Here is a 144,179-nt window from a genome sequence, read left to right as displayed (position 1 = left end):
GATAGATTCTATAGGAGCCAAATATGGATCTAAGCCCCGGTTCGTAGCCCAAAATGAAAACCTTTTCCATTTGCTGGAGTATAGTTTCTGAGTGGAAGGTTTATGGGATGAAATTAGAATGTGTTTGACCAAAGGGGATAGGGGAATACACCTGCTATTCGTGGAACTGGAGCAGCCAAGCTGTCAATTTGAGAGTGTGGATGGTAGGGTGGAACTGTCCCGACTGATGAATCAGGAGATCTGGAGATGGGTCCGGAATCCATGGTTCCTCCAAAAGGTAGGGCCACAGGAAGGGAAACCAAACTTGTCGAGACCAGTAAGGAGCAATGAGGATTAGGGAACTCAACTGTCTTGCTTTCTGTATTACTATGGAGATGAGTGGAAAAGGAGGAAAAGCATAAAAAAGTCCCAGGGGCCAATCGTGGACTAGAGCATCCCTGGGTGACATCCCCAGATGGGGAAAGAGGGCAAAGTAGCTGCTACATTTGGTGTTCAGGTGAGTGGCGAATAGGTCACAGCAAGGCTGGCCCCATCTGTGAAAGATCTCTTTCGCAACTTTTGGATTCAGGGACCACTCGTGAGGCATCAGAATTGCTCGGCTGAGTTTGTCTGCTATTACGTTTTATTTTCCCAGGATATGTGTTGCTGTCAGGAAGTGCTGAGTATCCATCGCCCATTTCCAAACTCTTAAGACCTCTCTGCAAAGTGGGTAAGATTTGGTTCCCCCTTGCTTGTTTATGTACCACATGACAAACATGTTCTCTGACTGAATTGCAATTGTCCCGGTGGGAAGGGAGCCGTGAAGTGCTTGTAGTGCATACAGCCCCACTCTCATCTCCAGAACATTGATGTGCAAATAGTTCTCGTGGTTCTGCCAAGTACCTTGGACTGTCATTCCCAGATAATCCCCCCCCCCACCCTATCTGGGAAACATCCGTGGTCAAAACTGCTTTCTCTTGGGGAGGAACAAGTGGATTACCTAGGAGAAGTTGGTCTGTGTGCAACCAGCATGTCAGATCCTTTTTGCAAGTGTTTGTTATAAAAATCTGGTGAGGCAATGGAAGGTCTTGCATGGGCCATTGGGCAAATAACAGCCACTGAAGTATCCTCATGTGTAGATGAGCAAGATGAACTAATAGGATGGTGGAAGCCATAGTTCCTAAGATTTGAAGGACTACTCTGGCCTAAACTTTTTGTTTGTTTAGCAAGGATCTGACTTGACTGCCTTGAGACTGTACTCTTTCTGGTGTTAGTCTTGCTGACATGGTAGTTGTGTCTATTTCTGAGCCTAAGTATACAATGTGCTGCGAGGGAGATAAGAATGACTTTTTTAGGTTGACAGTGATGCCTAGACTGGCGCACAAGGATAGAGTCTTGTCCCTGGTTCTGATGAGTTGATGCTTGGTGGTAGCAGTGAGGAGCCAGTCATCTAGGTACAGAAACACCCGGAATCCTTGATGTTTCAGGTGAGCCATTACCACTGCCATGCATTTGGTGAACACTCTGGGGGCTGTAGAGAGACCAAAGGGCAGTGTTCTGAACTGAAAATGACTGGCTCCCAGCCGGAAGCCTAAGTGTCTCCTGGAGCACCTGTCCATTTTGATGTGGTAGTAAGCACCCTGGAGATCGATTGAGCACATCCAATTGTCTTTCCCGATAAAGGGAAATATCGACTGCAGAGTGACCATTCGGAACTTCGATTTATTTACATGCTTGTTGAACCTGCTGAGATCTAGGATTGATCTCCAGTCCCCTGTCTTTTTTTGGAACTAAAAAGAATCAAGAGCAAGTTCCAGATCCTACTTGCTCTGTGGGGACTTCTTGGATGACTCCTTTTTGCAGCAACAAGATGACCTCTGATGTTGCACGGTCTAGTTGGATGGGTGGTATGTCTGGTAGACACCAGTTTGTTGGGGGTTCGGTAACAAAGGGGATCAGATAACCTCTGGATATTATGGTGTGTACCCAACGATCTTAGGAGATGGTTAGCCAGGCACTTGGATACAGCGATAGACAACCCCCCACTGCCTCCAGAGACAGACAGTCGGGCAACCCCTCAGAGGCAATGGGACGATCAGAGAAAGTTTCTCTGTCTCCCTGATGCTGCAGACCTCCTCTGCCATGAGGGCGGCATCTTCTATTATATCCTCCCCCCCTGCCTCTAGGGGAGGGTTAACCTTTTGCCTGAGAGAAACATTTTTGGGATGTACAGAACCACATTTTCCCTCCTGTATTACCCTTGGGATTGGGTCTAGACAGGAGGGAGAAATGGACTCCGACGGCAGATAAAGTTTTCCCTTCCTGCTCACACCTAGTCAAAGTCTCTTTCACTTGGGGTCCAAAAAGAGACGAACCATCAAAGGGGGCGTTAGTGAAGGAAGACTTGAAGAACTCCGTAAAATTACAAAGATGCATCAAAGAATGTCTCCTGAGGGATATTCCTGCTGTGGCTGCCCTACTAGCTCCATCTGCTGTGTATGATATCAGGCTCATGGAGGAGTTAGCTATGGAAGTAAGGGTGGAGAGCTGTGCAGAAACCTTATCCATGGAACCCGGAGCTACTGAATCCAGGAGGGTGTCTCCTAACTCCTTCAGGAGATCCCTTTAAAGATGAGTAAAATGAGTAAGGTAATTCAGCAATCTTAGTGTAAATGCCGCTAAAGAAAAAGTATGCTTCCCATACCTATCCATCATCCTGGACTCCTTGTTAGCAGGATGGATATTAGAGGATGTCTCGGATAGCTCCTTCTTGGTGGCCACTGCTACCACCATAGCATCAACGGGAACTCCCTTACTAAGAAAAGTCTTGTCCACTGGTGCTGTCATGAACTTATTTGGTCTCCTCGGGATGGGCTCCAGTGAGTCTGGAGAGGTCCAGGCTTTCTGCGATATGACCCCCAAGAGTTGGTCATAAGGTGGTGTCACCCAGTAGGTGGAAGGTCGGGAACCAAAGGCCTCAAGATACACTGATTCATCCTCAGTAGGGTTAGAGGTCTTCCAATCACCCCTCTGTCTAAGGATTTCTAGGATGTCAGAAAAGGAGACATCCTCAGAGGGGGATCTAGGGGACCCTTCTGATTCCTCCAAATCAGTGTCTGATGTGACAGACTCAGGTGAGTCAACATGCTTCCTCTTACACAGCCTCTTCCAAGGGAGCTCTCCAGTGGGATAATCTGGAGAGGTCCCGGAAGAGGGGGCACCTCCAATGAGGGCTACTTGGGCCTCTGGCTCCCTACGCTGTGGGGGTGGCAGGGGGGAAGAAGTTACTGCCTGGTGCTGGTGGGACACAGGTTCCAATGGTATGGCTTTAGCAGAGGAGAAAGCCTTCTCTATAGCTTCAAAAGCCCCCCCCACTCCGAAGACCTCCGCTCTGAGGGGATGGATGGTCGACTCCAAGCAAAGGGGAATGGCTCCGAAGCAGAAGTGGGAGCCGAGCTGAGTCTCTGAGAGGGAGGGTCGGTTCCAATGAGAACCCAGGGTGACTGTCACCCTCGGAGTAGAATCAAGAGCGTCAGCTCCCAGATCCCTCAGCTCCAAACAGAGCCATCGAGGATAGAGTAATTGGCTCCGAGGAGCAGGTTGAATCCCCGGAGCTGATGGGTCCAAGACAGAAGAACCTGAAGTAGTAGGCTCCGAGAGCGAAGCAGTCGGAGGAGGAACAGTGGTCGGTAAGGGGTCGGCTCTGAAACCTTTGGGTCTGGAGGGGCCAATTTTCTTGCCAGAGCTGGATCCGAAAGCAACCTCTTCATCACCCGCTCAATATCCTCATCAGATAGAGCCCTGGAGGATTTGGTGGAGACAGAAGGAGATCTCCTTCTCTCCAAAATAGGAGATCTCAAGGTGGGAGACATAACCTCAATTTCTGGTAAAACTTTCGGTACCGAAGGTTGCCTCAGTGCTGTGGAGACCAATGGCACTGAAATGGTGAAGCTAAATCGGAACCGGAACTTCTTGGCTCTGACACTTTGGTCTTTTTGGTCAGCTCCAAAGCTGGGGCCAAAGATTTTCTCTTACAGGATTTTGGAGCTACCTGACTAAGTTCCAGCTATTCCTGGAAGGAATTGGTCATGAGACCCCTATCAATGAGTTTTCTCTTCCGTTCGTTTAAAACCTTGATGCTAAATGCATGGCAAAAAGTGCATGGCTCCTGCAAATGGGCTTCACTACGCAAATGGTGTGACTATGAGAGAGATTTTCTGTGCACACCTATCACACTTCTTAAACCCCAAAGGGCGATGATCTTTATGCTCCCTATCCTTGTCTTTAGACATTTCGACTACCAGGAATAGAATAGCTAGATAAACAACAAGCAACATAAACTAAATACTCAATACTACAGATAAAGAAGTGAGGAAGAAGGAAGAATATAATTTTTTTTTTTTTTTTATATATAAACACGCACACACAGGGAGGAAAGGCCCTCAAACTTAAACAGGCACTATCGCCCTCTAACTTAAATGGGCCATACAGTCCTATGGGGGGAATAGGGGTAGGAAACTCTCAGAAAACAGTCACACAAGAGACAAAAAAATATACTTAGTATATAAAAGAAAAGTCAGCAAAAAAGACAAAATTTATCGATAAGGTTTTACTTAGCCAACAAGCCAGTAAGACACAACCTCGAAGCTTTTGTGGCAAACAAGATCTGGGGAATTGCTGTGAGGCACCATGGGATAGGGGCTAGTCTAGAGCCAGTAAAAGCTCTCGAACTTTAGTATTGGCCGAGTCAGAGCCAAACCCATCCAGCAAGAGTTATGGAGAGATAGAACTACATAACATCAATGTATTTTGGTCACATGAGGGTTAGTTCTGATGGTGAACGTGAGCATGTTTGTTTTAAAAGGTAGATTTTTCCATGGGGGGGTGGGGCTGAGGCAGAGGCTTCTGCATAATTCAGTCTGGTGGAAAATGGATGGGGCAGTGTACAGTCGTGCTGCAGGGAAGGAGTGGTAGTATTTGATACTGACACTGTAATTAGTTTTATGTAAGGATGTTCATGGGTTCATAGGTAGGTACAAGGCTATCGGCCCAAAGGCCTATGTAAGCCTAGTCAACAAGGTTCCCTGGCTTACGCCACCCAAGAAAGTTATTTTCCTGTGCCACTGTCGAGCAGAGACACAGAAGTGATCCCTGGGGTGTATTTACTATTTCCCATCCACTCATCAAGATTTTTCTTGAAGTGTGATAATGAAGAACTTTGCTTGACATAGATGGGTAGCCTGTTCCAGAGTATGGGAAGTCTCTGGGACAGAAATCTATCCCTCCAGCATGTTCTGTTTATTGTGGTGATAAGGTTTAGGTACCTAGAGCATGTTGCTCAAAGGGATTGGGATTTCTTTAGGTGTAGCATGTCCAACAGCTCTGGGATTGACATAGCTTTATATGTTAGGCAGAGATCACCTCGGAGTAGGCGATATGCTACGGAGTAAAGCTGGAGTTTTTTGAGGCAGTCAGTGTAGGGCATTTGTTTGAGGCCAGTAATCCTCTTTGTGAGGTACTTCTGTGGCCTTTCCAGCTGTTGCAGATGTCTTGTGAGGTACATTCCAAAAGGAGCATTGTACTCTATAATGGGTCTAATTAGTGTCGACTAGAGGGGAACAACGATCTCTTTTTTCCTGGATGAAAACCATTTTATGATGAGGTGTGCCACGTAGAAGGACTTCCTGACTACTGTGGCGATGTGACTATCAAAGGAGAAACTACTGTCTACCTGGGTCCCAAGGTCTCTTATCATGCATTCGGTGTTAAGTAGATTTCTGCCTATGTGGTAGTTCATGGGTACAGAGTTTTTACCAAAGGGGATGACATGACACTGCACTTTTTGGCATTGAGCTTGAGGCCATGGCTCTGACACCAGGCATCTGTCTCAGCGAGGCACTTCTGTAGGATGTCCACATCATTTGGGGACTTGACTATGACTCCTAGTTTGCAGTCATCTGCGAACTTTATTAGCCAGAGGCCTTCTGTGTTAGCCTGTACTTCAGAGAAGTAAATACCAAACAGGAGAGGTCCCAGGATGGAACCCTGTGGTACACCATTTGTCACTGCTTTGAGGTCAGATTTGGAGTCTGCAACTTTTACAGTGTGGGTTCTGTCAGTGAGCCAGTTGGCAACCCATCTTGTGATGTAGGGATTTATACCTAGTTTAGTGAGTTTTGCTATAATTCCAGAATGGGGGATGGTGTCGAAAGCCTTGGCAAGGTCAAGATAGTATGTGTGAACCACCTTACCCTCATCTACGGCTTTGGTGACTGCCTCAAAGACGTCAATCAGATTCATGAGGCATGATCTGCCTTTCACAAACCCGAACTGGGTGGGATCCAGAGTTTGGAGGTTACCAATGTCTTTGTTTATGAGTTCCATGATGATACGTTCCATGGCCTTGCAGACCAGGCTAATAGATCGATAGTTCCTGGGATCAGTGGTGGCTTTCCCTTTGCGGAGTGGGATAACTGTTGCTGTGCACCATTCAGTGGGCACAGAGCCTGATGCAAGGCTATTATTGAACATGGTGCTTAAGTGGGGAACCAGTTCATTCTGAAGTTCATGTAAAATGCAGCCTGGGATGTTGTCCTGTCCGATGGATGCTGTGTTTTTGGCTTTAGAGAGTGCAGCTTTTACCTACGTAGTTGTGATTACAGGGACTCTGCATTCTTCCTGTATAGATATGGGCCCTTTAGGGGGTGAGAGGGGGGGTAAAGTTATCACTGAACCTATCTGCCAGGATGTTGGCAATATCAGTTGGTTCTGTAATTTTTGTGCCTTTGTGCTGTAACTCAGAGCATATCTGGGTGTTGCCATTGAGATTCTTGCCATAGCTGTAGAATGCTTTGTGGTTGTCCTTGGAATTAGAGGCAATTTTGTTTTTGTAACTTGCTTTGGAGGATCTTATAAGGGATCTCAGCTTCTTACTGAGGCTGACCAGGGAGCTCCTCCACTCATGGGATTTTATTCTCTTTTGCAACAGTTTCTTCCTTCCGTTGTACAGTTTGTTTATGGCAGAGGACCACCAGATTGGCTTCCTTTTTTGGGGGGATAGCGTCTTGGTTCTGTTTGGGATAGCATGATCCATGCACTGATGTAAGTGCTTATAGAGTGCATTTGTGTAGGATTCAGCAGTTGTAACTGTATTGTCCATCTGCATGGTTGTCATGAAGTTCACCACTTCTGTCTTAAGAAGCATGAAGTTGGCTTTGGAGAAATTGTTTACTGTGGTTTCCTTAATGGGGGTGGGGGTGGGATGTGGATATCAAGGGTGATAAGCTTATGGTCGGATCGGACCAATGAGGAGTTGACTTCAGGTGTGGAACACCGGTCACTCGTGTTGGTAATGACTAGGTCTAGGATATTGTTGCCCCTGGTGGGGGTGTGGATAACTTGATCCAAGGCATTGGAGTTTATGAATTCCAGAAGCGTTGAGCTAAGGAGTTGGTACGAGTAGTTTTCCCAGTTAATGGTGGGGTAGTTGAAGTCGCCCATTATTAGGGTGTTTGGTTGAACCCTAATATTTTCCAGTACATCAAGAATAGAGGAGTGGGAATCCTGGGGCATGGTGGGGGATCTGTAGCAAGCTACAATTTGGATTGCAGTTTTGCCCAGAGTTAGTTGCACTTGGATAACCTCGGATTAATTATGCTGCGCAACTAGCCTGGAGGTGTGGATATCCTTAATGAATATGGACACACCTCCACCTTTGGTGTTTTGGTCCAGGTTACCTGACCGAAAAGTGTGGTATGAGTTATAGCCTGGTAGTGCAGGGGTGCTCTCTGGAGCCTTGAACCAGATCTCAGTCACTGCACATATATCGATGTTCTCCATTTTAAGAAGTCCCTCGAGTGTGTGCATTTTGAGATTTAGAACTCTAGCATTGAGTAGCATTACCCTCAATTTTTGCTTGCCTGTTCCTGTTATGGTGGTGAATTTATTTGAACCTTGCCTAAAAAACGCACTATAGGGGCAGCGAGACCAGTATCCAGAATCCCAGTGGTGACAGGTGCAGGCTATCTGTGGCAAAGCATTGTGGTCTGTCGACCATGTCATCCCAAGCAGACAGATACTGGATCCCCTTATAATGGCACCAGAAGCTTAGCCAATTGTTGAAGTCAATCATTTTGTCCTTGTACTTATAGGAATGTGTTCTTGTATTTATAGGAATGTGTTTACAGATACTATAGTATTTTAAAGGGTGCTGGGGAGGCATTCTCCACAATTTCTAGTCCTGGAGGCCATTGTGAGAGGCATCAGAACTGATACTGAGTGTATAGTGGAGGGCTGCAAAGATTGTAAAGGAGATGTGGATGGTGGTTGAAATTTTGCAGAACAGCTCCAAAGTTTAGAGCACTGGAAGCTAACGTGCATGAGAGAGGGAAAATTAAGATTCTATTATGGATAACTAGGAGCCATAGTAGAGTCCCCAAATGATGCGGACATCGTACAGAAGGGCCTGACTGAGACAGATGCTTGGTGTCAGAGGCATGGCCTCAAGCTCAATGCCAAAGAGTGCATTGTTATCCCCTTTGGTAAAAACTCTGTACCCATGAACTACCACATAAACGGCAATCTACTTAATGCTGAATGTGTGATAAGAGACCTTGGGACCCAGGTGGACAGTAGTCTCTCCTTTGATAATCACATCACCACAGTAGTCAGGAAATCCTTCTATGTGGCACACCTCATCACAAAAGGGTTCTCATCCAGGAAAAAAAAGAGGTCATTGTTCCCCTCTACTCAGCACTCATTAGACCCATAATATATATTTATGGACATCAGGTCAGCTAGATACCTGCCAGTGTTTTATCCCTTTGTACCACTGAGCTGGACATATTGAGAGGTTTAATTGCAATTTAAACAATGGTTATGGAAATGTATGTATTTTTCCCTCCCTCAGGGTTGGTATATGTTTGTATTTTTATTTTGGAATGCTCAATTGGTATGGCTCAAAGGTTGTTCACATCCCTTAGAATGCTAACATTAATGGTAAACATAGTTTGAAACCAGTGCATAATGCATTTCAAGTTAGTGTTAGCTAATTCTAATGGTATGCATATATGTGAGAGATTGTCATTTCCTACTTGCAGTTTGATGACTATTTCTTCCATTCTTTTTTCTTGCAGAAGGTTGTTTAATCATTAATACAGAGAATGAAGTGTGAAAGTCAGTTATTTCAAGAAATAAAATGCAACATCTGCAGACTTCTTATTGCTTTGGTTATTCCTGCAGGAGATGGATAACTGAGGGAGAAATAATTGCTTATACTAGCATAGAGAATGGGTGACCTAAACATCACCACACTCAGTAGCTTACAAAGAATGAAACAGAATTGCCATTCAATATACTTGCATGGCTGAATTTTAGATACTATGGGCCAAAGACCAATATCTGGCACATCAACACAAAGTTCACATTTGCTCTTTCCAGAGACATTTTTCTGCTTACACTAGTGGAAAAAGAGCAATATAGTTTAAATTCTGTTTTGTGAAACTGTGTACAAATGATGTTCAAAGTAAATGTTATTTTGAAATGCTAACATTTGTGGTTGGTAACACATAGCTGTCTTCTGTAACATACCCTCTCTTCTCTACTTCCTACCTTTGGTATGTCTGGTCTGAAGTATGTTTTCCTCTCTCCTGTTTCTGCTTTCTTCTTCCCTCAGCTGAATGCTGCAGTATGGAGAACTAGATAACGTGTCATGCATGGGGCATGATGGGAAGGGGAAGAGTGCCTGGTAACCTTGGAAGTTATTACAGCCACACCCCTTTTGGTTGGCCACACCCCTTCATGTTGGCCCCACCCATTCAGCTGTCTCCTGCAGCCCCCCTTTGATTTGAAGTCACCAGCCGCCACTGATGCACATTACAGTGTTTATAGTAAATGGGGTGAAAAAGCCAAGTAATGGGACATTGGAATGGCTGCGGGGGGAGGGCTGTATATGGGGAGGCCCCATTTGACCATGATTTTGTGAGGGGGGTAGCAAAGACAGCCCCAGGTGGCACAAACTGTAGCTATGCTACTGATCAGTAGGCCATGAAGAATTACTTTTGGAAGTCCTAGCAAACTATAATATTCTTTTGCTAAGATTAGAATATTGCCTACCATTAAATGGCCTACTTTTACCATAAAACCCACATGCTGCAAGTCACCGAAAACAAAATCTTAACGTTCATCTTCTCCCTTCCCAGTGAACATCATTGCTACACAACGTACACATTTAAAAGAAAATGGTTACCATTTACTACAGGGTCTGGGTCTCTGGGCCCATATTTTGGATGTCTGCTCTTCAGTTTGTGTCTGAAAGCTGATTCCATTTGAGTGGGCGGGGTTACATAATTATGTATGCAAATGTTATGTTAATCAGCATACAGATTTGTACCTATTTTTCATGGGCCTTTGTCCAGATTTTTGATGTTTCCAAGTTGAGAGGTATGGTTCAGGGAAGGATTGTTTCCTCAATCAGGCATGTCTTCTAATAACATATTTTGAAGCTGTTGCCCTGCTGGAAGTTTCCACAGCATTGCAGCTACAGTGAATGGATTGGTTAGTTACTAGAGAGCACAAGTTTACTTGTTCCTTGGAGAGAGCCCCATTTTTAATCCCCACCAGTTTTTCCTTCATCTGATCTAAACGGGTTTCCTGATACTTCACCATATGAAACTGACAATTCATCACCCTTATGACCACAGTAGCACAGATATAGACTTTGTTTTTGAACCTGTCTAAGTTCTGCTTTGTGAATTGACAGGCAATTTTTCAAAGTACTAGTTTTAACAACCTTAGGGCCTTGAGTCACCACTTTAGGGTCTTCTACAGGGCTCTTGATAGATTTTACAGGGTTCTGGATTTCCATAAACAACCTATCAGATTTTCAAGTGGCATGGGGGAAGTGAATCTGTCTGTAAAGAAGAAGCCATCAAGATATCGTCCACCATATCTAAGACTGGAGAAATGTTAAGAGGTTTTATGTTCAGGCAGTTTTAGAAATTCTATTACCCTCTTCTTGGGTTGTGGATAGTCCTGTGCTTCCAATTTAAAATGTTTCCTTAGGTTATGTAGGGTCTTCCCAGAGGAGATATCCTCAGGGGGGAGGCTGAAGCAAGGTTCTCATCAGAATCAGAATCCCTATAGGAAACAATAGATAATGATGAATCCATCTTTGAAGAAGATTTATCATCCCCAGAATTAAAGGGATCAGGAAACTCCTGAGGGAAGATATCCCCTTTTCTTTAAACAGGAGAAGATTTAGGGATAGTATCTGGGAGAGAGAGGTATCTGGATATCACTATGATGATCAAATCCCCAGCCATCCTAACAAGGCCCTGTTGATAGGCCTGAGTTTGGGAGCCGTAGCCAGCATGAGTTAGTTGAGGCAAGCTGGATACAGACTTGTGTAATGCCTTAGGCTTGAGCCTGAGGGAGGAGTCTGTGCTACGACTAGGACAGAGGGGGACAGCCAAATCCCAAGGGTGAGGAACAGAGGTGATCTCCTGATGACAAGAAACTCCAGACATGCCATTTGCAAGTTTGATTGCTGTTGTCAGCAGCTAGAACTGGCAAAAAGGCTCTAGACACAACTGATGACCAAGTCTTACAGCCTAGGCAGAAGTAGAGAGACCCAGTAGTGTATCAGACTCCAAATGAGTCTCTACAGAGGCCTGTACTACAACCTCAGTCACAGAGGGGGCTGCAAAAGGCATATCAGCTTCAGTGATAACAAGCCAAGGAGGGCTGGCAGACAGAAAATAAGTGTCATCTGGTACCCTAAGTCTTGGATGCTTTTCCTTCTTACACCAAGGAAGATCAACCTCAGCCCAACCAGAGGATGACAAAGTATATGAAGACCCCTAGCAATTTGCTAAAGTGTTTGGCTAAAACCTCAACCTTAGGCTTGATTGTTCTACTTTAAAGAAAGCACAGTACTGAAAATTAGGTATGTCATGATCTGGGCCCAAACAAGTTGTACAAAAAGAATGAGTTAAAGTCCCAGTGTGGTATCTGCTTGCCACAGCAGAGACAGTTACTAACTTTCACTGACATTAGTCACAAAACATAAGAGAAGCTTCCCAATGTTGTACTTAGCTTTAGACGTCTTTCTCTGGTTTGGACCAACCGACACACTGACAAGCACTCTGGTTCAAGTTCAGACAGCAAGAATGACTGAGGTTATGGTGCAGGATGACTCCCTTTATACCCTGTTGTCTTAACGTTGGTCAGGGCATCCACTGGTTCACAGGGAGGAGAAAATTCTCGCATAGTTGGGTCAGTTAAGGGCTCCCATGGCAGGAAATCCCATCAGTTATGACTGCAACAGTTTAACATGAAGAACATCTTATGTAGACAACAAACTGTCCTTTGATCTCCAAATATCGACAATTTTAAGAAAGCATATTTTCACTGCATATTGCAGAAGGATGTAATCACTGCACTGTATTATGAAGTCATCAAGCTGATCATTGAGTATAGCATCCTACAATCAAGCCGATCATGGAGAATAATGCCTCCTTCAGTATGTACTTATCCAAACATTTTGTTTAACACAACTTGAATGCCAAGAACTTCTTACTAAGGAAATCAAGGGCCTAAATCATAAAAATCATGAAGACAATCTCAAAGCCTTGACTCACTTCTTGGTGTTATCCATGTACTAAGGAAATCAAGGGCCTAAATCATAAAAATCATGAAGACAATCTCAAAGCCTTGACTCACTTCTTGGTGTTATCCATGTACTAAGGGGCAGTCTCTGTCTCGAGTACAGAACCTCAACAGACCCTGTCCTATCAGACCTTCTGCACATTCGCAAGTCTAATGGGAGTATAAAACACACTCTCAAGAGATATCAATCTCATTTGCAACATAAAAAGAACATCGTGGGCTACATACACATCACAGAAAACACTGCTTCTTGGAATAGAGTCTTACTTTACACATAAAGTAAAGTACTTCTCTTACATAATTCAAATGGACCCATGTCTCCCATGGGTAGGGGCAACATGTAAATATTCTACTCACCTCTATTTGTACTTAAACTAAAAAGGCTAAAACATTATGGGGATATGTGGCTATGTTTCTATAGATTTGCACAGCTCAATAGCCTAGTAAGTACCTATAAAGCTATGACAGCATCCATTCTCATGGAGGAATGAGAAAAGAAGTTGATTTGGTGTTGGTTGGGGATGTTAAGATGTGATAGCAAGGCTTGCATTGGCGATGGAATATTATCTACACTACAGACTGGCTGAAGGACCACTCATGAAGTGTCTGCAAGCAGCAACTGATCTTGTCCTACACAGAATTGACTTCCCATATGAATGAGAAAGGCACTCAGTGTCCTGTTGACTAAGCAATTCCCATTCCTTCTAAGCAGGAGTTAGGAGCGAGTTTCCCTGCTTGCTTTTTATATACCAAACACTGCCTTTTTTATTTCATGGATAGCCAGCTGGCTCACTGTTAGGAACCAGGAGAACAAAATAGGTGAGGCCAACTCCACCAAGAGTCCAGTCACTAGTGGAGTCCCCCAGGGCTCCATACTGGGCCTGCTCTTTTTTCACATCCATTTCTCTGAAATGGAAGTAAATGCTGAAGGTTTGTGAATGACTAAGTTTGCAGATGATTACAAGTTGGGGGTCATCATCAACTCTGTAACAGAAACTGTCAATCTTCACAAAAAGGTCCATCTCTGACTAACAAATGGTGCCAAAGTCATGGTCTTGAACTCAGAAGTAAGAAATGCATAATTGTACCCTTTGGGAAGTCAACCATTCCTGCTAATTATCATGTTAATACTCCTCCAAGAGTCAACCCAGTGATCAGGGATATGGGTACACATGCAGGCAATAGCTTCACATTCAACCATTACATGGCCACTGTGGTGAGAAAATCCTTTCACGTTATGCACCTTATTAAGTAAGGGCATGGCATCTAGGTCCAAAAAGGTCATTATCCCACTGTACTCCGCCCTTATGAGACCAGAGTACAATCCTCCCTTTGATGTGCATGTGACCAGGCATATGCAGCAAACTAGAGTGACCTCAGAGGTTTCTTACAAGACTACAAGGCATAACAAACCTGCCTTATGCAGAGCACCTTAAAGCCTTTCCCCTCTACACGGTCTCCTACAAACTGTTGAGGGGTGATCTATGCCTGGCTTACATGACATCCAAAACCGCACATGTATGAATTTCCTACATATTTCTAAGTCAAAGAGTACCAGAAATGCAAGGTCTAGGGACCTGAATTTAGTCTGTGACTTAAACAGTACATGCTGGAGTGACAGATGCGTGTCCCAGAAACTGCCACTCCTATGAAACAGGCTTCCCATCCATGTGAAGCAGAGTTTGTTTATTACCCAGTTTAAGTGCAACCTAGACCAGTGGATGGGGAATAGGAAATATACACTGGGCCTGGCATCCATGTCCCATATGGAAAGAGGTAGCTTATAAATGCCTGATCTCAATGTCTTATTTGTATACAGGCCATCATTACTCTTTTGGAAAAACTTGGCTAGGCCTTGAAAGGCTCCTGGGTTATTATCCTAGTAACAATCTATGTGCTAACTGGTGTAGCACACTAATCCAATAAATCAGTCTCTGTCTGGGTGTGAAGAACACAAATACAAATAGACTGATAGCATATTCAGTAGAAATGCTCAAAGCAGCACAATGTAAATGCTGAAATTTACAAACAGGTGACACACAAGAAATAGCTGAAAAATGTATGGTGAAATTTAATAAAAACAGCAGGTATGGATGGTTCCTGCACTTTGGAAAGACAGGAAGTGAAAGCCCACCCAGTTTTATTTATTTATTTATATTTTTGTTTAAGCTTAACCTCTGACATACTTTACAGAGGAATTTGTCTCCAGGTTAATGCCATACCACAGACAGAGAAATCTATAGTTTACCATGTCAGGTACTGTTGATAATTTTAGATGGGCAATTAGGCCTGCAGATGCCCACATTGGGAGCTCAGCAGTGGTTATAATGAAGACAGAGAAATGAAACAGTTTTCCACTGTCTTTATTGTGGAGATGGAGAAAAAAAGTACAGTTGTGTACAATTACCATAAATGTAGATGTTCGAGTGTATTCACTGTTGCAGTCCTCACATATGGGTTACCCGGCTCCCCGTAGCCCTCAGTCAGCCTGAATACCAGAGTCCTTGGTATATGACATCAGCTGGCGCCGGTTGTAAAACTGATGTCAGTACGTCAGGTATAAAGGGAGGCAGCCGACGCCATTTCCTCAATTTTTCTTGCCTTGACTGTCAGGAGCCCCCAAAAGAAGGCTAACCTAGGAATGGTAGCACCCTGGACACATGGCATACAAAAAATAAATATCTATAGTCTGTGCCTTAGGAAAAAAGGGGGAATGGGAGGGTGGGAAAAGTACAGTTTTGTACCTACCATAAATGTAGATGTCCGATAGGTATGCATCTGCAGTCATCACATATGGGTTGTCCTGCCTCAGGCAGCCCTTCGGTCGGCCGAATTCCAAAGTCTGGGTCCAGCGTCGGCTGATGTCGCCCCTTCTCCGACGTCAGAGCGCCTGAGGTATAAAAGCGTCAGCCAACACCATCTTCCTCAGTTTTTCTTGCCCCAGATGCCAGGTGCCCTCTAAGGAAGGCTAAATTTGGAGGAATGCAATAAATTCCAAACATGCACAGAAATATATATATGCAAAATTATATATATATATATATATATATATATATATATATATATATATATATATATATATATATATATATATATATATATATATATGTAAAACAAATACACCATAATAGATAACCCCAGCAAGCTATGAGAGGGATAAGTACCCAATAAATACCACAGAGGGGAAGGAGGGAGGGTAAACCTGACTGCAGATGCATACCTATCGGACATCTACATTTATGGTAGATACAAAACTGTACTATGTCCTTCAAGGATGCATCTGCAGTCATCACATATGGGTAGAATACCATAGCCAATCTGGGGGTGGAGGATCTATGTAAAGGATGGTGTAGCTAAAATGCCCTGCAGGACTGCCGTAGCAAAGCCTGCTCTGGATCTGGAATATAAAGGTAAATTGTAATGCTTGGAAAATGTATGCACGGAGCTCCATGTAGCAGCTTCTAAAATGTCCTTGGTAGCCACCCCTCTTAAGAAGGCTGTGGAGGTGGCTGTGGCTCTGGTCGAATGAGGTCTAATGCTAGCTGGCACAGTTTTTCCATGAAAGGAGTAACAAAAACGAATGCAATTTCCTATCCATTTAGAAATTGTCTGTTTTGAAATTGCTTTTCCTTGTGCACTAGCAGCATATGCTACAAGCAGCTGGTCAGTTTTTCTGTAACTTTTAGTTCTGTCCAAGTAGTAGCGCAACTGTCTGTGTATGTCCAGGGTGTGCAGAAGCTTTTCCCCTTTGTTTTGTGGATTTGGAAAGAAGGTAGGCAGGTGAATAGCTTGGTTTAATGAGACCCTGGATACCACCTTTGGCATAAATGAAGGATTGGTTCTCAAAGAGACTCTGTCTTGATGAAAGATAAGAAATGGCTGCACTGCCATGAGGGCCTGTAACTCAGATACTCTTCTTGCTGAGGTTATGGCCAGAAGGAAAGCAGTCTTCCAAGACAGGAACTGTAGTTCTGCAGATGCTGCTGGTTCAAAGGGAGGCAGTGTTAGTTTTTCCAACACGAAGTTAAGGTCCCAAGTAGGCACTGGTGGATTCCTTGGAGGATTAATGTTTTTAATTCCTCTTAGAAACTGTCTTAGGAGAGGATGAGAGAAGACAGGTGGATCAGTATTGTACTCTGCTGAAATTGCTGAAGCATGAATTTTAATGGAAGAGTAAGACAGGCCATTGTGGAGTATTTCTGCCAAATATTCCAGGATATGTGCCATGTTCATAAATTTTGCATCTAGGCCCTTTGAGGTGCTCCAGATGTGAAATCTTTTCCATTTTGCTGAGTATGCCTTTCTTGTGGAAGGCCTGCGAGCTTCCATAATGATATCCTTCACTCTCTTGGATAGCTTATCCTGGTGATGAATCAAGGTATTTTCCAGGCAGTTATTTGCAATGTTTTCAGGTTGGAATGCAGAGTTTTGTAATTGTGCTGTGTCAGGAGAAGCGGCCATTGTGGAAGAAGCCATGATTTCGTCCGTGACATGCTCTTTAGCAATGGGTACCAGTGCTGTCTTGGCCAGTCTGGAGCTATCAGAATAACTCTTGGCTGCTCTGCCCTGATCTTCAGTAAGACCTTGGTCATTAATAGAAGAGGTGGGAATGCATACACTGTTAGAGTTCTCCAGCTGAAAGAGAGAGCGTCCACTTTCCATGTTTGTGGGTGGTATGTCCTTGAGCAGAATTTCTTCAGCTGATGATTGTGTGGGGAGGCAAAGAGGTCTATGTCCGGTCTCCCCCAAGATTGTGTTATCTGATGGAAGATGTCTGGGTGCAGCATCCATTCGTGTGCATCCATGATGTTCCTGCTTAAGCTGTCCGCCAGTATATTGTCCTTTCCTGGCACAAACTGGGATTGCAGTTCTATATTGAGTGTCAAGAAAAATTCCCATAGATTCATTGCCAGTCTGCAAAGAGGGTAGGAATGGGTACCTCCTTGCTTGTTTGTGTACCACATAACTGTGGTGTTGTCTGTCCTTATTAGCAGGTGGCCTTGATGTAGAAATAGCTTGAAGGCCTCGATTGCATGCATCACTGTCAGCATTTCCTTTTGGTTTATGTGCATGCGTAGCTCTTTTTGTGACCATAGTCCTTGAATGCACCTTCCCTCCATGTGCGCTTTCCATCCGTGGTCTGAAGCGTCCGTTGTGATGGTTTGGCTGGCTATTGGTTTGCTGAAGGGCAGACCCCTGTTTGACTGGCTTGCTTGAGCCCACCACAGAAATTCCCTTTGAAGGCATGGGATGAGTGGTATCAAAGTTTCCAAGTTGTGGCTGTGCTGAGTCCATAAACTCCTTAGGTACCATTGTAGTTTCCTCATATGTAGCCTTGCTTGAGGAATTAGAAGAATGCAAGAAGCCATATAACCCAGGGCCTGCAGGATTTTCCTTGCAGTCAGCTGAGTTTGTCTTGACAGGTTTTTGAAGTAATCCGGTAGTTGACTTTGTTTTTCTTCTGTGAGAAAAGCCATTTGGGTGGTAGTGTCTAGATTCGCACCCAGAAAAGTTATTCTTTGGGATGGTACAAGTCTTGACATGTGAATGTTGACTGTATATCCCAAGGCCTGAAGAAGATGGATGGCATAATTCAAGTGTTTTACCAAAGTTTGTTGGCTGTCTGCTTGTATAAGGCAGTCGTCCAGATACGGGTATATTTGCATCCCCTGAAGTCTGCAATGTGCAATTACTGATGCCAGGCATTTCGTGAATACTCTGGGCACAGTAGATAAGCCAAAGGGCAATGCTGAGAATTGATAATGTTCTGAACCTGCAAGAAATCTGAGGTGTCTTCTGCAGTTTTGTCTGATAGGGACATGCAGGTATGCCTCCTTGAGGTCCAGAGTTACCAGCCAAGACCCCTTGCCCAGCATGGGAAGGAGTTGCTGTAGAGTCAGCATTTTGAATTTTGGTACAATGAGATAAGTATTCAGTGCGGACAAGTCGAGAATAGGCATCCATTGCTTTTCTTTTCTTGGAACAAGGAAGAGTCTGGAATAAAATCCTTGGCCTTGTTCTGAGAGAGGAACCTTTTCTATTGCTTTCATTTGCATTAAGTTGGTGATTTGTTTTAAAGCCTCTGCCCTTTGATTTGGTGGCAGGTCTGGCATGCCTTTTCTTTTCGGTAATGTGTGGAAATGGAACCTGTATCCTTTGTCTATTATTTGTAGTGTCCATTTGTCCCTTGTAATAATGTGCCAATTTTCTGAGAATAAGAAAAGCTTTCCGCCCAAAGGTGCTTCCAATTGAGCCCTGGTTGGCGGTGTCAAAGTAAAGTCATTGAGTCTGTCCTTGTGCAGCAGTTGTAGGCCCTGCACTACCTCTCTGGTTGGGAGGCTGCCATTGACGTCCTCTGTAGGAGCCTCTAGTTTGCCCTCTACCTCTAGCACGCCTGTTCTTGCCTGTCTGAAATCTCTCTGTGTCTGGAAAGGACCAGTTCTTGGAAGGCCAATTTCTGCTGAATCTTGGTGGCTGGACTTGCATAAAATCTTTGACTGTTTGTACAGATTTTGCCTTTTCTTCAAATTTCTTTAAGACCTCCTGAGCAGTGGAGCCAAATAACTTTTGCTTTTCCAGTGGAGCATCCAGAAGCTTTGCTTTAACATGGTCTGGCAGAGATTGTTCCTTCAGCCAAGCATGCCTACGTATGACTGCACCTGTCATAGCTGACCTACATGAAGCTTCCAATGCATCATAACCACACTGCAAGAAATGGTTGCTAACCTGTTGAGAATTATGTACCAGATCCTGAAGTGATTTGTGATCTAGGGGTTCAGGTGAAGACAGTTTTTTATGCAATTCATCTAACAAATACTCTTGGTACTGTATCATATGGAATTGACAATTTAAAGCCCTCATAGAAAGGGTAGCAGAAGTATACACTTTTTTACCCCATCGCTCTAAAGCCCTGGACTCCCTTTCAGAGGGGAGTGGATTTTTTGTAGTGACAGCTGCAACCCCTTTAGGGCCCTGGGAAATAGTTTCTGGATCAGCAGAGGGGCCTTGTAAAGGAAAAGATGTGATTCTGGGACCCTGTAATACCTATCGGGTTTGGCAGAAGCCGGAGGGAGAGTGTCAGGAGTTGTGCTAGACTCAGAGTACACATCATCAATGACATTCAAAACGGGGAATAGCCAAAGGTCTATGCTGAGGCAAATGCAAGAAGGTCCTTAATCTTTTCCTGGAATCAGAGAATTCCTGGCCCTGCCATTGGAAATGTTCCCTCATAGTGTGCAGAGTTTCCCCAAAGGACAGCTCTTCAGGAGGGGAGGCCGAAGGGATAGATTCCTCTGCATCAGAATCCTCGTAGGCCGAAAAAGCCTCCTCCTGGTAGTCCGAGAGAGCAGAGCCATCAGAGGCCTCATATGAGGAGTGGGGATCAGAGGGCTCAACCCTGGGCCTTTTTTCTGTAGGAGGTTGAGAACCCCTGTCCGGATGAGGCTGTGAGCCCCTAATTAATGAAATAAGGTCCTCTGCTAGACTAAGGATCTGAAAACCTGTAGTGGGTCCCTGAGGGATAACCCTGGGAGGCATAGATTTAGATTGTTTAGCAGCTTTAGCCCTAGAGAATGCCTTAATAGACATGGATGCAGGAGGCCTGGCTGCACCACGTGCTGGTGTAGTTTTGTCTAAGGAAAAGGTGTCGGAAGGTTCCTGGACACCAGATTCTAATGGAGATTCAATGACCGATACAGAAGTGGCCTCCGGGGCCGAGGTTGTCGGTTGTACGGTTTCGGTGGACGGAAGTACCAAGGACTCGGTTTCAGCCGAGACCGAGACACTCGTGGTAGGCCTGGCCGTGGTTTCAGCCGAAACCGTGGACCGTATGTGTCGGTCCTTGTCCTTCGGTTTCTTTACTAAATGTGAAGTCGGAGTCTCCGACGGCATATTGTAAGCAAAACTAGCCCCAAAAAATTCCTCTGCAAACTCCGCCCGACGTCTAAGAGTGCGTCGGTTGAAGGAAGCACAGGCGGAACAGGCCGAGACGTCGTGGTCTGGGCCTAGGCAAGGTAGACAGTAAGAGTGGAAATCCTTATGAGGTATTTGTTTCCCACAAGTTAAGCAATTATTAATTTTATCTGACATCGGCTGAGGCAAGAAAGAGTCCCCAACGGGGCACTTAGCTTTTGAAGTCTTCGGTTTAGCTGAATTACAGGAGCTGGCCAACCGGCACTTGCGAACTGCTTCTGCTTCGGGCACCACGCGGCAAGAAAGACTGGGGAAGATGGCATCGGCTGATGCTTTTATACCCCAGGCGCTCTGACGTCGGGGAAGGGGCGACATCAGCCGACGCCGGACCCAGACTTTGGAATCCAGCCAACCGAAGGGCTGCCTGAGGCAGGACAACCCATATGTGATGACTGCAGATGCATCCTTGAAGGACATCCAGGACTGCAACAGTGAATACACTTGAACATCTACATTTGTGGTAAGTGTACACAACTGTACTATGTTCTTCATGCTTCACTGTTGCAGTCCTCACATATGGGTTGATTCCCAAAGCCCAGTAAGAAAACAAAGGGAGGAGGAAGTATCACAGATTAAGGGTTGGTAAGGAGGCCCTGCAAAACTGCAGAGACAAAACCAGCCCTGGATTTAGAAAACAAAGATAGATTTAATGCTTTGTGAAAGTATGGACAGAAGACCAAGTAGCTGCTTCTAGAATGTCCTTAGAAGGCACACCTCTCAGAAAGGCTGCAGAGGTAGAGGCTGCTCTAGTAGAATGGGTCCTAATACCCTGAGGGGGAACCTTCCAATGCTGCAGGTAACAAAGTGAATACAATGAGCAATCTATTTGGAGATGGTTTGTTTTGAAATAGCTTTACCCTGAGCCCCAGAAGCAAAACTAACCAATAATTGTTCAGATTTTCAAAAGGATTTAGTCCTGTCCAAGTAAAATCTCAGCTGTCTATGCACATCAAGAGAGTGCAGAATCCTTCCCCCTTTATTTTGGGGATTGTTGAAAAATGTAGGCAAGTGAATAGACTGGTTAAGGGTTAAACTGGAAACCACCTTAGGCATAAAGGAGGGACTGCTTCTCAGAGAAACCCGATCTGAGTGAAAAATAATGAAAGGTTCTACTGCCATTAAGGCTTGCTGCTCAGATACCCTTCTAGCTGAAGTAATAGCTAAAAGGAAAGCAGTCGTCCAGGATAGAAACTTCAAATCTGCAGGGGCAGCTGGTACAAAGGGAGGCAGAGTAAGTTTTTTCAGGACAAAATTAAGATCCCAAACAGGAGTAGGAGCTCTTCTGGGAGGTCTAAGATTACTAGCTCCCCTCAGGAAAGTACAGTTGTGTACACTTGCCATAAATGTAGATGTTCGAGTGTATTCACTGTTGCAGTCATTACATTTGGGTTATCTGCTTGCGGGTAACCCTCAGTCGGCCTGATTAACAAAGTCTTGGATCCTGCATCGGTTGCTGTCCCTTCTTCCATGAAGTCAGGTCGTCAGAGGTATAAAACATGCAGCCGACGCCATTACATCAGTTTTTCTTGCCCCAGATGTCAGGTGCCACCCTAATGGGAAGCAATTAAATATAAAAGCAAAAAGATATACCTCTAACAAAAAGCAAACATGCCAAAAAGGCTTTTAAGCATAGTAGAGGAAAGTAGAGATGAAGTTAGGGGGCTGGAGGGCGAGTAACCAGGACTGCAACAGTGAATATACTCGAACATCTACATTTATGGTAAGTGTACACAACTGTACTATGTTCGTCATGTTTCACTGTTGCAGTCATTACATTTGGGTAGATTCCCAAAGCTATGGTTGGGAGGAGGAATTTAGATAGTATTAGGGTCAGCTATAATGCCCTGCAAGACTGCAGTGGCAAAGCTATCTCTGGATTTAGAGAAAATTGACAAATTAGATTGTTTGGTGAAAGTATGTACAGAACTCCAGGTAGCAGCTTCTAGGATATACCTGGTAGGGACGCCTCTGAGAAAGGCTGTAGAGGTAGATGCAGCCCTGGTGGAGTGAGGTGTGATCCCGTGGGGGATAGATTTAACATGGTGCTTATAGCAGAAATAAATGCAATGGCTTATCCATTTAGAAATGGTTTGCTTTGAAATAGCCTTCCCCTCTGCCCCTGCAGCAAATGCCACCAGCAGTTGTTTGAGTTTTAGTCCTGTCCAACTAGAATCTAAGTTGCCTGTGCACATCTAAGGAATGCAGTATCCATTCCCCTTTATTCTGTGGACTGGGAAAGAAGGTTAGCAAATGAGTGGACTGATTAAGAGCCACACTGGATACCACCTTGGGCATGAAGGATGGATTGGTTCTGAGGGACACCCTGGCCGCATGAAAGATGATAAAAGGCTCCAATGCCATAAGGGCCTGGGATAAAACACTGGCACGTAGCCAGTGATTGCTAAAAAAAAAAAAAAAAAAAAGCTGTTTTCCAAGAAAGAAATGTTAAGTCTATAGTAGTAGCTGGCTCAAAAGGAGGTAGAGTGAGTTTCTCCAAGACAAAGGTAAGGTCCCAGGCTGGGGTTGGAGCTCTCCTGGGTGGTCTCAAATTATTGGCCCCTCTGAGGAACTGCTTGAGCAGTGGATGAGAGACGAGGGGAGATTCTGTGTTATAATGAGCTGAAATGGCTGAGGCATGGATTTTAATGGAGGAAAAAGACAGGCCCTTGTGAAGCATCTCAGTTAAGTATTGTAAAATCTGAGGTAAATTGGGTGCTGCTGTGCTCATCCTTTGAGATTAGTTCCAGGCACAGAATCTTTTCCATTTTTCAGCATAAGATTTTCTAGTACTAGGCCTCCTTTCCTCTAAAATGATATCCATCACAGGTTTGCTGAGGGATGGTAAAGGAGAGATTAAGTAATTAGGCAGGCTGCAAGGTTCAGTGTTAGAAGCTGTGGGTGCAGAATCTGGTTCTCCTGCTGAGACAGCAGGGAAGGAGCCTGAGGCAGGTGCCATAGAGATAACCATGACACACTGCGCGGGAGGGGGTACCAGTGTAGGTGCGGCCAGTCTGGAGCAATCAAGATCATCCTTGGTTTGTCCTGTTTGAATTTTAGTAGTACTTTGGAGAGCAGAAGCAGAGGGGGGGAAGGCATAGACTGATTTTTCCAGTTGAAGGACAGAGCATCCACTTTCCAGGCTTGTTTGTGGGGAGTCCTTGTGCAAAATTTGTCCAATTGGTAGTTTTGGGGAGAGGCAAACAGGTCTATATCTGGGATTCCCCATTTGCTTGTCAACATGTTGAAAATCCTTGGTTCCAGTTTCCACTCATGTGGGTCCATGAGGTTTCTGCTCAGTCTGTCTGCCAGTGTATTTAATTTTCCTGGCAGGAATTGAGCTTGTAGATGCACTTGGTAGCTTCAAGGCTGTGTTCTACAATGCCATTGCTAGTCTGCAGAGGGGGTAAGAATGTGTACCCCCTGCTTGTTTATGTACCACATAACAGTGGTGTTGTCCATCTTTACCATTAGTTGTCCTGGAAGAATGTGGTCCTTGAAGGTTGTCAGAGCATTCTGTACAGCTAACATTTCTTTTTGATTGATATGCAGGTGCATTTGACTTGGGTTCCATTTGCCCTGAATGCACTTCCCTGCCAGGTGAGCCGCCCATGCATAGTCTGATGCATCTGTTGTTAGGGTTTGGGCGGCAGGGGGTGGTGTGAAAGGTGGCCTCTGCCCACCAAAGGAACTCTAGGAGTAGGCAAGGTATGATAGGAATCATTGTCTCTAGGTCTTACGAATGTTGACACCATAGGCTTTTTAGATACCACTGTAGTTTCCTCATATGCAGTCTTGCATATGGAATTAGAAGAATGCAGGAGGCCATGAACCCCAAGGCTTGCAGTATTTGTCTTGCAGATATCAGGGTTTTTGTGGCCACTTGTTTGAAGTAGTTTGTCAAATGAATTTGCTTTTCTGGCATGAGGTAAGCCATTTGGGAAGTTGCATTCAAGCTTGCTCCCAGGAATATAATTTGTTGACAGGGTACCAGGTGTGATTTCTTTTCATTTATTGTGTACCTCAGACAAGTTAGAACCCTTTTTACAAAGGCCAGATGATTCAAAAGTATGTCCGGGCTTTCTGCCTGAATTAGACAATCATCCAGGTATGGGTATATTTGAATATTTCTTTGCCTGCAAATTGCAATAACTAGAGCTAGGCACTTTGTGAATACCCTGGGCACAATAGATAAGCCAAAGGGCAGTGCAGAGAACTGATAGTGCGTATAGCCTGCTTTGAAGCATAGGTATCTTCTGCAAGATTCCCTGATTGGGATGTGCAGGTATGCTTCTTTTAAATCTAGTGTTGCCAACCAGGCATCTTTGCCTAGCATAGGAAGTAATTGGTGAAGAGTCAGCATCTTGAATTTTGGAATCTCCAAAAAGGTGTTTAGAGTAGACAGGTCCAGGAAAGGACGCCATGAATTGTCTTTTCTGGGTACCAGGAAAAGTCTTGAGTAGAAACCTTGTCTCTTTTCCTCTTCTGGTACCAGTTGAATAGCCCCCATGCTTAAGAGATAAAGTACTTGTTTTTGGGCCTCTGCCCACTGATTTGGGGGTAGGTCCAGCTAACCACTTGGTGTTGGCAACATGTGGAAGTGAAATCTGTATCCCTGGGACACTATATTTAAAACCCATTTGTCCTGGGTAATGAGTTCCCAATTCTTTGCATGAAGAGCAATCTTTCCCCCCAAAGGGGCAGTCAGTTGATAAGTGCTTGAAAACTTTAAAAGGAGGTCATTGAGACAGTTTACCATAGGGGGAAGTCTTATTATTCCCAGACTTGGAAGTGGAGCCCCCCCTCTGCTTAGTTCTGAGAGTCCCCTGGGACCGAAACCTGGATTTTTTGCTGCGTCTGGGTTTGGCTTGAGAAGACCTAGAAGGGGCTGGAAAGGACCAATTCTTTGAGGGCCAGTGCCTACTAAATCTAGGAGGATGAACTTGTAAAAAATCTTTAACAGTTTGTATAGATTTAGATTTATCTTCCATCTTTTTAAGAACTTCCTCAACCTTGTTGCCATACAGGCGGTACTGATTTAAAGGAGCATCCAACAATTTAGCTTTAACATGATCAGGCAAAGATTGCTCCTTAAGCCAAGCATGCCTTCTGAGCACAGACCCAGTAACAGCAGCCCTGCAAGAGGCATCTAATGAATCAAAACCACATTGCAAAGTATATTTTCCAACTTGTTCGGCAGAATGCATTAAATGCTGTAATTCTTTATTTTCCACACAGTCAGGAATCAACATCATTTTCTGTTTAAGCAGTTCAATAACATGTTGCCGATACTTTAACATATGAAACTGGCAGTTAAAACCCTAATGGCAAAGGTTGCAGAAGTGCAAACCTTCTTACCCCATCTATCCAGCGCCCTCAGAAGGGGTAGGATTTTTATCAGTAGACGCCTTAATTAATGCCCTTGGGCCCCTGTGAAATAGTCTCTGGATCTGCAATAGGATTTTTTTTTAAAGGAACTTGTGGTACTCAGGGACCCTGTAGTATCTATCTGGGAGCAGGAGGCAGGGAATCAGGGGCCAAACTAGATTCTGAAAAAGCATCAACAATGTCTAGTACAGGAGGAATAGCTAATGGCCTATGCTGAGGTAGGAGAAGGAAATCCCTAAGCCTCTTTTTTGAGTCAGAAAAATCCTGGCTTTCCCAGTGGAAATGCTCCCTTAGAGTATGTAAGGTTTCCCCAAAAGAAAAATCTCAGGAGGGGAAGCAGAGGGAATAGAGTCATCTGCATCAGAATCTTCATAAGTAGGTAAGTGCAAATCCAGATCATCAGAAAAAACAGAATCCTGATCAGAAGATTCATAATCATCTTCAGTCCTAGGCCTCTTAGAAGGGGGGGGGGGGGGGTTGGCTACCCCTGATTAGAGTTATTAGATCTTCAGCCATTCTTATTTGTTTTTTAGGCATAGAGGTCTGAGCATGTGGCCTGGGCATCGTTTTTTTAGATATGGATCTAGATTTAGGCCTAAGTAAAGAAGGAGGTGTTGATTTAATATACAAGTCTGTAGGCCTGAATACACACCCTCAGAAGCTGGTGCCTGCACAGTGCCTCTGGACCCATCCAAGATAGAGACATTCGCCGGTTCCCTAGTTGAAGCATCTCGCGGCATACCAGACTCCAAATGGGTCTCAGTAGAGGCCTGCGAATCAGAAGTAGCGGGTATCAGGGGCTGCGAAAGCACCTCACTGAGTACCGGCGACTGGCTTAGGAGAAGCATCGTCGGCAGTTTTGGACCTCGGCGGCCTGTCTCTGTCTTTATCTTTGCATTTTTTCAAAATCCCGGTAGTTGGATGGCTAACCGATGACATTTCTGGATAATTAAACCGAGAACCGAAATATTTTGAGGCGAAAATATACTGAAGATGGATAGTGCGCTGATTAAATAAAGCATAAAACCGACAGAAAGGTACATCGTGGTCAGGGCCTAGTGTGCTGATTAAATAAAGCATAAAAGCGACAGCAAGGTACATCATGGTCAGGGCCTAGGCAAGGAATACAGTACGAATGAAAATCTTTATGAGGTACTTGCTTTCCACAAGTAATGAAATTATTAACTTTTACTGACATTGGTAAGGAGCAATAAAAAGTTTCCCCAATGGGGTACTTAGCTTTAGTTGATGACTTTGGTTCTGAAACTCAACAAAAATTTCAGGAGTCGGCTGACCGGCACTTGTGAACTGCTTTTGCTTCGGACACTGCACGGCAAGAAAGACTGATGTAATGGTATCGGCTGCATGTTTTATACCCCTGACTACCTGAAGTCATGGAAGAAGGGACAGCAGCCGATGCAGGACCCAAGACTTTGTTAATCAGGCTGACTGAGGGCTACCTGCAAGCAGATAACCCAAATGTAATGAGTGCAACAGTGAAAAATGAAGAATATCTGCTTCATTAAGGGGTGAGAAAAAATGGGTTGCTCAAAAGAACAATGAGCCAAAATTGCTGAAGCGTGAATTTTGATGGAAGAAAAGGAAAGTCCACCATTAAGCAATCCTGCGAGTTAGTCAAGAATGAGTGAAAGAGAAGGATGAGAAGAGTCTTCTCCTTTAGCTAGCATCCAAGAGCAAAATATCTCTTCCATTTATCTGCATAAGATTTTCTTGTGCTAGGCATCCTGGCTTCATGAAGAACTTCAAGCACCTGTGGGAAAGACTTAAAGTATTAGTAAGGCAGGTAAATACAGAGTTTGAAGATGAGGATGAAGGTACTTTCTCCCTCCCTGAACCAACAGATCTGGTACCAGGGGAAGATGCGAAGGCTGAGCCTGGAAAAGGCTGTGAAGTAGGGGATACCAATGCTGCCTGGGCCGATCTGGAGCCATCAAAATAGCCTTTGGTTTTTCGTCCCTTATCTTTAGCAGCACTCTGGGAAGAAGAGGCAGAGGAGGGAATGCATAAACTGAGGTGTCCATGGGAAGGACAATGCATCCACCCTCCAAGCTTTGTTGTGAAATGCCTTGGTGCAGAAGGTTGGAAGGAGATGATTGGTGTGAGAGGAGAAAAGATCGACTTGTGGGGTGCCCCAATGATGAATGATGTGATGGAAAATGTCCCTGTTCAGTTGCCACTCATGAGGATCCAGAACATGTCTGCTCCAATGATCTGCCAAGGAGTTTAGCCTCCCTGGAAGATACTGGGCTATTAGATGTAAGCCCATGGATGCTGCTATGGACCATAGTCTCATGCTTTGTCTGCACAAGGGTTAAGAGTGAATCCCCCCTTGCTTGTTGATGTACCACATGGCTGTGGTATTGTCCGTTCTGATCAGCAGAGTCCCAGGGTAGAGTAGATCCTTGAAAGCCAGCAAGGCCTGCTGCACTGCCATCAATTCTTTTAAGTTTATGTGCAGATGAATCTGTTGGGTGCTCTAAGTCCCCTGTATGCCCCTGCCCTCCAGATGAGCCCCGCATGCAACATCTGAGGCATCTGTGGTGAGAACCTGGCTGACAGGTGGTGGGTGGAAAGGCAGACCCTTGTTCTGAGAACAGGCTGTTGCCCACCAGAGGAACTCCATTTGTAGACAGTGAATCAGGGGAAGAATCAAGTCTAAGTCCTGTGTGTGTTGACACCAAAGATTCTTGAGGTACCATTGAAGTTTTCTCATATGCAGCCTTGCATATGGGATCATCAAAATGCATGAAGCCATGAACCCCAGTGCTTGCAGGAATTGCCTTGCAGAGAGCTGGGTCATGCTTGCCAAGTTCATGAATTAAGTGGAAAGATCTTCTTGCTTCTGTTGAGGGAGGAATACCATCTGGGTGGCTGTATTCAGACTCGCTCCCAGGAAAACCATCTCCCTTGAAGGAACCAACTTTGACTTCTTTTCGTTGAGAGTGTAACCCAAAGAGGTGAGAATGTTCTTCACGAAATCCAAATCCTTTTCTAGTTGTTCTGGGGAGTTTGCTTGAATGAGACAGTCATCCAGGTAAGGATAAATTTGAATGTTTCTCTGCCTGCAAAAAGCAATGGCTGGAGCCAGGCACTTTGTAAAAACTCTGGGAGCAGTAGACAAGCCAAAGGGCAATGTACAAAACTGAAAGTGTTGCTCCCCAGCCCTTAAGCGAAGGAACTGCCAACTTTCCCTTATTGGGATTTGCAGATACAACTCCTTGAGATACAAAGTTACCAGATATGAATCCTTGCCCAGCATTGGTAGTAATTGCTGAAGGGTGAGCATCTTGAATTTGGTAATCACCAGAAAAGTGTTTAGAATGGACAGATCCAGAATAGGATGCCAGGTGCCCCCTTTCTTGGGTACCAGGAAAAAGCCTTGAATAAAAACCTAGGCCTGCCTGATTTGCAGGAACTGGCTCTATATCCCCCATAGTCAGTAGAGAAGAAATCTGAGTTCCTACCTCTGCCCTGAGAGTTCTGGGTATGTCTGGGTATCTTTGTAAAACAGGGAAGGTGTGAAAGTAAAACTTGTAACCTTGATTTACTATACTGAGAATCCATTTGTCATCTGTGATGGTAGACCATACTTCTGTGAACCTGGCTAACCTTCCCCCCAAAGGAAACCCAGGGTCCGTAGAGGTAGGCACAAGAAGGCCGGAGTCATTGAGAATGTTTGCTTTTGGAAGCTGGCTTAGAATGCCCTGATTTAACAGAAAAAGAATGCCATTGCTTACCTTTTGAGGGGCAGACGCCTGGCCTCTGGAAGATCTGAAACCCCTAGGCCTAGAGCAACCTTGCTTGCCAGGATCAGGGAAAGACCAATTTTTGGAAGGATAATGCCTACTAAACCAAGGAGGCTGAACTTGAAGGAAATCTTTTACAGCTTGCATAGATTTTGCATTATTCTCCAACTTCTGAAGTACCTCCTCAGCCTTATTACCAAAAAGATTGTCCTTGTGCAAAGGAACATCCAGCAATTTAGATTTAACTGGTTCAGATAGAGGTTGCTCCCCGAGCCAAGCATGCCTTCTAATTACGGAACCAGTGGCTGCTGCTCTGCAGGAAGCCTCCAAAGTGTCAAAACCACAATGAAGTGAATGTTTATTAACTAAAGTGGCAGAATTCAGTAAGTCTTGCAAATCTTTGCTCTCTGTCATGGAAGGAATATCTCCAAGTTTAGCCTTAATAACTTCCAAAGTATGCTGCCGATACTTAAGCATGTGAAAAAGACAATTCACGGATCTAATGGCAAGAGTTGCAGAGGTATAAACTTTTTTACCCCGCCTGGCAAAGGCCCTAGATTCCTTATCAGAAAGCACAGGGTTTTTAGCTATAGTAGCCTTAACACACTTGGGGCCTTGAGAAATAGTTTCTGGATCAGCAGTAGGGTTTTTAAAAAGGAGTTGATGAGATTCAGGAACCCTGTAATACCTATCTGGTTTTCTGGGGGCAGGAGGGACAGAATTAGGAGTTAAAGAATTTTCCATGAAAACATCATCCTCAACTTCCAAAACTGGGGGTATAGCCAGAGGCTTATGATGTGGCAAATCTAAAAATTCCCGAATTATTTTCTTAGACTGTGGAAAATCCTGACATTCCCATTTGAAATTCTCTCTAGGAGTATTCAAAGTATCCCCAAATGAAAAATCTTCTGGAGGGGAGGCAGAAGGGATAGAGTCCTCAGCATCAGAATCCTCAAAGCCAGAAAAAAGTTAAGAATTTCCTTCTTCACCAGCAGACATACTGGAAATCTCAGAATCTGAGATAGACAAAACATCAGGAGACAATTCCCTAGCCCACTTTGAAGGGGGGGGGGGATGAGAGCCCCTAATCAGGGAAAGAAGATCACCAGCCATCTTTACCAACTGGGACTGAGGTACAGGAGGAGAGGACGATGCCTGCTTGTGAGTAGGTTTGCGGCTGGAAGGTTTACTAGCAATCCAGAGGGACTTGGGAGGCCTAGCAACTGCAGAAGTCTGAATTAAGGTAGTCGATCTGGTTCTGGTCTCATGTCGAAAAGAAGCATCAGAAGCCAGTGCCTGCAAAGCTGCTCCAGACCCATCTGAGGTGGCGACAGGCAGAGGGTCTGAAGATGAAATAGCAGCCTGCGGCATGGAGGATTCTGTAAAGGTCTTGGCACAGGCATGCGGCTGAAAATCTGTGGACTGCAGGGGCTGCAAAAGCACCTCACTGACTACTGGTGTGCTGATGACCAATTTCACTGGTGCATCGTCAGTAGATTTAACCCCAGGCCTGTTGCGGTCCTTGTCTTTGCGTTTCCTAGGTATATCTGAAGTCGGGAGACCAGAAGACACCATACTGATGAACTTAGGCCAGACTCCGAAATGCTTATACAAAATCTTATCTCTATGGCGTATGGTACGTGGGTTAAAGGAAGCACAGAGATCACAGTTAGGGACGTCGTGCTCAAGGCCCAAACAAGTTATACAATAGGAATGGACATCACGGTGCAGAATCTGTTTTCCACAGGCAAGACAGTTATTAACCTTATCTGACATTCGTTAAAGCAAGAAAAGAGGATCCCCAATGGGGTACTTATCTGAAGGAGTCTTCAACGTGATAGTCAGAAAGCAAAATGAAGGTAATCAGCCAACCAGCACTAGTGCGAATTGCATCGGCTTTGGGCTCCGCGGCAAGAAACACTAAGGAAATGGAGTCGGCTGCCTCCCTTTATACCTGACATTCTGATATCAGTTTTACAACTGGCACCAGCCGATGTCATATACCAAGGACTCTGGTATTCTGGCCGACTGAGGGCTACCAGGAGCCGGATAACCCATATGTGAGGACTGCAACAGTGAAACACTAAGAACATATATCGAATCACCTAGTTGATAGGGTTGTTACCTCTGTCCTTCTGCAAAGTAGTCCTGAATTGTGCATTTCTGTCATGTGCTGATCATAAGAGGTTTCTAGGCCAATGGCCCTCAGGCCTTTACAAGCCTAGCCAAGAGTTTATCCCAAAAAAACTTTTTGCCTCCATTCGCCAACTTTACAAGAAATAATATTTTCTGACTTCATTAAATGTCACATAAATCTTTAAAACTGCATTTAAGTCATTAAAGGAGTATAAACACTGGACATTAATAATATTTCATCTTATTACCAAGGTAAAGAATATTTAGTTTTAATTTGACAAAAGCATGGTTTAGTAAGACTGTCCAACTTTGGGCATCTAAAACAAGATGGCAACTCTAATAAGTGACTGCATACTGTTATTCACTTATAAGTGGTATTTTATGTATACAACTACAGTAGTTTTATAGAAAATGTTAGACTTGCACACAGAACTACTGATGTCATTCTCAAGGATTATGGTTTTGATGAAATGCTCAGTATGTTGTAACACAAACCAAGGAACAGCAAAGCAACAGAACTGGGAAATTAATTATGAAGCCATTTGTGCTTCAGTGTAAAAAAAAATCTAACAAATTTAAAAACAAATTTTATTTTTGTACTGTGCTTGTAAAATATATTTCTACAGCATTCAAGATAATAGCAAGAACAATGAAAATAAAAACTTCCTACTGCTCCTGACACTAGTGTAGCTCTTAGATTATTGCAGTGTTAGCATTAACACTTCAGTAAGTGTGAGGAAGGGTCCATCAATGCTCATAACATAGAACTACGAAATGACAATCCTTCCAACAGCCTGGAATTTCTCTTTTCTTTGGCTGCAGCTGTAAAATTTCCCTGAATAGCTTGTAATAGGCTCTAACAGAAATATATATATGATGGTCATTCAGGAATAGAATGCAATGTCCTGCTACATAAGGTATGCAAGATGCCCATAACTCACACAGTTGCTGTTGTATCTTAATGGACTAAAACATCACTACCTTCTGTCTGGCATGACTAATATAAAAGGGACTTGAAATGCATACTAGGAGGGAGACAAAAAAAAAAAAAAGCACTAAAACAGGACCATGGTCATTTTGTGGAGAAAAAAAAAAGTTTATATGAAGCACCTAGAGTTATTTTAATACATGAAAATAGCTTAGAAAACAAAGATGCAATGGAGGGAAAAGAAAAAAAAAATTGAATTCCAAGGTGGAGTTTTCCTTTAAAGGTACCACAGCCATAATGGCTCCATTCAGATCTCTGCTCGATTTTCTACTGCTGTCTACACTGCAATGACATGAATAAGACTAACAGAATGGGTTTTGGCTTCCTTTTTCCATGTTCAGGTGAACTTTTGCAATAGGGCCAGAGCAGCCAGGCCCAACAAAGGGGGGCATTTGTAAGTCATCTTGGTCATCTTCATTGAGGTTAGCCAGGAGCAGCAGGGTGTGATGGATTAAAAAAAAAAAAAAAAAAAAAAAAGTTATACTAACTAGCACCTGCTGAGTTTTACCATCGGCAGAGTAAAGTGCAGGTATCATGGATAATTAGGAAACAAACAATAAAAGATGCAACCCTCCAGACACTGTTTTAAGGGATTTGGGTACTCTTGTTGATAATGCCTTACCATTTGACCATTATGTCTTCATAATAGTTTGGAAAGCCTTTTAATCTGGCCCATCTAATTTTCAAAGGCATTTCCACTAGATAGAAGTCACAATTCCCCTTTGCTTGCATCTTATCAGACCCATTTACTGAACATAGTGCACTGTTTCCCCATATATTTATCTAAACCTATCACACAACTTAACTGAAAAGATCTGTGGAGTTAGAAGTTTATCATCAGGAGAGACTGGCAGGCCTTTCTCTATACTCAAATCTCTTACAGACTACTCCATGGAGATCGAGGTCTAGCCTTTTGTGTCAAAGATTCAATTTTGATTTCCTATTCTTTCACAGAACTAATGGTACATTAAATACTCTAACGAACTAAACCTTCAACAGATAAATAAACTGCATTGTCATGGCAAGATTTGTATCTTGACATATTCCTCACCTTTGGAACACATTTCCACTACATGTCAAGCACAGTAGCACCCTTGCCACCTTCAAGGGAAACCTAGGTAACTGTATGGGTAGCCTCAAATTCTATTTCAGTCCATTTTGTCCTTCCCTGGAGGCTAGAGGGTAATTTTGATTTTTTTTTTTTTTTTTTTTGCTAGGCTTGATTTTATTTATTTTTTATTTTACATTTGTTAACCGGGCTAGTCCAACTGGATACATGTCCATTTTCAGTGGAGGCCCGAGGAGAAAAGCTCCACTACAATCTACAAAAACAAGTTAAAATGTCACACAATGCAGGAACACAGAATTATACAATACTATAGAACATACATTATACAATACTATAGAACATACATGAAACCTGCTACAATTTATATAAGCAATAGAGTTCAGTATGAGGCTTAGCAGGAGACAAAAAGTCAAATTCAAATAAACTAGGATAGTCTATTGCAGCATTGTAAGAAGTTGACAAAAAATAGATATATTTCTATTTTAAGAAAGAGTCACAGGGACACATTATGAAAAGGGAACTCTGGTGAGCTGTAAATGAGAAAAAGAAGTGAGGGGATGAAAGAAGCAGATGGCTGAAAGAAAAAAACGGTTAGTCAGGATTGTTACAAGAGCATGGTCAGTGATTGGAAAGGAAAAGTTTTAGTTTAGCTTTAAATAATGGGAGTGAGGTTGTGGTAGTGAGGTCTTGAGGTAGTTGGTTCCATATTTTGCCAACTGAATTGGAGAATGTGGAGTCACCTGCTGAGTTATTAGATAGGGAAGTTTGAATCAGTATCTTGTTAGAAGAGCGTAGGTTCTTCAGGTTTTTGTAGGGTTGAATGAGAGAGGAGAGCATAGGAGTGTTGTCAGGGTGATAAAGGGCTTTATGGGCAATAGTAAGTTGGTAATATTGTATTAGGTAGGGTAGTTCTAGCCAGCCTAGTTTTTTAAGATTAAGACAATGATGAGTCCTATAAGGAGAATCTGTAGCAAATCTAGCAATGTTGTTGTATGATGAAGCTAGCTTGTTGAGGTTATACTTAGAAAGGTTAGTGTAAATGGGTGAAGCGTATAGTAGGGTAGATATTAGATGTGATCTAGCTATGGTAGTTTTAGCTTTGGGAGTTAGGAAAGATTTGATTCTGTAGAGAGAACCAAGTTTTCTGTTAGTAGCTTTTATTGTAGAGTTGATATGAGTGTCAAATTTTAGTTGATTGTCAATAGTAATACCCAAGAGTTTAGTGGCTTGGTCTGGAGAGATGAGGGTACCATCATTGGATGTAAATGTGAAGTTAATAGAAGGGGACATGTGAGTGGGTGCAAAGAGCAGGAGTTTCGTTTTCTTAGGGTTGAGGAGAAGATAATGATTAGAGAACCATTGCTCTATAGTAGTGAAGGTTTTTTGTGAGAGTGTGCAGCTCAGTCTGTGTTGAGGCTGAGCAGATTATGGTCGTGTCATCTGCATATTGAATGCAAGTTGATTGGGTAGTGGCTAGATGAAGGTCATTTATAAAAATGGAGAATAGCAGGGGACCTAAGATAGAGCCCTGAGGGACCCCTATCGAAGTTGGGAGGAGATCAGAGAGATGGTTATTCCAGAGTACTGCCTGTTTACGGTTATCCAGATAGGTTACGAACCAGCTTAGGGCATGATCGTCTAGAGAGAGGGATTTTAAACGATGGAGGAGAAGTCCATGATTGACCATATCAAAGGCTTTAGACAGGTCTACAAAGAAAGCAGAAGAAGAAGTGTTATTGTTGCGGTTTGTGTTAATAGAGTCAATAAAGGCTAATAAGGCTGTGGTAGTGCTATGGAATGGTCGAAACCCATGTTGACAGTTAGCAAGGAGGTTGTGGCTAAGTAGGTGATTAAGTATCTGTTTGTGGATGCATTTCTCCATTATTTTTGCGATAGTAGTGCTATAGGGCGGAAGTTGGAATACTCAGTAGAGTCACCTCCTTTGAACAGAGGGATAATATGAGAGATTTTCCAGAGTGATGGGATATAGTACCTTCTTTTACGGTCCTGTTGATCAGTATAGAGATGGGGTAGGCTACAGCCTTAGCTCCTACTTGGAGGTATTCTGCTGGTAAATTGTCAGCAGAGGGGGTTATGGGCTTTAGTTTTTGAAGCAAGGACAATATGTAAGAGGTCGGTATAGGTTTTAGGTGAAATGGAGGGGGAGGGGAGTATAGGGTTTGTAGTTTGGAGATATTAGGGCTTTGTTGTTTAGCTAGTTTTAATATGGCTGAAGTAAAGAAGGTATTAAAAGCATTAGCTGTTTGTAGTGGGTTGTCAGGGTTAGAGTCTAGTGGGTTTGGTGTGGCAACTTTGCCTGGGGATAACAGCATAATGTTAAGTTGTCTATCTCGCCTTCATTCTTGCTGGATGGGTTCGGAGCCGACCTCGGCTCCGACTCGGCCACTCTAAAAGCTCGAGAGTTGGTTCCACCGGCTCGAGGCTCCCCTTATATCCCACAGTGCTAGGCGGTATTACCTCAGATCTCATTTGCCGCTACAGCTATTGAGGTGTGTTGCTTTAACCGGCTCCAGGTTAGTGTACTAAACAGTTTAAAAAACTTAGAAAACCCCTTTTAAATTAGTTTTTTGATCAGTATCCCCTTACTTTAAAGGTTTTTATTCCCTTTCCTGTGTTTTCTCCCTCTCCTTACCACAAGAACTTATCTGTTCTTCCCTTAGGCCTTTGGGCCCACCTATCCCTCCTAGAGTGTGTGTGTTTTTTTGTAGGGACTTTAAAACTTTCTAAACTTGTTAGTTTAAATTAGTTTTATTTAGTCAACAGTGTAATCGGTGTGTTTGTGTTGGGTGTGATTGCACTTGTTTTTGACATGTCCAAGGATTCGAAGGTCTCAGGCTTCAAGAAGTGTGACTCGTGCTGTCAGAAAATGTCTCTGACAGACGGTCACACTTCTTGCGTGTACTGCCTGGGACCTTTACACCTGCAGGACTCTTGTGCTGTATGCCATGGCTTCAGCCCTAGAGTCCTGCAGGAAAGAAAGAACAAGCTCATTTTACGGGGCTTGCTAAAGCCTGAGGGTCCCCCGACTGTATCTTCGGGCAAACCTTCTAAGGCTTCTAGGTCTTCGACTCCAGCTACTGAGTCGGCACCGAAGACATCGAAGTCTACTACTACATCGGCTCCGGCTGGAGCCGATGAGACTCGAACTTCCACTTCTGTGGTTCCCTCGGCTCCGGCTGGAGCCGAGGTATTGGAAATTACTGAGTCAGCTCCGATCAGACTATCGGATCAGACCTCTAGGAAGAGGTCAAGGTCACCGTCCCTCGGCTCCGTTCATTCAGCTCCAACATCTCCCTTGCTGTCTGAACGGAGCCATAGATCGCACTCCTCTAGGTCTTCGAGGCTTTCTGACCACGACCTTCAGAGGGTAGTAAGTCGACTTCTTAAGTCTGAGGCACTGGCCCAAATGCTTCAGAGCCCGACTCATCAGCCGATGCTTAACCCTATCTCTCAAAATATTCCTCCTCCGACTCCTTTGAGCTCGGAGCCGGGGCGTTTCGGACCCGAGACTGTGGTAGTGTCGGAGCTGATACAATTGTCTTCGGCACCGTCGTCGGCTCCGATTTCTTCCTTGGAAGAATCTCGGCGCCGGACTTCCCTCGTCGGCTCCGAGGGGGTGAGTGGCATCGGACCCTTATCTGACCCCGCTCTCCCTCTCGGTGCTTCGGCGCTGGTGAGTTTGGCTCCGACATCGGCCTCGGAGCCATCGCTGTCGGTGCCGAGGGAGGTTTTCAGCTTTTCGGAGTGGGGACCTCTGGCTCTGCCTGACAGGGGTGCATTCGAGGTCATGCGGAGTGTGTTGGAACCTGGTTCAACTCCACAGTTGACTCCGTCCGTCCCTCCCTCTTCGGTGCCTCAGGTTATGTCTGCTCACTCTCTCATCTCAGACCGCAGAGAGCCAGCTCCTCAAGAATCCCCTGTGGGGATCTCATCCTCTTCAGAGGCCTCTCCTGAATTGGCAGGGGAGCCCCCTAGGAAGAGAAAGTGCAAGAGGAAGCACATAGACTCACCTGAGTCTGTCACCTCTGACACGGATTTAGAGGATTCCGAGGGTTCCCCCCGTTCCCCTTCTGAAGATGTCTCCTTTGCAGACATTCTAGAGATCCTGAAACAGAGGGGAAATTGGCCAACCCTTAACCCGTCGGAGGATGAATCTGTGTATCTTGAGGCATTTGGCTCTCGCTTCCACCTCCTGGGTGTCCCCCCCTTTGACCCCCTCATGCAGGTGGTAGCTAAAAAGGCTTGGACGGCTCCTGACTCTGTGGACCCTACCCCCAGGAGACCTTCAAAGTTTATCACAGCACCAGCAGATAAGCAATTTCTGACTAAGGGAGTTTCTGTGGATGCTATGGTGGTAGCTGCCGCCACTAAGAAGGAGCTAGCTGATCCTTCGGTGCCTGTCCATCCCCCTAACAAGGAATCTAGGTCTATGGACAGGTGCGGAAGCGGATGTTTTCGTCAGCGACCTTTGCTATGCGTTAAGCTGAACTACCTCTGTCATTTCACTCGTCTTCAAAGAGACTTGATCAAGGAAGCGAGTGAGATGTTAAAGGATCCTACAGCTGCGGGTTTTCAGGATAAGATGAACACTCAGCTGGCTACCCTAAATTCTATAGCTAACTCCTCCATGCGCCTTCTTTCATATGCGGCTGATGGAGCGAGCAGAGCCGCAGGGACAGGTGTGGCCTTACGCCGGCATGCCTGGATGCGGCTGTGCAATTTTGCGGACCCCTTTAAAACGTCTTTCACTAATTCCCCGTTTGATGGATCGTCCCTTTTTGGTCCTCAAGTGAAAGAAACCTTGACAAGGTGTGAGACTGATGGCAAAACCCTTTCTGCCGGAGTCCATTTTTCTACTCCTTCTAGACCTTACCCCAAAGGCCAGAAAAGTGGAAAGATGTGGTTCCGCAAACAATCTCAAGGGACTTTGCCTGACGCACAGAGTTGATTCCCCTCTAGAGGCAGAGGGGGGAACAATAATGGTAGACGTCGCCCTAGAGGCAGGGGGGGGGTCTGCAGAACCAGAGCAATCGAGAAACCTTTTCCGATAAGCCCTTCCAGCATCCCTGAGGTGTTGCCCGACTGTCCACCTTCGGAGGCAGTCGGGAGAAGATTATCACTGTACCCAGAAGCCTGGCGATCCCTAACTCAAGACAAGTGGGTACAGTCCATCATTTCCGAAGGCTATTCCATTCCATTATTTTGCATTCCAAATCAATCGAAAAAATTCCTTTCAGATGTTCCACCCGCTCAAAGGGATCAAGCTGCGTTGGAAATATCAAAGTTGCTTGCAAAAAGAGCCATTCAGCCAGTGCCAGCAGACCAGCAAGGATCCGGAATCTACTCCAAGTTCTTTTTGGTTCCAAAGAAAACAGGGGACTGGAGACCCATTTTGGATCTCAGTATCTTGAACAAGTCTGTCAAGAAAACAAGATTTCGGATGGTCACGCTACAATCCATCCTACCCCTATTGGGAAAGGAAAACTGGATGTGCTCTATGGACCTCCAGGATGCGTACTATCATATAAAAATGAACAGATGCTCCAGGAGATTCCTCCGCTTCAGGCTGGGAACCAGTCACTTCCAATTCAGAGCCCTGCCCTTTGGACTCCCCACTGCCCCCCGGGTGTTTACCAAATGCATGGCAGTGGTAGCTTCTCACCTGAGACGTCAAGGATTCCAGGTGTTTCCATACTTAGACGACTGGCTCCTCACAGCTCCTACCAAGCATCTTCTTCTACTTGCCAGAGACTACACCTTTCGCATTTTTCAAAAGTTAGGTATCTCAATAAATTGCGAAAAGTCTGTTTTGTCGCCTTGTCGTGCTATTACCTTCATAGGCACAAATCTGGACACAGTCAACATGTCTGCGAGACTCACAGACCAAAGAATAGCAGACATACACAAACTGGTCTCCCTTCTCTTCCACAGCAACAAGTCAGATTATTTAAAAGTACTGGGGATTATGGCGGCTGCTATCCCTCTACTTCTATTAGCTAGATTTCACATGAGAATCCTTCAATGGATGCTCTTCACACAATGGTCGTACCAACAACTTCCGATGTCCCACACCATTGTGATTACGCAAGCATGCAAGAATCATCTTCTTTGGTGGATTTTTTCCCCCCAGCTCTTCCTAGGAAGACCCTTTGTCCCTCCCCCTCCGGTTGCTACTCTGACAACGGACGCCTCCCTGATCGGGTGGGGGGGGCATTATCAGGGCAGAACAGTCCAGGGCATATGGCAACCAGACGAATGCCACTTGCATATAAATGTTCTAGAGATGAGAGCAGTGCTTTTAGCGTTGCAAGCCCTTCAAGACACTCTTCCCTTGGGAACGATAGCAATTCAGACGGACAACATGTCTGTAGTGTGGTATATCAACAAACAAGGCGGAACCAGGTCCTACCCCCTATGTCGAGAAGCACTCAGACTGTGGCAATGGGCGATTTCTTCTCAGCGGTTTCTGATAGCAACGCACATCCCCGGGAAGGCCAATCTTATCGCGGACAAGTTGAGCAGAGCTATCCTCATGCCTCACGAGTGGTCTCTGAAAGATTCTATCTTGGAGAAAATTTTTCTCAAGTGGGGTTCAGCCTTGCTGCAACCTTTTTGCTACTCCCCAAAACAGCAAGTGCAAAGATTTTTTCACCCTCTTCCCTTTACCAGGCCAGCCCAGCAGAGACGCTCTAGTCCAAGTTTGGCCCCGGGGACTTCTGTATGCATTCCCTCCCTTCTCACTAATCTCTCAAGTGATACAGAAAGCTATCGCTCAGAAGGCCTCATTGATCCTCATTGCTCCTTACTGGCCTCGACAGGTTTGGTTCCCCTTTCTACATCAATTTCTGTTGGAGCAACCCTGGCATCTGGACCTAGTTCCAGATCTTTTGATCCATCAGTCGGGTCAGTTACATCGCTCCCTCCCCTCTCTGAACCTCACTGCTTGGTTCCTCCAATTCCAACCTTAGCCAGGCTTCCTCAAATATCTCACTCTGTTCAAGATATTTTGATAGCTTCCCATAAATCTTCCACTCGGAAGATTTATCTTAGTAAGTGGAAACGTTTCGCCTATTGGGCTCAAGGAAGGGACATAGATCCTTTCACTGCTCCCATCCAAATAGTCCTTGATTTTCTAGCTGAACTTTTCCATGCAGGTTCATCTCCTTCTACTCTTAAAGTTCAATTGGCAGCTATATCTAACTTTCATGTGGGCATCTCAGATTCTGCCATCATGTCTCACAAGCTTTGCAAAGCTTTCTTGAAGGGAGTTTTTCTTCTTAAGCCTCCTATAAGAAATCCTCCTCCTTCTTGGGACCTTAATTTAGTTCTCACATCTTTGATTCTTTCCCCTTTTGAACCTGCAGCATCCTGTTCAATGAAATTGCTATCCTGAAAGACTCTCTTTCTGATAGCCATTACTTCAGCTAGGAGGGTCTCAGAGCTTCATGCACTCAGCAGTCAACCACCGTATCTGTTTCACAAGGATAGGGTATCCTTGCGGACCAATCCATCCTTCTTACCTAAAGTAGCCTCTGCGGCAAATCTAAATCAAAACATTGACCTCCCTGTGTTTTTTCCTAACTTTTCTAACAGATCTGAACAAAAATTGCATTGGCTAGATGTTCATCGTCAATTAAGGTATTATTTGGATAGGACCAAACAGATCAGAAAAACTGACCAGTTGTTTGTCTCTTATGCAGAAGGGGCCTTTCAGTTTCGAAGGTATCACTCTCCAGATGGCTAACATCCCTGATTTCCTTTATCTATGAAATTAGACACCAAAAGTTGCCTAACAAACCTAAGGCTCATTCGACTAGAGCTTTGGCTACTTCTATAGCCTTCCAAGACAGGCTACCTATTGATACCATTTGTGCAGCAGCTACATGAGCTACTCCTCACACTTTCATTTCTCATTATAAGTTGGATTTAGCTTCTAGACATAGAACTAATTTTGGTTCCACTGTACTCAAGAGTCTGTTCCGATAGGCCACCCGGGACAAGGTGCTGGGGACGCGGTCCCATCCAGCAAGAATGAAGGCAAGATAGACAACTTAACATATAGAAGTTATGTTCTTACCATAACGTTCCATGTTAGTCGTCTTCTTCTCGCCTTCTTTCTTGCGTCCCACCCTCCTTCCCCCTAGCCTGGACAGACCTAGAGGAGTTTGATTGTGACCTCTCTTTCTACCACCTCTATTGTATATGTGTATATGCTATTCCATGCATATATTCCTTCATCAGGTTTCAGGTCACCTTCTTCCTTTCCTTTTATAGAGGTGGGTTTTCCCTTTTTCCAGTAGTTCTGGATTTATTATTGGCTGGGCCTAGCTTACAAACGAGATCTGAGGTAATACCGCCTAGCATTGTGGGATATAAGGGGAGCCTCGAGCCGGTGGAACCAACTCTCGAGCTTTTAGAGTGGCCGAGTCGGAGCAGAGGTCGGCACCGAACCCATCCAGCAAGAAAGAAGGCGAGAAGACAACCAACATGGAACGTTATGGTAAGAACATAACTTCTATTTAATAGAGGACCAAAATTTATGTGGTTGGTTAAGGGATGAGTGTTGCAGCTGTGTATAAAAGTTCTTTTTATCATGTAGAATGGCTTTTTTGTCACATTTCTATGTTGTCTAAAAGTGAGGTGATCAGTTATGTTTTTTTGTGGTTCACCATTTAGCCCAGGCTTTGTTCCTGCTAAGGATTAGTGTTTTAGTTTCTTTTGAGAGCCATTGGGCTGTTTTGGGTTTCATACGTATAGAACGCATTGGGGCATGATGTTCTAGGATGTCTACAAAAGTATTATTAAAGTACGTAACAGCTTCATCTATAGGGAGAGATTTCAGGGGTGACCAGTTAACATGCATAAGTTCATTATGAAACAGATTGGGGTCAAAATATTTTTTGCTACTGCATGTTCTAACTTGGCTGGGGATAGCAACATTTGTTTTATGCCTGATAATATATGTTAGGGAGTGGTCACTGAGGTCATCTGGGAGAGTTCCTGTTGTATATTTTTGCTGTGGACTATTTGTTAATATCCAGTCAAGTATGGTTTCTTTATTATTAAGTTTGTTTATTCTTGTTGGTGAGTTAATGATTTGAGAGAAGCCATGTAGGTTAATGTGGGTGGTTGGGTTGGTAAGTTTACATAAGTTCCAGTCAATATTAAAGTCTCCCAAAAGTATTGTTTCTTGTAGGAGGTATAGTGAAAGCCAATTTAACAGGTCTTCTAGTATGGCAGGATTTTTACCTGGGGGAAGATAAGTACAGATAATATTAATTGTTTTGTGAGGGTTGAGGTGAAGTTTTGAAATGATTATTTCGGCATTTATGTCAGATGGAAGGTTAAGATTTGCTTTACTTATTTGTAGTCCGTCCGGTTTTATAGAGGACAGCGACCCCACCACCTTTTTTGTATAAGCGGTCATGTCTAAGGATGTTGTAGCCTGGGGGAGTAATTTCATTATCCTTTATTGTAGGTTTGAGCCAGGTTTCAGTTAGACAGAGAATGTCAAACTGTTGAACATCTAGAAGACCATGAATTAGTGGTATTTTGTTGCAAATGCTACGTATATTTAGTTGAGCAATAGATAGTGATTTGGGGGGTTTGGTTAATGGTGTTGGTTTTGTTCTGAGTATGTGGCTATTAGCAAATTTTGGGGATGGGTTAGGGCCAGGATTAGGGTGGATGGCTCCATCAATTAATGAGGACATTAGTATTGGCTTGTAAAATTGAGGAGGTTTACAATGGTAGTTAACATGTTTTTTAAGGTTATGAATAAGGTATTTAATGTGAGAGAGACGGTGATATTTAGGTTTAAGGTAGGAGGTCTTGTAAGTGGGGTTAAGATAACTTATAGATGGAGGTAAGGGAGTTGCCAGGGTTTGTTTGAATGGGATAGTAAGTATAAAGGGTAGGGGTAGTTCATAGGAGGTTAAAAGATAGGCAGAGGTGAGAGTAGTTAAGAGTGTTAGTAGTAGCAAAGGTCTGTATTTATTAGACATGATAGGAGATGCAGTAATAGAGTTGGAATAATTAGATGGAGGGAAAATATCAGAGAGTAGGTAAGGAAGTTAAGTGGGGAGGGAGGAGGCAGTATATGAAGGGGTGGAGACAAGTGCAAGATATGATTGGTGTTTAGAAGAGTGGGGTGTGCCTAAGAGGCAAGATGTGATTGGTGGTAGAAGTGAGGGGTGTGCCTATGAGTGTATAATGTACAGGTGGCAGGGGCGGGTGAGATTTGGGGGCAGGGAGGGGAGCGGAGTGAGCCCGCAGGGCGAACGGAGCGGGGAAGACACAAAAGAGTAGTGAGGCCCAGAAAAAACAATCTGTGAGTTGTGGAAACAGCAGGTAGGTTTATATCAGATAAAAAGGTATAGTTTGTGTAATGAGCTGTAATCTGTGAAGATGTACAGGTTGTAGCAGTAACTATACTAGAAGGGTGATATGGTCTGCAGATGGATTGCCTATTACTAGATTAACCAACAACTCAAGTGACTGGTTCATTTCATCAGCCAATTCTCACTGGAACTTACCACCAAAGAAAATGTTAAGAGCATGTAAATGTGCTTCATGATTTTTTCCATGAACTTTGATTCCTTATCCAAGGGACGGGAAGCAAGACCCTAAGTATCAGACTTCTTAAGAGTAGCCACAACAACAAGGAATCAAGCTTGGGAGCCTCGGTCTAGTAGGTCCACAGTCTTTGGAAGGCTGCAAGTCCCCATCTAGACTCCTTGGGACAGGTACCACAATCACAGTTGCCCCATGGAGATGGAAAGTACAGTTGTGTACACTTGCCATAAATGTAGATGTTCAAGTGTATTCACTGTTGCAGTCATTACATTTGAGTTATCTGCTTGCAGTAGCCCTCAGCCAGCCTGATTAACAAAGTCTTGGGTCCTGCGTCAGTTGCTGTCCCTTCTTCCATGACGTCAGGTAATCAGGGGTATAAAACATGCAGACGACACCATTACATCAGTTTTTCTTACCCCAGATGTCAGGTGCCCCCCATAATGGGAAGCAATTAAATCTATAAATACAAGGATATATCTCCAACAAAAAAGCAAATGCACCAAAAAGCTTTTGAGCATAGTAAGGAGAGTAGAGGTATAGCCAAAAAAGAAAGGGGGTTGGAGGGAAGGTAACCAGGACTGCAACAGTGAATACACTCAAACATCTACATTTATGGTAAGTGTATACAACTGTACTATGTTCATGTTTCACTGTTGCAGTCATTACATTTGGGTAGATTCCCAAAGCTAAGGTTGGGAGGAGGAAATTAAATAGAATTAGGAACAGGTAGCAGCTTCTAGGATGTCCCTGGTAGGGATGCCACTGAGAAAGGCTGTAGAGGTAGATGCAGCCCTGGTTGAATAAGGTCTGATGTCCTGTGGGATATGTTTACCACAGTGCTTATAGCAGAAAGGAATGCAGTGGCCTATCCATTTTGAAATAGTTTGCTTTGAAATAGCTTTCCCCCTCTGTCCCTGCAGCAAATGCCACCAGCAGTTGTTCAGATTTCCTTTGAGGTTTAGTCCTGTTTAAGTAGAATCTAAGTTATCTGTGCACATCTAAGGAGTGCAGTATCCATTCCCCTTTGTTCTATGGGTTAGGGAAGAAGGTAGGCAAATGAATGGACTTAAGAGCCACACTGGATACCACCTTGGGCATGAAGGAGAGATTGGTTCTGAGGGACACACTGTCCGCATGAAAGATGATGAAAGGCTCCACTGCCATAAGGGCCTGTAATTCAGATACCCTTCTTGCTGAAGTGATTGCTAAAAGGAAAGCTGTTTTCCAGGAAAGGAATTTTAAATCTGCAGTAGCAGCCAACTTGAAAGGAGGAAGATTGAGTTTCTCCAAGACAAAGTTAAGGTACCAGGCTGGAGTTGGAGCTCTCCTGGGTGGTCTTAAATTTCTGGCCCCTCTGAGGAACTGGTCGAGCAGTGGGTGACAGAAGAGGGGAGGCTCTGTGCTATAATGAGCTGAAATGGCTGAGGCATGAATTTTGATGTTGGGAAAGGACAAGCCCTTATTAAGCATCTCAGTCAAGTATTATAGAATCTGAGGTAAATTGGGCATTGCTGCACTCATCCCTTGAGATCGTTTCCAGGCACAAAATCTTTTCCATTTTGCAGCATAAGATTTTCTAGTACTAGGCCTCCTTGCTTCTAAAATGATATCCATCACTGATTTACTCAGGGGTGGTAAAGGAGAGATTAGGTAATTAGCCAGGCTGCTAGGTTCAGGGTTTGCAGCTGAGGGTGCAGAATCTGGTTCTCCTGCTGAGACAACAGGGAAGGAAGTCTGAGGCAGGTGCCATGGGGCCAAGCGTGACACACTGCACAAGAGGGGGCACCAGTGTTGACGTGGCAGTCTGGTGCAATTAAAATCGCCCTTGTCTTGTCCTGTTTGATCTTTAGTAGTACCTTGGAGAGCAGAGGCAGAGGAGGAAAGGCATAAACTGATAGGTTTTTCCAGCTGAAGGATAGAACATCCACTTTCCAAGCTAGCTTGTGGGGAAACCTTGTGCAAAATTTGTCCAACTGATGGTTCGGGGGAGAGCAAACAGGTCTATATCTGGGATCCCCCATTTGCTTGTCAACATGTTGAAAATCCTTGGTTCCAGTTTCCACTCGTGTGGGTCCATGAGATTTCTGCTTAGTCCGTCTGCCAGTGTATTTAGTTTTCCTGGCAGGAATTGAGCTTGTAGATTCACTTCATAGCTCAACGCTGTGTTCCACAATACCATGGCTAGCCTGCAGAGGGGGTAAGAATGTGTACCCCCCTAGCCTGCAGCGGGGGTAAGAATGTGTACCCACCTGCTTTTTTTATGTACCACATGACAGTGGTGTTGTCAGTCTTTACCATTAGTTGTCCTGGAGGAATGTGGTCCTTGAAGGCTGTCAGAACATTCTGTACAGCTAACATTTCTTTTTGATTTATGTGCAAGTGCATTTGACTGGGGTTCCATTTGCCCTGAATGAGCTTCCCTGCCAGGTGAGCCCACCATGTATAGTCTGATGCGTCTATTAAGGTTTGGACAGCAGGGGGTAGCGTGAATGGTAGTACCCTGTTTTGGTGGCAGGTCTCTGCCCACCAAAGGAACTCTAGGCATAGGCAAGGTATGATAGGAATCATTGCTTCTAGATCCTGAGAATGTTGACACCATAGGCTTTTGAGATACCATTGTAGTTTCCTCATATGCAGCCTTGCATATGGAATTAGAAGAATGCAGGAGGCCATGAACCCCAAGGCTTGCAGTATTTGCCTTGCAGATAACTGGGTTTTTGTGGACACTTGTTTGAAGTAGGTTGTCAAATGAATCAGTTTCTCTGGCGTGAGGAAAGCCATCTGGGAAGTTGAATTCAAGCTTGCTCCCAGGAATATAATTTGTTGACAGGGTACCAGGTGTGTTTTCTTTTCATTTATGGTGTACCCCAGACAAGTCAGCACCCTTTGAACAAAGGCCAGATGATTCAAAAGTATGTCCTGGCTTTCTGCCTGAATTAGACAATCGTCCAGGTATGGGTATATTTGAATATTTCTTTGCCTGCAAAGTGCAATGACTGGAGCTAGGCATTTTGTGAATACCCTGGGTGCAGTAGACAAGTCAAAGGGCAGTGCAGAGAACTGATAGTGCATGTAGCCTGCTTTGATGCATAGGTATCTTCTGCAAGATTCCCCGATTGGGATATGCAGGTAAGCCTCTTTTAAATCTAGAGTTGCCAACCACCTAGCATAGGAAGTAACTGGTGAAGAGTCAGCATCTTGAATTTTGGAATGTCCAGAAAGGTGTTTAGAGTAGACAGGTCCAGAATTGGATGCCATGATTTGTCTTTTCTGGGTACCTGGGCACTGTACGCAGCACCCATGCAAATGAAAAATATAGTTGCATGACAGTCGAATCATACACCAATGCACTGTACGAACACGTACACAAATGCATGGATCTCGCCATACCGAACAAAACCAAAAGGCTCTCCTCCAAACATAGGAAGCCAGTCTGGTGGTCCCCTGCCATAAACTCTACAACAGGAGGAGGAAACTGATGCGGAACACATGCGTTTTAAACTGTTTTTTAAATTGTGTTTTAAATTATGCTTTGAAACATGTTTGAAAACCTGTTTAAAATTTTATTGGAGTTATGTTACTTTAATTCTATCATGTGATTATTTGGCTGCTAGTCACATGGTTTGTTTTTTGGACCTATATAAAGTGATGGTATATTTACGTGTTAGTATTGATAAAGGATTGTATCCGATAGCTCTGCTGTTTTATATAAAGTTTTACCTGTTGGTTTCCTGTGTTACAAGTAGAACATTTACCCCAGAGATCACTCCAGTGGCTCTACGTAAGAGGCACTAGGAACTAAGGTTGGGTGGTACATCGCCAGGGTAATCCTATGGGCTAGGCTTATAAAGGCTCCAGGGCCATTAGCCTACTACACACCTATGAACCTATAGTAAAAAGTGGTTCTCGTGGCTAAAAGCCATTGTTAACGTATGTCTGCCTAAAGAAAAGATATAAAAGGGGAAGGAGGGTGGGAAACCAGGACTGCAACAGTAAATGCACTCAAACATCTACATTTATGGTAAGTGTACACAACTGTACTATGTTCATGTTTCACTATTGCAGTCATCACCTGTGGGAGGATTCCCAAAGCTGAGGAAAGCGGTGTTAGGATTAGCAAGAGACCTAGGAATGGGTCAGCAAGCCCTGCAAAACTGCAGAGGCAAACCCTGCCCTAGCCTTAGAAAATAAAGATAGGTGGTAATGCTTGGTAAAGGTATGGACAGAAGTCCAGGTGGCTGCTTCCAGGATGTCCCTGGTGGCAACTCCTCTGAGGAATACTGTGGAAGTAGAGGTTACCCTAGTGGAATGGGTTCAAATAGACTTAAGGGGGGTTTCCCATACAATCTGTAGCAGAAATGGATACAGTGTGATATCCATTTGGAAATGGGCTTCTCCTCTGCCACTGAGGCAAAGCTGACAAGTAGTTGGTCTGTTTCCCTGAAGGGTTTAGTACAGTCCAGATAGTATCTGAGCTGTCTGTGCACATTTAGTGAGTGCAGAATTACTTCCCCCTTGAGGGTTAGGAAAGAAGGTGGGTAGATGTATGGCCTGGTTGGAGAGTTATGTTAGATACTACCTTGGGCCTAAAGGAGGGATTAGTCCTCAGGGAGACCCTGTCTGCATGGAAGATGATTAAGGGCTCAATGGCCATCATTGCCTGAAGTTCTGAAACCCTTCTGGCTGAGGTAACAGCTAGAAGAAAAGCAGTCTTCCAGGACAGGTATCTTAGTTCTGCTGAAGCAGCAGGTTCAAAGGGTGGTAAAGTAAGTTTTTCCAAAACATAATTTAGGTCCCAGGCTGGAGTGGGTGGCCTTCTGGGAAGTCTGATATTAAGAAACCCCTTTGAGGAATTGTTTAATCAAAGGATGGGAGAACATGGGCTGTTCTGCATGAAAAATGAGCTGAAATGGCTGAGGCATGGATTTTAATAGAGAAGGAGAGGCCATTAAGTAGTTCCGCTAGGTAATCCAGGATAAGGATGGAAGGTTGTGAAGTATTGCCCCCTCTGGACTGGCTCCATGAGCAGAATCTTTTCCATTTTCCTGCATAAGATTTTCTGGTGCTGGGCCCCCTGGCCTCTATGATAATGTCTAGTACCTGTTTGCTTAACAGGGGGCCCCTTGTTTGCCTTGAGACCATTAACCATGCTGATAGTTTTAGAGTCTGTAAATCTGGGTGCAGCATTTCCCCCCACCTGAGTTAAGAGGTTTGAGATCAGGGGAAGCTACCTGTGAGGCTGTAAGGTCAGGCTGTGCAGTAAGGGGTACCACCAATGTTGTCTGGGGCAAATCTGGAGCAATGAGGATGGCCTTTGGTCTCTCTTCCCTTATTTTGATCAGTACCTTGGGAAAAAGAGGCAGAGGAGGGAATGTGTATACAAAGAGGGTGCTCCAGGGGAAGATCAAGGCATCCTCCTTCCCCGATACAGTGATGCAAAGCAAAGTGATCCACCTCTGGGGAAAGCCACGCCTGAGTGATTTGTAAAAAAGATTTTTCTGTGGAGCTGCCATTCATGGGGGTCCAGTACGTTTCTGCTTAAGTGGTCTGCCAGGGTGCTGTTGATCCCTGGCAGCTATTGGGCTATCAGATGCATTCCTATGGAAGAGACCGTCAGCCAGAGGTTCATGGCTAGCCTGCACAGAGGGTAAGATTGGGTCCCTCCCGATTTGTTGATGTACCACATTACTGTGGTGTTCTCTGTTTTGATTAGGAGAATCCCTGGCTTGAGATGCGATATGAAGTATGTCAAAAGCTTGGTGTACTGCCATCATTTCCTTCTGGTTGCTGTGCAAGGGAAGGTGCTGGGCATCCCAAAGACTTTGGGTGCACCTGCCTTCTAAGTGAGCACCCCAAGCTATGTCTGAGGAGTTGGGGGAAATGATCTGCCCAGTTGGGTGGAGGATGAAGGAAGACCCTTGTTCTTGGCACAGGCCCTCGCCCACCAGAGAAACGCAGCCCTTTTTACATAGGATCAGAGGGAGAGAGATCTCTAGAGGCAGAGAGTGCTGACACCAAAAGTTCTTTAGATACCACTGAAGTTTTCTCATGTGAAGCTTGCCCAGAGGGAATTAGAAGGATGGAATATGCCATGTACCCCAAGGCTTGCAGAAACTTCCTCACAGTGAGGCGACTTCTGGAAGATAGCTGGTTAAAACAGAGAGGCAGGATCCTCTGCTTTTCTGGGGATAGGAAAGTCATTTGGGATGGTGTCCAGCAGTGCTCCCAAGAAAATGATCTTCCTGGAGGGTGTTTGCTTTGATTTCCTCTCATTGATGGCAAACTCTAAGGAGGTTAGGAGGGTTTTGACAAACAGGAGGTCCTGGAGCCGCTGTTCTTTGCAGTCTGCCTGAATGAGGCAGTCATCTAGATAAGGGTAAATCTGTATTTCCTTTGTCTGCAAAATGCTATGGCAGGGGCTAAGTATTTGGTGAATACCCTGGGAGCAAGTGCAGGGATCTGAAACTGTTGTGAGCCTGCTCTGAAGCAAATGGATTTCCTGCAGGATTCCCCTATGGGGATGTGGAGGTAGGCATGTTTTAGGTCTTGGGTCACTAACCAGGCACGTTTTGTCAGCATAGGTAGCAGCTGCTGCAAACTTAGCATTTTGAATTTGGGGACCACCAGGGAGGTGTTCAGAATGGATAGATCCAGGATGGGCTGCCAAGTGCCCTCTTTTCTGGGAACAAGGAATAGTCTGGAATAAAAGCCTTAGCTTGCTTGATCTGAGGGGACAGGTTCTACTGCCTCTTGTGATGAGAGTTTGGACTTGCTTCAACGCCTCTGCCCACTGATTTGGCGGTAAAGCTCGGTACCCTCTTGGAATTGGGAGTTCATTGAAAGAGAATTTGTATCCCTGAAAAATTATCTTTAAGACCCATTGGTCCTTTGTAACAAGAAAGCAAATTTTCTTTGCAGAGGGAGAGCCTTCCTCCTAGCTTTCAGTGAGTGACAGGAGGGCGAGGGGGGGGGGTCATTGAGAGTTTTTGCCATAGTGGGATGGCTTACAGCTCCCTGACTTTGGGGTGGAAGTGGTCCACTGTTTGGTTCTCTGCTGTCCCTGGAATTGGGGCCTGGGAGGCCTGTCCCTGGGGGCCTTACTTTGCCCCCATCTACTAGATGCACGATTCAATGCTTAGAGGGAAAATTCCTGCTAAACCTCGGAGGTTGTACCTAAAAGAAATATGTTACTGTTTGCATAGATTTTGCTTTGTCTTCCATCTTTTTAAGCATCTCTTCTGCTTTTACTCCAAACAAGTGGTCCTTATCTAAGGGTGCACCAATTAATTTAGACTTGACATGATCAGGGAGAGGTTGTTCCTTCAACCATGCAAGTCTCCTAATGACACATCCTGACACTACTACCCTGCTTGAGGCTTCTAGGACGTCATATCCACAGTGTAATGAGTGCTTGGCCACTTGACAAGTAGAGTGCAGTAAACTTGCTAACTCTTTCGAATTGGCACAGTCAGGAAAGGTTGAAATATTTTACTTTAATAGTTCCAAAGAGTGTTGTTGATATTTTAACATATGGAACTGACAGTTGAGTGCTCCAATAGCTAAGGTTGCAGAGGTGTATATGTATTTTTATTTTATTTTACATTTGTTAACTGGGAAAATCAGACTTGGAACAAATAAATTTTCAGCAGAGGCCCGGGGAGAAACACTCCAGACATGTCTTTAACATGGGAGGAAAAGTACAGTTTTGTACCTACCATAAATGTAGATGTCCGATAGATATGCAACTGCAGTCATAACATATGGGTTGTCCTGCCTCAGGCAGCCCTCGGTCGGCCGAATTCCAAAGTCTGGGTCCGGTGTCGGCTGGTGTCGCCTCCTCTCCGACATCACAACAGCTGGAGTATAAAGGCATCGGCCGACACCATCTTCTTCAGCGTTTCTTGCCCCAGATGCCAGGTGCCCTCCTAGGAAGGCTAAATTTGGTGAATGGATAAACAATTCCAGACATGCACAACAGTAATAAACAGATACACCATAGGGGATATCCCCAGCTAAAAGGAATAGGGGGAATGGACCCATAAAGAAAGAAAAGAGGGGAAGGAGGGAGGGAAAATCCGACTGCAGTTGCATATCTATCGGACATCTACATTTATGGTAGGTACAAAACTGTACTATGTCCTTCAAGAATGCAACTGCAGTCATAACATATGGGTTGAATACCATAGCCAAGCTGGGGGTGGATGGAGCTAAGAAAAAGATGGTATAAGCTAAAATGCCCTGCAGGACTGCTGTAGCAAAGCCTGCTCGGGATCTGGAGTATAAAGGCAGGTTGTAGTGTTTGGTAAATGTATGCACGGAGCTCCATGTAGCAGCCTCTAAAATGTCCTTTGTAGCCACTCCTCTTAGGAAAGCTGTGGATGTGGCTATAGCTCTGGTGGAATGTGGCCCAATATTGGCTGGCACACTTTTTCCATAGTAAGAATAGCAGAATCTGATGCAGTGTCCAATCCATTTTGAAATTGTTTGCTTGGAGATTGCTTTTCCTTGTATTCCAGCAGCATAGGCTACAAACAGCTGGTCAGACTTTCTGGTGGCCTTAGTTCGGTCCAAGTAGTAGTGTAGTTGCCTGTGTATGTCCAAGGTATGCAGCAGTCTTTCCCCTCTATTTTGAGGATTGGGGAAGAAAGTAGGAAGGTGAATAGCTTGATTTAGAGACACCCTGGAAATTACCTTTGGCATGAAAGAAGGATTTGTTCTTAGAGAGACTCTGTCCTGATGAAAAATGAGAAAAGGAGGTACTGCCATGAGTGCCTGTATCTCCGAGACTCTTCTTGCTGATGTGACTGCCAACAGAAAAAACGTTTTCCATGATAGAAATTGCATCTCTGAGGTTGCTGCTGGCTCAAAGGGAGGAAGAGATAATTTTTCCAATACAAAATTGAGGTCCCATGCAGGCACTGGTTGTTTTCTGGGAGGCTTGATATTCTTTATCCCTCTCAGGAACTGTCTTAGCAAAGGATGTGAGAACACTGGTGGATCACAATTGTATCTTGCTGAGATTGCTGAGGCATGAATCTTTATGGAAGAATTTGAGAGTCCAGAATGAAACATGTCTGCCAAGTATTCCAATATCTGAGGTATACTCAGTACTGTTGTATCCTGACCCCTGTTGGCAGCCCAGATGCTGAATCTCTTCCACTTGGCTGAATAGGTTTTTCTGGTGGACGGTCTGCGTGCTTCCAATAAGATGTCCTGAACTGCCTTGGAAAGAGTAGAAGCGGAAGGAGTTAAGGTAACCTCCAGGCTGTCAGATGTAATGTTTTCAGGTTTTGGTGAACAGTCCTGTAGTTGTGCTGTGTTAGGAGCAGAGGCCATAGGGGCAGAGGCCACGGTTTGGTCCGAGTTATGCTCAACAGCAATGGGTACCAGTGTTGCTTTGGCCAGTCTGGAGCTATCAAAATGCCTGTTGGTTGTTCTGCTTTGATCTTCAGGATCAGCTTGGTCAACAGTGGCAGAGGAGGAAATGCATACATTTTCAGGGAATTCCAGCTGAAGGAGAGAGCATCCGTTGCCCAGGCTAGAGCATGGTGGGTCCTGGTATAGAACTTTTCCAGGTGATGATTTGTGTGAAACGCAAAGAGATCTATGTCCGGTCTTCCCCATGTCTTTGTTATTTGTGAGAAAATGTGGGGATGCAGCATCCATTCATGTGGATCCAAGAAATTTCTGCTCAGCTTGTCCGCCAGTACATTGTCCTTGCCTGGCACAAACTGGGATTGCAGGTGTATCTTCAGACTCGGTGCTTTTTCCCAGAGAATCATTGTTAGTCTGCAGAGGGGGTATGAATGAGTCCCTCCCTGCTTGTTTATATACCACATGACAGTGGTGTTGTCTGTCCTTATTAGTAAATGTCCTTGTTGCAGTGATTTTTCGAAACTCTCGATTGCATGCATCACTGCCAACATCTCTTTTTGGTTTATGTGCAGATGTCTTTCCTTTGGTGTCCTTTGACCTTGAACGCATCTGCCCTCCATGTGCGCCCCCCCATCCATGATCTGAGGCGTCTGTTGTAATTATTTGACCTGCTTGAGGTCTGTTGAAGGACATGCCCTTGTTTAATTGACTTGCTTGAGCCCACCACAAGAATTCTTTTTGCAGACATGGAATAAGTGGGATTACGTCCTCTAGGCTTTGGCTGTGTTGAGACCATAAGCTTTTCAAATACCATTGCAGCTTTCTCATATGAAGTCTTGCCAAAGGTATCAGAAGAATGCATGCTGCCATGAATCCCAGGGCCTGCAGGAGTTTTCTTGCAGTCAGCTGGGAGAGCTGTGCTAGGCCTTTGAAGTACTCTGGTAAGTGTTGTTGTTTTTCCTCTGTGAGGTAGGCCATTTATGTTTGTGTGTCCAGTTTGGCTCCTAGGAAAATAATCTGTTGGGATGGCAGTAGTCTTGATTTCTGAATGTTGACAGTGTATCCCAAGGCCTGTAGTAATTGCATGACATAGTCCAAGTTTTTTATTACTGTTTGTTTGTTGTCTGCTTGTATGAGGCAGTCGTCCAGGTAGGGGTATATTTGAATTCCCTGGAGTCTGCAGTGTGCCACTACTGATGCCAGGCATTTCGTGAACACTCTGGGTGCAGTAGATAAGCCAAACGGCAATGAGAATTGATAATGCTCTGTCCCTGCAAGAAATCTGAGGTATCTTCTGCAGCTTTGTCTGACTGGGACATGCAGGTATGCCTCCTTGAGGTCCAGAGTGACCAGCCAAGACCCCTTGCCCAGCATGGGAAGGAGTTGCTGTAATGTTAGCATTTTGAACTTTGGTACAATGAGAAAGGTATTTAGAGTAGACAAGTCCAGTATAGGCCTCCATTTGTTTTCCTTTCTTGGAACAAGGAACAGTCTTGAATAAAATCCCTGGCCTTGTTCCTGAGGAGGTACCTTTTCTATTGCTTTTATACTTAATAGCTTTGAAACTTGAATGAGTGCCTCTGCCCTTTGATGGTGTGGCAGGTTTGGCATGCCTTGTCTTGTAGGTAAAGTATGGAAGTGGAATCTGTAACCCTTGTCTATTAAATCCAGAATCCAGCTGTCCTTGGTTAAGATATGCCAGTTTTTTGAGAATAAGGATAATTTTCCCCGCCCAATGGTGCTTCTCTCTGGGCCCTTGTAGGCGGTATGAAAGTCAAGTCATTGTGATTGTCCTTGTGGTGCAGCTGGACTGGCTGCAGCACTTCTTTGATTTGTAGGTTGCCATTGGCGTCCCCTGTAGGAGCCTTGGTATTGCCCTCGGCCACGCCTGTTCTTTCCCCTCTGAAACTTGTCCGAGTCTGGGAAGGACCAATTCTTTGAAGGCCAGTTCCTACTGAATCTGGGTGGCTGAACCTGGAGGAAATCCTTGACTGTCTGTACTGACTTAGCTTTTTCCTCAATGGACTTCAACACATCTTGTGCATCAGCGCCAAAAAGCTTCTGTTTTTCCAGAGGTGCATCAAGTAACTTTACTTTGACATGGTCTGGCAATGGCTGATCTTTTAACCAAGCATGTCTACGTATTACAGCCCCAGTCACAGCTGCCCTACATGAAGCCTCCAATGCATCATAACCACACTGAAGAAAATGATTGTTAACCTGCTGAGTGTTATGTATGTGATCCTGCAATGCCTTTCTATCAATAGGCTCAGGAGAGGCCAACTTTTTCTGTAAATCATCCAGTAAAAAATCCTGGTACTGAAACATATGAAAAAGGCAGTTAAGTGACCTCATGGCTAGGGTGGTAGAGGTATAAACTTTTTTACCCCATCTCTCCATAGACCTAGCTTCCCTATCCGCTGGCAAAGGATTCTTGGCAGTGGAGGTAGCCACTCCCTTGGGACCCTGTGAAATAGTTTCTAAATCCACAGAGTGGGCCTTAAAGAGATGTTTGTGAGTGTCAGGGACTCTAATATCTGTCTGGCTTGACAGGAGCAGGGGGGGGAGAGAATCAGGGTTAGCACTGGAGTCGGAGAAAACATCATCCAAAACATCCATCACAGGAGGAATAGCTAAAGGTCTGTGCTGGGGAAGCTTTAGGATGGTACGGAGCCTTTTCCTGGAATCAGAGAATTCCTGACCCTGCCATTGGAAATGTTCCCTCATTGAGTGCAGGATTTCACCAAACGAGAAATCCTCTGGAGGAGAGGCAGAGGGAATTGATTCCTCAGCATCAGAGTCCTCATAGGCCTGGAAGGATTCTTCTTGAATATCTGAATGCTCAGAATCCCCAGAGGCCTCATCTGAAGAGAGGTTTTCAGTCTGCTCAGTTCTAGGCCTTTTCTCTGCAGGAGGCTGAGAACCTCTGTCTGGGTGAGGCCGAGACCCCCTGATAAGGGAAATAAGGTCTGCAGCAAGAGACATTATCTGTTTATCAGAGGAGGGGGCCTGGACAGCAGGTTTAGGATGGGCCTTGGCCTGGCTGGCGGCCTTAGCATGTGCAAAGGCCTTGATGGACATAGATACAGGAGGCCTAGTAGCCCCACGTGCAGGAGTGACCTTGTCCACCGGAATGGTGTCGGGTAAATCAAGAACTTCGGTTTCCGGAGGAAAATCAACAACCGGCACCGGAGAGGTCTCTGGGACCGAAGAATGAGTTAACGCTGTGTCGTCGGCCTGGAGCAGTTGAGTTACCGCTTCCGCAGGGACTGAAGCACTAGCGGAGGGTCTAGGGAGTAGTATCGGTAGAGGACGCGGGCCGAGGATGCCGGTCCCGGTCCTTCCGTTTTTTGGAAGATTGAGCTGTCGGTTGATCCGACGGCATGATATACGCAAAGGATTCGCCGAAAAAGTCTTCAGCAAATTCTGCCCGGCGCCCGAGAGTGCGCATATTAAAGCAAGCACAGGCAGCACAGGCCGAGACGTCGTGGTCTGGGCCCAGGCAAGGAAGACAGTAAGAATGGAAGTCCTTATGAGGTATTTGTTTACCACAAGACAAACAATTATTAACTTTCGCAATTTGTTCTGACATCGGCTGAGGCAAGAAAAAATGTTCCCCAACGAGGTACTTAGCTTTTAGATGACTTCGGTACTGAAAACACAGGAGCTGACCGACCGGCACTTGCGAACGGCTTCTGCTTCGGGCACCGCACGGCAAGAAAGACTGAAGATGGTGTCGGCCGATGCCTTTATACTCCAGCCGTTGTGATGTCGGAGAGGAGGCAACACCAGCCGACGCCGGACCCAGACTTTGGAATTCGGCCGACCAAGGGCTGCCTGAGGCAGGACAACCCATATGTTATGACTGCAGTTGCATTCTTGAAGGACATCGGGAGTACCCTGAGGACACCCACACATATGCAGAGAGGACATGCAGACTCTGCACAGAAGGCACACCAGGTGAGAATCGAACCGGAGAGCTTCTTGCTGTGAGGCAACAATGCTACCGCTGCACCACTGCACCATCCACATGTACATTTTTACCCCATCTGTCCAGAGCTCTGGAATCCTTGCCAGAAGGTATAGGATTCTTAGCAGAACAAGCCTTAGCTCCTTTAGGTCCCTGTGTAATGACCTCCGGGTCTGCAGCAGGATTTCTGTACAGGTATTTATGAGAATCAGGTACCCTGTAATACTTGTCATGTTTACTAGCAGCAGGAGGTAGAGCATCAGGGGCTAAGCTAGATTCATGGAAAACATCATCCACCACCTCTAAGATGGGGGTGATGGCCAAGGGTCTGTGCTGGGGCAGGTCTAGAAACTCTTAGTCTTTTCTTAGACTGAGGGAAGTCCTGGGATTCCCAGTGAAAATGTTCCCGGAGGGTGTGAAGGGTTTCCCCAAAGGAAAGGTCTGCTGGTGGGGAGGCAGAAATAATGGATTCCTCTGCATCTGAATCATCATAAAGCAGTCAGAGGTTGTTGTTACTCTTCAAAATCTGAATAATCAATCAGATTCCTCAGAATCCTGTTCTGTCAGTATATCACGAGAAGTGTGTCTTTTCCTATTAGAAGTTGTGGCCTGACTGCTCCTGATAAGGGAGATAAGATCCTCTGCCATTTTTAAGCATTTGGCCTTGGGGAAAGTGGAGCAGGAGTAAGATGGTGGCTAGAGCTAAATTTTCTAGGAGCATCCTATAAGCTTAGACTATCCAGTGGTCCATGAGAAATGGTAGTCGGATGAAAATACATTGTTTTTTGTCTAGATTCGGTAGTACAAAAGGCCTCCTGGGAAGCTGGTGCCTGCATTGTGGCTCTGGACCCAACCGAGGCAGAGACAACAAAGTATCAGAAGACAAAGTAGATTTCTGTGGCATACTTGACTCCGAAAGGGTCTCAGTAGAGGCCTGCGTAGATATATTGGGAATCAGGGGCTGCGAAAGCACCTTGCTAAATTCCAGAGAACTGACTACCTGCTTATCAGTAGAGTTGTCGGAAGGCTTAGCCTTGTATGGTCGGTCTCTCTATCTTTACGTTTTTTCGCAATGTCCATAGATTGTTGGCTGACAGATGCTATTTCAGAATGCGAAGACGGAAGACTAAAATACCAGTCTACAATAAGAGCTCTATGACAAATGGTTCTCGCATTAGGCGAAGGACGTCGCGGTCTGGGCCTAACAAGTGCCGCAGTATGAATGGAAGTCTCAGTGTGGGATCTGCTTTCCACAGGCAAGACAATTGTTACCTTTCTTGGACATCAGTTAGTGCAAGAAAAAAGGATCCCCAACGGGGTACTTGGCTCTAAATGTTTTCAGCTGTAATTCAAACTCTGGTAGTGACCAACCAGCACACTTGCAAACTGATTCTGCTATGGGCTCCACGGCAAGAAAGACTGATGTAATGGTGTCGGCTGCCTTCCTTTATAGCACTGATGACCTGACATCAGACAGCAAGCTACAGCAGCCGACGCAGAAAAGCATGGACTCTAGTATTCAGGCCGGCCGAGGGCTACCACAGCAGGGATAACCCACAAGTGATGACTGCAACAGTGAAACATGAAGAAAATCAGAAATTATGAAGAACCAAAACTTAGAATACCTGACTTCTGTACAGGTATCCGTACTCAGAATGGAGTATTTTTTTTTTTTTTTTTTTTTTTTAGAAGACAACAGTTGAAATAAATGGTTACTAAAATTTCAGTAACTCTATAACGAATGCTAAACTGGCTTGTTTGTAAGTTCACAGAGCTGAAGTTTTCTGATGAATTCAGTCTGTTAAACTTATGGCAAATGGACATCAACAGCAGCACAGATGTCTACTTCCAAATCGGTAACAGAGTGCAAAAGAGAACTATCTCTCTACTTTCTTCTGCTCAGTAATGGATGAAGGTTCAAGTATTTCAGAAAATGGATTTTAATATTTCTACAGCAGTCACTGTCAGAAGGCTATCACATGAGCTAAGCAAAGCATCTACAAGAAATGAAAATGATGCAGCCATATAAGGCAAGTAAGGGGAACTTGTGCCAAACATTTTGACACAACCTGCATGGGCTTGTAAAAATAAAAAAAAGCCTGCTGGAAATATTCAAGCCCCACCTTTGTGTGCATCTACATAACACATTTGTGAAATGTGCCTTCTGATCTCACACTTTTTTTGAAACTATGCAGGAACATTGTGTCTTGAACTGTAAAACTGTATTAATAAAGGTCAGATTAACTAAATACAGAGATAACAACACAACTTTACAGTACAGCACATATTTCAACCTCTCACCAAAGGAAGGCACAAAATTTGACATCACACGTGATAAACAGGCAAATTCCTTTAATATCTTCTTGGAAGACAATACTTTTTGGCAGGAAAAAAGGGATGCTAAGCTTAAGAAATAAGGGAACACACCACATTCAGGAATCAGGAAAACAGTGAAATACTGCCCACATTATTTAAATCAATATCCTGCAACAACCAGAAGTGAATTAACCTACAGTATTGTAACTCTGCAAATACAGGTGTGTTTTAAAAGACAAAGATAAAATGCAATGCCTACATTCTACAGTTCTCACAATGAGCATCTTGCATTTCATTTTCTTTACTAAGAAATCTCATGCAGTTCATCTGAAGAAAGTAGCCATTAATTAACCAAAATTGTAACAATAACTTGAATTACATGGAATTTTCAGTATCTTAAACATTGTATATTCTGAGGTTGTCCAAACCACAACTCTATTAAAAAAAAAAAGATGTTCAAAGACTACGCCTTCACACCCAATGACACCACTGCCAAGCACAGATGCAACCTAATGTACTCTAGATGTTTAAAATGTATACAATTAAGGAAATGCTCAGAGTTTATTGCAGCATTTCCTTAATCTTAATGTGAAACAGTCTGTGTATGGGATTCATTACTTGATTTTCTTACACTGGTATTAACACACTCAACTGGCACAGTAGTCATCCAGGGAACACCTTCACTGAGCTCATTTGCACTGGTCTAAAATGAAGCACCAATCTTAGTTTGTATTCTTGTTATAGGAATGTCACAACTGTAAGACACAAAAAAGCAACCTCTGTGGAAATGCTACACTTTACAAACATTTCCATCTGTATTAGTTTACAAAGCACTGCAGGAACACTTTTGATGTTGTTTGGTAATTAGCCCAATTTCTCCAAAAGTGCTGAATATACACCCACACTAACATGGCACAACATTCTGACTTAGGATAGGCAAGTTTGGTCTTGCACACTGCTTTCGCCACCTACAGTGGCAAAACAATAAATTAACTGCTGTTTGTATGTATACTCCTAAAATTACTGCTGCTAGTTCAGAAGCTACCCCAACAATGCTTTCGGGAGTTAAAGAAATACTGCAATATTAAACCATTAATGTCCAATGGAAACAAAAGCTTTCCATTTGAAAACTATTAAAAGCTCCATGGAGAATATGTTCTTCTTCTACCAATAGTTAATGATAGTCTGTCTACAGCTAACGTAAGAGGCAAGCCATTTAGGCTCAACAATACATTTTATATTACCAGATCATTATAGCTCTCCAGGCCAATCCTGCAAAGCTGCAAGACTCCAACTCAAAAACATTACGAAAATGTTTAGACCACCCCCACTTAAAAGAAAATGAAAGTATGAAACTACTTATAAGAATCAAGCATTTCTGATGCTGACCATTACTGCTTTAACTCACAAAACATTCATCTGACCCACAGAATAAAAAAAAAAAAAAAAAATAGTAACAACCCCCCTGAGCATTCATCCCAGGTATGGTTTCACAGGTGGGGTAGGGTGCTGGGACTTACTAGTTACAGGAAAAGTGTAAAGGCTGGCCACCACAGATGAAAGGCCATGTAATTCCTTAAAGTGGAATGTTTTGAAAAAGCTACAACTTTAAAGAATATTTTTTAGCTTTACAGGAGTTTAAATCATTAAAACATTTCCCTTAAAATGTTAACAGAATTTAACTCCAGAAAGCCAGTACATTTCATAGCTCACCCCCCCCCCAAAAAAAAAAGGTACATTTTCATAACCATTACATTTTAGTGGAAAATACAAGAGGTACAAATTAACAGTTCAAGCTGGGGAGGTAGAATGGTATGCAGTCTATAAGACACCAATAAAAATCGTATTTACACAAGCAGTGTGGAACTGATCACCACAAAACATTGCAGTAATCTAATAAGCAATCTTTCCCCCATTTAAATTACTGTAACGGTCAAAGGTCTGTCACCAAATGCATTTCGTACTGTATACAACTGTCTAGGGACATTCACCAGTACATGTGTGCGCTCTAAATGAAAAAAGGCTATTTGATTTCCCAAAGTCAGTAGACAGGAATGTAAAGGCTAAAATATCTATACAGTTGACAGTCCTCAACTTCATTACGCAGAATGACAGCACATTACCAAGTCAGAGCAGCAGGTAAATCAAAAGAAAAACAGAAATAAAAGATCAACATCAGCTTCTACACATTTGCCTCAATCAAAAACTATATGGTAAAATGAAATGGACACGCTATAACCGTACATTAAAGTCACACACACACCTTCTTGAAAGTTAAGTACATCTGTCTATTCATAGGACTGGAAAGACATCACCAATTACGACAGATTAATACAAATATAAATTCTTAAGACTTAACAAAATATTGCATAAAACCTGTCTCCCTACAAAAATGGTCTGTGTAGAGAGTACATTTTGATATTCGTGTGCAATAATCTCATTCCAATCAATACAGTTAAGTGAAAAAACATTACATTCACAGTTAGTCATGCAAAATAAAAGAATAAGTGTATAAAAAAAAAGAAAAAAAATACAAACACTGGAATTTGTGATATATTTGGACCCTATAACATAACAAGCAGTAGATGCAGCAAGACAGGTACAACACAGAAGGGGAAACTATAACAGGCCAAAGAACATAAAAACATGTTGGGATTTCTGAAATGCAGTGAAATGCTCCCTTTTTTGGCATACTGTGCAGGACAGAAGCTTGGGGTAATCTTGGTGCTGAAGAGAAGAATCAACTTGTTTTGAGAGGACCACTCAAGCTAGCTTCAGAAACTGTTCCACAGCATCATCTTCCACTGCTTCTGCAAACTGTGTATAGTCCTAGGAAAGAAGTGAAACAAAAGTCAGTTTAGCACAATGCAAAGTTACAATACATGGGTTGATCTGTGAACTCTTTTCAGCCAAAACTAACTGCTATAAAAAGGACAAGGGTAAAATTAGATTGAAATTACATGTATGCACAAGTCCATGATGATTCTACAAATTACTTGTTATACTCCCAAATAAGCACCAACTACAGCAGTGTTTTAATCAATATGGGGTGCTGCACAAGCCTTCACTGACTGAACCCCACACATTCCATTTACTAATAATTTCATATTTCTAATTATACAATAACCCAGTACATAGGCACTTTTGTAATTCGCAACAACCCATATTCAAAACATATGAACAAAACAGTAAGTATAATGTGTCTTGGGTTTTCCATAGGTAGGTACTAGGTATCAGCCCAAGAGACTACGTAAGCCTGGCTAACAAGGTTCCCTGGCTTACGCCACCCAAGAAAGTTATTTTCCTGTGCCACTGTCTAGCAGAGACACAGAAGTGATCCCCAGGGTGTATTTCCTATTCACCATTTCCCATCCACTCATCAAGATTTTTCTTGAACAGTGCTAATGAAGAACTTTGCTCGACATAGATGGGTAGCCTGTTCCAGAGTATGGGAAGTCTCTGGGACAGGAATCTATCCCTCCAGCATGTCCTGTTTATTGTGGTGACAAGGTTTAGGTCCCTAGAGCGTGTAGCTTGGAGGGATTGGGATTTCTTTAGGTGTCGCATGTCCAACAGCTCTGGGTTTGACATAGCTTTATATGTTAGGCAAAGATCACCTCAGAGTAGGCAATATGCTATGGAGTAAAGCTGGAGTTTTTTTTGAGGTGAACAGTGTAGGGCATTTGAGGCCAGTGATCCTCTTTGTGAGGTACTTTTGTGGCCTTTCCAGCTGCTGCAGATGTCTTGTGAAGTACACTCCAAAAGGGGCATTGTACTCTATAATGGGTCTGAGTGTCAAGTAGAGGGGAACAATTACCTCTTTTTTCCTGGATAAGAACCCTTTTATGATGAGGTGTGCCATGTAGGAGACTTCCTGACTACTGTGGCGATGTGACTATCAAAGGAGACTACTGTCCACCTGGATCCCAAGGTCTCTTATCAAGCATTCAGTGTTAAGTAGATTGTGGTAGTTCATGGGTACAGAGTTTAACAAAGGGGATGACACTGCACTTTTTGGCATTGAGCTCGAGGCCATGGCTCTGACACCAGGCATCTGTCTCAGAGAGGCCCTTCTGCAGGATGTCCACATCATTTGGGGACTTGACTATGGCTCCTAGTTTGCAGTCATCTGCGAACTTCATTAGCCAGAGGTCTTCTGTGTTTGGTATCTACTTCTCTGAAGTACAGGCTAACAGGAGAGGTCCCAGGATGGAACCCTGTGATACTCCACTTGTCACTGCTTTGAGGTCAGATTTGGAGTCTGCAACTTTTACAGTGTGTGTTCCGTCAGTGAGCCAGTTGGCAACCCATCTTGTGATGTAGGGATTTATACCTAGTTTAGTGAGTTTAGCTATAATTCTGGAATGGGGGATGGTGTCGAAAGCCTTGGCAAAGTCAAGATAGGCTGTATGAACCACCTTACCCTCATCTACGGCTTTGGGGACTGCCTCAAAGAAGTCGATCAAGTTCAGGAGGCATGATCTGCCTTTCACAAACCCGAACTGGGTGGGATCCAGAGTTTGGAGGTTAGCAATGTCTTTGTTTATGAGTTCCATGAGGATACGTTCCATGGCCTTGCAGACCAGGCTCGTCAGGCTAATAGGTCGATAGTTCCCGGGATCAGTGGTGGCTCCACCTTTGTGGAGTGGGATAACTGTCATTGTGCGCCATTCAGTGGTCACAAAGCCTGATGCGAGGCTATTATTGAATGTGGCGCCATTCAGTGGCACAAAGCCTGATGCAAGGCTGAATGTGGTGCTGAAGTGGGGAGCCAGTTCGTTCTGAAGTTCATGTAAAACGCAGCCTGGGATGCTGTCTAGTCCCATGGATGCTGAGTTTTTGGCTTTAGTGAGTGCAGCTTTTACCTGCATAGTTGTGATTACAGGGACTGTGCATGCTTCCTGTATAGATATGGGCCCTTTAGGGGGTGAGGTGGGGGTAAAGTTAGCACTGAACCCATCTGCCAGGATGTTTGCAATATCAGTTGGTTCTGTAATTTTTGTGCCTTTGTGCTGTAACTCAGAGCAGATCTGGGTGTTGCCATTGAGATTCTTGACATAGCTATATAGAATGCTTTGTGGTTGTCCTTAGAATTGGTGGCAATTTTGTTTTCGTAGCTAGCTTTGGTGGATCTTATAAGGGAGCTCAACGTCTTACTGAGGCTGACCAGGGAGCTCCTCCACTCATGGGATTTTACTCTCTTTTGCAACAGTTTCTTCCTTCTGTTGTACAGTTTGTTTATGGCAGGGGACCACCAGATTGGCTTCCTTTTTCTGGAGGATAGCATCTTGGTTCTGTTTGGGATAGCAAGGTCCATGCACTCGTGTAAGTGCATATAGAGTGCATTTGTGTAGGATTCAGCAGTTGTAACTGTATTGTCCATCTGCATGGGTGTCATGAAGTTCACCACTTCTGTCTTAAGAAGCATGAAGTTGGCTTTGGAGAATTTTTTTACCATGGTTTCCTTAATGGGGATGGGATGTGGATATCAAGGGTGATTAGCTTATGGTTGGATCTGACCAACGAGAAGTTGACTTCAGGTGTGGAACACGGGTCACTCATGTTGGTAATTACTAGGTCTAGGATATTGTTGCCCCTGGTGGGGGTGTGGATAAGTTGATCCAGGGCATTGGAGTTTATGAATTCCAGAAAGTGTTGAGCTAAGGAGTTGGTACAAGAGTAGTTTTCCCAGTTAATGGTGGGGTAGTTGAAGTCGCCCATTATTAGGGTGTTAGGTTGAACCCTAATATTTTCCAGTACATCAAGAAAACAGGAGTGGGAATCCTGGGGCATGGTGGGGGATCTGCAGCAAGCTACAATTTGGATTGCAGTTTTGCCCAGAGTTAGTTGCACTTGGATAACCTCGGATGCATTATGCTGAGCAACTAGCCTGCAGGTGTGGATATCCTTAATGAATATGGACACTCCTTCGCTTTTGGTGTTTCGGTCCAGGTTACATGGCCGAAAAGTGTGGTATGAGTTATAGCCTGATAAGTGCAGGGGTGCTCTCTGGAGCCTTGAACCAGGTCTCAGTCACTGCACAGATATCGATGTTCTCCATTTTAAGGAGTGCCTCGAGTGAGTGCATTTTCAGAATTAGACTTTTAGCATTACCCTCAGTTTTTGCTTGCCTGTTCCTGTTACGGTGGTGAATTTGTTATTTGAACCTTGCCTAAAAAAAGGCACTATAGGGGCAGCAACAGCCTTAGCCAGTATCCGGAATCCCAGGTATGACAGGTGCAGGCCAGGCCATCTATGGCAAAGCATCGTGGTCCGTCAACCATGTCATCCCAAACAGACAAACTGGATCCCCTTAGAATGACACCAGAAGCTTAGCCAACTGTTGAAGTCAATCATTTTGTCCTTGTACTGCAGTATCATTTGGGACGATGGCAGAATGCTACTCAGGGCTAGGGTCATACCTGCCTGGGCTACAAGATTGAAGAGCTCTTCCATGTCTCTTTTCATGTAGTCCAGGGAGGTACGTCTCAGGTCATTCACACCAACATAGACAATGAGAGAGTCATATTTGTACTTGTTGTGGAGTGACCCGAGTGCATGAGTTGTGGCGGATCCTGGCACCAGACACGCAGCTGACAGCAACCTTCTCCTTGGTTAGCCTGGTGAGTAGGACATCAGCGTGCCCGACTATAGAGTCACCTTTGACTAGTGTTGGGTATGTTGTTTTGCCTTATTGGCTGTGGTTGAGTGGCACACTGAGTCTGTGGGCTAGGTGTCATTTGGGTTGTGTTGGCAGATGGAGGTAGCTTGCTTTCTGCTTTGGAGGTCTCTGTTGCTTAAACAGATTATTGACAGCCTCGTGAATGTCTCATGTTATGTGTGGATTTTGGTGGTGTAGATTTAGTGAGACACTGTGATGAGTGTGGTGTGGTGCAGATGTTTACCTTCTCCTCATGACTGTCAAGTTCAGTCTTGGTTGGAGAGAGCTTTACCTCCAGTTTGGCTACATAAGTGCATCTCTCACAGGTTGTAGTGCTGGGTGGTAGGAGGAGAGGGTTGTCTGTGTACGAGGCAATTTATACATTGCCTCAAGATACCCAGATTCATCAGATAGACAGGAGAGAACACTGGGAGCCGACCCTTGGACAAGTCTGAATAAAAGACTATTTTCCTCTAGATAAATGAGGAAAGAGTACAAGAGCTGTTTTTCTCTAAGCAAGTGAGAAAAGTAAGTACAAAAATTGTTTTCCTCTAGGTAATGAGGAAGATTGAGTGCTATAGTAATTAGTAGATTATTTAGTGCTTACAAGTTCTGAACAAGTGCTGAGCAAGAATAAGCAAATTTAAGTGCTAAAACTAAGAATCTGTAGCTGCACTAGACGAGTTACAGGACAGAAACCAGTGCAAATGCAGGCTTTCAAAATCAGAAAGTTGAGAGAGATGGAATGGAAGATTGCCCAAACTGCCAATAACTACAATTTCTGAGCCAGAACCACTCCTTATGTGGAAGATGGGTTATCTAGAGCTTACCACTCCCACTGATGAGCTAAAAGGCTTCCCTCCAACACAGAAAGGCTTGGGGGGCTCAGAAGATTACATACAGCAAATCTGTATCTGGAACACTAGTTACAGGAAAGGTAGGAAACAGGCTTAAAGTTTTTTTTTTTTTTTTTTTTTTTTTTTTGACTGGGGTAGTGTCCCAGATCAAATCTACAGTGGGGCGGGCATCTGCAAAAGCTACCAAATTTAAACTACAAACCAAAAATAGGGAGGATAGTTGGGACAAAACAATTGCAACAGAGATCTAAGCAACAACTAACAGTACAAACTCTAAAACCAAAAAAATATACTCAACTCTGTATATTTGCAGATAGTCTGGAAGGCAGTCTCTCAGAACACTCCAGATCATTACTTTATCCTTTGTTAACCAGGTTAAGCCTATAAAGCTAATGACCTCTTTTCAGTAGAGACCCTAGGTGGTATTAGGGGAAATTCAGTATTAGGTACTGCTCACCACTATGGGAGCCCGTCATTTGTTCAAACTTTCAAATGTTAAAAACTCATATGGCAGACACCATATGAGCGAACGTTTGAAAGGCCAACAAATGATAGCACGGGACTGGGAGATTCCCCTTTCCTGCACTATAGTACGATCTCGGAGTGAGAATATTTAAGTAGCAGGGAGTGTGGGGGGGTGCAGGGGGGCTTCCCCCCCTGCATAATGCAGTTTTACTGTGTTTACAGGTAGGTAAATGGTGCTATTTCAGGATGTTGGTCTTTTGGAATGTCGATCATATGGTGTCTGCCATATGGTGGTCAGCATTCTGAAGTAGACCCATATAATTAATTTATTTATTGTGTCTTTCGGCTTTTCCCAGTTAGGGGTCGCCACAGCAGAACTACGGTCAACTAATTAATGATTGGCAGTAGATTTTTACGTGCAGAGTTGTCGGCCCTGATGCACAACCTTCAACGAAGGTATGCCCATTCGCGCATGTCTCCACACAGAAAACGCTGTAGCTGAGAATCGAACCGGACAACGTCTTACTGTGAGGTGACAACACTACCGCAGCACCACCATCGCAGATTATCACACCCACACATTATATATATGTGTGGATTCCTATTACAAGAACAAAAGTTCACTACTTGGAACTTGTAATAGGAAGCTTCACTTCTCCGAAAGTTCACTTTAACGAAAGTGAACTTTTGCGCAAGTGCACTTCACCAAAAACACCGCAGGACAGTAGAGGACATAAAAAACAAGCTATGTCCACTACAGTGTGATAGTCACAGACCTTAGGGTTAGGGCATGGATTAGGGTAAGGGGATAGTTAGTAAAGCTATCCCCTTACCCTAACCCATGCCTAACTATTCGTGACTATCGCACCATAGTGGAGGACATTGCTATGTCCTTCACTGTGCTGCAGTCATCATGGACCTTAGGGTTAGGGCAGGGGTCATGGTAAGGGGACAGCTGGGCTATCCCCTTACCATGACCTAACCCTAATGTCTGAGCGTACTGCACCCGTTCGTTGTACTGAACTTCACATAAGTGAATTTTTGATCAAGTGCATTTTTTGAACACACACACACACACACACACACTTTGAAATGTAACATTGCAACCTCACTTATGCAGGGGGGGAGCCACCCCCCCCACTTTAATATTCTCACTCCGAGATCGCACTACAGTAAGGAAAAGGGAATATTCCCTTATCCCCACTGTAGGTTCATAGGTAGGTACTAGGCTATTGGCCCTAGGGCCTATATAAGCCTAGCCAAAGGTACCCTGTCTTTCGCCACCCAAGAAAATTATTTTCTTGTGCCACTGTCGAGCATAGCCACAGAAGTGATCCTCAGGGTGAATTTTCTATCTCCCATCCAATCAAGATTTTTCTTGAAGAGTGCTAATGAGGAGCTTTCTTTGATATAGATAGGTAGTTTGTTCCAGAGTATGGGAAGTCTCTGGGACAGGAATTTATCCCTCCAGCATATTCTGTTTATTGTGGTGACGAGGTTTAGGTCCCTAGAGCGTGTAGCTCGTAGGGATTGGGATTTCTTTAAGTGGAGCATGTCTAAAAGCTCTGGGTTTGACATAGCTTTGTACATTAGGCAGAGATCGCCTCTAAGTAGGCGATATGCAACGGAGTAAAGCTGCAGTTTTTTGAGACTGTCTGCACAGGGCATCTCTTTGAGGCCGGTAATCCTCTTTGAGGTATTTCTGTGGCCTTTCCAGTTGTTGTAGAGGTCTTGTGAGGTACATACCAAAAGGGGCATTGTACTCTATAATGGGTCTAATAAGTTACGAGTAGAGGGGAACAATGACCTCTTTTTTTCCTGGATGAAAAACCTTTTGTACTGAGGTGTGCGACGTAGAAGGATTTCCTGACTACTGTCGCAATGTGATTATCAAAGGAGAGACTACTGTCCACCTGTGTCCCAAGGTCTCATCACACTTTCGGTGTTAAGTAGACTGCCACCTATGTAGTAGTTCATGGGTACTGAGTTTTTACCAAAAGGGATGACAATGCACTTTTTGGCATTGAGCTTGAGGCCATGGCTTTGACACCAGGCATCTGTCTCAGCGAGGCCCTTTTGTAGGATGTCCACATCTTTTGGAGTTTTGATTATGGCTCCTAGTTTGCAGTCGTCTGAACTTTGTTAGCCAAAGACCTTCTGTGTTGGCCTGTACTTCAGAGAAGTAGATACCAAACAGGAGAGGACCCAGGACTGAACCCTGTGGTACTCCACTTGTCGCTGGTCTGAAGTTGGATTTGGAGTCTGCTACTTTCAGTGTGGGTTCTGTCAGTGAGCCAGTTGGCAACCCATCTTGTGACATAGGGATTTATACCTAGTTTAGTGAGTTTATCTAGAATTCCAGAGTACCACAATCTCAGCAAGTTTGCTTAGTTGTACATCAACACTAAACGTTGATGTACAACTAAAGTTGCATGCAAACTGCATGTTTTTATTTTTCTGTTTTTTATTCCAATTTTTACATGAAAGTGCATTTCGCAGAAGTGAGGTCGCGAATTTACATTGATGAAACAAATTTGCTGGATCAAATGGGATATATATATATATATATATATATATATATATATATATATATATATATATATATATATTATATATGTGTGTGTGTGTGTGTGTGTGTATCTTTGAAATAAGTGATAACAAATAAGAAATTCAGGTAATGCAAAAAGCAACAATGCCAAACTGCATTTTCTCCTGTAGATTTTCTATAGTTAAATCATTTATTGTTAATAGTAAAGTGCTTTCATTTCTCAAGTTGCAGAAACTTGATCAGAACTAACCTACCCACTAATCAAACCTTTAAATACTTTAATTAAAACAATTGTGTGATTCAAAAACATCAAATAGAAGCAAAAGCACATAGTTAAACATTCAAAAACAATTAAATAAAATGCACATTTGAAAAAGGCATAAAAACAGCATAAAAACTTCTGTAAAATATCTCCTGTAGATTTTCTTTGTTGGGTGTTATACTTATGTGAGAGTCATGGATGGGCAGTTATAGTGTACACACCCCTGTTAAAATGCCAGGTTTTTGGGATATAAAAAAAGGAGACCACAATAAATGATTTCACAATTTTCCCACCTTTAATCTTTACAATTCAACTGAAAAACAAACAAATCTGTTAGGGGAAAAATATAAAAAATAAAAAACTAAGCTGGCTGCATAAGCCTTAAGGTAATATTTTGTTGAAGCACCTTTCGATTTAATTACAGCAGTCAGTCTTCTTGGGTAGGAGTCTATGGCACATCTTGAGTTGGCAATATATCATTGTTTGTACCTAAAATCTCTGCTGTTGATACCTCTGTTTTTTCCCAATTCCTTTGATAACTGTTGTGATAATAATTGTAATTTACACCAAGATTTTTAAGAAAGATGTTCAAAACAATAGTTTCTTACATTATAGTAGCATGCACACTAAAAGGATGAAAGACAACATAGTAAAAAGCCAATTAGTACGTATTAACAGGCTTACTGGACTTGATAGGGATTTTGATTTAGAAAGCAAAGCTGTTTGTGATAAATTTGAGTTGAGGTTATCCTACGAATGTAGTGATGAATGCTTTGAGAAGTCAAATCATTAAGACACAATAGGTCTACATCTGATAGAAATGTCAGAAGCCTGCAGGATTATGGGATCTCTATGCAAATAAGTAATAGTGTAGCTAGTCAAAAAATCAAAAGAATAATTGCTAACAATTGGAAAATAATTCAGAGTTCTACTGAATTTAAAGATAGACTGGGTGATGAACCCCAATTGATGTACAAAAGGGGGACAAGTTTTAAAAATCTCTTCCAAAGTAAATTGAATAAGTCTACCATAAGTAATAGAAGTAAAACAGGTATGTTCAAATGTTTCAGTTGTAAATTATGTGACTTATCTGTTAACAGATGTACGAGAAATCAATATAGATGGTTTTAGGTATACTTTTAAGAGTTCTTTTGGTTGTAAAAGCAAGTTTGTTGTTTATTAATTATGTGTCAATCATGTCCTCCTTTTTTATGTTGACACAGAGAATTATATAAACGTGTGTATGAGCACAAACATGCTGTGGAAATAGGTGATTTAAAGAATGCTATGGCCAAGCATTATTCCAACAATAAATGTAGTGTCAATTTTAAATTTTTAGTGTTGGAAGAAATACTAAATTGTGATAAAAGGTTTGATGCTGAGAGTGAGTTAAGTTGGAGAGAATACATGTGGCAAGTGAAACTGAACACTTGCTTTCCACCAGGTCGCAACAATAGGGATGATTTCACAGCTTACCTAAAAAGGAAAGGATTGAAGCACTAGAATTACTAGTTCACATGATCATTCAGTTAGTATGCGATTGGTTTGTGTGTTTTTAAATTGGTCTGTTTTAGATTATTCAGTCTGAAGAAGTCACTACAGGTGATGAAAGCGCTTACTGCTCAATGCTTTTGCGATAATAAACGTTTTGAGTAATCTGTGCCATCTTTTTTTATTTTTATCTTTTAAGAAACTGTTTGACCTCAAAATGAGAAGCCAAAAGGAGTATTCAAGGGCAGACAGGCCTACAGAAGGCCAGACCAGGCCAGGCCATGCCAGATTGGAGCAACTCGCACAAATAGAAAAGAATTACAGGGAACCCCACTGAAAAAGGGTTCTGGCTACGAACACAGCACCAGACAGAAAATCTTTTCCGTTTGGACTCTCCTTCTGATTGTGGGTTTTCTTTCCCCCTGTTAAACCCTGAACACATCCTCAGAAAAGGAGGTGCATAAAAAGGGACAAACCCTTTTACCTGCAGGGGCCAGCTGAAGAATGGACAACAGAGGATAGACAGAGTGACTCCTTTTCCTGTGTGAGGAGATCCAACTGGTGAGGTAACATGTTGTGATTTTCTTTTGCCAGATGCATTAAAATGAAGAACAAATGCTGTTTTGGCCAAAAGGGAATCACTAGCACTATATATTTCAGGGAGTCCAGCTGAAGTTTCTGCAGGACTCTCAGAAGTAGAGGAAGAGGGAAGGAATAGAGAAACATCCCCTTCCAAGGAAAAGGGCATCCACCTTCCACTCCACATGGCATGGCACTAACAGAATAGAGGGACCTACCTGTTCAGAAGGGTGGCAAAAAGATCTGTGGGAGGAATACCCCACTGATGGGCAATACCCAGAAACAGGTCTCTGTGAGGCATCCATTCATAAGCCTGTGTTCTGGACCTGCTCATACAGTCTGCCACTACACTGTGCTATGAAGGAATATATACTGCCTGAAGATCCCAGGCCTGAAGAGCTAGCCTGCAAAGAAGGCAAGACTTTGTGCCCCACTGCTTGTTGGCAAACCACTTCACTGTGGTATTGTCTGTGGAAACCTTCAGGGGACCTTGAGGGAGCATGGGAAGAAAAGCATGAAGGGTTAGAATCGGAGCTCTCATCTCTTTAATGTTGATATGGTCCAACTCCTGATGACTGGGGCCATACATCCTGAACTTTCAGGTGACCACAGGAAGCCCCCACCCCATGTCTGTGAATAGTTCTTGAGAAGGAACTGGAGGATGGAAAGGTAGGCCTGGGATGAGGGCAAGTTGCTGAATCTACCATTCAAAACAAGGAAGGCAAGATACTCTGACATCCAGGAAATGGCAATGCTTAAGCCAACTAACCTGACGTACCATTTAAAACTTCCACATATTGCAGTCTGGCAAGAGGAAGGATTAGAATTTAAGAGGATACCATGAATCCTAGAGTCCAGAGAAACTCCCTAGCTGGAATGGCAAACAGAGGAAGACGAGACTAAAAGAAAGCTGTGAAGGACAAAACCTTTGGAGCTGGAAAAGAGGCCAACATTGGCACTGTTTGAAATCCTGCAGTTCAGATACACGTGGTCCTGAAAGAGAGAGTCAGAACAGACTTTTGGAAAATGATGGTGAACTCCAGAGACCGTAATAGGCAACTGGGAAAAGATGCCTGAAACAACAGGTTGTCTAAATAAGGAAAAACCTGAATGCCTTGGTGCCTGCAAAAAGGTGAGTCACAAAGAACTGAAAATGAGAGAAGAAACAGAGAAACATTTCCTGAAAAAAAAAACAAAAGGTAAGCATCCTTTTGATCCAAGGACACCAGAAAAGCCTGGGGCAGCAACAAAGGAAACCAGGTTTGAAAAGAAACCATATGAAAGGAAGGAATCCTTGTTTGAAAAGAAACCATATGAAAGGAAGGAATCCTTAGAAAGGTGTTGAGCATAGATAGATCCAGAATAGGCCTCCAAAGTGCCCTCCTTTTGAGGAGCCAGAACATTCTGGAGTAGAATCACTTTCCTATTTGGAAAGAAGGGACAAGCTGAATAGAACCCTGGTCCACCAGGGACCCAAAAAATTCTGAGAAAGAGAGAGGAAGCTGTTGGGGAGGTTAAGGAATCCCCGAAGAAGGGGAAACAGACTTCCACACCATAAAGTAACCCTGACAGAAGATGGACAGAACACATGAATCTGAGGTGATGAAATGCCACTTTGGAAGATGAAGGGAAAGCTGAAGAGACACCGGAACCTTATGGAATGAAAATAAAGTAGCAGCTTCAAGGAAAAAAAATTGGTGTCCAACCCTTTTAAGAAGGCACCAGAAGAGCCAACATATCCCTAGTGGAATGAGCTCTAACAGAAGCAGACAGAGATTTACCATGAAAAGTATAACAAAAGGAAGTGGTCTTAGATATCCAGGAGGGGATGCTTTACTTAGAAACAACCAAACCCAATACCCTAGGATGAAAAAGCTGATCAGATTTAGGATTGGCCTAAGTTTTATCCAAATAGTACCAGAGCTGTGCAAATCCAAGGTATGCAGGACCCTCTAACTAACAGAGTGAGAATGGAAAAAAGGAAGGGAGTTGTGCTGACTGATCCAAAGACCACTCATTTACTGCCCTGGGCATAAAACAAGGATCAATATGAAAGGACACCCTGTTCTTGTGAAAAAAGGAGGAATGGCCATAAGGGCCTGGAGCTTAGAAACCCTCAGAGTAGAAGAGCCAGCAACAAAACAGTCTTCCAGGTACAATTCTGCAAAGAACCAGAATCTGCAGACTCAAAAGGAGAAAGAAAGAAAATTAAGGTCCCGAGGAGGAGGAAGAGGAGTAGTAGTAGTAGTAGGTTGCCTTGGAGACCCAATATGAAGAACGCCTTTAAGAATTTGACCTCAAAATGAGAAGCCAAAAGTGGATTCAAGGGCAGACAAGGAGAAATAGCTGACAAATAACCTTTACAGAAGAAAAGGCCAGGCCATACTGGAGCAACTAACACAAGAGATGTCCAGAAGGTCCCCCACACTGAAAGAGAATCCTGGTTATGAGCATGGCACTAGACAGAAAAAAAGTTTCCATTTGGACATACAAGATGGTTGAGGGTTTCCTTGCCTCCTGTAAAACCCTAAGTACATCCTTAGAAAAAGAGGTGCCTGAAAGGGATCAAAACACAAGAGTAGACCAGTGAGGATGGATGAGAGACCCCTTTTCCTGTGCGAGGAGAACCATCCTGTGAGGTAAGTTGTGGTGACTGCCCCTGGCTAGATGCATTAAAAGGGAGAACCAATGCTGTCTTGGCCAAAAGGGAGTCACTCATCACGACTTTTGGGAAGTCCCGCTGAATATTACGCAGGATTCTTGTAAGTAGAGGAAGAGGAGAGAAAAAGTACAGTTTTGTACCTACCATAAATGTAGATGTCCGATAGATATGCAACTGCAGTCCTTACATATGGGTTGTCCTGCCTCAGGCAGCCCTAGGTCGGCCGGATTCCAAAGTCTGGGTCTGGCGTCGGCTGATGTCGCCTCCTCCCCGACGTTAGAGCGGCTGGGGTATAAAAGCATCAGCCGACGCCATCTTCCTCAGTGTTTCTTGCCCCAGATGCCAGGTGCCCTCCAAGGAAGGCTAAATTTAGAACTGGATAAAATTTCCAGACATACACAATAGCAATAAACAGATACACCATAACAGATATCCCCAGCTAAGTATAAAAGGAGGGAAGTGGACCCAATACACAGAGGGGTAGGAGGGAGGGAAAACCTGACTGCAGTTGCATATCTATCGGACATCTACATTTATGGTAGGTACAAAACTGTACTATGTCCTTCAAGAATGCAACTGCAGTCCTTACATATGGGTTGAATACCATAGCCAAGCTGGGGTGGTAGGCTCTAAGATAAGGATGGTGTAGCTAAAATGCCCTGCAGGACTGCCGAAGCAAAGCCTGCTCGGGATCTGGAGTATAAAGGCAGGTTGTAGTGCTTGGAAAATGTATGCACGGAGCTCCATGTAGCAGCTTCTAGAATGTCCTTTGTAGCCACCCTCTCTTAGGAAGGCTGTGGAGGTGGCTGTAGCTCTGGTGGAGTGTGGCCTGATATTGGCTGGCACACCCTTTCCATGGAAAGAATAACAGAATCATGTCCAATCCATTTTGAAATTGTTTGTTTGGAAATTGCCTTTCCTTGCACTCCAGGAGCGTATGCTTAGAAATTTAAATCTAACATATTTGATGCATGATATATCTCAACCCAATAAAGCATTAATTAAACCATCTAGTTTTGTACCAAGATTACAATATACTATGGAAGTATTTGAACAAACATGCATCGAAGATATTAGGAAAATGTTAAAAAAACCTAAAAAGGACCATGATAATTTAAATAAAACAGAAAGAATGGCCTTAGAAAAATTGATAGCCTTAAGAAGTAGGTTACGTTTCATGAAAAGTGATAAAGGTGCAAATATAGTGGTCATGGAACAACAAAAATATTATAATAGTATGGTGGACATTTTAGATAATCAAGATGAATATGAGAAAGTGAAATTATTTGATATTTACAAAAGATTTAGATTTATTGAATCATATATATATGAAGCACTTATGTCTGGATATATTAGTTTAGATTTATATGAATTTTGTTCTGTACAAAATCCAAAAATAGGGGTGATTTTTGGAATCCCTAAAATCCACAAAGATTCCAAAAATCCCCCTTTCAGACCAGTTGTGTCCAGCCCCCATTCTAGTACAGAAGGTATTTCATTAATTATTGATGCGGTGTTGGGACCGCTATTACAAGAAACGGCATCATTTGTCAAGGATTCGTGGCATTTTTTGGAGGAAGTTAAGAAATTTAGCATGAACAAATTGTTTGACTCCAATAAACATATTATTTTTACGTTGGATGTCACATCTTTGTACACATGTATTCCTCATTGTATAGGTATTGAAGCAGTACGCAGTTATTTAACAAAGAAAAAATTACTCCCGAACGGTGTTATTTCCACTATTTGTAGTTTTGTAGAAATAGTGTTAGAAAATAATTATTTTATTTTTGGCAAACATTATAGGCAGAGAAAGGGTATTGCCATGGGGTCACCTGCCGCTCCAGCATTCGCCAATACAGTCATGGCATGGTGGGAAATGGATATATTATCCATGATAAAAGAAGAGTTTACAATTGTGTTTTATAAAAGATTTATTGATGATTTTTTATAATAGAAGGGGATGAATTGACAGTAAATAATTTTATGATAAAAGCCAATAAATGTTCAGATTTCTTAAAATTCACCATAGGTGATGTAGGTTTATTAGTGAATTTTTTAGATGTATGTCTATGGTGGGATTTGAATGACAATAGATTTCACAGTAAAATACACAGAAAACCGACATTTACGAATGGCTATTTACATTATAAAAGTAATCATCCAAAACACATTGTCAAGAATATACCCAGAGGGCAATATATAAGAGCAAGCCGTATGACTAGTAGGGTTGAAAATTTGATTGAAGAATTTCATTTCATAACCTCATTATTTTTAGATAGAGGTTATGACATTAACAACTTAATGAATAGTGGAAATGAAATTTTTGAGAAGCGTGACAGTTTATTTCCAGCTATTTTAAATGATCTTGAATCTCAAAGTTTAACAAAAATCTGGAATGATAAAAACATTGAAAAAGAAATTATGTGTTCATTAGAGATGAGTAGTGAAATGAATGTAATAGCATCAATTGTTAATAAAAATTGGAAAATTATTCAAGGGAACCAGGATGTTTCAAAGATATTAGGCAGTAACCCACATTTTGTATTTAGGAATACTAATAACATTAAAAAAATGTTGGAATATAATAGAAGTGAATACAAGAAGGCTGATATAAACAAAAATGGTATGTTTTGCTGCCAGAACTGTAAAGTTTGTCGGTTCATATCTGTAGGTACCAGTATTGCTGTAGCTAGCCACAATAGAATTATTGAAGTACCTGGGTATGTAGATTGTAATTCTTGTGGTTTAGTTTATATAGGCATGTGCACAGCATGCCCTGCTTTTTATGTGGGTATGACTACTCGTAGTCTTAATACCCGCATAAAGGAACATTTATATAGCATGAAATGCAAAGATGAAAAAAATGCCCTATATAAACATTCCAGAAATTGTAATTTTTTCAAAAAATTTGTTTTTTCAGTACTTGAAGTTTGTGAAGCTGACAATAGGGCTGGGGATTTCAAGAATATGTTAGAACAAAAGGAAACATTGTGGCAGATTAGGTTAAATTCTGATAAACATCCTGGGTTAAATGAAGCAATAAATGTGAAGTGTTTTTTAAAATATAGAAAGTTAAGTATAAATAAGGAATATAATATATTACAATTATTTAATTCAGTATGAATTGTGATGAGTTTTTAACATATTTTTAATTGAGTTGATTAATTGTTTAATTGTTTTTAATTATTTGTTGATTGAGTGTGTATTTAAATGGGTCAAAATGAGTTTGTAAAGTATTCTGATGAAGTCGTGTGATGAAAGCGTTTATTAAAGTGGATCCTACGCTATTTTTTGACTGGGACAACATTATTGGTGCTGTTACAAGTGTATTGCATTTCGTTTTGCTACTTTTATTTCGTTTTGCTACCTTCAGTGAACTAACTTGTCCAGTATAGTTCATTTTTCTTCGTTTTTAGTATGCTACAAATAGTTGGTCAGACTTTGTTGGCCTTTGTTCTGTCCAAGTAGTAGCGTAGTTGTCTGTGAATGTCCAAAGTGTGCAGCAGCTTTTCCCCTTTATTTTGAGGATTGGGGAAGAAAGTGGGCAGGTGAATTGCTTGATTCAGAGACACCCTGGATATCACCTTTGGCATAAAAGAAGGATTGGTTCTTAAAGAAACCCTGTCCTGATGAAAAATGAGGAATGGAGGTACTGCCATGAGGGCCTGTATCTCTGAAACTCTTCTTGCTGGGGTAATTGCCAACAGGAAAACAGTTTTCCAGGAAAGAAATTGCAATTCTGAAGATGCTGCTGGTTCAAAAGGAGGAAGAGTTAATTTTTCCAACAGGAAATTGAGGTCCCATGCAGGCACTGGTGGTTTTCTGGGAGGTTTGATATTCTTTATCCCTCTTAGAAATTGTCTTGGCAAAGGATGTGAAAACACAGGTGGATCAGTGTTGTATTTTGCTGAAATTGCTGAAGCGTGTATTTTTATGGAAGAATAGGAAAGTCCATTATGCAGCATGTCTGCCAAGTATTCCAATATCTGTGGGATGCTCATTACTGATGCATCCTGTCCCCTGTTGGTATTCCAGATGTTGAATCTCTTCCATTTGGCTGAATAAGTCTTTCTGGTGGAAGGTCTGCGTGCTTCCAATAATATCTGTTGAACTTCCTTGGAGAGAGAGATATGGGGAGAAATCATGGGACCCTCCAAGCTGTCAGCTGTAGAGTTTGCAGGTTGGGATGAACTGTCCTGTAATTGTGCTGAGTCAAGAGTGGAGGCCATTGAGGCAGGGGCCACGGCTTGGTGCAAGTTATGCTCCTTAGTAATGGATGCCAGTGCTGTCTTGGCCAATCTAGAGCTATTAAGATGCCTTTCGGTTGCTCTGCTTTGATCTTCAGTAACACCTTGGTCATTAATGGTAGAGGTGGGAATGCATAGATTGTTAGGGAGTTCCAGCTGAATGAGAGAGCATCTATTCTCCAGGCTTGTGGATGGTGGGTCCCCGAGCAGAACTTTCAGACGATGATTGAGGTGGGAGGCAAAGAGATCTATGTCCGGCCTCCCCCATGCCCGAGTTATTTGTGCAAAAATGTCTGGATGCAACATCCATTCGTGCGGATCCAGGATGTTTCTGCTTAGACTGTCCGCCAGAACACTGTCCCTGCCCGGAACAAACTGGGATTGCAGCTGTATGTTCAGTTTCAGGGACTTTTCCCAAAGAGTCATTGTTAGTCTGCAAAGGGGGTATGAATGAGTACCTCCCTGCTTGTTTATGTACCACATAACAGTGGTGTTGTCTCTGTCTTTATTAGTAGAGGACCTTGTTGAAGTTATTTTCCGAAGGCCTCGATTGCATGCATTACTGCTAACACCTCATGTTAAGTTGTCTATCTCGCCTTCATTCTTGCTGGATGGGTTCGGAGCCGACCTCGGCTCCGACTCGGCCACTCTAAAAGCTAGAGAGTTGGTTCCACCGGCTTGAGGCTCCCCTTATATCCCACAATGCTAGGCATGTATTACCCCAGATCTCGTTTGCCGCTACAGCGATCGAGGTGTTTGGTTTCTACCGGCTTCAGGTGAGTTATTGTAGAGTAATCTATAGTCTATTTAAACCCCTTTAATTTAATCTATTATTGTTATTTCCCTTTACTTAGTGGATTTAGACCCTTTTCCTTCTGTTTATCCACCCTTTTTTCCACAAAGAACTTATAAGTTTTTCCCTCAGGCCAGCCCTTCCATCCCCTTAGTGGAGTGTATGTGTTTTTTGTTAGGGATCTAAAACTTGTGTATAGTATAATTTTTTGTTAAACTTGTGTTAAGTGTAATCGGTGTGTTTGAGTGTGTGTGTGGTTACACTTTCCTTGACAATGTCTAAGGACTCAAAGGTCTCAGGCTTCAAGAAGTGTGACTCGTGCTGTCAGAAAATGTCTCTGACAGACGGTCACACTTCTTGTGTGTACTGCCTGGGACCTTTACACCTGCAGGACTCTTGTGCTGTATGCCATGGCTTCAGCCCTAGAGTCCTGCAGGAAAGAAAAAATAAACTCATTTTAAGAGGTTTGCTCAAGCCTGAGGGTTCCCTTACTGCTACTTCGGGCAAACCCTCTAAGGCTTCTAGGTCCTCGACTCCAGCTTCTGAGTCGAGGCCTAAGGCTTCGAAACCTCCTGCTACATCGGCTCCGGCTGGAGCCGATGAGTCTCAGACTGCAGCTTCTGTGGTTTCCTCGGCTCCGGCTGGAGCCGAGCCTTTGGAAATTCCTGTGTCGGCTCCGATCAGACCATCAGAGCCGACATCTAGAAAGAGGTCTAGGTCACAGTCCCTTGGCTCCGTTCATTCGGCTCCAGCGTCTCCCTTGCTGTCTGAACGGAGCCATAGATCTCACTCCTCTAGGTCATCGAGGCTTTCGGATCATGACCTTCAGAGGGTAGCGAGTCGACTTCTTAAGTCCGAGGCACTGGCCCAAATGCTTCAGAGCCCGACTCAGTCGATGCTTGACCCTGTCCCTCAAAATGTTCCTCCTCAGACTCCTTTGAGCTCGGAGCCGGGGCGTTTCGGAACAGAGACTGTGGTAGCGTCGGAGCCGATACAATTGTCTTCGGCTCCGGCTCCGTCGTCGGCTCCGATTTCTTCCTTGGAAGAATCTCGGTGCCGGACTTCCCTCGTTGGCTCCGAGGGGGTGAGTGGCATCGGACCCTTGTCCGACCCCGCTCTCCCTCTCGGTGCCTCGGCGCTGGTGAGTTCGGCTCTGACATCAGCCTCGGAGCCATCACTGTCGGTGCCGAGGGGGGTGCTCAGCTTTTCGGAGCGGGGACCTCTGGCTCTGCCCGACAGGGGTGCGTTCGAGGTCATGCGGAGTGTGTTGGAACCTGGTTCAACTCCACAGTCGGCTCCGTCCACTCCTCCCTCTTTGGTGCCTCAGGTTTATGTCTACTCACTCCCTCATCCCAAACCGCAGAGAGCCAGCTCCTCAAGAATCCCCTGTGGGGATCTCATCCTCTTCCTAGGCCTCTCCTGAATTGGCAGGGGAGCCCTAGGCCTCTCCTGAATTGGCAGGGGAGCCCCCTAGGAAGAGAAAGTGTAAGAGGAAGCACATAGACTCACCGGAGTCCGTCACCTCTGACACAGATTTAGAGGATTCCGAGGGTTCCCCCCGTTCCCCTTCTGAAGATGTCTCCTTTGCAGACATTCTAGAAATTCTGAAACAGAGGGGAAATTGGCCAGCCCTTAACCCTTCGGAGGATGAATCTGTGTATCTTGAGGAGTTTGGCTCTCGCCCTTCCACCTCCTGGGTGTCCCCCCCCTTTGACCCCCTCATGCAGGTGGTAGCAAAAAAGGCTTGGACGGCTCCTGACTCAGTGGACCCCCACCCCCAGGAGACCTTCAAAGTTTATAACAGCACCAACAGACAAGCAATTTCTGACCAAAGGAGTTACTGTGGATGCTATGGTGGTAGCTGCTGCCACTAAGAAGGAACTAGCTGATCCTTCGGTACCTGTCCATCCTCCTAACAAGGAGTCTAGGTCTATGGACAGTGCGGAAGCGGATGTTTTCGTCAGCGACCTTTGCAATGCGTTCGCTGAACTACCTATGCCATTTCACTCATCTTCAAAGAGACTTGATCAAGGAAGCGAGTGAGATATTGAAGGATCCTACAGCTGCGGGTTTTCAGGACAAGATGAACGCTCAGCTGGCTACCCTAAATTCTATAGCCAACTCCTCCATGCGCCTCCTTTCATATGCGGCTGATGGAGCGAGCAGAGCCGCAGGGACAGGTGTCGCCTTACGCCGGCATGCCTGGATGCGACTATGCAATTTTGCGGACCACTTTAAAACATCTTTCACTAATTCTCCATTTGATGGATCATCTCTCTTTGGTCCTCAAGTGAAAGAAACCTTGACGAGGTGCGAGACGGATGGCAAAACTCTTTCTGCCGTCGGAGTCCGTTTTTCTACTCCTTCTAGACCTTACCCCAAAGGCCAGAAAAGTGGGAAAATGTGGTTCCGCAAACAATCTCAAGGGAATTTGCCTGACGCACAGAGTCGGTTCCCCTCCAGAGGCAGAGGGGGGAACAATAATGGTAGACGTCACCCTAGAGGCAGGGGGGGGTCCGCAGAACCAGGGCAATCGAGAAACCTTTTCCGATAAGCCCTTCCAGCATCCCTGAGGTGTTGCCAGACTGTCCACCTTCGGAGGCAGTCGGGGGAAGATTGTCACTGTACCCAGAAGCCTGGCAATCCCTAAGACAAGTGGGTACAGTCCATCATTTCCGAAGGCTATTCCATTCCGTTCTTTCGTATTCCAAATCAATCAAAAAAATCCCTTCCAGATGTTCCACCCGCTCAAAGGGATCAAGCAGCGTTGGAAATTTCAAAGTTGCTTGCAAAAAGAGCCATTCAGCCAGTGCCAGCAGACCAGCAAGGATCCAGAATCTACTCCAAATTCTTTTTGGTTCCAAAGAAAACAGGGGACTGGAGACCCATTTTGGATCTCAGTATCTTGAACAAGTCGGTCAAGAAAACAAAATTTCGGATGGTCACGCTACAATCCATCCTACCCCTATTGGGAAAGGAAAACTGGATGTGCTCTATAGACCTCCAGGATGCGTACTATCATATAAAAATGAACAGACGCTCCAGGAGATTCCTCCGCTTCCGGCTGGGAACCAGTCACTTTCAATTCAGAGCCCTGCCCTTTGGTCACACCACTGCCCCCCGGGTGTTTACCAAATGCATGGCAGTGGTAGCTTCTCACCTGAGACGTCATCCAGGTGTTTCCATACTTGGACGACTGGGTCCTCACAGCTCCTACCAAGCATCTTCTTCTAATGGCCAGAGACTACACCTTTCGCATTTGTCAAAAGTTAGGCATATCAATAAATTGCGAAAAGTCTGTTTTGTCGCCTTGTCGTGCTATTACCTTCATAGGCGCAAATCTAGACACAGTCAACATGTCTGCGAGACTGACAGATCAAAGAATAGCAGACATACGCCAAATGGTCTCCCTTCTCTTCCACAGCAACAGAGTCAAAGCCAGGTTAGTTCTGAAAGTACTGGGGATTATGGCGGCTGCTATCCCTCTACTTCTATTAGCCAGATTCCACATGAGAATCCTTCAATGGATGCTCTTCACACAATGGTCATACCAGCAACTTCCGATGTCCCACACCATTATGATTACGCAAGCATGCAAGAATCATCTTCGTTGGTGGATGTCTTCCCCTCAGCTCTCCCTGGGAAGACCCTGTGTTTCTTCCCCTCCGGTTGCTATTCTGACAACGGACGCCTCCCTGATCGGGTGGGGGGGGGGGCATTATCAGGGCAGAACTGTCCAGGGCATATGGCAACCAGACGAATGCCACTTGCATATAAATGTTCTAGAGATGAGAGCAGTGCTTTTAGCGTTGCAAGCCCTTCAAGACTCTCTTCCCTTGGGAACGATAGCAATCCAGACGGACAATATGTCTGTAGTGTGGTATATCAACAAACAAGGCGGCAGGTCCTATCCCCCATGTCGAGAAGCACTCAGACTGTGGCAATGGGCGATTTCTTCTCAGCGGTTTCTGATAGCAACGCACATCCCCGGGAAATTCAATCAAATCGTGGACAAGTTGAGCAGAGCTATCCTCATGCCTCACGAGTGGTCTCTGAAAGATTCTATTGTGGAGAAAAATTTTCTCAAGTGGGGTCAGCCTTGCTGCGACCTTTTTGCTACTCCCCAAAACAGCAAGTGCAGAGATTATTTCACCCTATTCCCGTTACCAGGCCAGCCCAGCAGAGACGCTCCAGTCCAAGTTTGGCCCCGGGGACTTCTGTATGCATTTCCTCCCTTCCCACTAATTTCTCAAGTGATACAGAAAGCTATCGCTCAGAAGGCCTCATTGATCCTCATTGCTCCTTACTGGCCTCGACAGGTTTGGTTCCCCTTTCTACATAAATTTCTGTTGAAGCAACCCTGGCATCTGGACCTAGTTCCAGATCTTCTGATCCATCAATCGGGTCAGTTTCATCGCTAAGAAAGTAATAAGGTTCAGTTTATCTGAACGTTTTCTTAATATGGTACACCTGATATGGACAATAGTATTTATGTGAATGGACACGGGTTGGGTGTTTTCAGGGTCACTCTGACTTTTGGGATCCATATACGATAATGCTAGGGACATTCTAATTTGGAAACATGGATATTGGGGAACTACTAAAAGGCCTTTCGGCCGATCAAGATAATTTGGAGGTGTTTGGTTTAAGTAATATTACAGGACCAGACTCGACTAACTCATTACTGGATGTTCCATCACAGTGCAATAACATGTTTTCTAAGCTTAACAGACAAATGAAAGCATTACGCACAAATGTCTGGCATTTGAAACTCTTCAAAGCCTACAAGGTCAAGGACATAACCCCTAGGGGATTAAGGGTACGTATACAACCTATTGTGGCCAATATAGATAGTATGCTGTCTAAAGAATGGGCGGAGGCCCAACATTCTTCATCTATGCAATTTGTTGATTGTTTACCAAGGTATTATGACAGGACTATTCAGAGTCAACTTGTGGAGATTGAAAATTTGTGTGGGGAGGTAGAAAAATTCAAATCAGAAGTGATATATTCACAACAAGTATCAGACTTGGCTAAGGACCTCTCATTATTGGAAAAACAACTTACTAAAAGAAAGATTAATAAGTTTAATCGTGATTTGATGGATTATGAAAAAGGGAAACCTTTTGTAAATCAAAAATCAGTTAGATTTCAGGATTTTAAATCCAGTAATAGTTATAATAAGAAAAGACCAAGGTCCATTTTAAGACAACATAAATCAATGTCTGATACGACATCAGAGGAGGAAGCTTCTTCCTTAACAGATGGGGAAGGTTCCCTACGTCAAGTGTCCCCAGCAGCGAAAAGGAAACAGCCCCCCCCTTTAGAGTTAGGGGTAGGAGGAGGGGGGTAAGAAACACAAGAACAGATTCCGGCAACATAACTTTGCAGTCCCTGTTACAACAAATGGTGACATAAATGATAATATACATAACATTTCCTCTTTTGAACTTTCACCAACACATGTAAAACTGCTAAATAAAGGGCTTTCTTTTGTACCCTCATTTTCGGTCTCAGAAACTCAGTTATTGCAAGATGTTGACGAATTTTGTAGAATACTTAATTTGAAAATCTTTTTTGCAGATCAGGAATATACTCAAAGATCTTCTGATTTCAAGTTCAGGAAATCAAATTTTGTCCCTCCCATGAACAAACATGTGTCCATTTTTAGGGAGTGTGTAATGAAAGAGTTACACTTTTCCAATTTGTATGGTCTTACCGATAATAATTTAACATCTTTAGAAAGACAAGCCTTGGTTGAGCTTAGCAGCAATCATGATATTGTTATAACTATGGCGGATAAAGGAGGAGCAGTTGTGGTTTTGGATTATTCTGTATACAATCAGGAAGTTTTACGACAGTTGGCAGATTCCAGTTTTTATATGGTATTGCAGGTGGATCCGCCCCTTTCTTTCAAGAGGGAAATTGATGAGTTTGTGGATTTATCAGTACAACAGGGGATCATTACGACACAGGTGGGTGTGCAATTGAAGGTGGATGAGCCTAGTTCCCAGTATTTGTATATTTTACCTAAAATACACAAAGACCCTTTGTGTCCCCCTGGGAGACCTATAGTTTCAGGTAGGGGATCATTAACGGAACCATTATCAGCTTTTTTGACCTATTATTTGAAACCCTTGTTGCCATTCATTAGGTCCCGTATCAAGGATACCACCGAATTTTTGAACATAATCAATGATTCTCAACTGGAATCTCACTGGTTACTATGCACTCTTGACGTGGCCTCATTGTATACGAATATTCCACATGATCAGGGTATTTTAGCGGTTTCTTTTTGGCTATACAAATCTAAGCTCTATTCTTTATCCTTCAACAATTTTTTGATTAAGCTCACTGAAATGGTATTACGAAAGAACATCTTTTATTATGCAGGTAAGGCTTATTGGCAGATCAAGGGCACAGCGATGGGTGCTTCTTTTGCACCCATCTATGCTGATTTGTTCATGGGTTATTATGAGGCTAGGTATATATATGATGATCAGCATAACAAATTTCTACAACATCTGGATATCTGGCGCAGATATCTAGACGATTGTTGGATGGTGTGGCGTGGTGATAAGCAAAGTTTAATGCAGTTTGTGGACTATTTGAATGACAATAGTTTTGGTATTCGGTTCACGGCTAATATTGAGCTTTCGGAAATTGTGTTTTTGGATGTTAAAGTCATTAAACTTGCTGACAATACTTATCGTCTACTATATATCGCAAGTTTCCCAAATACAATACTTTGTTACATGCTGATAGTTATCATCCACGCCACACCATCCACAACATTCCCAAATCTCAATATATGAGAATTAGACGTATTTGTTCAACTGATGAGGAATATTTGGAATGTAGTCTGGATCTGAGACGCAGGTTTCTTACCAGGGGGTATGAATCTCAAATACTTGTGAAAGCGGAAGGTCAAACTTCACAAATGGAACGTCAGGATTTATTGTGTTATAAAGTCAACACTAGGAATGTTAATACTACAGAAGATATTCAACCAATAAGGTTGGTGACTACCTATGGGAATAATACCAATTGTTTTAGGGATGTCATTAACCAACATTGGGGTATCCTTTTGTCACATGAAATTTTAGGCAGGGTGTTGCCGGCAAACTGTCAAGTTTTCTTATCGCAGGGGACGGAATTTGAATGCTCACTTCACACATTATAAAAGACACATTGCTAATATACCACAACAAAGAACCCTAAGTGGTGATAGATTAAGGGGGTGTTATCCTTGTGGGCATTGTGCTGCATGTCAGCATTTGCAACAGACCAAAGAATTTTCTAGTAAAAATACATCACGAATCTTTGAAATAAGGGTTTTTGCTAATTGCAGCACAGATTGGGTGGTATATTTGGTTACGTGCAGTTGCTCTGCATTCTATGTTGGACAAACGTCCAGACCTGTCAAATTTAGAATCGGGGAACATTTAAGTGCAATCAAAAATAAACGTGTCGCCAATGCACTATTCAAACATACCACTGAGCATCCTTCAGCCATCTTTCGGTTTGTGGTCATAGATAAAATTACCCTTCATAGGGGTTTTAAAGCCGGTTGGCATCAAAAACTTGATCAAATGGAACAAAGATGGATAATTCAATTGGGGGGCTTATTTAAACCTGGTTTAAATATGTTGGAATAGAACAAGGCATGGCTTGCGTTATGTGCAATTATTTATATATCGAAACAATTGGTACTTTCTTTACAACTATGACATTCTCCTAGGAGATGGTTTGTAGGCATAGTATAAATCCTATGGTAGGGTGGTGTATACACATGGCACGTATATATATATATATATCTATATATATCTATATATATATGTTTATATATATATATATATATATATATATATATATGTAGGTGTATGTATGGAGGTATGTGTATTATTAGGTAGATGTGAATTTTAAAGAAATGACCTATTTTGGTCGTTTTCTACATATAGCAATAGTTTTGACTAGTTGCTCTAATTACCCTATAAGTCCCTTTACTAGTTGTTGATGGAAGATGTTTAGGTATTATTATATTTTCATTTAAATAACACTGAAAATATATGTGTTTCATTTTATTTATTATTTATTTTCATTCCATTTTTATTTTTATTTATGATGTTATTGTACATGGTTTATATGTTTATTATGTTTTTATAATATATTTTTCTCAAATGTTGTGATTTATGGGCAATGTTCCTATGTATGATGTTTATTATTGAATAGGAATTTGTGTCACTTTAAATGTTGACTATATAAGTATGTTCCACCAGGGGTCGGTTTTCCCAATTATGTTTTGAACTGCATTGATAAAGGCCAGGGTATGGCCGAAACCGGTATGCTGTTGCTGTTTAGTCTTTAGATTCCTTGATTTAAGGAATCTAGATGTTAATAAAGTTGGTTTCGACAGAACCGTATGTGCTGGCTCATGTTTTTTGTATATTTTAATAGCTTCCCATAAATCTTCCACTCGAAAGATTTATCTTAGTAAATGGAAACGTTTTGCCTATTGGGCTCAAGGAAGGGACTTAGATCCTTTCACTGCTCCCATCCAAATAGTTCTTGATTTTCTAGCTGAACTCTTTCACGCAGGTTCATCTCCCTCTACTCTCAAAGTCCAATTGGCAGCCATATCTAACTTTCATGTGGGCATTTCAGATTCTGCCATCATGTCTCACAAGCTTTGCAAAGCCTTTTTGAAGGGAGTTTTTCTACTCAGACCTCCTATAAGAAATCCTCCTCCTTCTTGGGACCTTAATTTAGTTCTCACTTCTTTGATTCTTCCCCCTTTCGAACCTGCAGCTTCCTGTTCATTAAAATTGCTATCATGGAAGACTCTCTTTATGGTAGCAGTTACTTCAGCTAGAAGGGTTTCAGAACTTCATGCACTCAGCTGTCGACCACCATATCTGTTGTTCCATAAAGACAGGGTATCCTTACGAACCAACCCGTCTTTTTTACCTACAGTAGCCTCTGCCTCTAACCTAAATCAAAGCATTGACCTCCCTGTGTTTTTTCCAGAATATTCTAACAGGTCTGAACAAAAATTGCATTGGCTAGATGTTAATCGTCTATTTGGATAGGACCAAACAATTCAGAAAAACTGACCAGTTGTTTGTCTCTTATGCAGAAGGCAGAAAGGGACTTGGTATCACTATCCAGATGGCTAACATCTCTGATTTCCCTTGTTTATGAAATTAGACACCAAAAGCTGCCTAACAAACCTAAGGCCCACTCCACCAGAGCTTTGGCTACTTCTATAGCCTTCCAAGACAGACTGCCTATTGACACCATTTGTGCAGCGGCTACTTGGGCTACTCCTCACACTTTCATTTCACATTATAAGTTGGATTTAGCTTCTAGACATAGAGCTAACTTTGGTACCACTGTTCTCAAGAGTCTGTTCCGATAGGCCACCCGGGACAAGGTGCTAGGGACGCGGTCCCATCCAGCAAGAATGAAGGCGAGATAGACAACTTAACATATAGAAGTTATGTTCTTACCATAACGTTCCATGTTAGTTGTCTTCTTCTCGCCTTCTTTCTTGCGTCCCACCCTCCTTCCCCCTGGCCTGGACAGACCTAGAGGAGTTTGATTGTGACCTCTCTTTCTACCACCTCTATTGCTATAGGTATATGCTCTGCTGTGCATATTTTCCTGGATCAGGCTTCAGGTCACCTTCCTCTCCTTTCTTTTTATTTATAGAGGTGGATTCTTCCTTTCCAGTATTTCTGGTTTTATTTTTAGCTGGGCATAGCTCACAAACGAGATCTGAGGTAATACACGCCTAGCATTGTGGGATATAAGGGGAGCCTCGAGCCGGTGGAACCAACTCTCGAGCTTTTAGAGTGGCCGAGTCGGAGCCGAGGTCGGCTCCGAACCCATCCAGCAAGAAAGAAGGCGAGAAGACAACTAACATGGAACGTTATGGTAAGAACATAACTTCTATTTTTTGATTGATGTGTAGATGTACTTCCTGGGGAGTCCATTGCCCTTGAATACATCTGCCCTCCATGTGCGCCCCCCATCCATGGTTGGAGGCGTCTGTTGTAATGGTTTGGCTTGTTTGAGGTTTGTTGAAAGGCATACCTTTGTTTAACTGGCTTGCTTGGGCCCACCACAGAAATTCCCTTTGTAGACATGGGATGAGTGGGATAATTGCTTCCAAGTTGTGGCTGTGTCGAGACCATAAACTTTTTAGGTACCATTGTAGTTTTCTCATGTGTAGTTTTGCCAGTGGAATCAGTAGAATGCAAGATGCCATGAAACCCAGGGCCTGCAGGATTTTCCTTGCAGTCATCTGGGTGAGCTTTGCTAGGCTTTTGAAGTAATGTGGTAATTGTTCTTGCTTCTCTTCTGTGAGGTAAGCCATTTGTGATTCTGTGTCTAGTTTGGCTCCTAGAAAAATTATTTGTTGGGATGGCAGTAGTGTTGATTTTTGTAAGTTGACTGTGTATCCCAAAGCCTGTAGTAAGTGAATGACATAATTCAAGTTTTTTGTCAAGGCTTGCTTGCTGTCCGCTTGTATAAGGCAGTCGTCCAGGTAAGGGTATATTTGTATCCCCTGGAGTCTGCAGTGTGCAATTACTGATGCCAGGCATTTCGTGAATACTCTGGGCGCAGTAGATAAGCAAAAAGGCAATGCTGAGAATTGATAATGCTCTGACCCTGCAAGAAATCTGAGGTATCTTCTGCAACTATGTCTGATTGGGACATGCAGGTATGCCTCCTTGAGGTCCAGAGTAACCAGCCAAGACCCCTTGCCCAGCATGGGAAGGAGTTGCTGAAGCATCAGCATTTTGAATTTTGGTACAATGAGAAAAGTGTTTAGAGCGGACAAGTCCAGTATAGGCCTCCATTGCTTTTCTTTTCTTGGAACAAGGAACAGTCTAGAGTAAAATCCCTGGCCTTGTTCCTGGGGAGGAACCTTCTCTATTGCTTTGATTTGTCTCAGCTTTGAAACTTGCTCGAATGCCTCTGCCCTTTGATTTTGTGGCAGGTTTGACATGCCTTGTCTTGTTGGTAAAGTATGGAAATGGAACCTGTAACCTTGGTCTATTATGTCCAGAATCCATTTGTCCTTTGTTAAAATGTGCCAATTTTATGGAAATAAGGATAATTTTCTGCCTAAAGGTGCTTCTCTTTGAGCCTTGGTCGGCGGTGTCAAAGTAAAGTCATTGTGATTGTCCCTGTGGAGCAGGGGTAGTCCCTGTGCTACCTCTCTCTGATTAGTCGGTTGCCATTGGCGCCCCCTGTAGGAGCCTCTGTATTGCCCTCTTCCTCGGGCACGCCTGTTTTTCCCCTTTGAAACTAGTCAGTGTCCGGAAAGGACCAGTTCTTAGAAGGCCAATTCCTGCTGAACCTAGGTGGCTGAACCTGGAGGAAATCCTCGACTGTTTGCACTGATTTAGCCTTTTCCTCAATTGATTTCAACACGTCCTGAGCATTAGCACCAAATAGCTTGTGTTTTTCCACAGGTGCATCTAGAAGCTTTGCTTTAACATGATCTGGCAATGCCTGTTCTTTCAACCATGCATGTCTACGTATGACAGCCCCTGTCATAGCTGCCCTACATGAAGCTTCCAATGAATCATAACCACACTGATGAAAATGATTGCTAACCTGCTGTGTGTTATGGACCAAATCCTGCAAGGCCTTTCTATCTAAAGGCTCAGGAGAGGCTAACTTTTTCTGTAAATCATCCATCAAGAAATCCTGATACTGAAACATATGAAAAAGGCAATTAAGGGCCCTCATGGCAAGTGTGGTTGAGGTATAAACTTTTTTTGCCCCACCTCTCCAGGGACCTAGCTTCCCTGTCTGAGGGCAAAGGGTTTTTGGCCGTGGATGTGGCCACCCCTTTGGGCCCCTGGGAAATTGTTTCTAGATCAACAGAATGGGCCTTAAAGAAATGTTTGTGAGTTTCAGGAACCCTGTAGTATCTGTCTGGCTTGACAGGAGCAGGGGGGAGAGAATCAGGTGAAGCGCTCGAATATGAGTACACATCATCCAGTACATCTAACACTGGAGGGATAGCTAAAGGCCTATGTTGGGGAAGCTTAAGGAAGGTACGAAGCCGTTTCCTGGAGTCTGAGAATTCCTGGCCTTGCCACTGAAAATGCTCTCGGAGTGGAGAATTTCCCCAAAAGAAATATCCTCAGGAGGAGAGGCAGAGGGAATAGATTCCTCCGCATCAGAATCCTCGTAGGCTTGGAAGGACTCTTCCTGGGTATCTGAGTGATCAGAGTCACCAGAGGCTTCATCTGAAGAAAGGGTGTCTGTATGTTCAACCCTGGGCCTTTTGTCAGAAGGTGGCGGAGAACCTCTGTCAGGATGGGCCTGGGAGCCTCGGATTAAAGAAATTAAATCTGCAGCTAAAGTCATGATTTGTTTATCAGTAGTGGGCTGAGGCAAAGCTTTAGGAGGGTGAGACTTTAGCCTGGCTAGCAGCCTTAGCACGTGTGTAGGCCTTGATAGACATAGACATAGGGGGACTAGCTGCCCCACGTGCTGGAGTAACCCTGTCCACCGATATGGTCTCAGGCAAATCTTGGGCTACAGTTTCTGGAGGAAAATCAACAACCGGCACCAGCGCAGGCTCCGGGGCCGGAGTGATCGGTAAAGCGGTGTTGTCGGTCCGGAGCAGTGGAGCAACCGCCTCAGAAGAGACCGATGCACTCGCGGTAGTTTTTGGCGTGGTGTCGGTGGAAGTTGCGGGCCGAGAATGTCAGTCCCGGTCCTTCTGTTTCTTGGAAATATGAGGTGTCGGTTGTTCCAACGGCATGGTATAAAAGAGTATTTTAATCGCCAAAAAAGTCTTCAGCAAACTCTGCCCGGTGCCTGAGTGTGCGCTTATTGAAGCAAGCACAGGCAGCACAGGCCGAGACGTCGTGGTCTGGGCCAAGGCAGGGAAGTCAGTAAGAATGGATTAACTTTTTCAGTTTTTTCTGACATCGGCTGAGGCAAGAAAAAGATCCCCAATGGGGTACTTAGCTTTTTGATGACTTCGGATACGTAAAACACAGGAGCTGACCGACCGGCACTTGTGAACTGCTTCTGCTTCGGGCACCGCGTGGCAAAGACCGAGGAAGATGGCGTCGGCTGATGCTTTTATACCCCAGCCGCTCTGACGTCGGGGAGGAGGCGACATCAGCCGACGCCGGACCCAGACTTTGGAATCCGGCCGACCGAGGGCTGCCTGAGGCAGGACAACCCATATGTAAGGACTGCAGTTGCATTCTTGAAGGACATCAAAGAAACCTCCCCTTCAAAGAAAAGAAAGGTTGTCCTTCCACACCAAATGGCATGGCATGGCACTCTGGAAAAGAAGGGGAAGCTGCCTCTTCAGAGGGGAGGCAAAAACAGATCTACCCGAGGAACACCACACTGAACAATGTCCAGAAACATCTCTGTGAAGCATCTATTCGTGAGCCAGTATTTTGGACATGCTCAGCAAGTCTGCGACTAGACAGTGCTCTAACAGAATGTAAACTGCCAGAGCCACCTCCCAAGCCTGAAGAGCAATCCTGCACAGGAGGAAAGATGCTGTGCTTCCCTGCTTGTTGACATACCTCATCATTGTAGTGTGGTCTGTGTACACCTTCAAGGGGCCTGGAGAGAACATGGAGTGGAAAAGCTTGAAGGGCCAGAATCAGAGCTCTCATCTATTTGATGTCGACATGGTCTAACTTCTGATGGAGGAGAGGCAGAGGCCCTGAACTTTCAGGTGACCAAATGAAACCCCCAACTCACGGCAGAGGCATTGGTGAACAGTTCTCGAGAGGGGACTAGAAGCTGAAAGGGCAGGCATGGATTGACAGCAAACTGTTGAATCTACCACTTGTATTCTCTTCCTTAGGCAGGGAAGGAGAGGTACACTAAAATCCAGAGGGTGACAATACTGCAGCCAAACTGATTTGAGGTACCACTGAAGCTTCTGCACATGCAGTCTGGCATTGGAAAACAGGCCATGAATCCCAGGGCCTGAAGAAACTCAATGGATGGCATGGCAGTCAGAGGAAGAAGAGACTGAAAGAAGGCAGTCAATGAAAAACATATGGAGGTGGAAGAGAGACCAACATTAGCACTGTCTGAATCCAGCATCCCAGATACACATGATTCTGAGAGACCCTAGACTTTGAAAAAGAGAGATGACAAACTACATATCCTTCACCATAGGAGAAGGTGCCTGATGCAACAGGTTGTCTAGATAAGGAAATCTAGATGCAGTGGAGCCTGCAGAAAACAGCCACAGGAGCAAAGCATTTTGTGAATATCCTCTGGGCATTACAGAGGCCAAAGGGCAAAACAGAGAACTGTAAATGAAACGCAAAAAAACAAAACTTCCTGAAGAGGGTGAAATGGGATATGAAGGCAAGTATCTTTCAGATCGAAAGACACCAGAAAAGACTTGGATAGTAAATAAGGAAACAGGGTTTGAAGAGTAAGCAGTTGAAAAGAGGGGACTTTGAGAAAGGTGTTGCGCAGGGAGAGATATAAATGTAGATGTTAGAGTGCTCATACAGCTGCAGTCATAACAGATGGGTTATCCTGCCATCAGGCGGGTCCTCGGTCAGCCGAATTCCAAAGTCTAGGTCCGGCGTCGGTTGTCGTCGCTTCTTCCCTGACGTCAGTGCAGCAGGGGTATAAAAGAGGCAGCCGACGCCATTTTCTTCAGTTTTTCTTGCCTCAGATGTCAGGTGCCCCCAGAAGGAAGGCAAACATAATGTTATGCAAAGATGCAATGTTGATAAATCAAAAAACAGTAGTTGCAAGCAAATACACCATAAAAGAATACCCCAAAAAGGTTATATGAAAAGTGTTTGTCATAAGGCCTGTCCTAAGAGGGGATGGAGGGAGGGAAACCTGGGCTGCAGCTGTATGAGCACTCGAACATCTACATTTATGGTAGGTACAAAACTGTACTATGTTGATCGTGCATACAGCTGCAGTCATAACAGATGGGTAGAATCCCAAAGCTAAGTAAGGGTGGTAGGCACTAAGTGGAACTAGGAGGGGCTAGGATGCCCTGCAGGACTGCTGTGGCAAAGCCCGCTCTAGACTTTGAGTATAGTGGGAGGTGATAGTGCTTGGAGAAAGTGTGCACTGAACTCCAGGTGGCTGCTTCCAAAATGTCCTTGGTAGGGGCCCCCCTGAGGAAGGCTGCAGAGGTAGCTGTGGCTCTGGTGGAGTGGGATCTGATGCATGCAGGCACAGTTTTTCCATGAAATGAACAAAAGCATATGCAGTGGGCTACCGATTTTGAAATTGTCTGTTTGGAAATAGCCTTTCCCTGAGCGCCTACAGCATAGGACACAGAGTTGCTCAGATTTCCTGAATGGCCTTGTTCTGTCCAAGTAGTAACGAAGTTGTCTGTGAATGTCCAAGGAATGTAGTAGCGTTTCCCCTTTGTTTTGTGGATTAGGATAAAAGGTAGGTAAGTGGATAGTCTGATTCAAAGCTACACTGGATACCACCTTTGGCATAAAGGTAGGATTGGTTCATAAGGAAACTCTGTCCTGATGGAAAATGATGAATGGTTGCACAGCCATGAGGGCCTGTAGCTCCGAAACCCTGCATGCTGAGGTGATAGCCAGAAGAAAGGCTGTTTTCCATGACAAGTACTGTAACTCTGTTGAAGAAGCTGGCTCGAAGGGAGGAAGGGTCAGCTTTTCCAATACGTAGTTGAGGTCCCAAGCAGGGACTGGTGGTTTCCTTGGGGGTTTTAAATTCTTTGCCCCTCTGAGGAACTGCCTTAAGAGAGGGCGAGAGAATAATGGAGGATCTGTGTTGTATTGTGCAGAAATGGCTGAAGCATGGATCTTGATGGAGAAGGAAAGTCCATTGTTTAACATCTCAGCTAGGTACTGTAAAATTTGAGGTATATTTATTACCCAAGGATTCTGTCCCTTTTCTTGATTCCAGGCACAAAATCGTTTCCATTTGGCGGAGTAAGCCTTTCTAGTAGAAGGTCTTCTGGCCTCCAAGATGACATCCTGCACCTCCTTGGAGAGGAGAAACTGTTGGGAAATCAAGGAATTCTCCATGCAGCTAGATTTAGAGTTTTGAGATGGCTGTGAAGGGTCTTGTAGTTGTGCTGGGACAACAGAAGAGGGACTAGAGGTAGGATCCATGGTGGGGAATGTGTCAGGCTCCTCAGGAGCGGATACCAGTGCTGTCTTGGCCAGTCTGGAGCGATGAGAATCATTTTCGGCCTCTCTGCTCTGGCTTTTAATAGAACATTGGGCAGCAGAGGAAGAGGCGGGAAGGCATAGACTGTCAATGTTGCCCAATTGAAGGAAAGTGCATCCACTTTCCAGACCTGTGGAACAAAATTTTTTCAACTGGCAATTTCTGTGGGTAGCAAAGAGATCTAGGTCAGGCTGTCCCCATGCCTCAGTTATCTTTGTGAAAAGTTGAGGATGCAACTTCCATTTGTGTGGATCTGTCATATTTCTGCTTAGGTTGTCTGCCAGTGTGTTTTCCTTCCCTGGCAGGAATTGTGCCTGCAGCTGAATTTGCAATTCCAGTGCTGTGTTCCATAGGGTCATGGCTTGCCTGCACAGGGGGTGAGTTCCCCCCTGTTTATGTACCACATCACTGTGGTGTTGTCTGTCCTTATCAATAGCTGGCCTGGATGCAGTAGGTCTTTGAAGGTCATAATAGCCTTTTGCACGGCTAGCATTTCCTTTTGGTTGATGTGAAGGTGCTTCTCTTTTCGGGTCCATTTTCCCTGAATGCACTGATCTGTCATGTGTGCTCCCCAGGCGTAGTCTGTGGCGTCTGTTGTGATGATTTTAGTTGCTTGAGGTACACAGAAAGGAAGACCTGTGTTTCTTTGGCAAGCTTGAGTCCACCACAAAAATTCTATTTGAAGGCATGGAATGAGTGGGATAATTGTTTCCAAGCTGTGGCTGTGTTGAGACCATAAGTTTTTCAGGTACCATTGAAGTTTCCTCATATGCAGCTTTGCACATGGGATTAGTAGGATGCAAGATGCCATGAATCCCAGAGCCTGCAGGATTTTCCTTGCAGTTAGCCTGGTGTAAGCTGCCATTTTTCTGAAGTATTGAGACAGTTGCCCTTGCTCGTCTGGCATGAGGTAGGCCATCTGGGTGGTTGTATCCAAGCTAGCACCCTTATTTGTTGAGAGGGTATTTGTTTTGATTTCTTTTTGTTGACTGTGTATCCCAGGAAGTTCAGTTTTATTACAAACACCAGGTGCTGCAGTAGTATGTCCTTGCTGTCCGCTTGTATCGGGCAGTCATCCAGATATGGGTATATTTGTATCCCTTGTAGTCTGCAGAAGGCGATTACTGATGCCAGGCATTTCGTAAACACTCTGGGTGCAGTAGATAAGCCAAAGGGCAATGCAGAGAATTGGTAACGGGTTGAACCTGCAAGAAATCTGAGGTATCTTCTGCAATCTTGTCTGATAGGGACATGCAGGTATGCCTCCTTGAGGTCCAATGTTACCAGCCAAGACTCCTTGCCCAGCATGGGAAGAAGCTGCTGTAATGTGAGCATCTTGAATTTTGGCACCTGTAGATACGTGTTTAGGATGGATAGGTCTAAGATAGGTCTCCAATCTTTGTCTTTCCTCAGTACCAGGAATAGTCTGGAATAAAACCCTTGACCTTGTTCTTTTGCAGGTACCTCTTGAATTGCTTTCATGTCCATGACAGCTGAAATTTGTTTTTGTGCCTCTGCCCTTTGATTTTGTGGCAGGTTTGGCATGCCTCTCATTTTTGGAAGGGTGTGAAAGTGGAACCTGTAGCCTCTGTCTATAATGTCCAGAATCCATTTGTCTTTTGTAACAATATGCCAATTTTTTGAGAATAATGTCAATTTTCCACCCAAATATGCTGCCATTAAAGTTTTGCTTGGCAGATGTAGGGGGAAGTCATTGTGTCCGTTTTCTAAAAGACTGTGATCTATCTTCTCCACCTCTTGGGGTTGGTGCTCGCCACTGTCTGGTTCTGAAGGATCCTTGAGGTTGCCCTCTGCCCCTTGGGCACCTGTATCTGCCCCTTTGAGGTCTGTCCGTGGCTGGAAAGGACCAATTTTTTGAAGGCCAGTTTCTGCTGAAATGTGGAGGCTGTACCTGCAGGAAATCTTTCACTGTTTGCATTGATTTCGCTTTTTCCTCCATTTTCTTTAGCACCTCCTCAGCTTTAACACCAAACAATACATCTTTTTGAAGAGGTGCATCTAATAATTTACCTTTGACATGATCTGGTAAGGTTTGCTCTTTAAGCCAAGCATGCCTACGTATAACGGACCCCGTAACAGCAGCTCTACATGAGGCCTCTAAAGCATCAAAACCACACTGCAAGGTATGTTTACCCACTTTGCTCTGCACCATGCAACAAATCCTGCAACTCTTTTAAATCTGGTTGTTCTGGTTGCGTCATCTTGCTTTTCAGCTGAGATATCAAAAACTGTTGATACTTTAACATATGGAACTGACAGTTTAATGCCCTCATGGTTAAAGTGGCCGAGCTGTACACCTTTTTCCCCCCACCTTTCTAAAGCTCTGGAATCTCTCTCTGAAGGTAATGGATTTTTAGCAGTAGAGGCCTTAATTCCCTTGGGACCCTGTAAAATTGTTTCTGGGTCAGCAGTATGGCTTTTATATAGGAACTGGTGAGAATTAGTAACCCGGTAATACCTGTCTGGTTTAACAGGAGCTGGAGGCAAATAATCAGGATTAAGGCTGGCTTCTGTGTACACATCCAATATATCTAAAACAGGAGGGATAGCCAGAGGCCTATGCTGGGGGAGCAGAAGAAATTCCCTGAGCCTTTTCTTAGAATCTGAGTAATCTTGGCCTTCCCAGTGAAAGCATTCCCTCAATGTATGCAGGGTTTCCCCAAAAGAGAAGTCCTCGGGGGGGGGGGGGGAATAGACTCCTCTGCATCAGAGGAGTCAGAGGGGGGTTGAGAACCCCTGATAAGAGTAATCAAATCCTCAGCCATTTTAAGCATCTGTTTTTTAGGCATGGTGCCTTGAGAGGGGGGTCTGAGGAACCTGTTTTTGGTTTTCATGGCTGCTTTAGATTTAGTGAAGGCTTTAATAGAGAAGGAGGAAGGCCTGAAGACCCCTTGAGAAATAGCAGGCCTGTCTAAATTCTGAGTTTCCCCGCCAGGAGTGGCATCGGGATCTGTAGTAGGATTGGGGGCAGAGGAGCCTGCGACCTCGAGTACAGAAGACACCGGTAATGCATTGTCATCGGTACACAGGGGCTGCGTAGGCGCCTCGCTGAGTACCTGAGAACCGGTAGTCGGCCTTAGCGTGGTTTCAGTAGGTGGTGCGGACCTCGTATGTCGGTCCTTATCTTTGCGTTTTTGCTCAAAACTGGAGTCGGAGTATCAGACGACATAATATAATTAAATTTTTTGCCAAAAAAGTGAAGGGCGAACTCCGCCCGACACTTAATAGTGCGCTTATTGAATCTAGCACAAAAACGGCAGGCCGAGAAGTGAAGAAAGCTTTTTAATGCCATTTCGCATTAGCGATGAGCAGAAATGAGAAGTTATGTACCTACCATAACGTTCCATGTTAGTTGTCTTCTCTCGCCTTCTTTCTTGCTTGATGGGTTCGGAGCCGATCCTCGGCTCCGACTCGGCACTTGCTAAGCTCGAGAGTCACTTTTACCAGCTCGAGGCAGCCCCATATCCCATGATGAAAGGCCGTAAGTACCCAGATCTCGTTTGATGACAATAGGCAAAAGCACCTAGCATAATAACTTCCAAAAGGAAGAAAGAAGGAGAGAAAAAACCCCGAAGGATGGTAGAAGGACCAGCACTGTATGGTCTTCAGAAGCATACTTCCTTGTAGAAAGAAAGAAAGGTCTGTCCAGGCCTAGGGGGAAGGAGGGAGGGTCGCAAGAAAGAAGGCGAGAGAAGACAACTAACATGGAACGTTATGGTAGGTACATAACTTCTCAATGTTAAGTTGTCAATCTCGCCTTCATTCTTGCTTGATGGGACCGCGTCCCTAGCACCTCTATCCTGGGTGGCTCAATGGAACAGACTCTTGAGAACTGTAGAGCCAAAACTGGCTCTGTCCCTGGAGGCGAAATCCAATTTGTAATGAGAAACAAAGGTATGAGGAGTGGCCCAAGTGGCTGCTGCACAAATAGTGTCTAAAGGAAGTCTAGCTTGAAAGGCTGTGGAAGTGGCTAAGCTTCTAGTTGAATGTGCTTTAGGTTTCGAGCACAGCTGTTTTCCCCTGAGCTGATAAATTTCAGAGATGACAGAAGAAAGCCATCTAGATAATGTCACTTTTGAGACGGGAAGGCCTTTCTTGTTATCAGCATAAGAAACAAAGAGTGGATCGGATTTCCTGAATTGTTTTGTTCTGTCCAAATAATATCCGAGTTGGCGGTGGACATCAAGATAATGTAATTTTTGTTCTAATCTGTTTGAATAGTTTGGGAAAAATACAGGAAGATAAATAGCCTGATTCAAATTAGTCTTTGAGGCGACCTTAGGCAAAAAGGTCGGATTAATTCTCAATGATACTCTGTCTTTGTGGAAGACTAAATAGGGGGGCGAACAGATAAAGCATGAAGTTCAGACACCCTCCTAGCCGATGTAATAGCAACCAGGAATAAAGTTTTCCATGAAAGAAATTTCAGGGAACATGAAACAGCTGGCTCGAAGGGAGGAAGAATCAAGGATGTCAGCACTAGATTTAGGTCCCATTGAGGAGGAGGACTCCTGATTGGAGGTTTCAGGAGAAAAATTCCTTTCAAGAAGGCTCTACAAAGCCTGTGGGACATAATGTTGTGATCTGTGAACCCAACATGAAAGTTCGAGATAGCGGCCAACTGAACTTTGATCGTGGAAGAAGAGAAGCCCGCGTGAAAAATTTCCGCTAAGAAATCCAAAACTGCTTGTACTGGAGCAGTGAAGGGATCAATATTTTTGGCTTTTGCCCAATAAGAAAAAAGTTTCCATTTGCTAGTATAAATCCTCCTAGTAGAGGATTTTAAGGAAGCTACTATGATGTCTCTAACAGGATTAGAGATCATAGGAAGCCTGGCTAAGGAAGGAAGTGTAGCAACCATGCTGTGAGGTTGAGAGAAGGAATAGACCGGTGCAGCTGACCCGATTGGTGAATCAGAAGATCTGGCACTGGGTCCAGATGCCACGGCTGCACCAAAAGGTGACGATGGAGGAATGGGAACCAAATTTGTCGAGGCCAATAAGGGGCAATGAGAATCATTTTGGCTCTCAAAACGGTGGCTTTCTGGATTACTTGTGGGATAAGAGGAAAGGGAGGAAAGGCATAAAGAAGTCCCTGGGGCCAATCCTGGGTCAGAGCGTCTCTGGGGGGATGGCCTGGCAGTGGGAAGAGAGAGAAGAAATCTGGGCATTTGCTGTTTTGGGGAGTAGCAAAAAGATCGCAACATGGGCAACCCCATTCTAGAAAAATCTCCTCCACTATAGATTGTTTGAGAGACCACTCGTGAGGCATGAGAATAGCTCTGCTCAATCTGTCCGCTAAAATGTTGGTTTTCCCAGGGATATGCGTTGCTACCAGAAACCGATGAGAGGAGATCGCCCATTGCCAAAGTCTGAGAGCTTCTTGACACAAGGGGTAGGACTTGGTTCCGCCCTGTTTGTTGATATACCATACTACAGACATGTTGATATACCATACTACAGACATGTTGTCTGTGTTGACTGCAATTGTCCCAAAGGGAAGAAAGTCGTTGAGGGCTTGCAACATCAAAAGCACTGCTCTCATCTCTAGGACATTTATGTGCAGGTGGTATTCGAACAGTTGCCACGTCCCATGAACCATCCTGCCCTGATAATGCCCCCCCACCCGATCAGGGAGGCATCCGTAGTGACAGTGGCTACCGGGGCTGGGGGGTACAAAGGGTCTGCCTTGGTGAATCTGGGGAGAAGTAATCCACCAAGAAAGATGATTCTTGCAAATCTGTGTCACCAGTATTTGGTGACGCATCGGAAGTTGTTGGTAAGACCACTGAGTGAACAACATCCACTGAAGGCGGCGCATGTAGAAGCAAGCCAGGGGAAGAAGGGTAATGGCCGCAGCCATGAGGCCCAACACTTTTAAAACCATTCTGGCTTGTACTTTCTTGCTGGCTAAAATGATTCTCACATGACCTTGTATATCTAAGATTCTTTGGTCTGTGAGGGTAGCTGACATCCGAACAGTGTTTAAGTTTGCGCCTATGAAAGTAATAGACTGGCAGGGCAATAAGGAGGATTTTCCGTAGTTGATCGAGATGCCCAATTGAGTGCAAAGATTTATTGTGTAATCCCTGGCTTGAAGAAGCTGATGCCTGGTGGTGGCTGAAAGGAGCCAGTCGTCGAGATACGGAAACACCTGGAATCCTTGACGTCTCAGGTGAGCCGTGACCACTGCCATACATTTGGTGAACACTCTGGGGGCTGTAGTGAGACCAAAGGGCAGGGCTCTGAATTGGAAATGACTGGACCCCAGCCGAAAGCGGAGAAACCTTCTGGAGCGTCTGTGAATTTTTATGCGATAGTACGCGTCCTTAAGATCTATTGAGCACATCCAGTTGTCCTTCTGTAAGAAGGGCAGAATTGACTGAAGTGTGACCATTCGGAATCTTGTCTTTCTCACAGACTTGTTGAGTCTGCTGAGATCCAATATTGGTCTCCAGTCTCCCATCTTTTTGGGGACCAAAAAGAATCTTGAGTAGATTCCGGGCTCTGAATGATCTGTTGTAACTGGCTGAATGGCTCTTTTTTGCAGAAGTTTTAAAACTTCTAACTGCAATTTCCCTTACATCTGGAAGGGAATTTGAGTAAGAGAAGGGAGTTTCCTCGAAAGGAATTTTGTAACCCTCGGATATGATAGACTGTACCCATCTGTCTTGGGTTAGGGAAAGCCAGGCTTCTGGGTACAGCGATAGTCTTCCCCCAACTGCCTCCAAGGATGGACAGTTGGGCAACATCTCAGGGATGCTGAAAGGGCTTGTCAGAGAGAGGCTCTCTGCTTCCCTGGTTTTGTGGACCCCCTCTGCCTCTAGAACGGCGTCTGTTATTGTTACCCCCTCTGCCTCTAGGGGTAAACTGACCACGTGAATCCGGCATGACTCCTTGGGATTTGCGGAACCACATTTTGCCACCCTTCTAGGGTAAGGTCTAGAAGGGGTGGAAAAACGGACCCCTACGGCAGAAAGAGTCTTGCCGTCCTGCTCACACCTGGTCAAGGTTTCCTTCACTTGAGGGCCAAACAAAGCTGACCCATCAAAGGGAGAGTTTGTGAAGGACGCCTTAAAGGGATCTGCAAAATTACAGAGCCGCATCCAGGCTTGGCGTCTAAGAGCCACACCTGTACCTGCGGCCCTACTCGCTCCATCTGCTGCATATGATATCAGACGCATGGAGGAGTTCGCAATAGAATTAAGGGTTCCTAGCTGCGAAGCAATTTTTTCTTGAGCCCCTGCAGCTGTGGGATCCTGTACTGCTTCACCTAGCTCCTTAAGGATATCCCTTTGGAGTCTGGTAAAGTGGCATAAGTAGTTCAGCGAGCGCATAGCAAAGGTCGCTGAAGAGAACATCCGCTTACCATACCTATCCATGGTCCTAGAGTCCTTATTAGGAGGATGGACAGATATGGAAGGATCTGCAAGTTCCTTCTTAGTGGCAGCCGCCACCAACATGGCATCAGCAGGGACACCTTTCTTGAGAATTGCTTGTCCGAAGTGGCAGTAATAAATTTAGAAGGCCTCCTAGGAACTGGCTCTACAGAGTCAGGAGCAGCCCAAGCCTTTCGAGCAATAACCTGCATAAGGGGGTTGAAAGGCGGAGACACCCAGGAGGTGGAGGGCCGAGATCCAAACGCCTCCAGGTATACCGACTCATCCTCGGAGGGATTATTGGAGGGCCAGTTTCCCCTCTGTTTAAGGAGTTCTAGGATGTCTGAAAAGGAGACATCCTCAGAGGGGGATCTTGGGGATCCCTCAGACTCATCTAAGTCGGTATCTGAAGTGATAGACTCGGGGGAGTCTACGTGTTTCCTCTTACAGGTCCTCTTGCGCAGAGGATCCCCTGACCGATCAGGAGAATCCTCGGAAGAGGGGGTTCTTCCCAGTGGGGAAACCTGAGGCGGAGGATCTCTGGGTCCGGGAGCAAGAGAGATGGCAGAGATATCGACAGGCACCATAGAGGGAGGAGCTAAGGGAACAGACTGCTGGCTGAGACCAGTGGCCAGCACACTCTTCATCACCTCAAAGGCTCCCCTCCCAGGGAGGTCCGAGAGAACCCGTTCCGAAGAACCAGGAACTCCAGGGCCCACCGAAAGGGAAGGCTCTGAGGCAGATGTCGGAGCCGAGCTCACCAAGGCCGAGGCTCAAGGGGAAGAGTGGGGTCGGACAAGGGTCCGATGCCACTCACCCCCTCGGAGGAGACCAGGGAAGCCTGACCACCGAATCCCTCTAAGGAGACCAGGAAAGCCCGACCACCGAATCCCTCTAAGGAAGGTCTCGAAGAGGAGATAAGAGTAGAGACTGAGGGAGCAGAAGGGGGGGAGGTATCTGTCCCCCAGCCATAGCAGAAACTATTCCCGAAGACTCCAGCTCCAAACTTTGGGGTAGATTCGAAGGAGGAACTGCAATGGGGTGTGGACTAATAGTCGTCTGTTGAGATGGACTATGTAGCATCTGGGCCAGTGCCTGTGATTTTAATAATCTACTGACCACCCTCTCTAAATCATGGTCAGAAAGCCTGGACGACCTGGATGATCAGCTCTGATCGGCTCCGATGGCTCCGTTCCGAGAGGAGAGGAGATGCCGGAGCCGAGAGTATCGGTTCCAAGGAAGGGGACCTGGACCTCTTCCTCGAAGGAACCATCGGAGCCGACAACTTTTCGGCACCGACAGAAGGTTGATGCATCGGCTCCGGCCGGAGCCGATACAGACATAAAAGTAAGGGTGTCGGAGCTGGTCGGCGCCGACACCGAAGCCTGGGCCACATGGTGGTCGGAACCGATCGGAGCCGACACCGATGTAACCGAACCAGTATCGGCACCGATAGCCATCGGTGCCGAGGGCTTGTGCAAACCAGGATCGGCTCCAGCCGGAGCCGATCTAGACTCTGAAAGAGTCAGAGCCGAGGCCGCAGGCTTAGACACAGAAGCCTGGGCCTTGGAAGACTTAGAAGTCTTGCTCGGAGCCAACTTAGCTGGAGAGCCCTCCGGTTTAAGTAGGCCCCTCAAAATCAATTTGTTTCTCCTCTCCTGCAGGACTCTCTGGCTAAAGGAATGACAAATCGCACAGGAGTCCTGCAGGTGGAGAGGTCCCAGGCAGTATAAGCAAGAAGTGTGACAGTCTGTCAGAGACATCTTCTGACAGCACGAGTCATACTTCTTAAAGCCTGAGACCCTTTCCTTGGACATAGTTGCAGAAAAAACACAGACAACACAGCCCAAGAAACAATTATCCCAAAATTAGTGAAATCACTAACCTCTCACATACACACACACACACCCTAACAAGGGGGGGGGGGGGGAATGGGAGGGGAGAAGGCCTGACTAAAAAATTAAGGAGCGAGGGAAATTCTAGTCAGAAAAGGGACTAAATCTAAACTAAAACTGTTAAAAATAAGTTTAAAGTGAAAAAAGGGGCAAAAACAATAATATATAAATCACTTACCAGGAGCTGGTAAAAGGAGGACCTCATCAGCGAAGAGGCAAACGAGATCTGGGTACTTACCGCCTTGCATCATGGGATATGGGGCTGCCTCGAGCTGGTAAAAGTGACTCTCGAGCTTAGCAAGTGCCGAGTCGGAGCAGAGGATCGGCTCCGAACCCATCAAGAATGAAGGCGAGATTGACAACTTAACAGTGTTATTTTACCAATATATATAGAAAAATTAACTCTTCCTGGAGAAAACTAGCTCCACATAACTCAGGTTGTTGTGTCTTTCTGCTTTTCCCGGTTAGGGGTCACCACAGCGGAACTCCGGTCTGCTAATGATTAGCAGAAAATTTTTACATGCCGAGTTACCAGCCCTGAGGCACAACCTTCATCAAAGGTACGCCCCTTCACGCATGTCTCCACACAGAAGACGCTCTAGCTGATATCGAACGGACGACGTCTTGCTGCTTGCAACCACCACCAAAAAAGTAATCCTCAGAGATGGGGCGTCCAGAAGACATCAAAATAAGAAACGTAAATTAATTGAAATAAATACATTAAAATGCGCCCTTTACGAGGCTGGTCTGTACGGCGCCCTAGGCGGTTGTTCGCCTATGCCTAAGGACGGCCGCGATTGTCTGGGACTATCCAAACAAGCAGTCTAAGTTCCACCTCAAGCCATGACATGAGTGACTGTTGAAAGGTTTTGTGCAGTTCCATTAATACTGTTGATTGCAATACTGTTTAAAAGGTAAACTCAACTACAAAATAATGCCAGCAAGCACTCGCCTCAAACTTGCACATGAAAATGTTATTTTTACAAAGTGTACTATGTATCAAAGAAATGGACTGATATACTGCACAAGCTTCTCCCATAATCACAGAATTGCATTAACTTCCACAACAGCATTCATACACCTGCACAGGTATGCTTCAGAGGAGCTTTTGTGGCAGCCGTACATAGTTACAATTTGCACAGTCTATAAAAAACTTTCAACTGTGACACCTATAAAACAGTGACCATACAAAGTGCATCTGCATGTCTGGCATTGTTGCTGAGTTTAAACTTATTGGGTTGCCCTTAAAATGCAGCATCAAGTAGCGATAACTGTAGCTCCATGGCAATGGAGCTGCCACTAAATATACAGGAAAAAAATGCAAAACGTTCGGATGAATTTTTATAATTCTTATGGTACTTACTACAAAGGAAACAGACAGATAACCGTAATTCAACAACAAAGATGCAACATTAAGAGCAGACAGGACAAGAATTAGATGTTACATCTCCACTACTTCTGACTGTACTTGAGCAAGTATTATATGTTCAATGGCAAGTACTTTCCTAATGGTCGAAAATTATATACTACCCCTAATGAGAATTGGGATCATACCATAGAAAATTTAAGGGGACCCGTGCATGGGATAAAGCATTTAGGAGCTGCCTCTGTTCAGTAGTAATACAGAGGGCAATCCTGAAGTAAATTTTCTGTTTCCATCCACAGATCCAATTGTGCTTGAATATGGACTGGGATGAACTTTTATTTCAATGCAGAGTCTGTTTTACAACAGTGGTAGTATCTGAAAAATAAACCTACCCCTCCAAACAAACCATTCTGTTTACATTGATAAACAGGTTTATATCCCTAAAATTTCTGATGCAATTTGACTTGATGTGCAGTAAATCCATCAGTATTGGGTCAAAGGATGCCTTGTATACCAGATGCAAGTCACCTCTTAGCAGTCTATAGGATACAGAGTACAGTGACAGGGCTTAGTGTTGTTCCATATAAGAAATGTTGCTTAGGTCTTGTATTCTTTTAGTAAGGTATCTCTTTGGGTGTTCAGTTGTACTTCTCTGAAAAGATACATGCCAAAAGGGTATTGTATTCAATGACTGGCCTAATGAGGGTCAAATAAAAGGGGGCAATGATATCCCTCGATGTAGGCAAAACTCATCTGTTTATAACCTGGGCAAAATAGAAGTACGTTCTTACAACAGTGGACATAACCTTGGTCAAAAGTTAGGTCACTCTCCACATAAGTTTCCAAATCCCAAACAAGGGACATACTGTTAATGCAGTAGTCCCCTGGGATAGACAACTTTCCAAAGGTTACAATAATGTATATTTTGGCATTTATTTTCAGCCAAAGTTATTTATTTGGGACAAGTCTTCCTACAGGATGGTCAAGTCATTTGGGGATTCAATGACTGCTCCTAACTTAGGAGTCATCTGCAAACTTAGCCAGACCACATTGATAGTGGCCTTTACTTCAGGAGAGGTGTTAGCACTGAACCCTGGACGGTTCCATTGGTTAACTGGTCTCTTTGTGGAGGTAGCTCTCCCTATTTTTGTTCTCCTGCATTTTTAAATGGTTTTTCCCTTGCGATGCAGTTTCACAAAATGTGGCCACCACTACATATTTTGCTACTTTGTTTCTCAATTAGTACACTGCACAGTCCTAACTCTTAGTTTATCATACTTCTGTGCATGTGCTAGCAATGGAAGTGATGCATAAACAGTAAAATGTGATAAGAAACACTAGAGAGTAAAGAACATCTACAGGCTTAAAATCTTTAGGACTCCAGAGCGTACTTTGAAAAACATACATTCGTTTCCTTACTCCAAGCCTACAAAGTCAATAGCTACCCAACCTTTTCTGGCTTCCAGCTCTGTCACGTTGGCACATTTATTCTGTCCACAGACTCCTTTACTTGTCATAGGTGTTCTCAGAAATTTAAAGGTGCCATGTAACCAGCCCACTCAGTTAGTTAAATGTAGGAACTGTACTTAAACAATACACGCACTGCTTCAAAAGAGACCTATAAAACCATAACTGCAACAACTGTATCAAAAATATAAAAAGTCTTTGTAAGAATTTAAATGTATAAACATTTAAAAATACAAAATAATATGCATATGGCCAAACACCCCAAGCATAACGTGGATAAACATACCCCACAGTACTGTTCTTCATTGAATATCTGGGGAGGCATTGCCGTGGGTTTTCCGCACTTGGATCTCATATCATCTCTAAGTGAGCTGTCTTGGGAGATGTCCACCAACTCATATTTAATACCCTTGCTATCCAAAGCCTGAGTCACAGCATTTTGATGGGTTTTCACCTGTAATGTTAAACAGATTTAAAAAAAAAAATTATACCAATTCTCATTTACTTCTGTAACATGAACAGCATACAAATACAAAGTATAGCTGGTTAAAATATCACATTTGAGCATGGTTTACAGCAAGCAGAAATTATGTTGTCCTGTCAAATGACAGCATATGGACTTAATGAATACTGAATTTCTCTAAAAGCTAATGTTAAAGTCTGCAACCTTCAATTATTGATGTCAAAAAGAAACACAACACAATGATCAGCTAGTATCAATAGATTTACCATAAATTCTACATCTGTTAATCTTATTTATTGCAGTGTATATTTACTGCTTGCTATTGTTGCCTGGAAAAGACAACAGAGTGGAAAATTCCTTTTCAGTGGAAGCCCAGGGAGAAAAACTACACAAGATACAGAGGAAAGGTAACATGTGGGCAGTCTTCCCAATACTAACCAAAACCAGTCTAATATTTATTTTGCAGAGAAACACAATTTTCCCAGAAGGGAGGTGGCAAATGATACTTCTCCAGTACCAAACTCACTCGGGCAACTTAATGGAGTACTGCCACAGCCAAAAAAAAAAACTTCTCCAGTACCAAACTCACTCGGGCAACTTAATGGAGTACTGCCACAGCCAAAAAAAAAAAAAAAAAAAAACACACCTTTTAATTTTTTTCCCCAGGTCTCCGCTGAATACCAAGCTGAACCAACCCTGGAAATCGTACGCAAATAAATAAAAAGCTCATAATTAGTGCCTTAGTTTTTAATATAGTTTTTAATCAGCTCTTTAAAACTATAAATAAAAATCACCAGTCTCAAGTATTCAAAACTGACCAAGCAAAAACCTTTACTTGAAATAAAGCATTTCATATAAAAATTAAAAATGCAATAATAAGTGCTAGATCTCTAAAATAAATTAAATAGTGAGTAATAAACCACAAAAATAAGCAGATTTTAAACAGTCCACTGCATTGGCTTCAAGCCTTCATAAGCCTAAAAGAGCAACAGATATTTACATTTGTGTTCTAAGAATCCAGTCTCTTAGTTATCCTTTTTATTCATCACTTTATGTAACAAAAACAATGCAAGCAACAGTTTAAAAACATTTATACATATTCACTACTGACAATGCACATGCGCAATGTTCTCAAACACTGATTATGCATATCATAAAAAGGTGCATAGAAGTAGAAAGCAGGGACTATTCAGTTAAGCTTGCCTTAACACTTGAGCTAACGTGGTCCCCATTAGGATGCCATCTAACAAACACACAATCAATACTTAATGTGGGCAAAAAAATGATTACTACTCAATTCCTGGACACTACAAATAATTGTAAATGCACAGGATGCCATATCATTTTATTTACCACGTTTGTGAAACTGAAGAGTGAACTGGTCCATGAAGTATTTTTAATGCAGTCCCAGGCAGTTCAGAAAGAACTGTAACTGAACATTTCCAGAGTAAGCATAATCATCCCAATTTAGTTTTAGATTAAAACACCGGACTTTTGAACTTTCAACAATCAGAATTTAAAATTGCAAAATAAAAATTTGTGCATCTTCCAGGTCTGTTTCAATCATTTCAGATCAGAAGAATTAATACAACCCACACACTAAAAGAGAGTCTACCAAAAAACGCAGAAGCAAATAACTGGTCCAATACACACTATACTACATTATAGCTGTAAATATGCACAGATGGAGTATAATCTAGCAAAATACATTGACTGAATCCTGGAACAGCACAGGACATCAGATACAAATACAGCAAGGCAGATGACAGTAGACAACACACAAGCTGCTACAAGTAGTTTAGATTTTTACCACTTTGGCCTCCATAATAATAAATAAAATAATGCCTAGACTGTCTTCTTGACCAAGCTTCAGATGCCTGGATATATATATATATATATATATATATATATATATATATATATATATATATATATATATATATATATATATATATATATATAAAAATCTATAAAAAGCCACTATGGGTTGGGCATCGAAACACACTAGGTTGACCCAGGACAAGGAGCTGTACAACGGTGATAAAGAGCAAGAATAAAACCTACGTGCACCATTATAAGCCCAGCATGCAAAGTATGCCCAGTCAGCAAATCATCTGCTGCAAACCTATGCATCATGAATAGCCACATGCACGATGAACATAAGAATGCAGTCATGATGCGACAACACAAACTATACTGGCGAGTAAAATACCACCTTACAAAATCATCATAAAGTCAATGTATTGTACAGCCATCATCAGCACAAGTCAAGAATGCGACACATTGATCTGAGAAAATGTATGCATTGGGTGGCACAATCTGCCTACAATCAGTTGTAGAGGTGAATGTGATCACGGATGGCTGCACCAGTACAAGTGAATCATGTGCACAGTGGTACAGCATCTGCAGTATACCAAAGTCAGGATCAACCCCACTGTTTTTAGATATATGGCATAAAGGACTACCAGCCGCACTACCCACAGCACCTGTAGTAGTCAGAGGCTCTATGGCACCCCCCTTTAGAAACACCACTCCAATGACCATACAGCCATTTCACCGCTACAGTGAGCCACAAGATACATTACACAGCAATCTGCACAGTACCTACCTGTGAAATGCCTTAACATCTATACATGATAGATTGTGACCTATGGCAAAACTATGTTACAATTTGGGTGACACATGCATGCAGTGGATGGCAAAACCATGCCTGCTATTGGATAGCATACCTCAAACTCTGGAAATGTATATGAGCAACTGAACAGAATCTTAAAGCATCCATGTTTAGTGCCCAGCTAAGCAGCTGCCAGATGTTTAATTTTTCACTCAATGGATTCCACTACCAGGTGCTCCAAGAACAAGCAGGTCACCCAAAACTCCTGAGATGCAATACCACCAGCAACCACTACACATTCAACAGTCAGACCATTGCTGCAGTGGTGGCGGCAGTATAGCAGCCTGTCACCATTGTTACCTTCTTTAGAGGGGCTTAACACAAGAGCCTCTCTCTGCATTAGCAACCTCCAGGCAGGGTTGCCAGATGTCCCTATTTGAGTGGGACTGTCCCAGGATCAGGAACCCAATCCAGAGTCCTGCACTCCCGGTGAAACAGCCTCCACTTTTTTTTTTTTTTTTGACTGGCTCGTATACCAGCATATGGGCCAATCAAAAAAAGTCGCAAAGCGGAGCCACTACTCTTTAATGCAGAACTGCCTGATGTTCCGCATTGAACAGAAGAGGCTCCGCTGTGCAATTATTTTGATTTGGCCCGTAGGCCAGTTTATGAGCCAATCAAAAATCGCAAAACGGAGTTACTTCTGTTTAACAAACACCTTACAGCTACCACCAGATGCACAGACTACTCTTCGCCAAAGGACACAGCTGCCCTAAGCAAGAATACACTGTCCTAAGTAGATATACCTAGTGTCTGTATCCCCACACATAGAACCTTGCACCTGCAACACACAAACAGATGCAATAATCTAATTTATAAACCTAAGCATTCCATGTACAAATCTCAATGTAACATGACACACAATGCCCAAAGGGAGTTCATGAGCACAGCAGTGAGCCTAAAATAAAATGCACACAGTGATATCACCCAATTTGAAACCCAAAGTCAAACATCCATCTACTTGCAAATTTGGCTTTACTGGAAAAGCTCACTCAGACTCTGCCATATGCTGCTGTCAGGGAAAGTTTTTGCTTTCTTGTATTTTGTATTGCTTCATTGCTTTCTTCTGTTTTGTATATTGTGGTGCATTTGTTTACACTGTGATTTACTTGTACTTTGCTTTCAACTGTATATTTAACAGGAAAGAGACCGCAGCTGTGTCTCTTGTCAGACACTCACAAAAGAAAATTTATCACACCCACCCAATTCTGGTACTGTTGCGTTTTTAAACTCAACTGTCTTTCTAGCTGCCTAACCCTTATGTTAACTTGGCCACATATGTCCTTCCCTCTCATCTTTCATTGCCTATTGTGAGTTAAGCACAAAATTATCTTTTTGTGAAATCACTCCCTTTCAGCTATTCAAATGTATTGGCCTTCCCACTATATTCCACAGTGCCAGAAACAAAGTGCCCACCCTCTTCCAATCAATCTTGCTTTTACAATTAGCTTGAATTACCCACACTTTCATATCTAACGGATTAGTGCACACTGCATCTTTTAGGATATTAACCCAGTTTTGCACCTTATCAGCTGCAAGCAGTGGTCAGAGAAAGCTCCAAGATCAGGGACCAGAAAGTTGACTGGAGAAAAAGTACAACACTTCAATGAATTACTCCGGGCTCTAGGACCCCAAGAATTGGGAGAAATAGGTGGAGTTGAAGAATGGCAGTGCTTCAAAACAGCATGTGTGATTACGACAGAACAGATATGTGGCAGAGCCAGGTATGCAAATAAGGTACATAAAAGCTGCTGGTGGAATGCAGATGTCTAGGAAGTCATCAAAAGAAACTAGTGCAGGAAAAAGTGGGAGATAGAAGAGAGACTGAGCTAGGAAGGAATACTGGTTGGCTAACAAAGAAGCTAAAAAAAGGAGTTACAATAGCAAGGAATACCCATTGGAGGCACACTAACAGCTTCTAGAAAGTCACTCAGGTGGCACAAAGAAACTATAAAAATCAGGCTGCAAGACAAAGACAGAAAGATAAAGGAGAAGGTCAGACTCCCTTCATAAGGGATGCCAGCAACAAACTGCTCAAGTCCATAGACAAAAGCAGATGGAAGGAGTCCTTCCAGCAGCTTCCAAATTAAATCCCCACAGAAGCTGTACTGCCCCAAAAAAAGCTTACAAGAGAAAAGAACCCCCCACCCTACAAGTAAAAATAGCACTAAGGAAAATGAAGTTAGGGGAAAGCAGCAGGCACAGTTGAGGTCGCACAAGATATAAGGATGCTGGGTGAGATAGGGAAGAAATGACTCCAGAAGGTACTGGTGGGAGTGTGGAGAGAAAGGAGTATCACAGATGGCTGCAGAATAAGCATACTCATGCCAATGTAAACAAAGTGGAAATCCATAAATGTTAGCAATTCAGAGGTATCAAACTCCTGTCACATTGCATGAAAGTTCTGGACAGGGTGACTGATTGCATGCAGAGTTGTAGAAAGTAAGATGGGAGATGAGCAGTTCATGCAGAGTTGTAGAAAGTAAGATGAGAGATGAGCAGTTCATGCAGAGTTGTAGAAAGTAAGATGGGAGAGGAGCAGTTCATGCAGAGTTGTAGAAAGTAAGATGGGAGAGGAGCAGTTCACGCAGAGTTGTAGAAAGTAAGATGGGAGAGGAGCAGTTCACGCAGAGTTGTAGAAAGTAAGATGGGAGAGGAGCAGTTTGTATTCAACTCAGGAGATGAGCAGCTTGGATTCAGGTCAGGATGCAACACAACTGACCCGATGTTTGCAGTGAAACAAATAAATAGTTGAGAAGACGCTAAAGATGAGGAAGGAGTCCAAATGGGCATAAGATGAGAGATTAGCAGTTCATGCAGAGTTGTAGAAAGTAAGATGGGAGAGGAGCAGTTCATGCAGAGTTGTAGAAAGTAAGATGGGAGAGGAGCAGTTCACGCGGAGTTGTAGAAAGTAAGATGGGAGAGGAGCAGTTTGTATTCAACTCAGGAGATGAGCAGCTTGGATTCAGGTCAGGATGCAACACAACTGACCCGATGTTTGCAGTGAAACAAATAAATAGTTGAGAAGACGCTAAAGATGAGGAAGGAGTCCAAATGGGCATTCCTAGACTTGGAGAAAGTATATAACAAGGTCCCCAGAAAGCCAATTTGGCCAGTACTGTGATTGTTCAAATTCCCAAAAACATTGGTAGAATTAGTGCAGAATATGTACAAGTACCCAATGATTCAAGTACGAACAGTGCTTGGTCTCACAGAGGGGTTTGCAGTGGAACTGCGTGCGCATCAGGGTTCAGCTCCGAGCCCACTGCTGTTAATACTGGTGATCGAGTACATTAGCAAACAAAGCTGCTGTATGCAGACAATGTGGCATTACAGACAGACTCTGAGCAAGAACTTCAGCAAAGGACAGGGGAATGGAATGCAAAACTGAAGGCACATGGGGGAAATCAGAAGCTTAGAACTGAAATAGAAGGGAAGATAGTGGAATATTTTAATACCTTCAAGTATCTGGGAGGGGTGGCTAACAAGAAGGAAAGTCTGACTGAAGAGGTCAAAGCTCGAATCAGAGGGGTAGCAGCCAACTGGCATACAGTCTCAGGTGTAGTGTATGACAGAAGAATGCATACAAGATTACAATGGTTCAGGCATACTTGCAGAAAAGCAAAAGGACAATCTGGTGAAGAAAATGTGGGACAAACAGGAAGAAGGCAAGAGGAAATTAGGGCATCCAGCAAAGAGGTGGGTGGATTGTGCGAAAGAAGATCTGCGACAGTCAGGCAGGAGTGTCGAAGAAGGGAGTGCAGCACTGACATGAGAGATAGTGACAGTTAAATATGACACTCTGACCCCATGCAAAAAAAAATAAATAAATAGGCGTTGATGATGTAGTCTCCAAACAGGCTTCATGCCTTTTGAAAGTCATTCCCATTGCACAGACCCACAAGTCTCTCGGTCTCGTATGCAAAGCTATGGGAAGAATTATAAATGATCAATAATGACATAGGAAGCCTCCAGATACTGGACCCAACCCAATTTGATTTCGACAAGGGCCGGTCATGCCCAGTCAACCTGGCGGACTTCTTTGTGAAGGTCACCAAAGCAATGGGGGGAGGGTAAAAACAGTTCTCACTGCCTACCTTGACCTGGCCAAGGCATTTAACACAATACCCCACTCAGACGCTGTTGACAAACTCAACAGGTTAGGTATAAACCCTTTGTCACTCAGTGGACAACCAGATGACTCACAGGCAGGACCCAGGAAGTTTGAATTGGCAAGTCCAATGCTCCAAAAAGGCCAGTCACAAAGTCCCTCAAGGATCAGTCCTGGGACCACTCATTTTAGGCATTTACTTCTCTGAAGTCAATGCTAATGTCAATGGCCTCTTACGAATTAATTTGTAAAAGACTGCAAATTAGAAGCAGTCATAGAATCTCCAGGAAGGAATAACACAGAAACAATGTTCAGTGTCAGAGCCATGGTCTAAAACGGAATGCCAAGAAATGCAGAACAATATATTTCAAGAAGTCTTTAGCCCTTAGTAACAACTATCATATTGACAACACACCCCTAACAGTTGACCCAAGAATCAAGAACTTTGAGACACACATTGATAGTAAGCCAACCTTTGACCATTTCATGTCTACAATGGTGAGAAAATTGTTCTATTTTGTGTAACTTATAAACAACTGTATGGTATCTAGGTCTAAGGAGGTCATTGTTCCACTGTATTCAACATTCGTCAGTTCTGCCATTAGGTACAATGCCCTCTTTGGCTGTGTCTGGTTAGGTACATACCAACAACTGGAATGTCTACAGAGGTTCCTCACTAAAAAAGAGTGCAATGCATAAGTAACATGTCCTGTGTAGACTGCCGGAAGGCCCTATTGCTATATTCCATCTCCTCCAGGCCATTGAAGAGAGATTTATGCCTGGCATAAAAGACATTATCAGATACCACCCTGATGGACCTCCTGTATATCCATAAAACAAGACAAAGATTGCCTGTAATATAAACAGGACCTGCTGGACAGACAAATGTGTACTGAAGCAGGATCCCAATCCATGTAAAGCAGAGCTAATCCAATTTAAGTGCAACTTGGACAATTAGATGCAAAACAGGAAATTCATCCCAGGTACAGCACCTATGTGTAATGGACACAGGCAGCCTGTAAATGGTTTGTCTTGCAGATTCCCGTTAGTAAATGTTTCATTTCCCCAAACCCCTGCTTACACTTATCAAGGTACCAGAACTTGTCAGAGATTTGGGATGCATGGCTAGGCTTAAAAAGGCACTTGCGATAGTTAGCCTAGTACACACCTATGAACCTATTTGTACAGTGCAACATCAGAAATACTCACCAAAGGTCATTAGAAACGGAAATAAACAATGCCATATGGTGCTGCATGCCACTGCAGGGCTAGCCACCTGGCAATGTAAATCTTAGCTCTAGATGATGGCTAGGCTTAAAAAGGCACTTGCGATAGTTAGCCTAGTACACACCTATGAACCTATTTGTACAGTGCAACATCAGAAATACTCACCAAAGGTCATTAGAAACGGAAATAAACAATGCCATATGGTGCTGCATGCCACTGCAGGGCTAGCCACCTGGCAATGTAAATCTTAGCTCTAGATGATGGCCACTATTGAAGGAACACCTTTATCCTATGTGCAAAAATGGGAAAAAAGGAGTTGTGGATGGATTGATCCGGTGTCGTACGTATGATACAAACCTCTATGGTCAGCAGGCATACCAACACGGCCAACATCGTGTACCATCCTGCCAGCATATTTATCTCTCTTGCATACCATTAATCCTTCAGTAACCACCAAATCTGCAGGTGAGGGGGTGAGACACCACTAGCAGTAGTACATAAACAGAAATATTACAACCTTCCTACTGACATTGTCTTATCTGCCTGCACCCTTCCCTCATGTCCACATACACAGTGGATCCAAACAATATCTTCCCAGATACTGTCATGCTGTACCAGTCTCTAGCCCCTCCACACAAAGTTCAATAGTGCAAGAGATGCTCTCCCAATGGTTTCCAGCATAAGGATTATTCTTCTTTACAGAAAAGTCATAATGTCATTACTGGCCATATCCCACTGCCGTTTGTAAACCTACATGATACAGAACACATTTCACATATTGAAAAGTTACAAATAAGCATTCGAGATACAAGCAGTTAGCATCAACATGTGCACTATAATGCTTACAGCTGCAACAAGAGGACATTATAAACTGCTAAAACAAATGGCAATTTCAATTCGTACATACAACATTCGGACTTACTGGGGCAGATCTTAAGTGATAATCTCAGTATAACATTAACTAAGAAAATCAAAACCGCTTAAAAAAAAAAAAAAGACCACAGACGTACCTCACCAAGAGGATCACTGGCCTCAAAAAAATGCCCTATGCAGCTCGACTGAAGAAATTACAGCTGTACTTGGTTGTATACCATCTACTCGGAGGTGATTTCTGTCTGACATACAAGGCCATGTCCAACCCAGAATTGATGGACATGCTCCACCTAAAGAAAACCTTACCCCCGCGAGCCACACGCTCTAGGGGATCTAAACCTCACCACAACAATAAATAGGACATGCTGGAGGGATAGATTCCTGTCCCAGAGACTTCCCATGCTTTGGAACAAGATCCCAATCTACATCAGGCAGAGCTCCTCGCTAACACTCTTCAAAAGAAATCTTGACGAGTGGATGGGAAACAGAAAGTTTACCTTGGGGATCACTTCAGTGGCTCTGCTGGACAGAGGCACAGGAAACTAATCTAAGGGGGAGGAAAAAGCAAACACATTCTGGCTAGGCTTATAAATGCCTTTGGGCATATGGTATGAACCCTTTATTAATGTTAAGTTCTCATACAAAAAAAAAAAAAAAAAAAAGTGACAAGTGAGTACTACAGGGTTCAGTCCTGGGTCCACTCCTGTTTGGTATCTACTTCTCTGAAGTACAGGCTAACACAGAATGTCTCTGGCTAATGAAGTTCACAGACAACTGCAAACTAGCAGCCATAGTAGAGTCCTCAAATGATGAGAATATCCTACAGAAGGACCGTACTGAGACAGATGCCTGGTGTCAGAGACATGGCCTCAAGCTCAATGCCAAAAAGTGCATAGTCATCCCCTTTGGTAAAAACACTGTACCCATGAACTACCACATAGGTGGCAGTCTACTTCATGCCGAATGTGATAGAGACCTTGGGACCCAGGTGGACAGTAGTTTCTCCTTTGATAATCTCATTGCCACAGTGGTCAGGAAATCCTTCCACGTGGTGCACCTCATCATAAAAGGGTTCTCATCCCAAGGGGAAAAAAAAGCCATTGTTCCCCTCTACTCATCATTCGAGTACAGTGCCCCTTTTGGAATGTACCTCACAAAGGCATCTACAACAACTGGAAAGGCCACAAAAGTACCTCACAAAGAAGATTACCGGCGTCAAACAGATGCCCTACGCTGACAGTCTCAGAAAGCTCCAGCTTTACCCCATAGCATATTGCCTACTCTGAAGTGATCTTTGCCTAACATACAAAGCTATGTCAAACTCAGAGCTGTGGGACATGCTACACCTAAAGAAATCCCATCCCTCCGAGCTACACATTCTAGGGACCCAAGTCTTGTCAACACAATAAACAGAACATGTTGGAGGGATAGATTCTTGTCCCATAGACTTCCCATACTCTGGAACAAGCTACCCGTCTAGGTCAAGCAGAGTTCCTCATTAGCACTCTTCAAGAAAAATCTTGATGAGTGGATGGGAAATAGGAAATTCACCCCTGGGATCACTTCTGTGGCTCTGCTCGACAGGGACACAGGAAAATAACCTTATTGGGTGGCAAAGCCAGGGAACCTTGTTGGCTAGGCTTACTTAGGCCCTTGGGCCGACAGCCTAGTACCTACCTATGAACCTAATATTCAGACACAAACACACCTCCTACTCAAAACACTTCTATTATGAAAAGCAGAAACCATGTCAATTTAAGAAACTCACTCATTCTCAAAACACAACTGATTATACATATATTTCAAAAGTCTTTTAAACAACAGTTTAGGTCCACAAATAGGGAGATTTATTTTTTGCACTAGTAACTTTAGTAACATTCAGGTAACTTCAGATACTGAAATTAAACCAAACTATGTTTAAAAAAATAATATTAAAACTGGACCCATGCAGAGGGAGGAGATGATAAAAAGTGTTCTTGTGTTATTACTGATTTTATTATTCGCTACAGATATTCCTCAAAAAATGCAGACATGCATTTGTTACTCATCTTTTAGGGAAAGGGGAATAGGGCAAACCCAGCATCATACAGCCCCATAAGCCTACCTTCTTATGGAACAATAATCAAGATTATTATTTTGGGTAAAGTACTGTCAGAGCCAGAAAGGTTGGGACTTGAAATTATAAATCTATTTTCAATGTACACCGACATATATCTACTTGATACATGTTTTATAATGAAACCGCTATAAATGAGTGTGTGCCATGATGCAATTTATATAGATGCATTTTTAGCCTTTGATAGGGTCACACACAAAAAAAAAAAAAAAACACAGAATAATAAATTATAAACACAGAATAAGAAATTATGATGACTAGTTATTAATTTAATCTCGACAAGATGGATAGCTGCATGGCAAGTTACAGCAACTGCACATGTAAAATTGTAGGCTATAGTCAGGGTATACTACAGGGTTTTGTTCTGGGTCCATATCTTGTTTAAGATATCTTTCTGGATTATTCTTTTTTCATCCAAGTTATCTATAGTTTGTAAGCAGATCTGACAGAGCATGTCTGCAGAACAAATTGACTAAAAAGTGACCAGTTGGACACGAAAATAATTTAATACATAAAATATTGACAGACTGAAGAGTAAATATTTAATACCACATGCAGTGATTAGAACTTTGGATTCATTTAAGGACCCGTGTATACGGTCTAGTTTTCACTTCTTTCTGTTTTCTGGTAATACAATCAACCAGCTGTTTAATGCCATTTACAGAACTACATGCTGCATAAAAAGCATTTGCATAGGTATTTTTATTCCCAAGCAGGCTTCAACATTCGGCATCTACCAGAGGAAACTTTTGTTGGAGGTGTGAAGGGGGAGGACGTGACTGGGAACACATGTTCTGGGAGTTTAATGAGATAGCAGATTTAAAAATACCCCTATTTAATACTCTGACAGAAATACTGGGCGAGTAAACAGATGTAAATAAGGAAAGGATTTGTTTGGTGGGTTAGAAGACCTGAATTGCCTAGCCATAGTAAGGCCTTGTTAAATTTCATCCAGGTGGCTGTCAAAAAAGCAGTCACCAGGAAATGGAAATCCAAAAAAAAAGTTTCTAACTATTGACGTATTGCATATTGTAACAGAGAAAAGAACTGGAAATGAGCAAATGGCATAGAAATAAATTAAAATTGTGGATACAATACATGCAGAATAATCTTCATGAGGGGAGTGAGGTCTAAGGGAAGGCAGGAATTGTTTTCTTTTATACTAACATAGGTTATTTATTGGGAGAAAGGGAGATTTAAAATTCCAGACAGCTGTGCTGGCAGTAAATAATGGTATGTCATTTGTGAATATCAGCACGATTTATATATGATGTGTTATAAATGTATTAGAACTGTATGTCATGTACAGCAAACTGCTGGTACAGAAGTGTGTGTTGAAAACATTTTTACAAAGAGCTGTTTGAAGTGTAACCACAGTGTGCCCTACTGGAAAAGATCAGAAACGTACATGCACTATTGTAACTGTTTAAATTTATATATTTTAAACAGTAGAAACTGGACTACAAGAGATTAACTTCAGAAAAATAACCAAAATTAAATGACTTTATGGCTAGGCCATAGAAGATGGTATCTTTCAGTTTCATTGCAGCAAGAGACACAATGTCTGTACTAGAGAGCTTTCTGTATTATCTTTAATGTGAAATAAATTACTAGTCTTGAAATGTGGAGAAATGTAATTGTTTTACAACTTCAGCATCTGCCAAAGATCTGAGGTCTATGTATTTTCACAGGTAGATGCTAAATACTGCCAGCTTCCAGCAGTGGGGGTTTCATCCGGGAACCAGAGTCAGATGACAAGAAATGACATAATTCTGCAAGCTATCCCAGCAGTAATTAGAGATATTAATTTGAGAAGTCTTAGAAAGAGCATTTGGTATTCTGTCTTGGACACCACACATCGGTCTTGCTCTAATGAAGTAACTTTCTAAGGAACAGTACAAATCTATTAGATACAGGCAGGAATATAGCAAAGCTTAGATTAGATAGTAGATATTTTTCTTTATTTGCTTGAGACTGTCCTGCAGTGTTGTTTTAAATATTGCATGTGGTTTTGAACTCTGATGTCACTGTGAATATACATTTAGCACCATCTTGTTCTTTTATTCATTATTAAATATATATTTAAACCTTTCATTGTGTATGACCTGTCTTGAGACATTTAAGTTTTGAGAGTACTTGCATATTTATTTGGTGACACTATGTGGACCACTCCCAATAACCTTGCTCTAGGACAAACTACTATTTTTTATCAGTATTAATATTACACAGTAAAATTGGACACCCTTTGTTAAGGGCCTTAAAGTAGGCTATCTGCCCGAGGGCATTTACAAGCCTAGCCCATAGTTTTGTGGCTTACGCCACCCCTTTAGTATGGGGAACTATACCCATTGTTTTGCTGTGCCTCTGTCGAGCAGTGACACTGAGGTAATCCCTGGGGTATATCTGCGATCTCCCATCCATTGGTCAAGATTTCTCTTGAACAAGGCCAGCGAGGTGCTCTGCCTCACATATACCGGGATTTTGTTCCACAGCATAGGGAGTCTTTGGGTGATGAATCTATCCCTCCAGCACGTCCTATTAATAGCCGTGTCAAGGTTTAAGTCTCCCACCCTTGTGGCTCTGACGGATCTAGATTTATTGAGGTGAAGCATATTCATCAAATCTGGGTTTGACATGGCCTTGTATGTCAGGCACAGGTCACCTCTGAGCAAGCGGTGGCGACTGAATAGAGCTGAAGTTCTTTCAGTCGGGCAGCATAGGACAGATTTTTGAGACCCTTTATCCTTTTTGTGAGGAACTTTTGTGGCCTCTCCAGCTGCTGCAAGTGTCGGGTCAGATACATTCCGAATGGGGCATTGTACTCAATCATTGGTCTGATGAGTGATGAGTACAGGGAAACTATGACCTCCCTTGATCTAGATGTGAATCCCTTCATGATAAGGTGGGCAATGTAGAAGGTCTTCCTAACTACTTTAGCTACATGGGTGTCGAATGACAGGCTACTGTCAACCTGGGTCCCCAGGTCCCTAATAACTTCTTCTGTGCTCAGTGTATTGCCACCTATATGGTAGCTAGGGGTAACCTTGTTTTTCCCGAAGGGTATGACTATGCATTTTTTGGCATTTAACTTTAGGCCATGGCTCTGGCACCAGTTATCCGTTTCTGTGAGACCTTTCTGAAGGATATCTGTGTCAGATGTGTTTTCGACTACGGCGCCCAGTTTGCAGTCATCTGCAAACTTTGTCAGCCATAACCCTCCTGTGTTTGCTTGTACTTCGGAGAAGTAGATGCCAAACAAGAGTGGGCCCAGGACTGAGCCCTGTGGGACACCACTTGTGACATGCTTAGAGTCTGACATGGCGCCAGCAACTCTGACCCTGTGGGTTCTGTCACTCAGCCAGTTTGCAACCCATCTTGTGATGTATGGGTTAACATTTAAGCTGATGAGTTTTTCAATGATACCCGAGTGGGGTATTGTATCGAAAGCTTTCGCCAGATCGAAGTATGCTGTATGGACTGCCTTTCCCTCATCAATGTCTTTGGTGACTGTTTCGAAAAAGTCAACCAAGTTTAAAAGGCATGATCTGCCTTTGACAAAGCCAAACTGGGTTGGATCCAAAGTCTGCAAATTCCCTATGTCTTTGTTTATGAGATCCATTATGATCCTCTCCATGGCTTTGCAGATAAGGCTTGTCAAGCTAATGGGCCGGTAATTTCCAGGGTCGGTGGAGGCACCGCCTTTATGAAGTGGGACCACTGTCGCAGTCGCCACTCCTGGAGTGCGTATCCAGAGGTGAGACTATGATTAAACAGCTGTCCTAGCTGTGGGTTTAATTCCTCGTTGAGTTTGTGGAGCACACAGCCGGGGACACCATCAGGTCCCATGGATGCTGTGTTTTTTGCTTTGGAGAGAGCAGTTCTCACTTGGGCGTTGGGGGGCTACAATCGTTTGGTATAGATATCTCTCCTTTTGGGGGGGGGGGGAGAAGTTTGCACTGAACCTGTCAGCCAGTATGTTGGCAATGTCTGTAGGATCAGTAATCTTCACATCATTTTGAACTAGTTCTGAGCATATCTGGGAGTTTCCTCCCAGGTTTCTAACATAGCTGAAGAAGGCCTTATGATTGTCTTTTGAGTCTTTAGCTATTTTTCTCTCAAAGTTTGCTTTGGATGATTTTATGAGAGCTCTTAGTTATTTACTTGTAGTGATCAAAGGTGTCTTACCTTTAAAGGATTTTGCTCTATCTTGTAGTAGCTTCCTCCTTTTGTTGTAGAGTTTGTTTATGGCTGGGGTCCACCAGACTGGACGCTTGCCTTTGGTACAAAGAGTCTTTGTTTTGCTTGGGATTGCCTTATCCATGCAGTCCTGTAGGTGCTGGTATAAGGCATTTGTAAGTGATTCAGCGGCTTGGGTACTGTTTTCCATGGCTCGGGGGCCTTAAAGGAGACCACACTAGTCTTTAGAAGTGTGAAGTCGGCTTTCGAGAAGTTCTTTACTGTGGTCTTTTTTATTTCAGGTGGGGGTGGGATGAGGACCTCCAGCGAGATTAGTTTGTGATCTGATCTCACCAGTGAGGGGTATACTTCCGGTGTTGAACATTGTGCTCCCATGTTCGTGATGATGAGATCAAGTATGTTTTCTCCTCTTGTGGGGATGGTGACCAGTTGTTCCATGGCGTTTGAGTTTATGAATTCCAGGAACTTTTGGGCTAGGGTATTTGGGCTTGAGTAGTGTTCCCAGTCTATATTAGGGTAATTGAAGTCACCTAGTATGATGGTGTTTGGAGATACATTTATCCCAGTGTTTTCAGGAAAGCCATGCGAGCTTCCTGAGTTTGTGAGGGTGGCCTGTAACATGCTACAATTTGCAGAGCAGTCTTGCCTATGGTTAATTGCACCTGGAGGGTCTCCGATGCATCGTGCGTTGCCACCAATCTTGAGGTGTGGGTGTCCTTGATGAATATGGATACCCCCCCTCCTTTCTTGGTATTGTCCGGATTTTGGGGCGGGCATGGTATGAGGTAAAACCTGATAGTGCTGGGGTGCTCTCAGGAGCCTTGAACCAGGTTTCTGTCACAGCACAGACATCGATGTTCTCCATACTGAGAAGGGCCTCGAGTGCGTGCATTTTGAGATTGAGACTTCTGGCATTGAGCAGCATTACCCTTAGCTTTTTTCCATTTTTGTGTTCTAGGGTGGTAGGTTTAGAATTTGAGCCTTGCCTAAAAAAGGCACTATGGGGGCGGCAAGAGCCTTTGCCAATATCCGGAATCCCAGGGGTGACAGGTGCAAGCCGTCCCTTGCGAAGCAGCGTGGCTTGAAGCAGCGTGGCTTGTCCAGCATGTCATCCCAGGCAGACAGACATTGGATCCCCTTTGAATGACACCAGAGTTTAAGCCAATTGTTAAAGCTGATCATCTTATCTCTGTATTGTGGCATCATTCTTGGTGAAGGTAGGATACTGCTCAAGGTCAGGGTCATACCTGCCTGGGCTACATAATCAGAGAGCTCCTCAATGTCTCTTTTCATGTAGTCCAAGGAGGTACGTCTCAGGTCGTTTACACCAGCGTGGACAATGACTGAGTCGTATTTGTACCTGCTGTTGAGAGACCTGAGTGCTTGCGTTATGTGGCGGATTCTAGCGCCCGACAGGCAGCTTACTGTAACCCTCTCCTTACTCAGTCTGGTGGCGGGGCGTCAGTGTGTCTGACTATGGAGTCACCAATGACTAGTGTGTCTGGCATTGTGTTTGGCCTTAAGGGCTGTGACTGTTTGACACCTGACTGTGAGGTCTATGTGTTGCAGGTGTTGTGTTCTGAGGTGGTAATTGTTTGGGTGTCTGCTTTGGTGGCCTCTGCTGTTTTGGTAGATTTTTGCTCGGAGCCTCCGAGTATGTCTTTGTGTGTTTATGTGTATGATTTGAGGTTGTGATGGTACTATGTGAGACTGGGTCTATAGTGTGTGTGGTAACCTTCTCCTCCTGTCTGGTCTTGCCAGTCCTATGTTGAGAGAGCTCAGCCTCCAGTTTGGCCGTATAGTTGCATCTCTCGCATGTATTTGTGTTTTGTGGGAGGAGGAGAGGGTTGTCTGTGTACATGAGGCAATTGTAACATTGCCCAGTATTCCCAGGTTCACCAGCTGAGCAGGAGAGGACACTAGCAACTGATCCCTCGACATGCTAGAAGGAATAGACAAAAAAACTTTAAAAGAGATTCCGGGGGATGTGGGTGTCTGAGAAATGGGGTTCGCCTTTTTGGGGTACTATCTATAACAAGAGTGCTGTATCAAGGTGATAAGTACTGTAGGAGCAAGAGTGCTGTATCAAGGTGATAAGTACTGTAGGAGCAAGTGCTAGGTTTAACAGATAAAGAATAGTCTACTCGGAGTCAGGTAGAGATGATCTTTTTAGTTATAGGATATGCTGATTAGATCAGTAGTACAGTTCGAGGAAGGTAGTTTTAAGGGAAAATTTGAAGAGTGGACTTTAGGTAGCCCTAATAGTTTAAATCTGCTTATCCGGCGCTGCCCTAGTGTGCAATGGTAGCAGCTCCGCGCTAAACCGCGCGTTTAGCATGTTTTATATCAGGGAGCTGAAAGAAGCTAGGAACTGGCCCAAAACGACCAATAGACTACAAGTTACTGGCTGAAACCTCACAAAACTGGACCAACAGGCAGCTCAATGCTTCCCACTCCCACTGGTAAGCAAGGGAAGTTCCTCTCTTCCAAATTAGGCAAAGAATCAGTAACAGGAACTGCAAACAAAGTCCAGGGATTAGCAAGCTCTGAAACTGGACTACTCTAGCTCAGTAAGGCGGGAAAACAAGAGATATTTTTTTTGCTTTTTTTTTTCAGAAAACAAGCAGAAACAGATACAGTAAACACTTATAAATGCTATAAATCGGCTATCACAGCCTACACAAACAATTTGCAACAATTACAGATTTTAAAAGTAACAAACTGAGAAATCAAGTGCAATAAAAGAATAAATGCAGAAAAACAATAACAATGTATCAGCAAGCAGGCGAAATACAGTTGCTAGATAAATAGAAGTGGAAAGCCACAAAAAATATACTTAAATCAGGTAAGTCGCTTTTTTAGCTCTCTGAAGCTTGGATTACTCTGCTGGCCACCACGAGGATCTGTGCTGAGTAGGTACCATATTAAAGTTCTTCAAAAACCGTATTAAAGTTCTTCAAAATTTTCTTTTTCACATGGACTATAATCCTGGTGGTGCTAATACTATTAGTACATGGTGTGGTCTGGCAACAGTGCATCTTACATTGTGTGCAGGACTTACAAGGATAATACATTACTAAAGCAGACAGTGGTATAAGTAAAGTAACAACTGACTAATCTGCTACAGGCTTCTTTGACAAGATTTTCTTCCTGTATAAAATCAAGTATTTAAATGCCTACAAACAGTCTCCAAATTTAAGGAGGGGAAATCACACAACAAATGGAAAGCATACAGACAAATGTACATAAAAATTTATCCTACATTAATGTGCACTTAGATTACATTTTTGTGTCCTATCCTGTACTTGAGAAAGTGTTACCATTTTAAATAAATTGTCTAACTTGACTTTTTCATTTTCAGATTTAACTAGCATTTATATGCTATTACTAGTCTAATGACCTCAAACCGCTGTGGTGGTGCTGCGGTAGCTTTGTCGCCTCACAATAAGATGCTGTCCGGTTAGATTCTTAGCTAGAGCGTCTTCTGCGTGGAGAAATGCGTGAATGGGCGTACCTTCGTTGAAGGTTGTGCATCAGGGTTGGCAACTCGGCACGTAAAAATCAACTGCCAATCATTAGCGGACCGGACCGGAGTTCCGGTGTGGCGACCCCTAACCGGGAAAAGCTGAAAGACACAACAACAACTAGTCTAATGACCTCAAAGGGGTTTTTTTTTTTCAGCCTAACCATGTTGACAACTTTTGATACCTTTTGGTTAATTTAAGGAATATATGTATAGGTTTGTAGGCAATTACTGGGCTACAGATCTATGTACGTTTTGTTTGTACAGTTCAGCTACCTGGACCATGTTTGTTACATGTTGAAAATGTTAATAAAAAGAAAAAACAGACACATCCCATGTACTGCCCCCATGTACCATAAAAAAAAAAAAAACTGACAAAATATCTGCCATATGCTGCCCAGATTTTTTTGCTGTAAAAAACATGCATCTACAAGTTTAAATCGGCATCCTACTTTTTCTCTTTGTTCAAACAGAGCAGATTCTTTAAAAAAAATGTTAAGATGCTACAAGCAATACCGACTAATCTGAGTAAGTTATACCTCAACATTGTAAACGTGGGCTACTTACAGCAATGTCACTGTTTTGGCAGTGATTGCACATAACAAATAGCACCAAACCATATCAAGACATGGACTTTTGATCACGACAGGCAATGGAAGGCAACATCATCCCTTCTTAGATACAGCATACCAAAATAGCACCATTAAAATGAGGCTATGACTGATGATAGAGCTTTAAGATGGACTGTGGAAAAGTGAAATTGTGTTTGCTTGGTTACAGCTTGCCTTTGGTCTTTTTACGTGCAAAGACAACAATGTCTAAAGTTCTACAAAGAAATTAAAATATATTCAGTAAAGATTTGTAACGGTCACTGAAAGAAAGTTCCACTAAGCACATACGGTCTTGGAGAGGATTTAAAATTCAAATCTTTCATACTAATTCAAAGCACATCTGCACCATGGATAGCCAAAGTATCAAAATAATTCATGGTTCTTGTCAAGCAGTCCAATGCTGGAACAAAGGAACATTCAAAACCACAGCTTTGCTTTGGGGAGACCTTGCTTGAAACGGGCAAGTCTACTAACGGCATCACTGTGACCATTCAGGGGACATGTGCACAACTAAAATGCTAAAGACTGCTGCTGCAGGTTAGCTGAAGCATGTGCAATAAGTAATCTACAACCAGAACCATGCACACAAGGTTAGTTACAGCCTGATGTTGCTCTACCCCTTTGAAATTAACCCCTAATCTTTCCACTACTGCAAGCAGTGCCCCCTTATCTGAGATCACCAACTGTTTCTGTACAGGGCATATATGTTTAGAGTTCATAAAATAATCAAAATAAACAAAGAAATAACGAAGGTAAACAAGGGCACAGCCAATATAGCACTTACATGAAGTCTGACAGGTCTGCCTCAGAGAAGGGGAAGTAATAGTTAAGATGATATACAAGACATAAGTCAAAATCACAACAGTCATTTGCTAAATCTAATATATTTGTTATAGACATTAGACAGTTCATTCATACCTCCCAACTACCCATTGCTTCACATTTTTAGTCTGTTTCTCATAAAAAATATGCGGCTTATAGCAAGTCACTGAGGACTGAAGTCACTACAGAATGAGAAATATTTGGAGTTTCAGACTTCATATCTTTCACAAAACGTTTTTGAAATCTATAAGAACAATGCTTAAAATGTGTCCCCATGACGAGCCGTTGTCCTCCCTTGCTTTGTCCACAGTTCTTGCGCCAAGAGGTAAGAGTTAAGTACTGACATTTATGAGCTGTAACGGATCTAGGAAACAGTAAGAAACAATGTATTCATCTCAGTACAGGGGACACGCCTTGCTGCAGAACCTTCAAAGGGAACAGTTACTTGTTCTATCGCACATGCAAACAGAAAGCAACTTTTTATGGGTGAAGGGCGCAGCCTACAGCCGTACACAACTATCAGGGTTCTGCATCGTTCAATGTTTTCCATACCGTTTTCTCCAAAGTAAGCAATGAGCTGCAAAATGCAACTAATACGAGAAAAAAGTATGTGTATCTGGACATCCAGTAACTTAAAGGTAGTTTGTTTTCTACCACCTTCTGATCACATCCTTTACAGAAATCACAGACACCAGAGCATGTTGGAAGAGGTAGTAGCATCGCGACAGTAAATGTTTATCCCCAAAGCTAAAGGGCTGGCACTAGAACAACAGAAGTAGAAATATAAAATAATAACACACATTAACAACCAACATTACCACCTCTTAAGCAGCAACTCTGGGTGGGTCCATAAAAATTCCTCCATCCTCAACACGAAGTTTCACTTCCTATAACGGCGTTAACATCCTCATCACTCCTTCCCTTTTACCAGCAAACACAACCAGAGAAACTACATACTATTGCACTCACCTCTCTAGATCCAGTGACGGTAGTATAATAAATTTTAATAGTCATTATCGCTGCTCTGGATGCTTATCTACAGAAATTCACGAACACTATACTGTTACTTCGCATAAACCCCTAAACTCTCCAGGTGCCCAACCCACGTCTCTCCCACATGATTCCGCTACACCAATCGGCGATATCAATTTGTTTCATTGCTACGAGCCCCCAGAAATTGTTACAACTCCGCCCCTCCCCTTCCCCTGATTAGATATAGGAAGTGGTTAAGGATGTTTGAGTAAAAGGTAAATTTAGTGAACTGCCAGTGTTAATGCACGTAAACCACGAGTGCTTTTAGATGGCTGTACCTTTTTTGCAGGACGATGTGATACGAACCCCTAATTGTGTATAGTCCAGAAAGGCTTGCTCGTTTTGTTTTCGAAGCAGTGCTAACACCGTTAAACTGTAATGCTAATCATTACGTGGCAAAACATTTCAATAAAAGCCTAAAAGTAGGGTAGCTTTATAAACAGCATTAGTAAGAATGGTCGGGGTTTGCTAATGCGCATCTGGTGAGCCAGTACACGACAACATTGCCGAGTGTGTAACACTCACATGATCCATTTCCCTTTGGCCATGAGCGTGCATATTCTGCAGCTTGATAGGCTTGTTAAAAGCATGCCTTTATCTGTCCAGATGTTTGTCGCATGCTTTGGTCTGTTCCTAATGAAATGTGTGTTTTTCTGGCCAATGTCAGAAGGAGTTGCATTGTGTTTTTGTAGACTTAGAGAAAGCATATGGCAGGGTGCCTAGAGAGGAGTTGTGGTATTGTATGAGGAAGTCAGGAGTGTCAGAGAAGCATGTAAGAGTGATACAGGATATGTACGAGGGTAGTGTGACAGCGGTGAGGTCTGCGGTGGGAGTGACGGATGCGTTTAAGGTGGAGGTGGGGTTACATCAAGGATCAGCTCTGAGCCCTTTCTTATTTGCAATGGTGATGGACAGGTTGACAGACGAGACCAGACAGGAGTCCCCGTGGTTTATGGTGTTTGCAGATGACATTGTGATCTGTAGTGAGAGTAAGGAACAGGTGGAGGAGACCCTGGAGATATGGAGATATGCTCTAGAGAGAAGAGGAATGAAGGTCAGCAGGACTAAGAATATATGTGTGAATGAGAGGGAGGCTAGAGGAATGGTGAGGATGCAAGGAGTAGAGGTGGCAAAGGTGGATGAGTTTAAATACTTGGGGTCAATAGTTCAGAGTGACGTGAGTGTGGAAGAGAGATGAAGATCCCAAAATCCGGACCGAACCACAAAAGGAGGGGGAGTATCCATATTCATAAAGGATACCCACACCTCCAGGTTAGTGGCAACGTACGAAGCATCGGAGACCATCCAAGTGCAATTAACCATAGGTAAAACTGCCCTACAGTTTGTAGCATGCTACAGACCACCTACTCAAACTCAGGAAACCCACACAGCCTTCCTGAAGACATCATATTGGGTGACTTCAACTACCCAAACATAGACTGGGAACATTACTCAAGTCCCAACACCCTAGCCCAAAGGTTCCTGGAGTTCATAAACTCAAATGCTATGGAACAACTAGTCACCATTCCCACAAGAGGAGAAAATATACTAGACCTGATCATCACAAACATGGGGACAAAATGCTCCACACCGGAAGTATATCCCTCATTGGTGAAATCAGACCATAAATTAATCTCATTGGAGATCCACATCCGCCCCACCCCAGCAAAAAAGACCACAGTGAAGAACTTCTCAAAAGCAAACTTCACACTTCTTAAAACTGGAGTGGTATCCTTCAAGGCCCCCGAGCCAGTGGAAACCACAACCCACGCTGCTGAAACCCTTACAAATGCCTTCTACGAGCACCTCCAGGAATGTATGGATCAAGCAATCCCTAATAAAATCAAGACCCTTTCCACCAAAGGCAGGCGCCGGTCTGGTGGACCCCAGCCATAAACAAACTCTACAACAAGAGGAGAAAGCTACTACATGACAGAGCAAAATCCCTAAAAGGGAAGGCATCTCTGATCAATACTAGCAAAAACTACGATCACTCATAAAATCATCCAAGGCCAACTTTGAGAGAAAAATCGCTAATGACACAAAAGACAATCATAAGGCCTTCTTTAGCTATGTTAGAAACCTGGGTGGAAACTCCCAGATATGCTCAGAATTAGTCCAAAATGATAAAAATCACTGATCCCACAGACATTGCCAACATACTGGCAGTCAGGTTCAGTGCAAATTTTTTCTCTCCCTCCTCCCCCAAAAGGAGAAATATCTATCCCACCAGAGTCTAGCCTCCCAAACATCTCAGATGCCCAGGTGAGAGCTGCTCTCTCTAAAGCAAAAACACAGCATCAATGGGACCGGACGGTGTCCCCGGCTGTGTGCTACACGAACTCAATGAGGAACTAAACCCACACATAAGGCTGCTGTTTAATCTTAGCCTTACTACAGGATCGTGCCCAAAGAATGGCGTGCGGCAACTGTGGTCCCACTCCACAAAGGCGGTGCTTCTACGGACCCTGGAAATTACCGCTCCATAAGCTTGACGAGCCTTGTCTGCAAAGCTATGGAGAGGATCATAATGGAACTCATAAATAAAGACATTGGGGACCTACAGACACTGGATCCTACCCAATTTGGCTTTGTCAAGGGCAGATCCTGCCTCTTGAACTTGGTCGACTTTTTGAAACAGTCACTAAGGCCATTGATGAGGGTAAGGCAGTTCACACAGCCTACCTTGACCTAGCAAAAGCGTTGACACAATACCCCACTCGGCATCATAGAAAAGCTCACCAGCTTAGATGTAAACCCATATGTCACAAGATGGGTTGCAAACTGGCTCAAGGACAGAACACACAGGGTTAGAGTTGCTGGTGCCATGTCAGACTCTAAGCCGGTCACGAGTGGTGTCCCACAGGGCTCAGTCCTGGGCCCCCTCTTGTTCGGCATTTATTTTTCTGAAGTGCAGGCAAACATAGGGGGATTGTGGTTGACAAAATTTGCAGATGACTGCAAACTGGGCACCAGAATTGACACTCCATCAGACACAGACATCCTCCAGAAAGGTCTCATAGAAATGGATAACTGGTGCCAGAGCCATGGCCTTAAGCTAAATGCCAAAAATGTATAGTCATACCCTTTGGGAAAAACAAGGTAACCCTAATTACCACATAGGTGGTAATCCATTAAACACGGAAGAAGTTATCAGGGACCTGGGGACCCAAGTTGACAGTAACCTCTCTTTTGACACTCACATTGCCAAAGTGGTGAGGAAGACCTTCTACATTGCCCACCTGATCATGAAGGGATTCACATCCAGATCAGGAGAGGTCATTGTACCCCTGTACTCTTCACTTATCAGACCAATGATTGAGTACAACTCCCCATTCGGAATGTACCTTACCCAACACCTGCAGCAGTTGGAAAGACCCCAAAAGTTCCTCACCAAAAGGATAAAGGGGCTCAAACATATGTCATACGATGCCCGACTGAAGAAACTCCAGCTCTATTCAGTCGCATACCGTCTCCTCAGAGGTGATCTGTGCCTGACATACAAGGCCATGTCCAACCCGGAATTAATGGACATGCTCCACCTCACAAAATCCAAATCCACCAGAGCCACGAGAGCAAGAGACTTAAACCTCAACACGGATATAAATAGGACGTGCTGGAGGGACAGATTCATCACCCAGAGACTCCCTACACTATGGAACAGAATCCCAGTCCATGTGAGGCAGAGCCCCTCACTGACTCTGTTCAAGAGAAATCTTGACGAGTGGATGGGAGATCGTAGGTTTACCCCGGGAATCATCTCTGTATCACTGCTGGACAGAGGCACAGCAAATTAATGGGTATAGTATTCTCATCCTAAGGGGTGGTGAAAGCCACACACACTCTGGCTAGGCTTATAAATGCCCTAGGGCAGATAGCCTAGTATGAACCTATGAACCTATGAACCTATAATAGCCATATTACAACAGTGACTTCCCACACCACTGATCGCATTAATCAGTTATCCTTATTTATATTAATTCTATACACAAAGTTGTACTGTTCTGATTTAAATTTATTAATTGTTATGTTATTTAAAGCCCAGTTATTTAATTTATACACACTTCCTTGCATATGTTCAGTATTTAAAATGATATAAATTAGGAAATGTATTTTGAGATCATCAGCATATGAGATTATCATTGGAACTTATACCATCAATTTATTTTAATTCAAAATGTTTCAGAAAAACACTTTCAAGAATTATTTTTTAAAGCAAAAAGCAGTTATCCAAAAATGGCTACTGCCTCTTTCTGTACCTTGTAGCAGACTAGACAATGAAGCCACTGAGGTTCCTAATTAGCATATCCATGTCAGTAGCTAAATGCCCTAAGTGCCACAGCTACACAAGGAATCTGTAATTGCTCTTTTTCACAAAGGAGAAAATCACAGAACTGAACATTTTAAATACACAGGCATCATTAGGGTACTGCCTGAGGTAGCAGAAGGAGTTATGCATATTCAGCTGTCTGAACAGTTAAAAAATTACAGACTGATCAATAGCTTTTACAATGGCTTTCACCTAGGTGATAGCATGCTTTAGCTAAACTTGCCAGTAATGTCCTGAGTGACTTATACCACTGTCATATAGGTGCTGTTGCTGTTAGACGTCAGTGATGTTTTTGACACTTGAGGCCCCTATCTGTTTGCTGACTTCCTGTCCAGGATTGGTGTTTTTTCCTGTTCCTGTTCTGGTTCATTGATTACATGGCTATCAGAATCTATGCAAGGTGAAACAGAAATAATTGTTTGAAAACACAATCGTTAATGAAGAAGTTATGTGGCTGTATGCCAAAAACATTGCTGTGTAGTCTTTAGCATATGTATTTATATATTTATTATTTATGTTATAGTGTCTGCATTGCCAACTAGGCTGAGGCTTATTTTTACTTGAGGCCCATGGAGGAAAAGCCCCACAGACACAGTAAGGTGCATTAATGGTCATATTAGTTACAATAAGATACATAAGACACACAAAAGAATAAAGAAGACAAACGACTTAAGATCCATAACAATTGTAAAAATCACGAAATGTACCTAAAATAATAAACAATTGTCACATACAGATTAGTCTAAGACAGAAATTTGTGAAGGATAAGATTAAGTCGTTTATTGCAAAAATGTATCTATCTGTATATATCTGGTTTCAGTGTGTTTCATCGCATGTTAAGTATTTTGAATGTTTGGGAAACTGTCTTTTTAACAAAATGCTGCTCCATCACAGGATTCTGGCATTTGCTCTGGGGGGATCCCTACACAGTGGGAGTGCAATTTTGCCCTTTCCCCACTGTTATGCAATCTCAGATTTGGTATATATAATTGGGAGGGGGTCCTTCTGGATACAATATTGTCTTTTTTGTTTTCCTTTTTTGATTTAATGGGTTTTTACCATTTGTGGTTGATGTGGTGCACGTAGATAGATAGATAGATAGATAGATAGATAGATAGATAGATAGATAGATAGATAGAAAAACTAAACCAAAGTGTAGAAACATCACACAGAGACAGACCATTCAGTTAAATCTCCAAGAAAGACTTGGCTACAGTCTTCATTGTGTGATAACTTAAACTTCCTGTAGTGAAGGCCTGTTGGCTCTATGCAAATGACCCCTTAAGGACACACCCATGTTTCAGCCAAATATCTTTTGAATGCCCATGCCTTTTCACTTTTTAAGTCTTACTTGTGCATGCACACACACACACACACACACACACACACACACACACACACACACACACACACACACACACACACACACACACAAATATATATCAACATATATAGCAAGTATAATAGTAAAATGTTATATATATCAAAGTTCACTTAAATAGAAAAACTCTTTTTTGCTTAGCATTGTTCTGCACAACTTACAGTTCAACTCTTTGTTTTCCAGTCTATTCTTAATGCTTCTCAGTGGAACATAACAGTCCTAGTAGTTCTCTGGCTTGATGTTGTAGCACAGGCCAAGCTGCCTTGCAATACTCTGAGTAAATCTACAGGACTTCCAGCAATTCTTCTGGTACTTCCACAGTTCCTTTGCTCATGGTCTACCAACAGTCTCCACCCTAAACCTTAAATTCCCTTTAGCTTGAGTAGCAGAAGTCTCTAATGGAAGGCCCTACTTTTAACAGCAGTGTTTTTATGTGATTCACGTTTGGCTGAGCTGTCACAGGATCTACATATCTTAGTTGGTAGTTTCGGCTCAGAGCGCAGCATGCCCTTCAGTTGGTAAGAAACTGTATCACATTTGTCTGAGTCTTCTAGCCAGAATCAAAATACAAGTTTCAAGTTCCACACCATTTTCTTTGCTTGGCCCACATGTCTATGGCACAAATGCTGGCTGAACTCCCCACTCCCTCTTCAGGTACTACAACTTCTGATACAAATTTTAATTAAGCACTTTTGTCTACGCTGTTGTTCAGATTTTCTCAAAATACAAAAAGAGCAACATTAAATACAATTCCATTAATGTCACATGATTAAATACTTTCCATTATTACAACCAATTTTATCTTTCAAGATACAAGAAATAGAAATAGCTTCATTTAAACTAGGCAATTTGTATTTAATGGGCATTGCATAAATAAGTAAAGTGAGGTTTTAGCTGCAGTATATACTATAGCTGGTGTGGTTTTTTCTATGGAACAGATCAGTGAAAAAATATATATAGTATTTCTTTGAAGAGGACAGCCCAAAGAGAGATGGAGCTCCCTAGTAACTAATTGCTTTAGGCAGTATAACTGGAGTGCTAACAGTAAAGAGTTTAGATTCCTGACTGAGAGTGCTAGAGAAATCCCAGAGAGAGTGGGGTGTTTGGATGTATAATGTTGCTCTACAATGAAACATTCTCATTTGGATGGTGGAGAAATCAGAAGGAATACTCTTTCTGCTATGTTGAAATGTGCCGATTATCTTAAAGCAGAAGAACACAATTATCCTATCATAAGAAGGATTGCTAGGACTCCTGAAATTCCTTGTAAGTCAGGTCTATTTTCTGGAACTGAACTGTATAATCAAACACTCCATACTTTGAATTGTTGGCATAAAACTGGAGCTTTTGGACTAATACTAAAACTGAGCATGAAACTGCACCTTTGTTTTGGTTCCCTCCTTCCCAGTTTAGAATGGGGAAAACATTTTATTTTATGTTTTGTAAATAAATCCTCATTTATAAACTGAATTACTGACTTCATTGACAGTTTTATTGTCACAATCGTAATTTGAATGCTACATTTGTGGTTTTCAATGGGAAAGAAAAACTGTTTTCCCATAAACTGTAAAACTGTAAGGATTCCTGTCTGTCTGTCTGAGTAATTTTCCCACCTGAAAGTGGAATGCAATGCTGACGAATGAGGTATTTGATGACTTGTTTTGTTCCCCTCTTCGTGGATTGTTGACATCTCTGAGCCTGGCCTGTGAAAGGCAGACAGTTGAATATAGTGTTACAGGCCTGTGTTCCAAGATGGAAATTAACTCCGACAAAAGAATTCTTATGACAATAAGCAGGTTTAGTGTTAAGCATTGGTACCAACCACTGTGTCACTAAGGGGAATTGCTCCATCAAAAAGATTCTTGTGCCAGTAATAAGGGTTGCCATTTGAGACTGGCCTCCAAGTCTGTAAATATTGCAACTATTTTGTTTAGACTGTGTCTGAACTGCAGCTACCACTGCAGCTGTCCAAGATGGATAAGCCACCTGAAGCTCTGGTGAACTCTACCAAAGCTCTCCATGAACAATGTATCACCATTGGTCAATGTTTATTCAACCTACAACAACAACAGTTTATAGTAAGTCAATTAGCACCTTCAATGAGAATTCTAAACACTGAAACACCACTGAAGAACTTGCAATAAATAATTATATTGAGGACTGTTTGGTGAATTCAAGAGATTTGCAGCAAAGGAAGGCTGGCCCCAAACAGAACGAGCTAATCTACTGTCCTCACACTGGGGAACAGAACTGCAGCTAGGTCAGGTGCTTTGGAGAATCCCCCAAATGACAACCTCTGCCCTCAACTGGAGACAAAAAAAATCCGCCATAGTTGAAAACACCTAGAGTTGACGGCAAAAAAAGTCCACAGTTAGGAACAAAAACATAGTAGCTCTTTCAGAAACTGTATCCTTGCTAGCGTTCATAACATGCATGCATGCATGTACACACACAGACACACACACACACACACACACACACACATGCACACTCTGCAAGCAAATCAATTAAGCAGCTGCAACTACGATTATAGCTGCTTAAATGATGGCCAGTACTGTTGCCCAACAAATAAGACCACACAACTGGATTTCGGGGGCTGATTGGCACATTCCTGTACAGTAGCAGTTATGCTCCCTAACAGCTTGCACCTGGGTCGGCTGCTTCCTTTGCCCCATCTTTGCTAGACTTTGCTGGGGACACTCTCTAGAGGCTACATGGATCTGGACAATGCTGATGTATGTAACCTTCAAAAGTTGAAAAAAGGGTGCACCTTCACCTGAAGCACAGGCATAAAAGTTTCACAACTAGACATTCAGTATAGACAAATCAGTAAAGTCACAAATGCCTGAGTCACAACATATTCTGAAACTGCATCTAGAATTTCATGTAAATGATGAAGGAAACATTTTAGAAGTATTAGTCATAGATAAATTGAAAATGGTAACTTAAGAAAGTTGGTGCATTGCTGTGACTCTAAATGTTCTGAAAAGCTACTTATTTCATTATATTTGTTATTACCTAAGATTGATAACTCTAATTCTGACTTGTATGCAACAAGGATAATATTAAACTTTCATTTAAGAATGGGCAGGATTCACGAAGGCTTGCATGGAGTGTAAGGGATGTGCAACACTCCATGCAAGCCTCGCGATCCAGGAACAGCCCTAAACTCCGTGCAAGAGACCAGCTAAAATGATTCTTACACGGACTGGGCGTGGACATGCTAAATACCTCACTTGCATCCGAAAGGAATGCAAATGGGGTATATTAGCGATCCACGAAGCAGAAACCAGTCCGTGTAAGAGACGTTTTAGCTGCAGAAATGTACTCAGTTGACAACTGAGTACGTTTCTGCAAATTCCACAACGGAGCCATGTCAGCTCCAAAAAAAGGTTGCATATGACTCAGGCAGCATGCCAATGGCCAAATATGTGGCCATTGGCAATATAACCCGATGCCAAAATAATAAAATTATAATTTTTTTTTTCGGCGATTGCCGATGTTTAAACCCAGCGCAGCCCAGCGCAAACGGGCTGCGCTGTATAAAAACATAAAAAAGAAGGTTATAAACCCACAAATGAGGGTTTCATGCAATACATGGAATGACAATGCAGGGACCAGCAGACCAAAAACAACATGGCCACCGTTTAGTGGTTGCTAAGGGGAGAAGCTGAGTCTAAGACATGTAACTAAGCATTACTAGGCAATCTCATGTAAATGAGGGTACGGATACTGAATCTCACAGTCACATAGCAAATGAGCACAGTCTGAGTAGTGTAAGAGATACATAAGGGGGAGGAATAGAGTAGGAGATAGGTGACATCACAGGGGGGAATGGTAGAAAGAAATGCAGTTCATTGGAGGCCAGTGTAACATGACAGATGACAGGCACAGATCATGGAAAGAGGTGTGCCACTAGATAAGTCATGGAAAGTCAAGAAATGGAAGGTGTACACTGTTACTTACACCAAAGTTTCTTGCTGGGCATGCATGCTCACGTGTGCACGCCATGAAGTGCGAGTAGGACAGTGTGCGCGCGTGTAAGGCAGTCTGAGCATGTGGGAGCGTGTTGGGAGATGTTTAACACTGTTTGCGTCAGTGTGCGCACATGTAGGGCAGGCTGAGTATGTTGGAGGCTGTTGGCAGATGTGTAACAGTGTTTGCACGGGTGTACGCGCGTTTTAACCCGAATAAGTAGATTCTGAACCGTGTAAGCACATGTACGCGCGTGTAAGCCACTGTGAGTGTGTTTCTGATAGTATGCACGTTGCTCCCCCCAGAGGAAACAGAGAGGAAAAAGGAAGCAACAGAATTAATAGGAAGCTAGCAGGGATAACTGCTGTAGCTAGCAGGTGAAAACAATTAGAAGCAGGCAATTACACAGGCAGAATAGTAGCCCAGCCCAGCACTTAAAACTCTGCAAACAGTAGTGCAGGATGTTTCCCTTAAGAGACACTGCAAAACAGGAGTAAGCTAATAGAAGTGAAAACTGAAAAAGCTTCACTCAGAGCAGAAATGTTAGGGGCTGCCATAGCTGTCATAATGAGACATAGGCGACTTGCTGAGGGTGGTGACAATGCAGATGGTGCCAGACAACCCACAGTGAGGAGACAGAGAAGAGTGTACAGGCCCAGGGTCACCTACCATGGGTTACATGAGCTGGAGATAGTAGAGCGCTATAGAGTGGACAGAGAGCTCCTGCAGCAAATTGTTGATCTGTGCAGGCCACGCCTCACACACAGAACCAACAGAGGGGAACCCATCCCAGTGGAAACCAAGGTATGTGTTGGCCTAAGAATACTAGTAACAGGTACCTTCCAGAGACCAACTGGCGATATGATGGGGATATCACAGGCATCAGCCTCCATGGTACTGCACCAGTTCCTGGATGCCATGTCAGCACATGTCGGTGATCATGTATATTTCCCCATTGCCCATGAGGTATTGGCCAGCAATATGCGTCTCTTCCAGCAAATAGTGGAGTACCCTGAGGTACTGGGTGCAATAGACTGCACACACATACGCATCAAAGCACCAGCCGGTGAGCGGGGTAGGGCCTACATTAACCACAAGGGCTTCCCCTCCATCAACTGCCAGGTCGTGTGTGATGCCCAGGGCATAATAATGAATGTGTGTGCTGGCTGCCCTGGGAGTTACCACGATTCCCACATCTGGCATTTGACGCAGCTGTACCAGACATTTGCCAATGGGGACATCCCACACGGATACCTAGTGGGGGATGCAGGTTATGCACTGGAGACGTGGCTGATGACACCCATCAGAAATGCACACACACCTGAACAGGAACGCCATAATGAGGCACACGCACAAACACGTAATGTAATAGATTGTGTGTTTGGGCTGCTCAAGTCATGGTTTCGGTGTCTGGACACATCTGGTGGAGCCTTGCAGTACACACCAACTACACGTACCCAAATTGTCATGGTATGTGCTATGCTACATAATATGATCTTGCAAAAACAGCTGCAGCAGGACCAGCATAGGGCCGGGCCAAACAGCCCCCCACCATTGCCAAGGCCATCACAGGCAGAGCGTGACTTGGAGGAGGAACAACCTGAGCCTGCCCCAGTAGGCAGAAGGAGGCGTGCCCAGTATGCCCTGGCCTTGGCAAAGAGGCAACGCATAACACATACACTGGCTCAGTAGGAACCCTGGGAATGATACCCCCTCTGACTCACTCAAATAATAACATGGATGCCTAAAATGACATGACCTGTTCACAGACATGTACAGGGAAGTGTAATAGATGACAGGCACAGATCATGGAAAGAGGTGTGCCACTAGATAAGTCATGGAAAGTCAAGAAATGGAAGGTGTACACTGTTACTTACACCAAAGTTTCTTGCTGGGCATGCATGCTCACGTGTGCACGCCATGAAGTGCGAGTAGGACAGTGTGCACGCGTGTAAGGCAGTCTGAGCATGTGGGAGCGTGTTGGGAGATGTTTAACACTGTTTGCGTGGGTGTGCGCACATGTAGGGCAGGCTGAGTATGTTGGAGGCTGTTGGCAGATGTGTAACAGTGTTTGCACGGGTGTACGCGCGTTTTAACCCGAATAAGTAGATTCTGAACCGTGTAAGCACATGTGCGCGCGTGTAAGCCACTGTGAGTGTGTTTCTGATAGTATGCACGTTGCTCCCCCCAGAGGAAACAGAGAGGAAAAAGGAAGCAACAGAATTAATAGGAAGCTAGCAGGGATAACTGCTGTAGCTAGCAGGTGAAAACAATTAGAAGCAGGCAATTACACAGGCAGAATAGTAGCCCAGCCCAGCACTTAAAACTCTGCAAACAGTAGTGCAGGATGTTTCCCTTAAGAGACACTGCAAAACAGGAGTAAGCTAATAGAAGTGAAAACTGAAAAAGCTTCACTCAGAGCAGAAATGTTAGGGGCTGCCATACCTGTCATAATGAGACATAGGCGACTTGCTGAGGGTGGTGACAATGCAGATGGTGCCAGACAACCCACAGTGAGGAGACAGAGAAGAGTGTACAGGCCCAGGGTCACCTACCATGGGTTACATGAGCTGGAGATAGTAGAGCGCTATAGAGTGGACAGAGAGCTCCTGCAGCAAATTGTTGATCTGTGCAGGCCACGCCTCACACACAGAACCAACAGAGGGGAACCCATCCCAGTGGAAACCAAGGTATGTGTTGGCCTAAGAATACTAGTAACAGGTACCTTCCAGAGACCAACTGGCGATATGATGGGGATATCACAGGCATCAGCCTCCATGGTACTGCACCAGTTCCTGGATGCCATGTCAGCACATATCGGTGATCATGTATATTTCCCCATTGCCCGTGAGGTATTGGCCAGCAATATGCGTCTCTTCCAGCAAATAGTGGAGTACCCTGAGGTACTGGGTGCAATAGACTGCACGCACATATGCATCAAAGCACCAGCCGGTGAGCGGGGTAGGGCCTACATTAACCGCAAGGGCTTCCCCTCCATCAACTGCCAGGTCGTGTGTGATGCCCAGGGCATAATAATGAATGTGTGTGCTGGCTGCCCTGGGAGTTACCACGATTCCCACATCTGGCATTTGACGCAGCTGTACCAGACATTTGCCAATGGGGACATCCCACATGGATACCTAGTGGGGGATGCAGGTTATGCACTGGAGACGAGGCTGATGACACCCATCAGAAATGCACACACACCTGAACAGGAACGCCATAATGAGGCACACGCACAAACACGTAATGTAATAGATTGTGTGTTTGGGCTGCTCAAGTCATGGTTTCGGTGTCTGGACACATCTGGTGGAGCCTTGCAGTACACACCAACTACACGTACCCAAATTGTCATGGTATGTGCTATGCTACATAATATGATCTTGCAAAAACAGCTGCAGCAGGACCAGCATAGGGCCGGGCCAAACAGCCCCCCACCATTGCCAAGGCCATCACAGGCAGAGCGTGACTTGGAGGAGGAAAAACCTGAGCCTGCCCCAGTAGGCAGAAGGAGGCATGCCCAGTATGCCCTGGCCTTGGCAAAGAGGCAACGCATAACACATACACTGGCTCAGTAGGAACCCTGGGAATGATACCCCCTCTGACTCACTCAAATAATAACATGGATGCCTAAAATGACATGACCTGTTCACAGACATGTACAGGGAAGTGTAATATGTGCATCCGACAGAGGCAACCCTGCAGCACCACCTGAATGCTATGTGTTAAGTAAT

General features: G+C 43.6%; 1 protein-coding gene across 1 annotated transcript; it reads right to left on the bottom strand.

Annotated features, from left to right (window-relative positions):
- Nucleotides 1-60,239: 60,239 nt before the first annotated feature.
- Nucleotides 60,240-130,846, bottom strand: SH3BGRL3 (SH3 domain binding glutamate rich protein like 3). Its single transcript, XM_044083934.1, has 3 exons — nucleotides 130,697-130,846; nucleotides 109,397-109,564; nucleotides 60,240-63,047 (listed from the first exon to the last, which is right to left on the bottom strand). Exons 1-3 carry the CDS (start codon nucleotides 130,739-130,741, stop codon nucleotides 62,982-62,984), a joined length of 279 nt encoding a protein of 92 aa, XP_043939869.1. The 5' UTR covers nucleotides 130,742-130,846; the 3' UTR covers nucleotides 60,240-62,981.
- Nucleotides 130,847-144,179: the final 13,333 nt, after the last annotated feature.

This window comes from Protopterus annectens, chromosome 1.part1 (assembly GCF_019279795.1).
Source record: "Protopterus annectens isolate FY-2018-M chromosome 1.part1, PAN1.0, whole genome shotgun sequence".
NCBI lineage: Eukaryota > Metazoa > Chordata > Ceratodontiformes > Protopteridae > Protopterus > Protopterus annectens.
This window is presented reverse-complemented; position numbering and strand designations above follow the sequence as displayed.

What these genes read in the sequence shown, in the direction of transcription:
- SH3BGRL3 (XM_044083934.1), bottom strand. Translation starts at nt 130,741, where the DNA reads ATGACTATTAAAATTTATTATACTACCGTCACTGGATCTAGAGAG. An exon ending in CCGTCACTGGATCTAGAGAG is followed by an intron (nt 109,565 to 130,696) that starts GTGAGTGCAATA and finishes TTAACATTACAG; the next exon opens with GTGAAAACCCATCAAAATGC. An exon ending in ATGAAGAACAGTACTGTGGG is followed by an intron (nt 63,048 to 109,396) that starts GTATGTTTATCC and finishes CTTCTTTCCTAG; the next exon opens with GACTATACACAGTTTGCAGA.